Genomic DNA, 144,179 nt, shown 5'->3' with positions numbered 1-144,179 from the left:
TTGTGAGCCTATTATGCAGCTTCACAACTCATTATTAATAATATCATACACTTTAAATTATCAAATTTGGAAAACCTCTATCAGATATATACGTGAACATAGGATATTTCAAATGTTCTTGTATAGTGAACTGATGATATTCATTACCTGGGGCCAGTGGAGAAGACTCCCTAAGGGTTGGGCTGGAAGCTGCAGCTCCTCTGCACACCTTTCCCCAGAAGTAGGGAAGTGTACAGCATGGAATCTGGTACGTAGTAGGTGCTTGGGAAATGGCAGTACCATGGAGACAACCCTCATTTTCCTGCTCCATTGCATCAAGCAAAATAAGGAGACCCTCCATAGCTCCTGAGAAGGTAGGCACAAAATGCACCCCATGTTCTGCAATGGGAAGAACTGGTCTCAGCATGAAAGGATCTGTGTTAGAGTCCGGGCTCTGTCACTTATGATCTGTGTGACTGAGCAAATTACCCAACCTCTTTGTTTCTCACATTCCACATCTCTGAGATAGACAGAACTAGCACAGCTCACAGGCTGTTATAGAGATTAATGACAGGATTTAAGTAAAAGGGCTTTGTAAATTGTAAAGTGACTTTTCTAACATATTTTAATTTTGATATCTGGAAGATACTGAGGAATCAGTTTGGACACTATCCAAGTGAGCCTTTCTGTGGTCTAAAGAAACTGGAAATTCAAATTGGATTTTAAATTGGCACAAAGATCAGGACAACAAAATTATCCTTTTCTTCCCCTCCCCAAAAAGGTATTGAGCTAGTGCCCCCTTTTGTGCTAGAAATGGGGGCTGGTAAATCCTGGTCATTCACAATCCTGGTCATTCAGGTGTGTGGGGTGGGTAGCTGGAACTCCAGAACTTCATCTGGAGGGCGGGTTCAGCTCCCAGGGCTGTTAAGGTTGGTCCCTCCAGGGCTGACAAGCATGGTCCCCCCATGCCTCAGTGTCTCCTTCCGCTAAGGGTGTGGCTAACTGGGAGAGGGGTGCAGACACAGGTGAGTGACAGCCGACGGAACTCCGAGACTACATGGATAGGATGTCTCACAAATGCATCAGAGGGTTGAAGGGAGCCCCACAGACTGGCTGTTCTCCTTGGGTCCTTGGGGAATTTTCTGGAAGCTTTGAAGTGCCGCCAAGACAAGGGAGGCTGCCTGATCCTGGAGGTGCATTCACTTTAATTTACTCCTCCACGTGGGCGCTGGCCCTGCAGTATCATAAATTCATCTCCCATCAGCCCCGTCCCAGCAAAGGAAGACTGACAGAGGAAGGAGGGTGGGCGCAGGAGGGGGAGTGATCGCTAAATTAAGAAGGTCCTTGGGACTACTCCCAGGCCTACAGACACGACTGAGTCCCCTGAGTTTCTCTCCTTAAAGCGTATATATTTCCAAGTAAGATCACAGACTCCCTCATCATAAAATCAATGAAACCACAAGGGAAAATGACCTCCTGCTTGACTGCACCAGAGATATCTCAGAGCCAGTCATTTCCCCTTAGGCAGAAGCGACTGTGCTGGGAGAACTTGCTGGAACTCTGGATTTGAAATCCTGGCACCGCTGTTGAGAAACTGAAGCCAAGAAATCAAGTGGGTTGGTTATGTGTGTATCTCATTTTTCTTGCTACGTTTTGTGAAGAATTTTGTGTCCAGCCCTGCTACAACAGGGAACTTTTTCTGGAGTGAGCTCTGGGTTCACATTCTAGTTCTGATTACTGACTGTGTGTCTTTGGGCAAAGCAGAATCTCTCCACTCCAGTTATATCATCTAGTAAAAGAAGGGTAACAAGGACAAGTCTGCCGTTTAAGGGAGAGGACAAGATGGAGCAATCTGTGTAAGCCATTAAGTTCTTGATAAATAACAGGCTTTATTATTAAAAGATAAAAGCATCTACCAGGACTCGGAGAGACGATGGGAGACTGGAGATGTTGGGTGGGAAATCTCAACAGTGATGCCCTTGGAAGAGCTGCAGGTCAGGGTGGAATGGGGCTGCAGCCCATCCCTGCTTACACGCTCTCTGCTCAAGATTCCACTCCAAGGGGGGAATATCACACCCGTCAAGCTTGGTCACCTGCCTACCTGTTGGTGAGAGGTAGGTAGGACCCACCAGAGATACTTGGCATAGTGGAGGTAATTCCAACAAAGGAAACAAGGATGCTGTTAGGGAAGTGTTGCAGGTGTTGCAAATTTAACACACTTTCCTTTTACCTAGTAATTTTGATCATATGGCACTGGAATTGTGATCCCAATGCAGTCACGACAGTTGGATCAAAATGGGAACAAGTGGGATAGAAGCCCAGAGGACCTCAAGCAGCAATTCCTAAGCAACCTTCCTCTTCAGGGACAAAATTCCATACTCAGTCTGCTTTACTATGGTAAAACTAAGGCTCTTGGGGCTTAAAATGTAACAAAACAGGGCCTCCCTGGTGGCACAGCGGTTGAGCGCTGGGTTGCGAAGCTGCCTGCAGCCTCTGCAGCGCCTTCCCCCAGCCACCTGAGGAGGGTTCCACATGGCGCGCAGACCTCTCCTGCCGCCCACTGCTCCCCTCAGCAGTGTACTTCGGTCCTTCTGCCTGCTCTGCTCCCCACTGTGGCTCTGGTGAATTCTTTCTCTCTCCCTCCCGCACTTCTGACTGTACCCAGTGCTTGTATAAATAAATAAATAAATCTTAAAAAAAAAAGAGAGAGAGAAGAAACCTTAAAAAAAAAGTAACAAAACAAAAACTTGTCTTAATTGCTGTTATTTTTGTTTGTTTATTGAGGTGTTTGTATCGAAGGGGCAAATGTAAGAGCATTTCACTGTCAGCATATGATTATGTTCTCAGAAGCTAGTGACTCACTCCCTTTACTCACTTATTCATTTAAACAAAACACTTAGCAAACATTTATTGAGCAATTTCTTAGTCCTCAGCATACTCTTCGTCAAGTGTCTCCTGGTGGGTCCTACCTACCTCTCACCAACAGGTAGGCAGGTGACCAAGCTTGACGGGTGTGATATTCCCCCCTAGGAGTGGAATCTTGAGCAGAGAGCGTGTAAGCAGGGATGGGCTGCAGCCTCATTCCACCCTGACCTGCAGCTCTTCCAAGGGCATCACTGTTGAGATTTCCCACCCAACATCTCCAGTCTCCCATCATCTCTCCGAGTCCTGGTAGATGCTTTTATCTTTTAATAATAAAGATTTATTTATCAAGAACTTTACAGTTTAGGAGCTCTGCAGATACAAACATGGATGACACAACCTCTGTTCTAACTTAGGATGCGGAAGTGTAATATCCATGTGGTAAAAGAAGTAGAAATCCTCCAGTCTACTTGCAAGAAATGAAATAAGTTGAAGTCAGATACAGAAGGGCACAGCACTGACTTTGAATCCTAACCCAGTGACCTTGAGAAAGTTACTTAAGCTCTCTAAACCTCAGTTTTCTCATCTTTATAATAGGGATAAAATACTTTCTAATTTGAAGGGTTGCTATTTTCCTTTAATAGAGTCAATCTAATCACCATCCAAGTCCCAGCATTTTTAAATGAACATTGGTAAGTGGTGTGAATCTAACATACATATGGAAATGCAAAGGGCCAAGAAGAGCAGAGGTAATCTTGAAGCAAAAGAGAGCTGAAAGGATCACTCTATAAATTGCCTTATTATAAAGCTACAGTAACTAAGGCAGTGTGGTAGCTGGGCCCAAGGATAGGTGAGTAGGATAGGGTAGGGTAGGGTGGAGTAGGATAAGATAAGGTAGGGTTAGGTAGGGTAGAGTAGGGTAGGTAGGGTAGGGTAGGATAGAGTAGATAAGGTAGGTAGGATAGACTCCAATACAATACAATAAAGAGTCTAGAAACAGACAGGCATGTATAGGTCACTTAATTTATGACAAAAATAATATTGCAGAGAAGTGGAGAAAGAATATTTTTGGTAACAATATTTGTTTTATTTGTGTCATTGTACTTAGTATAACATTGTTGTTCCTCCACGTGGCAGCGTACGTCAGTATTTCACTCCTTCTTGAGACTGAATACGATCCATTGTCTGTATCTGCCACACGTTGTCCATTTATCTGCGGATGGACATTAGGGTTGTTTCCACCTTTCGGCTGTTGTGTATTATGTTGCTTTGAACTTTTGTGTACAAACATCTGTTCAAGAACCTGCGTTCAGTTCTTTAGAGTATATATTAGGAGTGGAACTGCTGGATCCTGGTAGTTCCATATCTAAGTTTTTGAGGAATTGCGAGTCATTTTTCCACAGTGGCTGCACCATTTTACATTCTCATCAGCAATATACAAAATTGCCAATTTCTCCATATTCTTGCCAACATTTGTTATCTGTTTTTGTTTATCTGTTTTTGATAATAGCCATCTTATTAAATGTGACCCATTTTTTTTTCAAACTTACTTTTAGCTCTGTTAAATGATTATCTTACTATGGCTCAATGTGGTCACTGGTCACTATTTATACAATTAATATTTAATGGGTGTTTGTCATATGCTAGGCACTGCTGAGTTCCTTAATTTATTCTCTTATTTAATCCCCACAACAATACTTTTTGGCAACCTTTTCACTGAAATATAACATGCACACAGTAAAATGCACAAATTATAAGTGTACAGATTGATGAATTTTCCCAAAGTCACCCCACCTGGGTATCCAGGACCTAAAACATTACTGGCACCCCAAAAATCCCTTTAGTGCCCTCTCCTGTTTTTACCCAGCCCACCAGTACCCACCCACCTACCCACACCCAATAAAAGCAAATGTACTTTAAATACTTTAAACCCAGATTAGTTTTGCCTATTTTTGAATTTTATATAAATGGAATCATAGACTATTAAACCCCTTGTGTAATGCTTTTTTTTACTAAGTAAGTATTTTGTAGTAAGTACATATTTTATGAAGTTTAATTTAAGTATATATTTTTGAGGTTCACTCCGGTTTTTGCTATTAGCATTGGCTTATTTCTTTTTACTGCTAAGTAGTATTCCATTCCACTCCATTCCATTCAGATTATACCACAATTTACTTCTCCATTCTACTAGTGAAGAATATTTTGGTCATTTTCCAGCATAGGTTATTACTAATAGTCTACTGTAACATTCTTTTGGTAAACGCTGTTTGATGAACATGAGTGCACAATCCTACTGGCATTTTCCCAGGAGTGAGCTGCTAAGTCAGAGGATATGCTTGCATTTAGCTTTAATGGCCACTTCCTAAAGGGTTGATAAATATGCATGCCCATCACAGAACATGACGGTCCAAGTACATGTCCACGTTTAGCATGTTTTTCTTTCTCATTTTAGCCATTTTGGTGGATCCTGTGGTCTGCATGTTTGTGTCCCCTGCAAACTCCTATTCTGAAACCTAAGGCCCAATCTGATGGGCTTGAGGGCAATAAATCTGGCGAGCCATCCCAACCGGGATTAGACAGAGGCCATGTGAGATTACAGCAAGAAGGCAAAGTCTGTGAACCGGAAAGCCAAATTGGTGTCTAGATTGTGGGACTTCCCAGCCTCCAGACTGTGAGACATAAATTTCTGTTGCTCATAGGCCACCTGGACTGTGCTATTTTTGCTATCGCAGCCTGAAGGGACTACGGCAGTGAAGGTCTAATGCCTCTGCTTTTAATTGGATTTCCTTGATGACTGTGAAGTTGAGGCTGTTTTCGTATTTCATGAGCCACTCGCATATCTACTTTGTGCTGTGTCAGTTCAAGTTTTTGTCCATTTTTCTATAAGGTTGTCTTTTTTTCTTATTAGATGTAAATTCTTTAAAAACGAGTCCCACAGGGCTTCCCTGAAATCTGTAGGTTTCAGAATAAAACCCAACTTTCATTGTGATCCAAAAGGCCCTTAGTGCGGCATTTTCTATAATAAGGATACAAACTACATGCCCACGGACAGAGGACTGGATGGAGAAGACATGGCGTATCCATCCCATGAAATACTATTTGGCTATACGGAAAGAGGAAGTGCTGCCATTTATAGTCAAATGGAAGAAACTTGAGGGGTGTAGGGTAAGTGAAAAAGCATCAGGCTTTTCTGCCCTCCCGCCATCAGGATAGATGACGGAACCCTGCGGTCCTGAATACATGCCTGATGGCGGGCACCTGGAGTAGGGTGTGGGCATAGGTAGATGGGATTCACCTGAGCTGAGAGACTGGGCTTATAAGGGCGGCGTCAGGAAGACACCAGCAGAAGCAGAGAGAACCACGAGAAAGAACTACGGAGAGAGCAGAACCACCAGAGAAGCTGGAGGGCCCAGAAAGAGTGAAGACTTGCTGGGGGCTGGGTGGTCTGCCAGCCTCCCAGCACCCCTGCCTGCTGTGTATCTGGTGAATCCCAATAAAAGCCTGCAAAAGCCACCGAGGACTCCCTCCTCCTTACCCCGTGTGCTCGGGTCATAGAGAACCTGCTCCGTGCCCTCCCTGCCCCCTACAAGGGGATTAGCCAAAGCAAAGAAAGTCAGAAAGATAAAGACAAATATGGGATGATTTCACATAGAGGGGTAACATAAGGAAACAAAGCAGATGAAGAAAATAATTATAAACTAGTGGACAGTGATAACCAAACGGAGCTTTCTGAAGTCAAGATGGAGGGAGAAAAGGCAGGGGGCTGCAAGGGATGGCGCTGGGGGAAATAGGACAGATAGATGGTAGACAGATGGGTAGGTTGGTAGATAGAATACATAGACGGACAAAAAGAAATGCATGTCAGTCATTGCCTTGGGGAAAAAAGGGGAACAGAGCGGAAGCCTCAGGCCCTCTGTTGCAACCACTGATGGTTTTACAGACTCCTCCAGGCTGTGTGCCTCACGGGAGCCTTTGTAGCTCCTGTTCTCCCTCCGCTGGGAAACTCGCCCCTCCTTTCCCTGATGGAGTCTTCCTGGTCTTTCAAACCTCATGAGCTGGGGGGCGGGGCTGTCCGCTTGCCCCTCACCCATCCAAGTCCTCTCAGGGTCCCCTCATGATCTCCGCCGCTCCCCTCTCGCTCCGGTGTCTCTAGGTGATGACTGATTTCTTTCTCGGTCCTCCTCACCAGGTATCATCTCCTTGAGAGTAGAGATGGCATTTGCATCACCGTCGAGGTCTCTACAATGACCTCCCTGAAATCAGACTGCTGACGTGAACGGCTCAGCCGCCTCACTTGCCGTGTTATCTTGGAAACACGAGTCTCGCTTTCCTCACTGGCAAGCTATGTAGAATTTTTATGGGCAGCACCTGGCACATAGACGGTGCTCAGTACTGTGTGCGGAATGAATCCTGGCCAGCGTGCAGTTCCTGGGCTGGGAACCTGTCAGTCGGGGGAGTAAGGATGACTCACCCCAGTCAGTCTGGACTCCTCTCCTCTCTCCCCTCCCCTCCCCTCCTCTCGTCCCCAGGGCAAGTGCCTGACTTCTTTCCAGGACCGTTATGCCTTGAGGGTTGTGAGGAAAATCTGAAAAATGCAGACTCTTTTCCTTTCATGTTTAGCCATGTGTTGAACTAAGGAATTCAGTATGTCCGGAGCAGAGATGCCCAGATCGTGCCACTGACTGTTCTGAGATTGCCTATACATGGTCTTACTTTGGGATCTAACTCTTCCAGAAAATGGCTGTGTGTACTGGAGATGGCTAAGAGGAACCAAGGGGCGTGCATCCATCCTGCAGATGGAAAATCTCGTCATCTTCCGTGAACTCCTTAGAGCCCAAGAACTCAGGAATTGTCAGGAGTCTCCCAAAAGAGGTCCCTAGTCCCCAAGTGACCCCTCTGTCCCTGGTAGATGAAGGTTCTCTTTCTGTTCATCTGTGGGAGGCAGCACCCCCAGGAGGTTGCTCTGCTTTCAATGGGTTTCAAGAGAGAAAGTTGACCCTTGCTATGATCACAAGATCCAGAGCGGAGTCAAGAGTGGACTGGGCCACCCATGTCCTCCCCCAGGTATTGACTCCTGCAAGCAATCACTTTTCAGGAGGAAGAAGCCAAGTCAGTGGGTTAGAGACTGGCAGGCCTTCCTCTTCATGGCTCTCACGTAGTATTGAGTCTGTCAGGTTAACTTCTGCAAATTCAGAGCTTCTCCACTTTCTTTCCTTCCTTTTTCTTCTGCTCAAGGACACGGTGTCATACAGGTAAACCAGGATCAGAAAAGTGGAACCACCAATCTGTCTAGAAAGTACATCAAATGCAATGCTGATTTGGGGCGCAGTACCTTAATCCAAGGTTGCCCTTCCACTTTTCTCTGAGCAGGATGCTGTAAAGAGGGTCCCCTCCTTTAGAGCACATATGCTCCAGCAGGAAGACTGGCTCAGAATGCAGGTCAAGTTTTCATCTCCATGAGGTATTAGATGTGAGGCTGGCCAAGGATGCCAGCTATGGGCAGGTGATCTTGCACCAGCTTTACCTGAATGCCACCAGATGGTGTTCGACATATAAAATTTACTTTCTTTACAAAATCACTACCTGTGCTGTTCTCTGTCAAATTGAACATTGAAACTGACCACAGAAGTGAGGGTCCAACTTCCTCTAAGAGTTAGGAGCGCAGAGTAAAGGCCACATGAAGCCATTGCCAAAGAATGCAAGGGCGTTTGCTGGAGTGTTCCAGAACTCTGCCTTGACTAGCCAGAGAGGTGACCAGGGCAGGGACAGCTGGACTCACGCAATAACATGGAGGGCAGAGGGTTAACTCTTAGTGGTTTTATATCATGAAGAGGTGGCTGCAGGTGCTGTGGTGTGACCAAACCTGTAGTGTGACCATCGCTGGCTCCTTTCATGTTGCTTTTGTAACAGGGTGGTCCCCAGGAAAGAGGGAGGTTCCAGGTTCCCTGCCCCACCCAAAAAGGAGGGTGGAGCTGAGCAGGGAGAGAAGAAGCTACAGAGGAGACTGAGGAAAGAAGGAAGCAGAATGGAGCCAGAGGAGGCCTAGAGGAGGCACATGGAGCAGAGAGACACGTGAAGAAACTGTGCTTGCCTTTTGGTCGTGGACTGGGTGACACAGATGTCGGTGAGAGACCCGTGGGGAGGTGACAATGGCGGTTTTTGTCTTGATTTTGCTCTTTTCCTTCCAGACTTGTCTGGTTGTTTCTGATCCTTTCCTGTGGGTCCCCACTGGAAGATGCCTTAGACTTGTGACAGGCTTTGGGGCCTTGCTCTGGGCCAACCCTGCTTGGGTGGACTTTTACCCACGAGGGGACGGGTAACTTTGGGCGCTTGATTTAGAAACTAGATTCTTTGCCTTTCCTGTATTGTTTCCTAATTAAAGTTCCTTCCCATTAAAGTCTGGTATGTTTTGTGTTGCTGCGGCGGATGGCAGAAAGCATTTAGAGTAGGCAGGTTTGTGGGGTCTGGGGTGCCCCTCTCCCTGCCCTGTAACACTTTGAGCTTTCCCATTCCTTCAAGCATGCCACCCCCAGACAGTTAAAATGGAAGCTTGTGTAAACAACAAGAATTTTTTAGCGTAAGTACACCCCATGCAATATGTGTTTCTTTGAAATTCAAATGTAGCTGGGACCTTCTATTTTTGTTTACTGAATCTGGCGCCCCTCCCGGGGCCTCCCTCCGGCACTGCCGGGGCCAAAGGCGGCGAATGCTCAGTGGCTGCGCGCCACCTGCTGGCCACCTGACCGAGGCGCAACCCCCCTGCAGCGGGGGTCACCTGAAAGCAACCTTGCTTGAATTTAAACGTTCTTTAAGAGATATTTGACTTACTTTTTCGGATGTGGTGTCTGTGATCAGCTCAACAACTCAGAGTGTTCAGCGCATATCCGAAATCCCTTGTAAGGCAGCCGGTGTTTACACAGCAACACCCCACAGCCGCGCGGCCTGGGCCTCCTCTATTAACACACAAACGCTAAGGCACGCCCAGCCCTCGGCTCCAGCGCGCCCGGCGGGGGCTTTACTAGAAGCACGTGGCATCCATCAGTACCCATCAAGTACAAGGCAGGTCAGGCTGGTGCAACTTCATGAGACCCAGCTGGCTCTGCAGGGAAACAGAGGAAAGCAAGTGTCTCCTGTTTACTATTTGCCTGAGGGTATATGGTTTAGGGCCAAAGGGAACTGGCACCAACCCATGGGCTTCTGGCTGCACATTGGAATCCCCTGGGGTGTTTTTAAAAATCCCCCTGACTGGGGCTTCCTCATTGTTTTCTTTTTCCTCCTCTGCCCCCTTCCCCCAGATGCGACCCTCCTCCACCTTCTCTGTTTAAGTTTAAGTTCTGTGAGTTTATATATGGACAAGGTGTTACCTTAAAGTGCATTATGCAATGATGTTAAAGACTTAATAAGAAATGGAGAGCGAAATTAGACTTCACTTTAAAGCTTGAGATATTTGGGGGACAAAATCCCTCATTTTCAGCATGTCCACTGAGGCCAATTGGCTCTTTGATTTTGTTTTGGTTTATAGAGGTTGAAGGGCAGAGGAGCTGTCCTGTCTTCAGTTTCTGTGCTTCTGTGATTTTATCACTGTTTAGTATAGAAACTGCACGTGCAGTCTAGCCCAGGACAAAAACCCAGAGTACAATTTGATCTTTGAATCCTTTAGAATAAACAGGAGGGCCAAAGGAAGCTTTTGGATGGAAATTTATTTTCAAATACCCTCCAAATGTACCAGGGGTCTCTGTCATAGTCATTGTGTAACAGGGTGGTCCCCAGGAAAGGGGGAGGTTCCCTGCTCCACCCAAGGGAGGGTGGAGCTGAGCAGGAAGAGGAGAAGCTGCAGAAGAGACTGAGGAAGGAAGCAGGATGGAGCCAGAAGGAGACCTGGAGGAGGCACATGGAGCCTAGAGACACGTGAAGAAACTGCGCTTGTCTTTTGGTCGTGGACTGGGTGACACAGATGTGGGTGAGACCCGTGGGGAGGTGACAATGGCAGCTTTTATCTTGATGTTGATTTTGCTCTTTTCCTTCCGGGCTTGTCCAGTTGTTTGTGACCCTTTTCTGTGGGTCCCCACTGGAAGATGCTTTAGACTTGTGGCAGGCTTTGGGGCCTTGTTCTGGGCCAATCCCATTTGGATGGACTTTTACCCACGAGGGGACGGGTAACTCTGGATGCTTCATTTAGAAACTAGACTCTTTGCCTTACCTGTATTGTTTCCTAGTTTTATTAAAGTTCCTTCCCATTAAAGTCTCCTGTGTTTTGTGTTGATGCGGCGGATGGCAGAACCCATGTAGAATAGGCAGGTTTGCGGGGTTTGGGCTGCCCCTCTCCCTGTCCTATAACAATTGTAGTTGTCATGAAAAATAAAAGGGCAACTTACTGTCTTTTATTTGCTTGACATATTTATCAGGACGTTTCACACATGTTATTTTTCAATTCTCAAAACAACTCACCTTACACCCAAAAAATTGAGGCTCAGAATCCGCATTTCCTGAGACAGCACGGCTGGTAAGTGGATTTCTCACATCCAGGTTCATCTGAGGGCAAGCCCTTTGCTGTCCTGCTCTGCTGTCCTACCAGACAGCAGGCAGAGTTCTGCAGACTTCCTTCCCCTCAAAACTCATGTATGTGATGAAGAGCCCTCTGCCAGTTCCCTCACTTGTCAAAGACAATCCGTTTCCAGCCACCGTTGCCTAGTATTTTGAAGTACTTGATACCAGATTTAAAAAATATCCACTTTCTTCTGGCTGGCTCAAGAAATCAAAAAGCAGTTTTCACTTTTTTTGATGGCACTTAATGTTGAATAACTGAGTCACCTTGGCACCGTATTGGTGTGTTGGTGGTGATATTAAAGGATCTGTAGAATCCTTCTTGGAAGGAGGAACAAGAAAACAATTTATGAAGGGAAGATAGTAGAGCTATACCAACCCAGAAACCAAATTTCAGAATCCATTATTCATCCTTCAAATGCCCCTCATGTGGAAATGGCCTCACCTCCTCTGGGAAGTCTTCCACGATCTGCCTCTGTCCCAGATTCATGCTCTGGTCCCTCCAGGCTTCCACTCCCTTTTGCACATGTCTGTGTTCTTGTTCTCAGCACAGTGTATCAGGAGTGGGTGGGTGTGGGATATGGACACTCACATCCCTTTCTCTAGACTATGAGTTCCTGCATCAGAGCAGAGCAGACTCAGCCTCTGTCTGGCTCAAGCTCTAGACTGACTGGCTTAAGCTTTTCTGTGAATCTGTGGTTATCCAAGAGCCAGGGGTCTCAGGCACAAGGAGTGTGCAGGGGGCTAGAAGGAGATACCTCTGCAAGATTTTGCCTGGGGACTCAGGATGGCCTGGTTCAGTACCTAGGGAAGGCTTTGGAAATCCTTACAGTGTCCACATCACAGCTTGTGGTTTTTCTGAGCACCCCATATTTTTCTGAACACCTTTAGCTTCTCTTCTGCTACTGGATAGCTATCATGAGACTCAACACACTCATTCCTCCATTCAAAAGTACTTGCTGGAGCCTATTAGGTTCCAGGTGCTGTGCTGAATGGTGAATAGAACTATTACAGCTCCTGCCCCCAAGGGGCTTATGGATAAGGGGAAAGGCTTGCCAATCACCTGGACTGAAATTGTCTTCCTCCACCACACAGTGAGCACCTTGATTAGTTTGTATTTACTTTTTCACATTTACATTTTATTTTTTAAATTTCTGATGTAATCCACATACCATAAGATACATCCCTTTAAAGTGCACAATTTGGTGGTTTTAGCATTTTCACAAGGTGTGCAACCATCACCACTATCCAATAGTAGAACATTTTCCTCAACCCTCAAAGAAATCCTGTACCCTTTATAGCAACCATTGCCTAAATCCCTGGCAACTACTATTCTACTTTGTTGTGTTATCTGGGTTTGCTTCTAGATATTACGTGTAAATAGAACCCTCCAATATGTAGCCCGACTTCTTTCACTTACTATTTCCAAGATTCCTCCATGTTGTAGTGTGTTTCAGCACTCCATTCTTTTTTATGGCCAAGTAATATTCCATTATATGGATATATCACATTTCCCATATGCAGCCACCAGTTGCTGGAGGGTAATATTTTCTTTGGTGTTTTGTACTGTGCTCTATTCTTGCCTCTCTTCATCCCTTGTTCCTACTTTTCTCTCTCAGATGTCGTTTACCCCACACCTTCCAAGTCATAGGTACTGTAATTAAACATCTGATAAAGGTTTCAGCCTGAGGTCAAATGAAGGCACCATTTAAAAGAATTTAGAATAAATGCTATATTTTTAAAGTAGTTTTAGTTGCACAGAAAATGTGCAAATCCAGAGATCCTATATATTCATCACCCAACTCCCTCTGTTATTAACATCTCATCTACTGAAGCACGTTTGTTCCAAATGAGGAACCAGCACTGTTATTATTAACTAGACGCTACACTTCATTCAGATTTCACTAGTTTTCCCCTAACGTCCTTTCCTGTGCCAGGATCCATCCAGACACCACACTGCATTTAATCCTCACCTGTCTGGTCACAGTTTCTCGGACTGTCCTTGTTTTTGATGACCTTGACAGCTTTGAGGAGTGCTGGTTGGTTTCTTTCTAGATGTCCCTTGGTTGAGGTTTTTCTCATGGGTTTTGGGGGATGGCCACAGAGGTGGATGAAGGCATTGTTTATAAATTTGCTGTGAGGAGACCTGGAATGATGAAACCAAATCAACTGGGATTATTAAAAAAAATCAGAGGCACTTTACCTTCAAACGGTAGAAGTGGCATGTGGATGAAATCTCTGGATCTTTTTCCCAAAGGGAGTTCTTCCTGGAAGTGAAGAAATGAACCTCTAAGGCACACACATGTACACACGTGATATTTGCCCATGGTCTCCCCACTGCCTCTGCGCATGACCCTGGGTGTCATGCCCTGTCTCACTGTGTATCTAGAATCAGGAGGTGGAATGAACGATCTCCAAGGCCTCTTCCTGCTGCCAGGGCTTATGCTCTAAGAATGCCCCCTAAGGCCCTCCAGATCCACTGAATTCCACTGACTCCCCTTCCTTCCATATCCACCGCAGACTGAGAATATGCCTATACCAATTCCATCATCAAAACCACCCCAGGCCCTGGCCGTGTGCATCTCTACCCTGAGGAAGTGGGGAGCATTCCAGAGCTGCAGTGCCCAGAGCAGGACCCCTGTCCTGGCTGCCCTCCCCACTGCTGACACAGCGATGAGGGTCATAGGCAGATCCACACACTGCACGACACTGGACACTCTTTCACCCCCAGGGGCTGTTTTGGTTCAGCAGCTCCTGGGGCTCGAATAAGTTAATCACTGATGACAAGAAATTAATTTATAACTGAACACAGACAAGATAGTTCAGGCTTCGCTGGGGCAGCATTGAACTGTGGCTGGTGCGTTGCTCAGAAGACACCGGGCCTGCAGCTTGGTGCAGAGCTGCAAACTTTGGGTCCATGGTGGTTCCTAGAAGCCACCTGGCCCAAGAGAGGGAAAATGTGGCGGGGACTCACCTTCCTGACCCCTCTGCCCCCTCTCCAGTCAGCAGACAGGCTCACTAGAGAAGTCCAGTTAGGAGGTACACGCAGCTGCCAACCCAGTCGGGGCTCACTGACAAAAATGTGAGGGAGAGAGGCCAATTCTGCAGCCTGAGAGCACCCAGGGTGTGGACTGCTCCCCCTCCAGCAAGGCAGAGCTTTGTTGTCATTCCTGACTTTGTCATCCCCACTCTCATTTCTGACCTTGACCTCCAGCCCCATTCTGGCGCCCAAAGATGAAAGGGAACCCCCATGTGCATGATGATCATGCTCCACATGTTGCTTTTACATCAAATAAAATGACCCTTTCCTGCCACTGTGGATATGAGGGCATTGCCATGTTGCCAGTTTCAGTAATCTCTTCCCAGCCAGGGCAGTTGGGAACTCTTCAGGTAAACCTATTTATTAAGGGCTAGTATGGCAGTGTGGTACTAGTGCTCAGATGGGCCTGGGCTCAGGAGGCTATGCTCCGGGGCCACAGTCTCACCAGAGAAAGAAGACAAAGAGTCAGGCGGTAAAAGGACCCCAAAATAAGAATGAGGCCTGCATTAACAATGGGGGTACAGAGGAACCTCTCTGTGGGTTGCTGAAAGGTGGGCTTCTACCAGGAAAGGTTCTGAGAACACAGTTGGGTGGTGGGACTTATGCTTTTCTGCCCCAAGCCTTTGGGACACAGTGTATTTAAGCAGAGGAAAGACCTACTGCTCATGTTGGGGTGACCTGCTGGCTGAGTTACAGAAAGGTACACCTCCCTTTGAACTGACACATCTCACACTGAGCACATGACTTGGGCCAGTGGAGTACAGAATTTAAGCTCCTCAACCCCTCCCCAGCACCCTTGTACAGTGAACAACTTGGGCAACCTTCTGTGGTGGCCCCTCTGTAGTATCCTCTCAAGCAGAACGTTCTGATTTCTTGGCGCTCCCTTTCAGCTGGAAGATTCCTTTATTCTGGAAGTAGATAATTACATCTTCCAGGGGCAGAAATCTGTTTGGACATTTAGAGAGGAATTTGTATGTATTTTCTGAAGGACTGGATGTTTTTCTTATCTAAATTGAAAAGAGGATTCTTTAATAAAAATGATCCAAGGCAATTCTTTCATATGGTAATCCACACAGTCTGGCAAATAAGCGCTAGACTTGGCTTAAGCTTCAAAGTAGAACTTGTGTTCAGATGTGGCACAGGGATGTTTTTTGATCTGATTTGCTTTTAGCCATTGACGTAGAGATAATATTGGCCTCTGAGTGGCAGTGGACCTCAAAATCCTGGTAACAGGGCCTCCTGTGGCATAGGGGTTAAGTCTTGCGCTATTAAGCTCTCGGCAGCCACTGCAGCATGAGTTCTATCCCCGGCCAGGGAGGTGACCACATGGTGTTGCAGACCTCTCCTGACTCACCCATTGTTCCCCTCAGCAGTGTATTTCAGTCGATCTGCCTGTTCTGCTCCCCACTCTGTCTCTGGTGAATCCTCTCACACACACACACACCCACCGCAACTCTGGCCTACACCCCAGTTCTTGTATGCATAAATAAATAAAATAAATCTTAAAAAAAATTACTTAAAAAAATCCTGATAACAAGATCTTTTTAAGGAAATCCCCAAATACCTAGGATGGGTGGGGGACTCCTCACTGCACAGGGATAGCAAAGCCCTTCTGGGAGACAGCACCCCTCATACTCTAGCCAAGTCTGAGGATTTGAGCCAAAGTGACCTTGGGCGGCACCTCACTCAGATCCTTTTACTATTGGGAAACTGAGGCAGGGAGAGAGAAAATGGATGGCTTAGGTCACACAGTGAGTGGCAGAATCAGGCTAACCCCTGAGAAGTGTTTTCTTCTGCACCTGAACTGGGTTGATGGCCAAAGTGTCCAGTGAAAGGGTGGCAGGGACCCAGCGGGACTGTGTGTGTGCGGGAGGGAAGGGGACAAGGGAGGCGGGAAGACATGGTGTCCAAATCAGCGTGGCCTTCCTCTTTCAGACTTGGGGAATTGCTTTGCCTTCTTGAGAGGGATAGGCCTCAAACAGAGTGACCTATGAACAGAATGAGAGCAGGAATGGAGGAGGGGAAGAGGGACATTCACCTGACAGAGCCTGGAAGAAGCACGCGGGAACCACATGGCCTACCACGTCCTGCAAGCGATTGTGGTCATTGGTTCTGGGTGGGGAAGACTGGGTGGCAATGTGACATCCTACCCAGGGTCCCCATCTTTCCATGCCTGACATTTGTGAACACTTACAGTTGTGAGGGTGAGATAAGCAAGCAGCACGAGTGGGGCTCACTAAGTGGGGGTGTCTCTCAATAGAGATCCAACTAAGGAAAGGGAACTCTGTGTGGTTTCTCCTGGTTCTACACCATTTCTGCCTCGTGCAAGCTTCCCTTAGACTCAGAGTGATTCTGACAACCTCTTTTCTTGCTGCCAGGCCCTGCCCTCCCTCCTCAAAGGACCTGGAGCAGCCAAGTTCCAGAATTTGAAGGTCTGGAGCTATGGCACCTGGACCCAAAGCTCTGACCCCAGGAGACAAGTGTGCCAGCCACTGGAGCACTTGAGCATGCTGGGAACAGGCGTCCCTATCCCGAAGAGGCAGACCAGGGGACAGTCTGAGGCCAAACCCAGGTGTGTTTGTTACTCTGTGACCAACCTGCTTTCCATTTGCCCAGGCTCCATCAACAAAGTCAGGCTCCCGTTGTGATTCACACTTAGAAAATCAATTTAGACACCTTGGGCACCCTTGTTCAGTGGCCTGAGGAGTCTGCGGCCCCCTCCTCGTGTCTCCAGGTTACTCCGGGATGTGCTGGGGACAGCTTCAAAGAACTTCCTCACTTCTTTTGTGAAACTGTCCTACAGATTAGGCTACAGTGAGTTTTTCATCAGTATTCATTTCTCTAGTGAGTTTCAGGCAGATGTAATGCTAAAAATTAAAATTCAGTATTTTCATTAAAAAATAAAATTCAGGGGACTCCCTGGTGGCGCAAGGGGTTAAGTGTCAGCACTATGAAGCTATCCACAGCTACTGCAGCACGAGTTTGATCCCTGGCCAGGGAGCTACCCACATGAAACAGCAGACCTCTCCTCTCTTGCCCGCTACTCCCCTCAGCAGTGTACTTCGGTCAGTCCACCTATTCTTTTCCTGAGTCTGTCTCTGGTGAATCCTCTCACCCCCCACACCTCTGGCCTACCCCCCAGTTCTTGTATGCATAAATCAATAAATCTTTAAAAAAGTAAAATTCAACACTTCCATTGCCTGCTAAGGGCATAGGTGAATATGGAAAGACAAACCCAAAGGGTGAACTTTACTAGCTCTGAAGGGCACATGCAGGAGTCCTTGGGGTGACAAGACCTATATTTTGGTCCTGGCCCTCCACCTCCACCCCCATCCCCCACAGCCTGCATGATCTTGGGCAAGTTGATGAACCTCTCTGGGTCTCCATGCTTGCTGAGGACTTTCAGTGCAAGTATTTTATGATTATAAACACTGAGAGAATCCTCTCAATAATGTAATTCCTTTGTAGTACTGAATTTCACATATTCATAATGGCCAAAGATACTTGGTGAGTTTAGAATTTTCTGTCGGTAGAAATGGGGACAGGTGTTTGAAACAAAGACTGAGTTGATTCCCGCAGTGGCCCTAAGCTGTGGGCTGGTAGTCAATCAGGCTGTATCACCATAAACATTTACATTGCAAAAAAAGCTCCCGTTTGCTTAAAATAAAATTCTGAGGTGAATTTCCAAACTGTACTGCGTTACAGCCTCAGAACTGGAGAGAATGACTGTGTAGCCCAAACTCCTCAATTTGCAAGGGTGGGAGGCCCAGAGTCAGGGAAGCAAGTGCCCCAGGACTCCTGGAGAACTTGAGATGAAACTGGAGCTAGAACCCAGCAGCTGTCACACAAGTCCCTCTCTATGCACAAAAGCTGTTTCGGAGGGTAAAGGGTTATTATCTCAAGAGCCCAAGTATTTTTATTTATATTTTCAGTTTCACACGCATCAGAACCCTGCAGGTCTTCAAACATCACTATGGATATTAATTTGCATTTCCTGAAGACACCCCAGTGAACAACTCTGAAATAAATTAAAAAGAAAGGTCAGGGCTGAATGCACACTGAGGTTTCCATGTGCTCAACTCAGCAGATTCAGGTGTGACCCCTATGGAGCTTGGACTCTGAACTGCACTGACATTCTCTACGCTTGATGACCGTTTCACACAATGAATTCATCTGTGTAATTGTGCTTAGCTGTCCTGAGATTAACTCCATGTTTGCATGAAGATCAAAATGCTTACTTTAAAAAGCTTGGTTTTCTTCCATTTCTGTCTTATCTGGGGAGGTATTCATGCTTGGAATTTCCTGGGACGTTCTTTTTTAAATCTCTTGTCAGGATTGAGGCTGTGAGGGCAAGAGTAGGGGGTGGGGTGCCTTGCCTTTTATTGTTTTTTTTTTTTTTTTTGAAATGACAATTGGAAATCCTTCTTTACTATTTTGATGTCCTCTTGCCAAAGGCAACCCAAAACATTAGGATCTGAAAGTGGCTAACTGCATTCTTGCTAGCCCCTACCCCTAAATCCTTTACCAGCTAGAACATGATCTAGAATTCTGCTTTATTAAACATATTTTTATTGGGTTGTGATTTATGGACAGTAAAGAGTACATCTCAGAAGTATACATCTTGATAAAGTTATATATCTATATACACACACAGAGATAAATATGCATACACTTCTGCCTTTCTTATACCTAAAGGTACTGTTTTTTTGTTTTGTTTTAAAGATTTATTTTATTTACTTAGGCATACAAGAACTGGAGTATATGCCAACGATGTGGGGGGCGAGAGGAGTCACCATAGTCAGAGTGAGGAGTAGAACAGGCAGATCTACTGAAACACACTGCTGAGGGGAACAGCTGGTGAGACAGGAGAGGTCTGCTGTGCCTGTGGGTCACCTCCCTAGCTGCAGTGGCTGGCTGAGACTTTAATCCCTTCACCACCAGGGAGGCCCCAAAAGGTACTGTGTATTACCACTTGGTTGGGATCTATCTGTTCTGGGTTTTTCCAAGGACACTGCCTCTGAGTGCCGAGGGGACCAAAATTCAGAGTGCTGGAAGGGAAGTGGAGTGACTTTACTTTCTACTGTTTCACCCCATTTTCATGCTAGCCACACACACTGGCAGAAATATTGGAAGGCATACTGCGCTTTCACAGTGGAGGTTGGCCAGGGAAAGGGAGACATCTGAATGGGGTGGAGTGTTTCCACTTAATCATTACCGTTGCTGACATTAATGAAAACCGAGCATCTCAGAGCACCACCGGGCACCAACAATGAGTGCAAAGGAGGCCAGGTCCTGATGAGGGAGGGGCTGGACAGGCTCCAAACTGACAGGGGGAAGCTGTGTGCTGGTGTTTCAGTGTAAGATGGTTTTGGGTGCTTGAAAGGTCCAAACTGCCCTGGTGGGAAAACAGTGTCAGGAGAGGAGTGGTGGTGTTTTCTTGCACCCCAGTGAGTGCCCAGGGCCTGGGCAGCCTCAAAACAAATATGTCCTTTCACCAAAATAGGAAACCAACTGTTTACTTATGCAAGGCATGCTATAAAGGGCTTTATAAGTTTAGCTGCAGGTCCTGAGCTTTGGACTGACCCCTAGATTTGTCTCAAAAGGCTCCTTCCGGAGGAAGGAAAGTCCTGAGCTCTCAGGTCGAGCACTGGCTCAAACAACAATTTAAATCAAGTAGAACCTCCTCTGTCTACATGTTGAACTGGCCCAGAAAAACACCCTCAAGACAGCTTCTGAACAAGGCTGGCAATGATACGATTTCCACCGTAGTGGATATTTCAATCTCATTCAAAACTTATTTAAAAAAAATTTGTTTTAACAAAATTCACTTTCGAGTCTTAGGGTTATTCATCTGAATTGCTTCTTGCTTACCTTCCACCACTCTTTTCCCTCCTTCACTTTATCTCCTTTGGCAAAACCACAACTCTGGTTAAATCTCTGCTCACTTAGAGGGCTTAATCCCTGTAGCTAAATGAGGTTCTAGAAAAAATTGCAACCTCACTGGGGCTCTCCCCTTAAATCCAGGACCTCAAACCTCAAATGACTAATGCTGCCAGATAATCATCCTATGCCTCCCTGCTCAATATAATTTGGTTGGTCCTATTCAGTCAGTATCTGTTGAATGATTACATTCATGAATTTTATTTAGGTCCTGTTGATACTATAGCCCTATTGGTCTAAGTTTAAAAGTTAAACTAAAACAAAAAAAAAAAAAGAGAGAGAGAGAGAGAGAGAGAGAGAGAGCACTGACCTTGGACCAGAAGATGTGAATTTCAATCCTAACACCACAGCTTAATAGCTGGGGGACCCTAAGTGGGCGCTGCTTCCTCTCTGGAACTCTGTCTGTTCAATACGACATTGCAGCTGGCCAGGAACTCTAGCACATGAAGTCTCTCTTAATGCTGGTTGAATGAATGATATGAGAGGGCTCTTCCTTTTGCTGAAGTTCACCCATGTATGAGTCTTCCTTGGGCCAAGCAGCTCACAAGTGTCAATCCTACCGTGGTGGTAGGATTGGAATTCACATCTTCTGGTCCAAGGTCAGTGCGCTCTCTTTTTTTTGTTGTTTGTTTTAGTTTAACTTTTAAACTTAGACCAACAGGGCTATAGTATCAATAGAACCTAAATAAAATTCATGACTCCAATGTAATGTAATGTGTCAAGCAGGAGAGAGAGGAGTGAGGCCCCTGATGTTTAAAGCGTCCACAGGGAAACACTGGCAGGAGGACCCCGTCTCTTCCTTATTGGTCTCTGATGTTAGTTTCTGGTCCTACCGCTAGAAGGATTCCAAAGTAAACAAATCTTGGCGAGCAAGCAGGGACTTTGGTTCTGAGCTCGTGTCAGATGGATTGGAGTGGAAAGACCACATTGGACTTGGATTTGGGGACCAGGATGGTAACCCAATGCTGTCGCTGATCATCAGTCCCTCCCTTCCTGTCAGGTCTCCCTTTCTTCCTCTGTCTTAGAAGTTCATGACGCCTTTATCTGGCTTACTCCATTGCCAGCATTAGTGGCATCTTTTTGCCTTTTTAAGCTTTGGCCTGTTTCAGGTCAGAACTGGCACAGCATTGGCAAGTTAATGGTTTTGCAAGCCCCCAAAAATGCTTTGCAAAGAAGTGATGGAGGCCGTTATGGGAGCACCAAGGTCTTAGCAGGGCAAGACTTTCAAATTGTAAGAGGGGTGGGAAGGTGCTGACTGTCAAAACGCCTGTCCTTGAGTTTAAAACCAGCTGCGCAAGTGACCACGGACTATGGGCAACCCACTGGTGTTAGGTGTTAATACTGTATGGACAGTCTCCCCAGGGTAGGGGTAGGGGAGAGTCAGCCGTTCAGATGCCATATGGGCAAATCATTAAAAACAAGTCAAAATCTCTAGTGAGAAAATAATTTTCAATGATCTTTCAATTTTTTGATTCCTTCAAAGGATCTGTTTACCAGGCTAGGATATTTAATAACTCTCAGACCTTTGCTAATCTATCCCTTCTTTCCTGACAATTGCCCCCCTTTCTACCTCACCCCATTTTTTAGAGAGGAAACAGTGCTGGGGCTCAGTTGCTTACTAGTCTAGAATTTGATAAAAATTTTTTGTTTTATTGCATTTATTTTTGCAGTTACTTTCCATTCATGGTGAATGATACTATTTTTCCATTTTCAGTAGTTAAAATGTTACCCTAAACATACGTGTCTAGGTTTTAAAACAGAATAGATTTCTATAAAAATATTAATAGTGCATGTTCTACACAGATATGACAACATAGGGCAGGTGGTTTTGGGGTGTGGAAAACCCTGGTGGTGGCCCTCCCTGACATAAACTGGCCCCATCCAGATAGTGGAAAAGGCTCTCTAGACACCAAAATAGCGCTTATAATTTAGTCTACTGGGTCCTACCACATCTGATCACTTGGCTGGAGGCCTTTTAAAAAAAATTTTTTTAATGTCTACCTTTCGCTGATCACTATTATATAAAACTTGGAAATATAGAAAAACATGTAGAATAAAAGGAGAAAACATAGAAAAATAAATAGAATGAAAAATCCCTCATTATCTCACCACTCAGAAATGACCCTCCTAAGACATTGGTTTTCTTTCTCCATGCAACAATATAGCAGTTATTAAAATATATACATTTTATTTTATGGCCTGTTTTATTTCCTTAACATTATAGTATAAGCAAGTCCTCACATCATTCACAATTATTCTAAATGACTGTGGCTATTTAATGCACAGTAGCCCCACAGTGGATTTAGCTATCCCCCCACACGTTGGGCATCTGGGCCGTTTCCAGTTTTGTCCATTCAGATGTGTGAAGACTATCCTTAGGCGTACCCTCTATTTGCATTTTTGGATGGTTTCCTTACAGTAATTCCAGTAGTGGCCTTCCTAAGTGGGGAGATTTCTAAGGACTTTGGCATATAGATTGTCAGCCTTTTCCCAAAAGATTAACCAGGAGGTAGTCATATCTGAACCCAGGGGATGGGCCACACTGGTTCATTACCTCACAACATAGGGTTGTTACTAGAAAGAGGTCATATTTTGCCACTTTGGGCAAGTTACCCAACTTTACCACCTCCTGCTGGGGCAGGTCTGACCAGTCACCCTCCAGGAACCCAAGAGTGAGTGTTCCTTTATCCAGGGGGTGGCGCACTCGTATTTCAGCTTCAAAATTACACAAGGCGTTAACCTCATTTAGTTCCATGCAAACAGATCAACAAAAGTTTTCTGGAAAACTACTGGTCATAACAGCTTCAATGCTTTTTTATAGCTGAAAGGGGAAAGGTTTGAATAAACATGGCTGATCTGAGGGGAGAAGTATTAAAGGCATTCACACTTGATGGGTGTCCACTATGCACCTTCTAGGAATTCTGCTTAGCATCTAATTTGATCCTACCAAACAGCTTTTCCCAAAGTGTATTTCTGAGAACACTGGCCCCACTGCATGCTAACCCTTACATAAAAGTTTCTACTACTTGGAAAAGGCTGTGTGAAGCAGATTCTTTTTTTTTTTTTTTTTTTTTAAAGATTTATTTATTTATTTATACATGCACTGGGTACAGTCAGAAGCGCGGGAGGGTGAGAGAATTCACCAGAGCCAGAGCAGGGAGCAGAGCAGGCAGAAGGACCGAAGTACACTGCTGAGGGGAGCAGCGGGCGGCAGGAGAGGTCTGCGCACCATGTGGGACCCTCCTCCGGTGGCCGGGGAGCAGCTGGGGATCGAACCGGCACTGCAGAGGCTGCGGGCAGCTTCGCAACCCAGTGCTCAACCGCTGTGCCACCGGGGAGGCCCTGTGAAGCAGATTCTTTTACAGGTTTCTCAGAGCTTACTTAGTCTAATGTTATCTGAGAATCAATAGGGGCAAGTGATACTCAACATTTGTCAATCTCACTTGAAAAATGAAACTCTTTTGCCTCTCTTGGGATTGATGTTCCAAAGAACATACTTTGAGAATCACTACTGACAATATCCTTGCAAGATAATGCTTATCCTTACAGTTCACAAACGGGGAAACTGAGGCTCAGAGCAGTTAACTAAAGTTGCTTACATAGTCATTTGTGGACTCAGGGTTTGAAGCCAGAGCCAGGTGACCTGAAGCCAGTGTTCTGTTCCATGAGCCGGTGCTATCCCCTCTGGGGTCTGGGGTGGGACTGAAACTAGAGGGTGAATATTACATCAAGATCAGAGCTTGGAGCAAGGGCCCGGTCCTGTGTGCACCGATCATGAAGACTGTGAGAACAGAGACAACCCTCCCTAAAGAACCAAGAACATGAGGAACCCAGAAAGCTGGGAAGGCTGCCTGCAGTGGAAGGCAGGTGGGGTGCATTCTGGGGGCTGAGTATTGACACCTGGTGGATTGCTTTCTTATGGACTCTGCTGGTTTATAAGCGAGCAGGATTCATCTATTGTGCCCACGGTTAAGGAGAGCGAGAAAGGAACAATATTCCATTTGAGGGCCACCCAGAAGACTCTCCCTTTATTACCCAGCAGTTCTTTGCTGGGTTAATTGCTCTGTGCATCCTACTATAAGCCACCCCCCTGCCTTCTGTCCCCCGCACAGTCTCAGCTTAAACTGTCTCCTGCTGGGGCTTTTTCTAAAAGCTTCATGCCTGTACATGTGCATTACACTGGCTTCAGAGGTGTGGAAGAAATGAACTGTGATAACACAATAGCACAACATCCAGAGCAGTGCCACTCCATGCTTTTAACAAAGATGCATGAGCTTAAGGCTGTTGTAGACCCTGAGCATAAATTAATGCAATGCTGGCAAAATCCCCTGCTGCTCAGCAGAGTCAGCTAGTGGGGGAGGGAGATAATACAAAAGACAAATAAGGGAAAAGATAGTGATAAGCAACAAGGAAAACAAGGGCAACATGGACAGGGTGAGGATGGGAGGCTGGGGCTTGACATTTTGGATAGGGATGGCCAGGGAGATCTTACTGAGAAGATCTTTTTAAATCCCCTTAACAGCTCTTTGTGTGGGGAAGAGATCCCATATTCATGGCACATCTAGTAGACTTCAGGCTTGACACATTTACATAGCCCTTATCTATTTTTTCCTTCCAATTTACAGATGAGTAAGTGAGGCTCAGGGATGACAGGTGATTTTTCCTAGGTCACAGGTTATGGAAGAGCAGAACTAGAAATCCATTCTGACACTGGGAAACTGCTGCTCTCTGCAATCCCCTACTTTCATCCTGAAACAGACAGACTAGGCACCATGCACCCATTTTACAGGACAGGAAACAGAGGCCCAGAGAGCTTCAGGCACCTGCAGAGCTGGGAATGTAATGAATGTCACTAATTAGCACCCATTCCCCTTTCCTTTCCACTTCATATACAGGTTGGCATGCAGGGATAGAGGGGTGGGGTAGGGGAGGAAGCAAACGGGCACTGTTCTTTAAAAGACATGGGGAATTTTCAAAAACACCTATACACGCGGAAGTACAGAAGCTGACCTAATGAGAAGGACAGTGACAAAAGTAATAGTTGCTTACAAAATTTGGACTGCTTTGCTAGTTTGGACAGCTGGGTAGAGATTGGTAACTTCTAGTCAAAGGATGATCAGATAGCAGCACAGAGGCCTCACCTGGGAGCTGGGTAGGTGTGCAGAACACTGGCCCCCACCCCAGATCTACAGCATCAGAATGGGGGGTGGAGGGGTGGGTCCGTGCCAGTCAGAATGCAGGGTTAGGTGAGCACTAGCAGAGGAGGGCCACCTGCAGATGCTTTGGGGGCCCCAGCTTTGCCAAGCAGAGCAGCCCATTTCCAAGGGGCTGGAGGGAAACAGGTAGGGGTGGTGTTTCTGTTTCACTGAGGCAAGTGTTGGCAGGTGCTCTTAGTGATGGCCTAGTACCTAAAAAGGAATCTGCAGGAATGATCAGAACCTCAAGTCTTGATAATTTGGTGAGGTTTTTGCAAGGTTCAGTAACTGTTTATTGATCACCTCCCATGTGCCAGACTTTGAGTCAGGCAGTGAGGATAGCAAGGAGAGTAAAGCGCCCCATTGTCTTCTTAAGGGGGGTCACATTCTTCTTCTTCGGGGGGGCATGAGTCTGTGTAGGTGAAGAGGGATGATATGGGGGGGGGCGACAAACCTGAATGGGCTGAGGGACAGGGTGCAGGACAGATTAAGACAGGCTTCCAGGAGGAGATGGCTCCTGAGCTATCAAGGAGGCTGAGAAATGCAGGGAGGCTGTCCTGTGGACCCCACCACCACCATCATTATACTCATCCTGGTATTTTCCCTGATGTCTTAGTATAATACTTGCTCAAAAATCAAGTCAAATGGAACAGACTCTTCGTTCCCTTTCAGGCCCATGGTCAATAATCACAAACAGAAAAAAAGTTCCCACACAGACACCCAATTAGAAATTTCTGATAGGTAGCTGAAAATATGATTTCAAGTTCAGGGCAAGAAATGTAGACTTGGGGAGTGGTGGGCCAGGCTGTCTTGGTTGGAGTTCCTCCAGACCCTGATGGAAAGGATGTGAATGCACATAGCTTATTTGGGGAGACTGGAGGGTGGTGGTGATGGGAGAGTAGGGGGTGGAGTGAGACAGCAGCCTCTAAAGGATGCCTTTTCAAGCCTTCAACCACGGCAGCCAACTGGCTCAACTGCATTAAGGAACTCTGGCCTCTGAATTCAGCAACAATATCTGCTCTCTCTCAAAATATGTGACCAGATAACTTGCTTAAATCCCAAATGTCTCTGTATCCTTCTTTAGATACAGGAATGCGTGTCATCCTTCTGAACAAACACCTGCTTCCACTTCAACTCTTGATCTAGTCCTTTCCTACCCTCTCCAGATGCTGGCTTTGCAGTTGCCCCTGCTATGCTCTAGCTCCCTCTGCAGTGACTCTGCTCTCTGTGGCCCTGCTCTCCTTCCTGTGAATAAAGGTTCAGACCTTCCTCAAAGGAGACTCCTTCAAGCTTGGATACACACCTATGCAACCTCATTTTAGATATAATTCTATTATAATTCACTTCTAAAAAATTCTCATCTCTGAAAAATGAGGGCAATATTAGCTACATATAGAGTTGTGGCAAGATTTAGAGGTGAATTAAACTAGTTAGAGTCTGACACAAAATAGGCAAGCAGTACATGGTAGCAATCAATACTGTCACTGAGCTTAATTATTAGGATTGTAAGCCACAGATGATCAGAAACAGAAAAATCACAAGAAAGAGGGCTGCTAGAGTCAGAGTGACAGCTGACAATGTGAACAGAGAGGAAGGAGAGAGAACAACTCCAAAAGGCAGACACAAGAACTCAAAGACAGCAGCAGTGTGGACTCACTGTGCAGAATTACTGAAATCTGGTGCTCCGGGGACAGCGCCATCTCCTGGACTGCTGCCATATCGGGTGTTCTTAAGGATGACAACTGCAATTAGAAAGAAGAGTTATTTCTTCCATCTTCAAAACATTTTCCCCACTTGAATGGAAGTGTTTTAAGTGTCCATATTAAATATTCTGTAGTAATTAGCTGCAGCTGAGATTCCCAAGGAAAAGGTAGTGTCAAGTCCTATACCCAGTCAAGGGACCAAGAACAGAACCTGCCATGTCTGGTTGGCCATCTGCCTACTGACCTTTGCTATGAAGCCAAACAGTTAAAGAATCTTGGGACACACAGGAGGGTAGAGGAGCAGGGGGATGAATAGAACAGGAAGCCACACATAGTCCTGCAAGAATACAGGAATGTATCTGAGCAGGGAGGCACATGAAATCCAGGAGCAGGACAATTGGTTATCAAGCCAGTGGTGCAGAGACAATGGACTAACCACTCAGAGACCCATAAAGTTACATCTCTGTCTCACATCACACATTAAAGAATTGCACCTAAGTCAACAATTGAAAAACAATATCCAACAAATTTGGTTAAATTATGGTCAATGGATACTATGGACTATTACCCAGTTATTAAAGTCATGTTTTAGAAGAGTATTTAGCACTTACAATATACTCTTTAAAGAGATATGAGGTTGCAGAGAAGAATATAGCTTGTGATCATGATTAATAGGCTGATTTCTGGAGTGTACACAAGCACACAATAATTTGGAGTGTGTATGAGACTACTTGTGTAGCATGAACTCATGTCACAAATACATAGGTCATGAAAAATGTCTAAAATGAAACATATCAAAACTATATTAATGATTACCTCATTATTTTTTACTTGCACATAAATATTGTTTTGTATTTTTCAAATATCCCATAATGAAGAATCATTACTTTTATATGGAAAAATCAAGAATCATTACGATTGGGGTCAAAATAAGGGGGTTGCAATTGTATGGGGAATATAAAAATAAAATTTATTATTAAAAAATAAATAAATAAAAAAGATGAACTCTTAAAAAAAAGAAAATTAATCTATGATGGTTCTAATATTAAAATAACTTAGACCCTTTTGTTAAAGTATTTTAAGTGAGTAAAAACAAATTTGGGGTGTATACCCCACGGAAGGTTGGAATCCAGAGGCCCAAGCAGGTCTACATTTCCCTAATCCCCCCATGGAATGCCGACTCTATCTAGAAAAAGAAAAATACCGATGGTCTCACTCATAGCAGGAACTTAGAAAACCTAAATAAGGGACCAGGAAAAAGACTAATTGTAATAAAGAAAAAATCAAAATCAACAGTCAACTGTAAACCAGAAACACACTACTGGGGTGAGGGTGGGGGTGACGGTGGGGGGTGGAGGGGTGGAGAAGAGAAGGATTAGGGTCAAAATAAGGGGAGGTGGGAATTATATGAGGAATATAACCAAAATGAAAATGCATACATTGTGCAAAAATGAAAAATGATGTAAGAATTACATAAAATTAAAGAATAATAAAAAAAAACCTCTCCCAGAGCTTGACATGGGGAAGCCTGGGCGTCTCTGAGGAGGAAACCTGCCTGCCTGGCATTGGGGACCTGCTCTGAGTTATGTGAGCTCATCCGGGGCTCACCCATCTGAGCTCTCCATTTCCAAGACAAGATTCAGTTCATAGTTAGTGCTTTCTCCTATAACATTTTCTTAAATACTTGATGCTTGCTTTCATTCTAATATATTAGCATCTAGTATGAGACTGTATCAGTTTTAGTCCTGTTACATGTTTAACCACCTTAATTTGAATGTATCACCATTTCAGTTTGCGCTGGTTCTCAGAAGAATGAAGATGACAGCAGCCTGGGTCTGTTTTTCACAAGTTCTCTAGATGATTCTGAAACACACCAGCTTGAGACCCGTGGTGGTTGCAGGTTCTAAGGTGGTGGTTGCAGGTTCTGAGGTAGCCAGCGGCAAAATGGCTGTAATTAGAAACACCTGTGCAGGTTGTAAAGCTCCCAATGACAAGACAACACTCCAGACCTCAAAACTCAGAACCCAGGTTTTTTGTTTGTTTGCTTGTTTGTTTGTTTGTTTAACATTCCCCAAGTGATTCCAATGAGCAGTCAGGTTCCAGAAGCAGTGTTCAAATGAGAGCAACCTGATACCCAGGTGTTTCCACTCCTGAGTCAGAGAAAACAGCTTCGGTAAAAACCCTGAGTCTGAATGACTTGTGTACTCTGTCTCCATCTGCTGGCCGCTGCCCTACATTGCTACAATTTACCTCTACAATTTGCTCTCTGAGACATGCTGCTAAACAAGTAATAAAAATAGCTGAAAAATAATCTTGTATATAATAGGATGGTCTGAGGGTTATAAATGCATCAGCGCTATCCGGAATCTTTTCAGTGCTTGGTAAATACAATACAGCCAATGTTAGTTATGATTGTAATTAGGCATAAGATTGCACTATATTTTGAGTCCAGGGATTCATATTGCATAAATGATTTTCATTCATTAAAAAATATTTAGCCAGATGATTTCATTCAGCTGTGGAATACAGAGAAACAAAACAAAGTAACACAAAATTAAACCAAAACAAACCCTAGAAATCTGACCGTAGAACTGAGGCTCTTCTTTGTCTTGTAATTTTCATGTGTGCTACTGTCTATAACCATTGAAAACATCATGAGATAATAAGTTTTTTCCCTCACTGGTTATAGATGTTATAAAAAGCTTATGATGAAAAGTTTAAAAGTCTATTATACTTACCCAAACATTTCCCATCACTGTTGCTCTTCAAGCCCGCAGTTTCAAATTTCTCTGATGTCAGAGTCCTGTTAGCAAAAATTCACTTTACCAGGTCAAATAAGAAGGCCCAGGGAGAAAGAGGAACTTTAGGCACCTGCCTGACTGCCACAGCCACTGCTGTGCGGAATACCGAGGAATACCAAGCGGCCAGTGTGGGAGACAAGAAACCACACACCGGATTCCCCCATTTTCAGGTGTAAATGGACCCTCCTGCCCTTTCCTGAGAACAGAAACAGAGAGTTCCCCTGGGAGCTCTGGCTGTGTGCATCTGGGATGCAGGTCCAGGTGTCTGTCTGGCTCATGGGAGCTCTGTCTGCATCTGGGATGCGGGTCCAGGTGTCTGTCTGTCTTAGAGTCTGGGCCAGGAGAGAGCCAGAGAGTGGAAGGAAAGGTTCATTTACCGCCAGTGCCCTGACTCTGAGTTCTTCCTTCCTTCCCTGCGCTTCCTGCTCCACTTTCCTCTCTGAAACTGCTGCTCCTTGTCTTGTGTCCAGATCCAGAGCTGCATTCACTGGGAGAGACTGGATGGGGTGGGACAGAAAAGAGGATGGAAGATGAATTTTTATTTAGTGAACAGGGCTATGGACTTAACCAAGGTTGAGAAATTACGAAGAAATTCTCTTTTCCACCACAGTGTGGTGTTGAACAACCTGATTCCTTGCTTTGAATTTTTGCCTTTACTTTTCCAGATGAACTTTGGGATCCTTTTATTATTAAAAAATATTATTTGGAAATTGATGGGAATTTAGTTAAGCATATAGATTTGGAGAGAAGTGGATATTGCATCCTATCGAGGACCAGGGTATATCTACTCTCCCTTTAAAATGTCATCTTTCGGGAACTTCAGTAAAATTTTTTACTTTCACACAAAATCTTTACACAAGCTTTAAATTGAAGATTTATTTTTTTATTTATTTATACAAGCACTGGGTACAGTCAGAAGCGCGGGAGGGTGAGAGAATTCACCAGAGCCAGAGCGGGAAGCAGAGCAGGCAGAAGGACCGAAGTACACTGCTGAGGGGAGCAGCGGGCGGCAGGAGAGGTCTGCGTGCCATGTGGGACCCTTGACCAGCGGGCGGGGATTGAACCGGCGCTGCAGAGGCTGCAGGCAGCTTCGCAGCCCAGCGCTCAACCGCTGCGCCACCGGGGAGGCCCACAAGCTTTAAATTTAAATTTAATTCCCAAGTATTTCACATTTTTTTTTGTTATGATGAATAGCATTTTTTTCAACATAAAATCACTGTGGTTACTTCTGTGAAGAACTGCAGATTTTGGTATATTTACATTGTAATGAGCTACCTTACAGAACTTTCATTCATTCTATTATTTTAAGCTGTTTTTCTGCAAATAATGATTTGTAAATTCAGTCAGAGATTTCAGAACTGTTTTGGAAAAATTCTTTTAGTTATTTAATCCCATTGGCTATTAAATCTTAGACAGTGCTAGATAATGGTGGACAGATTGGTCTTACTTGGTTATGACTTTGTAAGGGAAATCACTGATATGGTAGATATATTTTATAATTTTAATAAAATATCTATTTTATTCATTGAGTTAGAAATTTTTTAATCAGTAAAGTTCATTAAATTTTATCAAATGTTCTTTTAAGCATTCATAAAAATGACCATTTGAGGTTTCTTTTCTTTTCATTTTAAAAGGACAAGTTTATTAGGAAAAGGAGAAAGGAAATGAGAGACACGTGCATAGACATAGGCAGGCAGAGAGCTTTCACTCATGCTTTGCAAAGGGAAAAGATTTGTGAGCAGAAATGCCTGCATAGTCACTGCAATGGGAGAACTGCTGAGGTTTGTCATTTGACCTCTGATGTCAGAGGTCATCAGAGGTATTGACATTTTAATAGAATTTCTAATTAAAAATACACCTGCATTATTATAGTAAGTACAAGTTGGTCATGGGTAGATTATAGAGCAATAATTCTCAAGGGAAAGGATTTTGCAAATGACACAAACCACTTGTTTTGAAATGCCCTCAGAGGGGTTGTAGCACCACCTCCCTCCCCGGTGAGCTGTTACCCATTGCAGTGCTGTAGTCCTTGAGTGTTACAGAAACAACAAATGAATACTCACTACTTGAGACTTTGGACCTTAATGTAATGTCCTTGTGCACTGGAGCTAAGGATCTCTCTAGACTTTAGGGCTCTGGTTTACACTAGAAACAAACAGACACTTCTACCCCAGATCCCCCTCCAGTGATCTTACTCTAATGAGACAGAGACATTCAAGCCCAGGAAGGACATCAAAGAAAAGTGTAACAAGAGGTCCCATATTTCACTCGGCACCCAGCCAGATGCCTTACACATTATATGATCCTCTCCTGAAACTATCCAGTACATTTGACAGATAAGAGGTCAAATAACTTACCCAAGGACAGTTATTAAGTTGTTGTTGTCCTGAAAAACCAGGTATAGTTCTGAAGTTTCTGCAAACTGCATCTGTAATCTGACAACTGGCCCTCAGTCATGAAGCAGAACTAGAAAAGGGGTTTCTACTCCCATTAAGTGCATGGCTTCTCAAACTTCTAGTCTTTTGCCTTGCCCATGAGGGATCTGGGGGTGGGGGCAAAATGGAGAGCTGTTTCTGTCAGGCCCTGGGGTGTCTCTCCTATACTACTAGATTACTTTTAATGTGTGCTAATGGTATTACAATTACGATTTTTAAAAAAAAGATCCTTACCATTTAAAGACACATATACTGAAATATTTAGGTGTGGAATGCCATGTCTGAGATTAACTCCCAAATAATAAGGTATGGAGGAAATAGATGAAACAAGAGTGCCGAAGCATTAATACTAGTTGAAGCTGAGGGGTGAATGGGGTTTCGTGATACTGTTCTGTCTACTTGAGGCATCTAAGCTAACACCTAACCTAAAAGTGCAGTCAGGGGAATCCAACTGTTGGTCATCATGAAACCTCACAGTGCATTGACAGCATGTCTTCCTAGTGCTCTAAAAATTCAAGGCAAATATATGTCTAACATTTCTCGAGAACCAGAAGCTGTTATAAGGACTTGCCATGTATTAAGTAATCTAATCATTATAATACCCTTATGAGGAAGACGGATTTATCCCATTTTTAGATGAGAGCTGAAGTGATGTTCAGGTAGAAAACAACAGGGCAAGGATTTAAGCCCTGTCTCTTAACCACTGCACTGTGTTTATGAAGGCAGAATGGAGCAGAGTGACTAGAACTCAGCTCTTATGTTGGAAAGACGGTGAGATGTGGCTTACGGCCTGTACTCATGTAAAATATCAAAACTAAGGATGCTTTTGGTGTCCCGTGGGAGGTTTCTGTCTGCCCTGACTGTCAGGATGCTGGCTTTACTGATTTACTTGTTAGCTCTCCGTAATTACCGTTGTAGTTACTACCATTGACTACTACTTTCCGGAAGTAGGCAAGAAATAGTGTGTTTCTTTTAGTGGTCACAGGAAAGGTTTAACACAGGATATCAGTGATGTTTCCTAATGCTGTTAGTTTAATGAACTAAGGCTCGACCATCTGTCCAGGGTTAACCCCTCCTTCAATTGCTTTTCTTTTAAATATCAAAAGAAAGTTCAGAATTTGGCATTCTGAATTAGTTTGGAGTCAGAGCAGACTTGCTGCTACTTCTGCATCAGAGTAAGTTCTAAGTCCTTATGGTCTCAGTGCCTTCCTTTCACGATGGCAGCTCTACAGCAGGACCAGCCCAAGGTATCAGAGGGGCACTCCTGCCCCTGCTGTACAGCTACATCCGCCATGAGGAGGGGGTCAGATGTCACCAGGACAGAAGCCCATACCTGGACTCCTGGGATTTCCAGGATTTTATTAAGATAAACTAAGGACAAGAGTGAATCACCCAACAGAAACATTAGAAATAATTTCACACGTTTTATCAAGAAACTTACCTGTGAAAGCTCAAAGAACTTGAGTTGCAAGTCATATTTTAACTTTTACAAAAATGACAAGTGAACAAGTTGCTTCTGAGAACTTCCTTCTTCAAGAGAAGGAAGCTCCAAGATTCATCATACATTCATCATACATCAGTATAAGTTCAACTCATTTCCCTAGGCCCTCCGATAGGCTTCCACAATCATTTCCAAAGAAAAGCAAGTTTAAAGAATGTTCTATATGGCTGTTTTTACTGTGCCTCTAGTCTCTTTGGAAGAAACTTGCACTCTACCACTGCAAAGTTGGGCTTTCAATGACTTGGAGCACTCTGCTCCTCAATCTCTGCTAAGCAGCATACTCTGAGCAACCAGCAACACATAAGAGGGGGAAGAGAGCAGCTTAAGAGTGAAGGAGAAAAACTGACAATTGGTGCCCTCAAACTCATTTTAAGCTACATAACAATAAATAACATTCCCAACCGCACCTTATAAAGACAAAGTCCTCACTTCACGCCAGTAAGATTCTTGAAAACCATGACTTAAAGTGGCATGATGCATAAAGAAAACCAATTTTATTCCAGGCTAACTGATATGACAGTTCAGTTCCTGCTGCTTATTTCTGGTCACAAAAATATTACCAAACTTCAAAACAAAGAACCAAAACATTTCTAATAGTAATAAATAACTTGTATTCACTCATTCATTTTCCAACCCACTTACTCCAGTTCAGGGTCAAGGGTGGTTGGAGCTTACCCTGACAGCTCAGGCTGCAAGGTGGGCACACACCCTGAACAGGACACCCTCCCACTGCAGGCAACACACACACACACACACACACTCAGACCAGGCAACTTAAACATACTAATGAACCTGATATGCCCATCTTTTTTTTTTTTTGGACTTTTAAGTTTTATTGAGGTTTAATTGGTATACAAAAATACCTGCACAACTTAATGCATACAATTAAATGAGTTTAGCCATAAACATAAATCCACAAAACTATCACCACAATCAGGATCTTAGACATACTTTCCCTGTGTCCCTTTGGTGGTTGGAGTTTTTCTTTACTTTCATTTGGGTTTGAGTTTGGGTGTGTGAGAGAGAGGAGTCTGTTACAAACGTACTCTGAGTCCCTCTCCATCTCTCTCCCTGGCTCCCTGTCTTCCTCCCCTCCTCTTTCAGACATAAGAGGAAATAAAGAATATCCAGAGAAAATGCATGTAGACAGGGGATGTACGAACTCCACAGTGACCCTGGCACGCAAATAGATTTTTTTCTCTTCAATATAGTAATATGAAAGGAAATGATGTTATTTGAGGACTTGCTATGCCTTGGTTCTTACTTATCCCACATCAAGTAAAATTTTGTGTGGAACATTCTACTTAGTTCTTATGTATCTTTAAATTCCTGATTGTTATCACTATCAATAAATTGGTGGTGGTCAGAGATGAATGCAAAATGCCAATGTAAATAATTCTTCAGTGAGAATTTATTTTAGTAACCACTTGGGTATTATCAAAATATAATTTAAAAATCTCTCAAATAAATAATCCTTTTTTTAAGACACAAATTCAAAGGTGGCAAAAACCTTACATATTTTCATGTGGGATCGCCCTCTCCTAAGGCATTAGGAAATTAAAAGTTGATGTAATAGCTGGTGAACTGGCCCATGGGCCAGGAGTTAACTCTGGTTACTGGATTGTGGGAAAAGTGCAGGGGGTGGCAGAGCTCCGCGTGGCAGCTATTTACCAACATTAAGGAACTGCTTCAGTGTTTTGGAAACCCACACAGCTGTGCCTAGAGAAAACTGGCCGATCATCTGCTCTGCTTGTAGCTGTCTATGAATGTAACTTGATAAAAATAGGAGATACGGGCATGCTATGTTCATTAGTTTATTACAAAAGAAAAACAACTCCCAGAGACACAATATACAACATTCTAATTCCTAACTCCTTCTGTGTTGTTTTTAAAAAAAAAATCTTCTGTGACTAAACACCTTTCACAATCCTCCACTCTGCTCAGCTCATACCACATCCCAGCTCCTTGGCTCCTGGGTACTCAGTAAGAGAAACTGGGTCGGAATGACCCAGACCATGGCTAATGCAGTGGAACCACCTCTGAAGTGGCTGAGCCTTTCAAGAAAAAATTTTAATTGCTAACTCATTCTAAATAAATAGTGGATGGATTGTTTCTGCCCCTAAAATGAAATCCCACATATCTGACACTCAAGCTACGGCCTTCCTCCTACCACTTGACACTTGGAAAATATGGTGGAATATTCACCGATTTGTTAATTCTAGGAGTGCATCTTGTGATTCAGATGAATCAAAATAAACAGTCAGAATATCTTCTAAAAAGCCCATGATGGCTTTTTTGGCCGAGTCGCCAGTCAGTGACTCAATACCACTTATGTGTTCCAGGGCAGTTTTCACCATCTGATCTCTTTCCTGTGGGCTATAGGATGCTCTGGTGTCATCTCCCTCTGCTCCTGATTTTAAAAACTGTAGGATATAGGACTGGACCATGTCCCCATTCTGCTCAAGGGTTTCTTTGATGCAGGGGAGGTCTGAGGCACTGGCGATGCTCAGGAGGTGAATTAGCGCCTGGCAGATTTGTGTCCGCAGACTGGCACAATACTTGAATTCCAAAAAGTCTGTGGTATCTTCACTCTTCTGTAGGGCAGTGACTAATGCATTCCAGATCTGAGCATACTGGCCAACCGACCCATAATGCTCTCTCTTGCCTGGAATGGAAAGGGCAGCAGCAGATCTTATGCGTACTTTGAAGTTCTTGCATGATGTCACAACACAAGTCAGTGCACTGTAGGCCTGGAACGTCCATGGGGCAGTTCCTAGAAAGAATCCACAGTCATTATAACAAATAAAGGCCTAGATATTAAGTGTGTGTGATAGGGAGAGGGAGGAGAAGCAAGTATATACACTGTGTTCAAGTGTTCAAGTTACTCATTTTATGTTTTCATTTCATTCTCCTAATAATCCTACAAGATCATGGTGAGTGACTGCCTGTGGGACCCCATGTGAGTGGGGAGTACTGACTCCCAAACCTCCTTCATTCCCTGGAGAAGCCTGCTTATGCTCAGGACGTCTATTACCCTAAACCAGGACGTTGGCAACTTAGAAGAGGCTTCTCCTGAGAGGATTCTGCCCTGAGGAACAAGGCTTGGTGGGAGGAGCTGAATGGAGTGCAGTCCCACTTGTCCTGTCAATTGTGAGCTTCTGAGCAGTGTGCAAGCTGTAACAATGTCCAGCGCTGTCTGTACTGGTAAAAGACAATTTCCCCACCCACATTAACATCCAGACACTGCTGTGACAACAGCAAGTTGTACACTTTATTGCAAAGAAAAAGAAAATACCATCTAAGCAGCGACTGGGAGAACACAGTCCTCAGATTAACTAAAGGTTGAATTTTCTAATTTTCAGAAGATGCCTTGATTTCTGTCTTCTGGCCCCAGGAAATCAACCTGCTTTCCTCCTCATCAGTTACCACTACTCACAACCTACTCCATTTGGGGGGTGCATTTATTGCTCAAGACGGGCTGCTAAGTAGAATAGTTTCCTTAACTCTCTCAGCCCTTCCCCCTTTGTTGCCTCTGAAGACAGTCACCCAACTCAGTGAGCACCAAAGCCCAAGATCACCAAAAACTATTTCTGAAGTGGGAAAAGCCACGTGGCTACTATTCAACAGGCTGTCAAATGACTGGTCCATCTACTCTTGGCAATACAGGGGATCAGAGCCAGACTCACTAACTTGAGGCTTGCTCTGTTGGTCCATAATGGTTCTCTCTCCAGAAACACACTATTACACTTCAAATCTTCTCACAGAGACAAACAGATAAGCTAAAAGCTAGCAATTAGAGTGGATTAGATTTGGAGGCTATGATCCACATGCCCAAGAAGCTCTCAGCCACGGATGGTACAACAAGACGCAAGTCACTAATTGGAGTCAGATGCCCTGCTTTTATGTAGCAGTCCACTACAGTGTAAAGGATTCATAGGAGAGTTCTGATTTGTATCCTCTCTCTCTCTCATGGCAGTTTTTTCCCTGTTAAAACAATACATGCGTATTATAGAAATTTTAGAAAATAAATGCAGAGAAAAATCTGCCCATTATCCTATCCAGAGGCTACCACTGTTTAACATTAAGTGAATCTCCTTTCAGTCTTTTTTCCTACCCATTTATTGAGATCACACACCACACACCAGAAATAACTTCATATCCTCTTTTAGTTTGCTTAACATTAGAAGCATTTTCCTAGATTGTCAGAGATTTTGTAAACATAATCTTACATGGCAACAAAATATCCTGGATTGTCAGAGATTTTGTAAACATAATCTTACATGGCAACAAAATATCCTGTTGGGGAAAACACACACACACACACACCCCCCCCACACCCCCCCTCCATGGTTCACTTCACCATTCCCCTAAACTTGCAGTGTTCTGTGTGTTTCCGTTCTTTCTAACATTGTGTCAACTAACATTGTGAGGAACAACTCTAACATCAATGTAGACTGGTGTGTCTAAAAAAAGGTTACATCAGAGAGAAGAGGGAAACTTTCCTACCTAATGGAAGAGCAGGATTTTTAAATACATTTCCCATTGCATAGCAAGCATTCCATCGAACTTTCATGGCAGCCTCAGTGAGAACAGTAGAAATTAGGGCCTGGATAGACTCCTCAATGATTTCAGCAAATCTGGGTTTTTCTATATGAGATGGTTGCAGAAAATGAAGTAAATTTCCAAGGGCACGGACTGCACTACTTTTTACCTAGAATAAAATGTAAAAATATTAGATATCTGTTTTGCTAAAGAGATGTTTCCGGTGTGGCAGACTGCTCTCCCGTTGCGCCTACTGCTCCCCTCAGCAGTGTATTTCAGTCAGTCTGCCTGTTCTGCTCCCCTGCTCTGTCTCTGGTGAATCCCCTCGTCTCCCACGCCTCTGGCCTGTACCCCAGCTCCTGTATAAAAATAAATAAATCTTAAAAAAAAAAAAGAGATGTTTCAAGAAATAATGTTTTAGTTTAAAAAACCCCAAACATCTTAAAGCAGAAGAGTTAATGAAAAATGCAGCTTGTAAAGGTCCAAGTTCTCAGAACTCTGCAAGGTCTTGTGCAGTTAATATTCTGAGCCATCAGAGAGGTGATCCTCCTTCCCAGATTGTTCAGTGTTAGACTGGACTTCAGTGCCATCTTCCTCAATCTACAGAGATGGTATGCAAGGTCCAAGGTAGGAGGACAATGCTGTTTGTAGCAAGCTAAGGAGAAGCTACGTTTCAAAATTCCACTCCAATACTTTTTCTACTAGATAGTCTTAACCTCTGCAACATCCTAAAATCACCTTGCAATTTTCTTTTTCTAAAACTAATTTCTAAGCGCTGACCCAGAAATTCTGATTGAATTAACCTGAAGATGGACTTAACCGGGTTTTTAGAACCATTATACTAAAGTAAGTGCCTGGCAAGGTCAGGTACTGTGCTAGACTTTAACATAAAGCATCTCAGAGTCCAATGAGGCATATGTAAGGACTCCCATGTTATAGATGAGGAAAATGCCTTTCAGAGATGGTAATTAATGCACCAAAGGTCACTGAGCTACTAAAGGACCAGTCAGGATTTAAACGATGTCTGCCTGAATTACAGCTCAAGTCTATGCTTTTTATACTTGGTAAACAGGGGATATCTGAAGTCAAGGGTTCGTCGTTTTTTGGACTTGTCAGTTCTACTTAAAGATGAATACAGCAACAGATTTATATTAAAACAAACACAGGGGCCTCCCTGATGGCGCAGGGGTTAAGTCTCAGCACTATGAAACTATCGCCAGCGCTGCAGCCTGAGTTCAATCCCTGGCCAGGGCACTGACCCATATGATGAAGCAGATCTCTCCTGTCTCACCTGCTGCTCCCCTCAGCAGTGCATTTCAGTGGATCCACCTGTTCTGCTCCCCACTTTGTCTCTGGTGAATCCCCTCACCCCCCACACCTCTAGTCTACATCGCAGTTCTTATACGCATAAATAAAAATAAATCTTAAAAAAAAAAAAAAACAGTAAACATGGGCATATTACAAATGGCACTGATTTCTCATAAGACAGGAAAGAAAATGCACAAGTGTGGAAAGAGCCATTGGATGCCCTGAGTATCCAAACTAAGTATACTCTCAGTCTCCTTTGATCTGGGATAAATTTGGTGGACAGTTTGAGGAATATCACAATGCACCAAGCTATCAGCTATGCCAGGATAAAACTATAAGGTACTAAGTAAATGAGAAATACTAGGCTTGGTTGTGAGTCTACCTTGTCTTTATCCTTAGAGGCTTCTATAGCTGATCGTAACATCTTCAAGAGCAGAAGACCAGAAAATTCTTCTTGGAAACTTGGATCTGGTGTTTCCCTGTTCCACCCAAAGCAGGCAAAACATGTCAAAAGGTAAAACCCACTTGAGTATATAAACAAATACAAATGTATATTCACTTCTGTAGCCATAAAAACTTTAGAAAAACAGCTCAACAAATCTGTTCAGATTATACCAAGAATTTATAGTTCATGCCTTTTAACCCAGTAGATCCACATTTAGAATAGCCAAAAGGAGTATCTCCAAATGGAGGTTTCATGCACAAAAATGTTCACTGCAAATAAAAGACTAAAACAACTTAAATGTTCAACAATAGGGAAATGGTTAAATAATCACCACAAGGTGATGACTATGTAATAATAATTATTTATAAAAAGTCAGTAACCAGGCAAACTCAGACATGTCATATGCTAGATATACTATGTCAGAGATAAGAGAAATGACAGAGCAAAAGCAGGACACCTGTGTATGAATACTGTAAGGGGACACAGCTGACTAGAGGAGGAGAAAGGATTTACACTGAAAACCCCTTTGTACTGTTTGAATCTTTTTACCTGTGGATATATTACTTAAAAAATACAAATATTTTATTTACTAAGTAGGGCATCCATCACTAAGGTTTTGAATTTCTACTTTTCTATTTTCCACATTTTCTATAATGTGGATATATTACTTTGATTTTCAGCATACAGTACTGTTTATATATATACATAAAGCTTATACTTTCTTATATTATTAATAAATATTGAGAATAGCTTATTTATCTTATTAGTTACAAAAAAAGAAAAACAGGAAGATTGACTAATACAATTGATCATATAATTTAATCAGTTATGTAGAATAATGCATATATAATAATTATGATATATAAATGACTGTAAAGTATAATTATGACTATGTTGTTAGTTTATATTAATACATATATTATTTTCTATTCTAATATATAACATGAAAATTATACAATATGGAGAATTACTGCTAATTCTTTTATAGTGGGGAATCAAAGATACTCGGGACCTCCACTTAAGAAGTCACCCAAGGGAAAAGAGCTGAATCACCTACATGTTGACAATCAAAGTATCAGTCAGGTTGCCTAGGGACCAGGCTGCTTTGGCACGGACATTCAGAGACTTGTCTTGAAGTGACATCAGTATTGCATTTGCTGTGTCTGCAACAAATATGATGTCCTATAAGACAAAACACTGTAGTTACTTTAGGAGTTCATACTGCTACCTTTGAAATTCTCCAATTTATTTTTAGAGAAAGCTAATTGCCATTATTATAAATTTCTGCTTAGAAATCAAAATTCTTTTATTCAACTTACTGTTCTATATTATAGTTTGAACACTCATTAAAATCCCTGGGGAACTGCTGAAGGCGCAGTTGGTACTGAAGGAGCCTACAGATTTTACTCTCATGAATATCTTATAACCCAGCCTGTGACAGCTGCCTGGAATAGTCCCCACTTCAGGAAACAATGTTTTGACAACGAAATGCATTTCCAAAATATATTCTATTCTCTGCACTCCTGTCAGTGAGGTAAGTGCCACAAGTAAGAATGAAGGGGGAATTAATTTCCTTCTCAGTAAACTTCATCAGCTTTCTAAATTATTACTATTGCATGGTAATGTCCTATTTTTTTTTTTTCAATCATTCATTAATTTTAGTATATTCTGAGCACCAAGGATTCTGGGCAGCGTGTTAAGTAATTAAAAATAAATGAACTACAGGTACTACCATATTAGTTAGCAATTAAAGAAATCATTACAAAGTATTTTCCTTTCCTATCCAATTCCAGGGCTCTGTACCCACCAAAAAGAGCACTGATACAGACTATAAAACAGGCACATAGAGCTATGAAGGATCACTCTGACCTGTCTGAGACAGGGGAAAAGCACATAGACTCCAAGAGCCCTTGAAGTTGCAGCTTTCACTAAACAATTCTTGCTATCATTCAGTCCAAGCAGCATGGTGAGGCATAGGATCTGTCTGTCACCCTGCAAGAAAGCAAAAGAATGGGGATTTAAACCTAGATCTTTTTAATTTGAAATCTTTCTGACTTTAAAGTCTCTGCTACCCCAGTTTCTACCATCTGCCTTCTAAAGCACAGGGAAGAACAGCTTTTCTGAGACATTAAGATTTTAAGTTTACACATTTGTTGTTCTCCACTGCCCTCACCCAACACTCAAGTAAAGTAAGCACATCTTCCTCAGAGATGTTAAGTGTTGGTTCAAAATGAAAAAGAATCAAAATCAAGCTCTGATGCTCAGGGGTGTCATTTAAGGATGAGGAACTCCCCCCACTCAGGTTACCGGCAGATTGCTGAAGGCTTCAGGCAAGATGGAAGACAGGGCATCACAGGCGCTTGCCTGGAGAGTCGGGTGCTCCGAGTTCTGCAGGGCTCTGGGTAATGGACCATTCAGCATCATAGTCCAGAACATCACCACCTGGAATAGGGCACAGTTAAAACTGCAGCCCAAGAGACATAGTGGAACCAACTTGACCCTAAATCTACCAAGAGACTACTAACGCAACATTTTTCCTGAAAGTACTGCTTTTGATAAATTCTTTCACTTCTCATAAATTCTTCTAACTTTAGAAAACAACTTACTGAATCCTTACATCTTACTAATTAGGAAATGTAGTCTGCTGAAGTTAAGCTATAAGAGTGATAATGATTACGAGAAGGAGGAGGAAGATGAAGATTATGATAGTAAAAACCAGAGCAGTAACAGCTGAAGTTTTTGTAGCGTGCTTACCATAAGCAAGGTATTTGTTCTAATGCTCTACGAGTATTATCAACTCATTTTAACCCCTAGTACAACTGAATGAAGTATATTATCATTATCTCCATTTGCATGTAAGGAAACTAAGGCACAGACATAATGTAAATTGCTAATGGACAGCAGAGCTGATCTAGGATACAGATAAACCACTACCCAGCTAGGGTTCTTTCAACTTGATCCCTTGTGGGCACAGGAATCAGGGACCCAGAGTAGACCAGAGGCCATGTGTCAGTCAGTTCTAAGCATGGGACCTAGAGGTAGAGCTGGAGTTGAATCTTTTTATAGCTGCTGCTTTCTTTCTCTGCAACTTCTGTCTTGCTCTATCTCTCTTAATTCACTCACTGTGGGGAAAGCCTATTGACATGTAAAGAAAATACTAGAGCAGTCTCTGGAGAGATCGATCCTCAAGAGGAGGAACTGAGAGAGGTCAGTTCCAACGGTCAGCACTAACTTGCCAGTTATGTTAGGTGAGCAACCTTGGAAGAAGACCCTCTAGCCCAAGTCAAGTCCAATTGACCGCAGCCACTGCCAAAATCGTGAATGCAACCTCCTGAGAGACCTGAGCCAGAACCACCTAGGTAAGCTACTCTAGATACCTGACACACAGAAATTATGTGAGGGAATAAATACTTATTATTTATTATTTTAAGCTGCTGAAGTCTTTAGGGTAATTTACTCAGCAATACAGAAAGTATATCCCCCTTTTACAGATGAAACGATACCTAAGTATGAATAGTTAAGAGTCTTGCCCAAAATCACAACACTAGCAAGAGAAGTCTGGATTCACACCCAGGTCTTTCTGATAGCAAAACTCAATTCATCTTTTAGCAAATGATAACACTTTGACTTTAATGGCAGTCTAAGGAGACAAGGGCTTAATTTACTGTAAGAGACATTCTAAGGGACATTCTTAATTTACTGTAAGGATAATGGAAATAGTAAGGGGGACAAATAGGTAAATTGAAGAAGGCAGAGGGAGAAAACATCACTAATATTTTGAGCTGATTTTGCTTTAGAAACTAGCAGAAGCTTTTTTTTTTTTTTTTTTTTGGTAGAGTCACGTACTCTTCACCCAAAGAACTGACATAGTGTGAGGACAACAGAAACAATTTAAGATCACAGAATTTAATAGGAATTAACATTCAGTGAATTAACATTCATTGAACAGCTACCATTTGCCTGCATGTTTGTTTCATTCAATCTTCCAATAATTCTATGAATTAAGGGTTATTATTCTACTCTAAAAGGGAAACTATGCTCATAATCATAAATCCATTAAATGGTGCTCCCAGATTTGATTCCATGTCTTCTAATTCCAAATTTTTGGCTCTTCCCACTATTACAGTCTGCCTCTTGGGCAGGATGAGTAATCAAACCAGATTTTATATAAATGGTTTTCCATGGATGACTAGTTACCCATAATCATAACCAAATACACATAATCCTAGCACCTACTAAACTCCAAATAAACTCATATGCAAATAAAATCTATTCATGTTAGTATCACATCCTCCTAAGAATGCAAACCACAATTTTTGACATCGGAAGAAACCATACTGTTTACTCCCCTTTATCCCTAAGCTCCAACTGACTGATATACTAAGAAAACAGAAAACTCTAAGTTGACATTTACTTACCAAGGTAACTGGCACTCTCTGATCAGGTGCTATGGCAGAATCTGGTTTATACTGTTGTATTAAGCCTGTACCCAGTTCTTCCAGAAGCTGAGAAGATAAAAGTATAGATGATCAAAGTTAGGCAAAAACCATTTCAGTTTGGACATTACCTCCCCCAATCAAGGGGAAAAATAATTTCCAAGTGATTCTTTTCTCAGTAATTCCATGTCAGAAACATTCTTTCCAGGAGCAAAATGACCAGTTACAGATTTGGTAATAAAATAACAATCACCTCATTGGGGTTATATATAGATTCAATTCAATTCATACTTAGTAGAGGTAAGTATGACTTCCCTACCTAAAACCCTTTGAAGAAACCTCAGACTTCAAGTACAGCAGAGAAAATATAAAGTAAAGAGAAGAAAAAAGCATATGGCTTTTAATGAAAATTACCTTTGTTCCATGAAGTTGAATAGATGGATCTTCCTCCCCCATGCACTTGCAAATCACCTCTCCAAGCTCCATCAAGTATACCTGAGCCATTGAAAAGTAGCCCCTTGCCAGATGAGCCAAAACCTGCAAAGAGAACAAGGGATTAACTCTAAGATCTGAATGCAGGACAATAATATTCAGAAAAATATTTCAATGTTTCAGAAATAACTCACTTAACAAGGGGTTGAAATCTGATACTGAATGAAATGGAAAACAATCATAATCTTTACTTATATGGTTAAAATAATAATTTACTTAATTTTATGGCTCTATAAATTTATAAAATGTTTCATTAATATTATCTCATGTAAGCCTGGGAAAAATTTTTGACGTAGGTATTAATTGAATACTTCAGTTGAAGAAATTAACACTGAAAGAGTTAAAGGTCAAAGGATATACTTAATATAACCAGATAATTTGCAGTAGATACCTATGTCTTAGATTGTATTTGAGTATACAAAACATGAATACTTTTATTCCGGCTTGTTTTCTTTCTTTGGGGAACAATTATTTGTTGTCTTTAAGCAGACAGAAGACTAAAGAGATATTTACATAGAATTAAATATTTATTTAAATTATAGGAAACAAAGATTAACTGTATAGTTTCTTTCAGAATTATTATATAATCTATTATACCCATGTCATAAAATAGCTGAGATAATTAAAATGACTTGCAACAGAAAGGAATGTATTTGACATTTCATTAACCAAGACCCCACCTGTACCAAAATAACAAACCAATCACACCTAAAAATGTAATTCTCACTAACACCACCAACACATGGCTCAGTTTTACATTATTCTCACAGACTGATTCCCTATAATCAGACTGTGAAGAAAGGATGATTACTTCCACTTCAAACAAGAAACAATCTCTTACCTGTAAAGCCTCCAGTCTAATGGGGGATGGTTTATAGATGGCTCCTGCTGCAGAACCAGTATCACTACTTGAACAGGAATCCTCCTTGGGCAGCACAACAGTGGAAATGCAAAGTCGAATGAGCCAACAGGGCTCTGGAGACCCCTTAGGTGAGCTAACTGATGCTTCCTCTACAAAGGATCCTGAAGGTGCTTTCTTCCAGCCATCAGGAGGGTTGAGGTGAGGCGTTGCTGAATTGTTATTGCTGAGTCCAGATGTACAGGGCTGTTGTAAAAGTAGCTGAACTTCAGGTAAAGGTGCATGAGTAGACACTATGGCTCCCAACAGTGTGAGACTTGACACACGAACATTAACATCTGTCAGAGAAAACAATAAGAACCTATCACAATGGGAATAGTTTTCATAAGGATCATAATTACTTCTACAGACAATTAAAAATTATGGCATACTTGTTTGACTTAACTCTAATTAAACCTCTAGCTCTAACTTCCAACTTACAGGAAACATATGGGACAGAATATAAGTTAAAGAATATAATAAAGAGGGCCTCCCCGGTGGCGCAGCGGTTGAGCGCTGGGTTGTGAAGCTGCCCGCAGCCTCTGCAGCGCCTGTTCGATCCCGATCCCCGGCTGCTCCCCGGCCACCGGAGGAGGGTCCCACATGGCGCGCAGACCTCTCCTGCCACCTGCTGCTCCACTCAGCAGTGTATTTCTTTGTCAGTCTGCCTGTCCTGTTCCCCGCTCTGGCTCTGGTGAATTCTCTCACCCTCCCGCCCTTCTGACTGTACCCAGTGCTTGTATAAATAAAATAAATAAATAAATCTTTAAAAAAAAAAAAAAAGGAATATAATAAAGAAACAATCCAACAAAATGAAAATGTGAGATATTCTATATGACAATTCACTTGGATTCTTCAGAAAATCAGTATGGTCAAAGAAAAAAAAAGGGTGATGGGATTTAAAAAGACTAAAATAGTAAATTAACTAAATGCAATGCATAAACCTTAAATGAACCCAGTTTTTAAAAAAACAAACCATAAAAGACCTTTTGGGACAAATGGGAAAATTTCAATGTGGGCTAGATATTAGATGATATTATTTTATATGCCTATAAGATAGGCACTATTAGACACTATAGGGCGCCCCCGCCCCACCCCAACAGTTACTGCACTGAACATTGAAATGGCATTATCTGCAATGAATTCTCCAGTTCACTTCCTTCCAGTGAATTCCACTGGGGGCTAAGCAGTTAAAAGTGGGGTTTTAGCAATAGTTGGTTCCTAAAAAACTTGGAGAGCTATAAAAATCTTAGAGCGTTTTACATCTTAGAGCTATAAAAATGCTCTATTTTTTTTTAAGATTTATTTATTAATTTATACAAGCACTGGGTACAGTCAGAAGTGTGGGAGGGTGAGAGAATTCACTGACGAAATACAATGCTGAGGGGAGCAGAGGACATGGCAGGAGAGGTCTGCACGCTATGTGGGACCCTCGCCGGTGGCCGGGGATCAAACCGGTGCTGCAGAGGCTGCAGGCAGCTTCGCAGTCCAGAGCTCAACCGCTGCGCCACCACGGGAGGCCCAAAAAATGCTCTATTTTAATAATCTATTTAAATCTAAAGCTATATTTTGATAACATAAAGCAGTAAACAGTTTTAAACCATCACCAACCTTTATGATGGATATAAGGCTTTATCTGGTTCCACACTTTGGTCAACAGGCTGAGTTTCAGACGGTTATAAGGGGAATTTGATACTAAATTTGCAAGGCACTAAAACACAGAAAGAAGAGTTCATAAGTAGACCTAGTTAAGCCACAGCACAGACAAAAATCTTATACTGCTAATTAAAAAGAAAAGTCTTTGCTTTTATTTGAAAATCAATCCTTTTCTTTTTTGTCTTTTGTGAGGGTAGGAGGGAATAACACAGCCTCATTGGTACAATTTATTACTAAAGATATAAGTATTTAATAAATCATATTTTTAGACCTAAAGAGATTGTAAGTAAGATCAGACAAATTGGCACAGATTTTGAAATAGGACATATTTAAATGAAACTACTACTTAGTTCTATTCTTAAGTCAAGTTACTTTTATACAATGTAAGTTTTATAAAAAATTGAAACATGAGAAACCCCTCTCTGGGACCTACCCAAGGCTTGGCACATTTACCTTAATTATCTGAGTAAGGGTCTGTGAAGATGATTCAGCCACCAAAGCTAACAAAAGACATCTGTGTAACTCTCTAATGCTGGAAGCGATCATTACAGAGAAGGGAGTAAAAGCCCTTCTGTGGTCACTGGTATCTTCAGCAACAGAAAGAAACTGTTTTGAACCTTCCAAGATGGCGGATAAAACTTGCAAAGCACAGGCACGTGTCTGAAAATTTAGGATGATTCATATTAGTTATTCAATAATCAGGAATTGGATTTCCTTTTTCCCACATACCTTTAAAATTCTGAAAGCATTTAGGATCATTTAAAAGCCTAAAAAATACTTAGGATCATTCTAGTTAGAATAAAAACAATGGAATTACCAAGCCCTAAAATTAGCCTTTGCAGCTATCCCATCCTTAACCCCACTTCTTTTTTTTTTAAAGATTTATTTATGCATACAAGAGCTGGGGTACAGGCCAGAGATGCGCAGGGTGAGAGGATTCACCAGAGACAGAGTGGGGAACAGAACAGGCAGACTGACTGAAATACACTGCTGAGGGGAGCAGCAGGGAGACAGGAGAAGTCTGCTTCGTCATATGGGTTTCTCTCTGGCCGGCCAGGGATCGAACTCATGCTGCAGAGGCTGCGGATTGCTTCACAGTGCAGTGCTTAACCCCTTGCGCCACCAAGGAGGCCTGTTAACCCCACTTCTTAGAAAAGAAAAAAAAAAAAACAAAAAACCTTAAATGACATTGCTGTTAGGTTTTCTTATAGTAAGAAATAAATTTAAGCTATACCACACTACAAAAACCTGAAATTGTGAGCAAGAAAATTAAAGATTATTCAAGCATAGGCACTGATGAGAGACAAAACAGTCAGTGGGGTAAAATATATACACATCCAGAATGTTTAATATCAAGTACCTAAGGACATTCTGCTTTATATTCCATCCTGAAGCATCTATGAGTGTTCAATATTAATTAAAGAGGATATTAAGAACTTGGTGTATATCCTGCTTGGCAGGCACCATTAATGATCCAACATTTTAGAAATATTCTTAGGTGTAGGAGATAACAGTGCTGGCAGTAAGGGTCTCTGATAATAAAAGAAAGGACTATTACTAAATATAACCAAAACTATCAATGCACGAAGATTTTCTTTTTAAGATTTTAAAAGATTACTTTCAATTGGTACACTGCTGATTTTGTGGTTTTTGAACATCAGAAGAGAAAAAGAACATCACAAAAGGCAAGCCAATTTAACCAAAATAGAATGTAGGTAATAAATGCAGGACCAGTGATCTGAAATAAGACTGTACCCAGCTCACTCAAAAATGCCAGTTAAACACATTTAGATTTCTTTTTTTTTTAATACTTTATTAACACATTTAGATTTCTTAAAAGCAGGGAGTAAACATTAATTCTAGGATCTAATCTAAATATTTACTCAACATGAAGCATATCTGAGTTTGGTGTAAAAAAGGGTTTCCAGAAAATTTTCAACTATATTATCTCCAAGTAACAAAGAAATAAATCATTTCTGCAGGTCTTCTGTAATGTGGAATCATAAATAAAGACTAAAGATTTATTGCTACAGATTTGTACTACATAGCAATATTGAGCCTTTGGAATTAAACATAATCACTTAAAGTTAGGAAGTTAATGACACATTAGGAAACTGTGTGGGGGAGAGGAAGTGAGAGAGTATGTGCACGAGAAGGAAACTTCTCCTAAAGGGCCAGTAATACATACTTTATATTTTAAACTTTGCAGTCACTGAATCTCTGCTGCAACCACTCACCTCCACCATGGTTGCAAAGACACTGTATAAAGTAATAACTATGTATAACAATAAATGCTTACTTATGGAGAATGAAATTAGCATTTCACGTCATAAAATATTCTTTTGGCTTAAAAAAAAAACCATTTAAAAACACAGAACCCATTTTCAGTTCATGGATCATATGAAAACAGGTAGTGGGTCAGATATGGTCCACAGGCCAACCCCTTATTAAATGGCTGGTCTGAAAAGGGTAGCTGTTGTGCTGAACCCCTACATCTTTAGAAGGCAACTAAAAACTACAATCCAAACCAACAGCTCACAAGCCAAATAAAATTAAAGAGCACATGATAGAAAGAAATGACATGATATATTCAAAAGTCAAAATCTTTCAGCTCAATTAGCTCTGGGCATGACTATCACAGATGAAAACAAAAGGAATGTTAGTGAAATCGGTTAATTTTCCCCATAAAAATAGAGGTATCAAATCTAGAAATTTGATATATCAAATTATACTTCACATAGTTCTGATTTAATTCCCTTTAATTTATCTGTATTGTTATAATAATGCTATTTGTGATGCTGAATCTGGTTCAAGTTCTGCTTCATTTATTCTTATATCAATATTTAATATACTGTTTACCAGTTTTAATCAGTACTTTCAGCAGAAATTACTGATGTGCAAGCAAACCACAAGGGGTACAGCTCTCCAGAGAGCTCATTTTGTTGATTAAGTTTTTATTGCCTGAATATTTACAATGACAAATGAAAGGCTTTCCATCTTAAAAAATGCCACTATGCTCAGTTTCACTAGTGGGTAGAGTCATCTCCTTGAACGTGAAGGCTTATTCAAAGGTATTGAAAGATGTACGCACTTTTCCTTTTCTGCTACTTATAATATAGCAGAGGTGTTTGCTGAGGAAGCTCAGTCAATCTTGACTGTTTGCTTTTTCATGTTTGGTCTTAGAATATTTCTGGAAGAGTGACAAGGAAGTCACTGCTGGGAGTGGCTTTTATATAGTTAACTTTTATATAGTTAAGACAACAAGGCTTTTATATAGTTAAGACAAGGCTTTTATATAGTTAACTGGTGAATTTTATTAATTATTTTGATCTTTTGTAGACCTCTTTAGGAATGCTGATTGGCTCTTCAGGGCCTTCATTTGGCTTTTGTATTGGAACTAGGACAGCTCCTGAAAGAAGTTTCATATCTCCCTTTTTTCATCACATTTCTTGCATTCACAAAAGTTAAACAGTAAGGGCATATTAAAAGTAGGACCACTCTGTAGCATATAAATTTCTCAAAGCACTCTAAATTAAATGTAAACATTTTAAAATATAAAGATATAAATATTATGAAAATTATTTCAATCTACTTTCATCAGATCGTACCTCGTAACCTCTCTGTAAACTCACATGTCCCACATGCCCTCAGCTGGGCAATTACAGTATGGTTGGTTTGGCCTGTTATTTGCTTCACGTTATCATCTCCCTGGCTACTGCTGGCAGCTCCCCTAAGCTAGCATCTTCAAATTTACGTACTTAAAATTTTTCTAGTAGTTGTCCTCTCAATTACTGGAATGCATTCATTACTGACTTATTTGGCACCATTTTCCATTTTTCTCTCAGGCTCTCAAGTACTATTGATTCAGTTTATTTGAAAAATTTTTGCTAGTATTACTACTTACGACATTGGTTATTTGAAATACCTGCAAAGCATTTTTTGGTGTGTAAAATTTTTAGGTTAATTTATTTTTCATCACCCTATAAGAGCTTCTGAAAAGTCATCCAGAAATTTTCTTAAGCAGTAATTAGCTATTCAAGGAGATGATCATTGAAGTTCCAATATTCTGTGGCTTGCTAGCCCCCTGCTTTTTAAACAGGAAAATCTTAAAAATAGAAAAGGAATAATACCATGGGTCTAATTGGATCTTTTCCTGTTGAGAAGTTTGTCATTCAGCATGACATTTTTTTTTCAATTTCTTTTTATTTATTTATGCATACAGGAACTGGGGTGTAAGACAGAGGTGCAGAGGGTGGAAGTGGTGAGAGGATTCACCAGAGACAGAGTGGGGAGCAGAACAGGCATATGCACTGAAATACACTGCTGAGGGTAGCAGCAAGCAAGACAGATCTGCTGAGCCATGTAAGTTAGCTCCCTGGCCGGGATTGAAGTCATGCTGCAATGGCTGCCGATAGCTTCACAGCAGAGACTTTAAGCCCTGTGCCACCAGGGAGGCCCTCAGCATAACTTTTTAATATTCATTATTTTAAAGAACATGTACATTCAATGGAATATTTTCCTATCTTAGTTAAGAGGCTAACTTCTGGCAAGGAGTATAACACATCTAAGAAGAGGCAAATACTTGATCAGCCATAGCTCTCTCCTGTTGTTATTGACTACTGAGTTCTTTTTTCTTCTTTTTTAAAAGGTTTTTCTCAAACATTGTAAACATTTATTGCATGTGAATTAAAAAATATGGAAAAGTTGAAAGAAAAAAACACTGTTGGAATGTAAACTACAGGATGTAATTCTATATCCTGTGGTTTCATAAAACTAAGATATTCTAAGCCTTATACATTTTTCTTAACCATTATGTACCATCGTATTCCACTGAGCATTTAAACCATTTTTTATATTTTCCTATTATAAATACCACAGCATTTTCATAAAAGGGAAAGCAGCACAGTGTAGCTCATAGGCACCAAAGCTGTAACTCAATGTGCTCAGGCTTCAAGCAAGCCCTGGGGCAGGAGGTGATCACACAGTGCTCTCAATCTGACTCACATAAACCCATTTCCCTGTCCAGCAGTGTCCAATCAGGACTTGCGTCAGAAGAAATATGACTTGTGTTCAAATAAGAAGAAAGAGCAAAGGGAACAACATAGATTTGTGACACTTTTCTTCCTAGTTTAACACTTAGAATTTAAATGCTCTTACCTTTGGAGAAGGATCTTTTAATGTAAGAGTCGTCAAGGACACAGACTGTGGGCTTCCAAGCTCAGGTGTATCGGGAACAAAGGCTGACCAGTAGCCATAAAGAACTTTTTTTTCTATTGATTTTATAGTAGAAAGGAAACAAGCTAATGCTCCTTGGCGAACTCTGGCTTGGTAAGACCTTTAGTATCCAAGACAAGAAAGAAAAGCCTTTTAATAGTTCTTAAAAATATAAACATGAAATGTTTATTCCAGTCAACTGAAATGACACATTGAGAAATCCAACATTCTGAGTAAGCCCTAAGATGCCAATATAGTAAAAATTATTTTTCAAAATATAATCAAAATATGTTAATTTGCTTATATAACAAGCTAGTAAAATCAATACTATAAAACACAGCTACATAACTAAGAGGGCAACATTTAATGTTAGAAAATTAGTGTTAGATATGAAACATGCAAGGTATCCACTTGTCCAACAAGTATGTACTGAGTATCCTGGTGTATGTGCCAGGCACGATGCAGAGGCTGGCAGATACAAACTAAGCTCCTACCCCTGTCAGACTGATTAACAAAGAGACAGACAGTTAAAGAGATAACAGTAATACATTATGATTAATACCAAGGTAGGGTTAAGTCAAAGGGTCACACAAAAGAGGTGCCTAAAATAAAATGGGGGTGGGGGCATGTCAAAATGACTTCTCAGAGAATATGAATGCTAACCTCAGACTGAAGGTAAGTAGTAGTTAGCAAGACAGCAAGGCAAAAAAAAAAAAAAAAAAAAAAAATGGATGAAAGAATATCCCAGGCAGATAGGAACAATAGATACAAAGGCAGGTTCAAGAGAGCATGGCAAAATTAAGAGGATGAAAAGTATGAAGATTTTAAGCAGTTATAAATTTACAGGCAACACAGACATAAGGCATAAAAATATAACAAAATACTACTACCTAATTTTACTCTGCATGCCTCCTTCAGCATCAGAATAGTCCGACTCACTACTGCTGACCCTTTTCCAGCTGGAAGAATGGAAGGGTGAGGAGCCTTGGTCTTTTCCTGCAGCTCTACTTCCATCTATTGGCAAACTCTGGACACTCAGGGAGGCGGAACACTGAGTGTTCCCTTCATGCAGGTTCACTCTGCTCGAGCCAGTGACTGTGGCTGCTTCTCTTTCACCACTGGATTCTTCCTCCTCCTCCTCCTCTCCTTGCTGGCTTTTCTTTGGTTTTACTTTTAATTTTTTCTTTTTATTCTGATGTTAAGAGCAAATGAAAACATATATGATAGCTATTTCAAAATAGCTTTTAATTGAATTATTGATATTTTTTCATTTGATAATTACTAAATATGTCCCCAACATGTAGTCTGAAGAGAGAAGAGGAGAAAAGAAAAAAGTGGCACGTAATAAATACCCTATGCATCAGGCACTATGCTACGTACTTACACAAACCCTAAGGGACTATAAGAAGCAAGGTATGAAATACATGGGACAGAGCAAGACCTGTGACCTGGGCTTAAATGCTACATCTTTCCATTTTTCAAATGGAAAAAATCATTTGGCTTCTCTGAGCTTCACCTTCCTCATCTATTAGGTATGAGGCTAATACCATCTATTTTTCACAGTTGTAAAAGCATTCAGTCTTCTCAACTGGGGTGCTGCAAGATAATTAAGGTCTACAGAAAATGACTTAGGAATTAAATTTCCTCAAGTAAGATGCACAGCTAGTACCACTCTAAATATGTAGGAGAGGTATAAATTCATTACACAAATGCATATTTAGGGTACTTGGGCTTTTTTAGATACTGATGTTAAATAAGAGCCAATTTCTTCTACTTCCTTCTTTCTGACATGCAGGTATCTTTGGAATCTGGGCTCTCCTCTGCATTCCCTTTTAAGGAAGGAAGGTCCTCCTCACTTCTACCTTAGATTAATTAGACTCATATCCTTTTATATGCTATCACAACGACTTTTCTAAAATGCAAATCTGATCACAGATTCTTTATATGATTCTTTAATGACAAAGCAGAGAAGAAAAATCTAGAGCATCATGAAGTCAATGAATTAGCCTGCTCTGGAGCATCTACCTCTGAACTCATTATATCATAAAGAAAGCCCATTCATCCAGAGTTTTAAATTACTTAGAAATGAAACAATTCTTGAAGATATATCATAAATGCCCACAAACATTTGAGTATTAGTGCTTTGTTAAAAAAAACTGTGCAATAAAATCAAGCATTTTGAATTTGTACTATCTCAACACTGCAATCAGGAATTATTCGATAAGCTCAGCTTTGACTTACGGTGGGAGAGGGGGCAGCATTTGCAGAGAATTCGTATTTTATAAATGATTGGATAAATTATTCTAAAGAATCTTAAAAAAAGGATTCTTCAATAAATCTCCACCCTCTATATAAAACCCTAAACTCCGGCACTGTGATCTGACCTCCACTACATGCCTCACTCTTTTTCTCTGCACTCCTGACACTCTAGCCCTACCAGTTAACGAAAAGGTTCCCTAAAATAAATCAAATTCAAGGTAAGCCTTTCATAGGTATTGATGCAAGTTATAGAAAACACAGATATCAAGCAATGAAAAGCAATCCAAAACTTAAATCCAGACAAAAATGTACCGCAGTTGGTCGAGAAGCACTGGGTTCTAACTGCTTTGGTTTGACGGGTGGTCGCCCATCATACTGAGGAAGTGGAGTGGGGTACAACACCGTGGGCATCTCTATGTTCAGTCCAGGGAGTCCATGAAACATGGATTTCTAATGATGATAAGAAAATACACACATAAAAATATGAATCAAAAAAACCAGAATGATTCATCATGTTCTGGATCACACAAAAAGGTTAATATTTAGAAGCTTATTAAGAAAATGAAAATGGGACAGAAAATTGATAGGTTGACAGTCTAGGGCTTAAACAGGAGCTTAATTTCATTCAGGTTCCAGCTAGATTTGGTTTGGCCAGATTAGGATACATTTGATTTTTGTTTATCTGTTCACTTATTATTTTTATTTATTAATTTTTAAATTTTATCTAATTATTTAATCTAATTGTGTTAAATCAATCTATCATTTTTCGGCCTTCCCTCGTGGCGCAGCGGGTTGAGTGCAGCGCTGTGAAGCTGTCCACAGCCTCTGCAGCACAGGTTCGATTCCCAGCCAGCCAGGGAAACTCCCACATGGCGCAGCAGACCTCTTCTGTCGCGCCCGCACCTGAGGCTCCCTCAGCAGTGCTTTCAGTCTGTCTGCCTGTTCTGCTCCTTGCTCTGTCTCTGGTGAATTCTCTCACCCTCCCGAGCCTCTGGCCTGTGCCTCAGTGCTTGTATAAATAAATAAATCTTAAAAACACAAAAACAAAAACTTCTCACTTAAAAAAAAAAAAAATCAATCGATCATTTTTGTTTAGTTTATGTCTGTATCTAGCTGTCTATCTACTGAGGAGGAGCAATGACACAGGGAAACAATGAAAATTTTAGTTATGATAAAACTAAGTTATTAATGGCTTTTTAGCTAAGTCCAGCACAAAAGTTCTTACTATCTCCTGGATGAACTGAAGAAGAGAGGGTTATCTAATTCCCCACTGCCTGGAAGACTTAAAAGTCAAAGGATAGCAACCTGCTGATATATATCTTAATTGGCCCAGAGAGACTAGGAGAAGCCCTAGTTCTTCTTTTAAGTACAAACAAGTTCAAGATAATCAAAGTTAAATCATCTACAGATCATGCCATAATCTATTCCCTTCCTAAGAGATTCAACAGAATTTTGATATATTATTAAATCAAGGCTTATTGTTTTCAGTTCTTAATTTTAAGTATGCCTGACTACAAATATTTTAGTCTTCTCTCATTTTTAAATGTAATATCAATACCTTAAAGATAGCCTTGAAATGACGACATAAAGTGGTCCTATGTCTGGGGTTTAAATAGGAAAACCATTCTTAGCCAAAATGAGACTTCTAGATTTAAATGGGCAATGTCTTACCTTTAGCACAGCTAGAAGAGCTCCAAGTTGATCAGTCTGTGTCAGTTTCATCTTCCCAACATTTAGAAGTGACTGTATACCTTTTAATGCATTTTGTAACAGCTAGGAGAAAAAGAGATCAAGTTAGAAGGTAGATGAAATCTGGTTGTCCAAGGATCAATTCTCTAGCACTGATTAAGAAAGAGGAGAAAGCAGGTCTTTAGGTAATGGAAAAAACCTTTTTATGGGAGGGAGTAGCAGCAAGCAGAGATGAAGATTCAGAGAAGAGAGCTGATGACTTACTACTCATTATTTTTTTAGAGGAACAGAGAGGTTTTATTAAGTGTGGTTTTATTATACATGGTTATAAAGCAGCATGTACAAATGGTGAGCAAGAAAAAAAAAGTCATGTCTATTGGGAAAAATGTGATAAGGGTAAAAAAGTGACTGCAGTGATCATACTGGAGAATGCAAAGTATGTCCTTAAGAAAAACATCCACATGGGAAAGACGTGAATGGTAGCCTTGTTTGAAATAGTGAAAACATTGAAAAACTTTAATTTCAATCATTTATGAAAACAATTATATAAGTTAAGCCTCTTGCTACACCTGAAACTCAACAACAGCAGCAAGCACTTTGCTAAGCAATTTAAATGCTTTATTTCATATATTCCTCATGAGACTCCTACAATAGTAGTTGTTTCATTTGTCCTGTTTCAGAGATGAGGAACATGGAGGCTCAAGAAGTCAAGTCACTTGCCCAGATTTCCCAGTTACAGCAGTAAGAAAGCATGAGGTACATCAATAGGCAATGAAAAGATGCCCAAAAGCTAGTAAGTTTATAAAAAGAAGTTGCAAAACAGTATATTTACTATAGTTTATTTAAAACTTATACATATGTCTATTTATATGTCAAAAAATAATACAGGGGCATGTAGAACAAATTATTCCCAGTGACTATATCTGAACAGGGAATTAAAAGAACTTTCACAATCTTAGATTTGCAATTTTTGAAATGTGTCACTCTGAATTTAAAACACGTTAACAAACTGTCATGTCTGCATATTTTTTTAAAAAGGAATAAAATACAGAAGATTTTTTTGAAATCTATTCCTTTCCCTTCTATCTAAAAGCAGTCACTAGTCTGAAATAGTATAGCTTTTATAGTCACAGGAAAAAGAGCTTTCTTTGAAAACCTAGAATTGTAAAACAAAACAAACTACAACAGCTTACTGTAATTTAAACTGCAAAAATAAGATTTCAGTCATTTTAGTTTATATGTATTCCACTGATGTCCCCATCTGTAGACAAAATATACGCCAAATTAATAGCTTCTATTCTGCTGCTAATTCTAGACATATCTGTTACACCACAAGGTTAGTAATAGTTCCACCTACCATACAAAATGTGATATCATCCATATCAGATGATTTTGGAGACTGTAAGGTAGTCAAGAAAACTTGGAAGCAGACATTTTGGTAGGATTCTTCCAAGTATGGCTGTCCTGGCACACTAAAACACACAGAGAGAACTCAAATTCACTTTCCTTTGAAATGAGGCTTGCAAAAGAACTTAAAAAGAGAAGTCATATAAACTACTACAAAATACAAAGTTGGAATATACCCTTGAATGCAATGATACAATGGCAGATTAGTGCATCTTTGGTTAAGTAATTACTGATATAGGACAGGCTGGTATGAAAAGGAAGAAGGAAGGATGGTTTCCATAAGAAAAAGTAATGGAAGCTTATAGAGAAAGAAGTATGGAGAAAGAGAAATCTTTTTTTAGCCAATGGACAACACTGCCATGCAGAGACAAGAGATCACACATCCATTCAAGTTTGTGCTGCTTATTTTCTATTGTATGAATCTATTGATAAAATTGGGCAACTGGTTGATTCTATTTTCTTAGAAGAAACTAGCCTTGACAGATAAATCTCACCAAAGCTTAAATTCAAATGAATACATCCTTCTAAAAACATAATATGGTTAGAAACAATAATGGTAGGAAACAAAAACTTGACATATTACACATATATCACCTTTACCATATTTTAAGGATAAGGACCAGTCTATGTTTTCCTTCATTTATAAGTTTTCTTTATAAGAAACGTTAAAGTTAACAATAAGTAATACAATAAAAAAGACTATGGGAGATGCAAAGGAGGTTATTTTCCCAAGATGGCTCTCACTTTAGCCAGACTAAACCACCTACAAAAAAGGGCTTACAAGAGGTCCCCTCTAGTTACTGCTGGGAGACCTGGCTGGATGCACATACCTGAGACATAAGTTCGCCATACAATGTACTGCAGCTCTCCTGACTTCTGGGTCAGACTGAGTCAAGTCACTCAATTTCATTAAGAGTCCAGTCTTGCCGAGCAAGTCTGGGAGGTACTGAAATAAAATAACAGCCACCATTTTAGTCAAAAAAAAAAAAAAAAAAAAGTTTCTAGGAAAATACTACTCTTTAGAAAAATTTCATTTTTCAAACCAAAGGGCAGTTATATATCAAAAGACTAGCTGCTAGGTAAAACTTTCAGGTGGAGGGCAAAGATATGCCAAAAAGTATCAGTAAAGATCATCACTGCTAGTCTAGGTAGTTTCAGAAGCTCTTTAGGACTGGCTGCACAACTGAAGGGTAGTGATAATAAGAATAGTTAATATTTATTGAATGTCAAGCACTTTATAAGCACTATCTGATTTCATTCTCAGGGGAACTATTCTAAAAATGAGGAAAAAAGTTCAGAGTAGATGAGTAAGAATTGTTCAAGGTTACACATCTAATTAGTGGCAGGACAGAAACCTAAGGTCCTAATCTTTCAAAGGAAAGAAGAATACAGTTAAACTACCTTTTGACATTTTGAGCCATTGCAATAAACCAGAGCTGCCAGGGCTTGAAGAATTTTCATGTGTGTCCAGGAACTACACTGTTGAATAGCTGAGATAGTATATTCCAACAGGAAATCCAGATTCTGTTCATCAACAATCACCTACCAAAAGAGGGAAAAAATATGATTTAATTTCTAAAATGTATTTTTATCCTTTTCAGGCATACACACTCACTTGAATAAAGTCGTTTAAAAATGTGTCTCCATCTTTCTTGTGTCTAAAAGATCAGCTCTAAAGGCCTTGAAACTTTGATCAAAAGACCTGATCAGTTTGATCAGGGCCTTCTTGTCCCAGGGCCTTTAGTTCCTCCACTCAACGTAAACCTGGCAAAGGCCTTGTAACTTTTCCTTAAACTAGCCAAACAGACAGCTGTGAACACACAGATACTGTAAGGTTGAAATGTCTTAAATCAACTAAATTGCCTTATACAAAGCAAATGCTCAACAAATACATTGTGCGAAAAGGTCGACTAAATAGCTATTATGTCTCTACCATGATGTGGTCAGCACAACAAGGAGAGCTGGTACATCCCTGTCCTCAAGGAGTTTGTAATCTTGTTGGGATAAAAATGGTTAATCCAAACATCAATTCATCACAATTGAGACAAACTGTCAATCAACTGATATAAGGTTGGTGAAGGGTGATAGGTGCTGTAGGTGATCAGGAACTTCTCCAATTGCCAATGATGGTACCACAGAGGATACCACATCAGTGTGAAAAATCCTACCTGGAAAAGACATTTCATTTAGGAAGTCTTTTTTTTTTTTTTTTTCATTTAGGAAGTCTATGTAGCAAACTCTACTGGTTACCTACCAGCATTCATCTTCACTTTCCCAGCTGGCAGACTACTAATTTTATTTGGGTGCTCACCTTTTCCACATAAGACTTGATCCTAATTAGTTTAAGACAGTGGTTCTCTACCAGGTTCAATCTTGCCCCTCAGGAAACATTTGATAATGTCTACAGACATTTTTGATGTCCAGTGCAGAGGCCAAGGATATTGGTAAACATACTATATTTCACAGTACAAGACCACAACAAAGAATTATCTGATCAAAATAGCAATAGTGCTGAGGTTAAGAGACCCTCATGCTGGTGTTTGGTTGTACACTGGGATGCCTAGATGAGGCAGCCACCTGATGAGGATAACCTACACACTGAGGATAGCGGAATGGATAGATGCCTATGAAACTCTTGTTAGGTGCTGTCTCCTATGAGGCTTGTGACTTGAGATAATTTTTTGATTGTTCAATTACTCTGGGTTGGCTTTTCTGTTTCTTGCAGCCAGAAGAATCCTAGTTCACATAATGCTAAATGATATATTTTGTGTTCTTAACAACATTCATATACTCACTGGTATCATGTAACAAATAGCTTACTTTTTGAAGTGTTCCTTAAAAAGTATTAGATTCATTTAGCCAGTTGGGAAAGGTTCTGGAGAAGGGGGGGGGGGTGACTGCACAGACCTTGATATGAATAAAAGGGGTCTATTTATCTAATGTTTCCTCTTCTCCAAGTTACTACCTATGTTTTATGCAGACCAACAATAGACCACAGGAATGGTAGTGTTGGGAAAAGGGAAAAAAATATTGGTAGGAAAGGGGTAGGGGATTATTTTAATTTATCTTTATATATATAGGTCAAATACATCTTCCATGAAAAATTCTAAGAGGATTTCAGAGCCTGAATGATACTAGTTTCTTGACCCAAACAGAAAGGAATACCTCTAATGCATAAACTTCTACAGTTATACAGAATATTTTTTTGGTCAGTTATATTTAATATGATCCTTAGTAAGGAATTTGCTTTTTCTATAACTTCCCAAAAGTCTGGCCTACCACAGGTGTAGAATTTCAAAGGTATTTACTTATCCTCAGTTCGTGCTCTGAATGCCAAAGTTACTATGTGATTACCTGTAATCTGTTAAGTAAGTGGTGGATAAGCTGAGACACTTTGCTGACAAGATGATTCTGATTAAGAGGTACCAGTCGGCAAGCTTGGACAAGAAGAGTGCTGACGTCCTATCAAAATAATAAAAACATAAATAGTGAAAAGTTGATATACCTGTTAGTCAAGTGACAATCCCCCTAAATAAAAGTGAAAGTTTACACTCAAAATGGAGAAAGATGAAATTTGAAGCACAAAGTATGAAAAAAAATGAAATGACAGCACTAAAATAGGAAGTTAAAAAAGGAAAAAGAATTCATATGGCTTTGTACAAAGTCTCTACATATGAAGAGATAGTATAAATAACCAAAAAGAGCCTTCCAGAATATAAATAGCACATACTAAAATTAAGAGACCAGGAAAAAGACTAATCAATGCAAAGTAATAATCAAAATCAACAAGCAACTATAAACCAGAAACACACTATGGGAGCGGGGTGGGGGAGGGTGGTGTTAGGGAGGGGCAGGGAGAGGAAGAACTAGAGTCAAAATGGGGGGGGGGGTGCAATTGTACAGGGAATACAACCAAAATGAAAATGCATACATTGTACAAAGATGAAAAATGATGTAAGAATTATATAAAATAAAGTATTTTTTTTAAAAAAGGTGAGCCATGTTTTCAATTGGAGAAAAAAAATGTTATATGAACTTAATGTAAGACTAGAAAATTATATATATGTACATATATATATATAAAAGAGAAACCTATTTGCAAATGACACTATTCATTCATCCATTGATGTTTACTGAATTGAAAGGCCCAAGACACTACTAAATACCAGGTAGTGTGCGAGGTCCTTGGGCTATGAAGGTGAACATAGTCCTGAGCCTCAAAGAGCTTACAACCCAGTAAGGAAGACAGGAATACTCACAAAATAAACTGAATAAAGTGCTGAGAGAATTAAGGTCAAACTATGGGGAAATGGCAATAAGGCCTTGTGGAGGTGATTTTTAAGCAGAATCTGGAGTGATTTGAAGGATGTAAAAAGTCTGCTAGGTATACAAGGCATTGAAAGATGCTGCAAGCAAAGAGAATGGAGGATGCAAAGACTTGGAATAGCAGCAAGTATGAAACACCCCTGGATGCTTGAGGAACAGTAAGTTTTAAATGACACAGGGCACAAAAAAGTGAGAGGACAAGACTAGAAGAGCCGTATTTCTGGTGCAAAATAATCAAAGTACACAAATAAAGCAAGACGTGTATGATTATTTAATTCTACTCTGCTCCCTAGTGACACACACTATTGTTTTGTTGTGAATTCTTCCATACTGTTGAGAATTCTTTACAACTGTTTTTATATATATATATATATATATATATATGAACACCCCAGTCACATTAGGCTCATACTGTAATTGTCCTGTCAGTTGTTTTGACCATTTAGACCATGTACTAAAGATCTTTCAAAACCAAAGTCTTACTTTTCTAATCAGATTTTTTTCCCCACTAAAAAAAAATCTCTGTGGGAGCAGAGTACGGTTAGACCAGATGCAGATCAGAGACAAGGGGAACACAGTCATGAGCCACACAACCACCTTTAGGTCAAGGATAGAGTAAATAGATGAGGTGGTCCCCAAACTCCTATTTACTGCACTTTCCTATCTCTACATGTTTATACAGACAAAATGCCAGTGCATTGTAATCGCCTGCACTATTCGGTATACTAACATACTCTGCAGGTTTGTAGCCTAGGAGCAACAGGCTACAGCCCTGGTGTGCAGCAGTTTGTGTAAGGACATATTTGCACAACCACATTCCCAGAACATATTCCTGTGGTTAAACAATACATGGCTCTATCGGACTGTCCAGGAAGGGATCATTTTGCCTGAAGACTTAAGGCATTAGCAATGGAAATAAAAGAGGAGATGAACTGAGAAATGTTTGAGACAGACTCCAAAGAATTTGGATTGAATAGGATCTAGGAGTGAGGAAAGGGGAAGAATAAATTTGTACCTGTGTGACTTGGCGGACTGGGTATGTATGTGTGTGTTGGAGGGTGGGATGGGCTGGGGATAGGAATGTGTGTGAAAATGATTCTAGGAACTGTCAAGTTTGAGGAGTCTGTGAGTACTTAGAAGGCAGTGTTATGACAGGGTCAAAAGTTCAGGGAATTCAGTAAAGGTATCCAAGGCCTGATGTGTGCGTGTGTGTGAAAAATTACTGTAAAAGTTAAAGAACTTCTGAAGAGGATGCAGAGAGGGCAATGCTACCTAGCATGGAGGAACGGAAAATGCAGGAATTTTGTGACAGACTTCGCTTCAATTCTAGCTCTGCCCTTTATCAGCAATATGATGACACTGGGCCCTGATGAACAGCAATACTTTCATTAGTAAAACAGACTTAATAATAATATCCCTTCTAAGATCCACCGGACAGTGCATGATAAAGTACAGTATGTGATCTGTGTATCGTAAACTCAATAAATGGTAGTGAATTTTTTTCACGATAGAGAGCGTTCTGGATGCATAGAGCGAGTAGACGGTGACACCAGAGATGACACCAGCAGTGTTATCCGCGCAGAAGTAATCACGCTGCGTCTTGAAAGGTGCGAGTTCGCCCAAACTGCAGGGCTTTCCAGGAGGGGGCCAGAGAACGTGCGATGGTGGGAGGGAACAAAGGAGCGTGGAACTAAGCAGAGCGGGGCGGGGGTGGGTAAAGCCCGGAGCGGCGAGCGGGAGCTACCAGCTAGGACCCCAGAGGGCAGGGCCGCGGCTGGAGGCAGGGCCCGGGTCCTCCCCACTGGCCCCGCCGCCTACCTCCGGGGCCACGCCGCCGCCGCCCTCGTTGTAGTTCTCTGAGATAAGCTGGTCGAAAAGCAGGTGGATCTCCGTGCGGGCGGAGCTGCTGTCATCGGGGCGCAGGGCGCAAAGCCTGGCGGACAAGCAGCGAAACCCATTGCCGGGTTTGGTTGGTGCCTCCTGCGGCGCCGCCCGCTGTGGCCCGCCTGGAAGGGAGCCGGCGACTTGCACCGCCGCCATCTTTTCTACGAGGGCAACAGGGCAGTACTTCCGGGGCACTCCCCGCCCGCCCCCCGCGCGGGTCCAGTTCCGGAAATAGCAACCGGTGACCCGACCAGCCGGCGCTTGGGTCCCCACGTCAGACTGGTTGCCCGAAAATACGTGTCAGCTTGGACACTTTTTTTACTGCTTATTCTCAGGCCCTTACTGAAAAGTGGGCCTTACCCCGCCCCCAGAAAATTTGCTGGGCAAGGCTGCCAGTGCTCTTAATACCAGCGAACCCTGAGGGCAAACCTGAGGGAAAAGGGGGAGACCCAGTTGGTAGGGGCCTCCTCTGAACCCCTGAGGACACGACCCCGGGGAGAGCCACCAAGAGAAACAACAGTAACGGGAATTCTCTTACACAGGGAGTGAAGAAAGGGAGCACTGGGAGTTAATCGGCTGGCGCATGGCCAGGTGCCATCTAGCCTACCCCAGACAGTGGCCACTGAGCAGAGACCAACTGCAAGCCGAAGCCGTGGCTCCTCACACACCCATCCTCAACGGCGGTTTAACGGCCAAGTGGCAGGCCCCGCCCACTTCCCATCACCCCTCACTCAGGGGGTGGGGTCTAGCACCTGGTACCTGGAGTTGGCCCCGCCCCCGCCCCACTCCCGCAGTGGGCCTCCTATGGTGGAGGTTTGGATTGGGGCTGGGGTTGGAGAAGGGTCTCCGTGGATGGGCGCGCAGAAACTGCTAGGTCTGAGGCATCATTTTTACCCTTTGTCCATTGTCTTAGCGCCCCTGGTTTTTATTTTTTCTATTTTCCAGGCATAAAACTACCCTGAGGTTATTCTCAGTGAAGTGAGCCAGTAGGAAAAAGAGAAACATCAAATGGTTTCATTTATATCTGGAATCCAGAGAAACCAAACAAAGGCTCAGAGAGACTAACTATAAGACTGACCCTTGAAAGCTGAGGGTAGCTCTAAGACACTCAGGAGGGAGGCGAAGTGGCAGCCAGATGGGGACAGGGGTGGGGAGGAGAGTGCAATGCACTGTGGGGATGGACTGTGGGTGCTTTGGTGGTGGAGAAATATATAAGTCCTATTGTTACAGGGCAGGGAGACCAGCAGCCCAGACCCCGCAAACCTGCCTGCTCTAAATAGGTTCTGCCATCTGCCACATCAACACAAAACATATGAGACTTAAATGAAAAGGAACTTTAATACAATTAGTAAACAATACAGGAAAGGCAAAGAATCTAGTTTCTAAATCAAGCACCCAAAGTTACCCGTCCCCTTGTGGCTAAAAGTCCACCAAGCAGGATTGGCCCAGAGCAAGGCCCCAAAGCCTGCCACAAGTCTAAGGCATCTTCCAGTGTGGGCCCAAGAAAGGGATCAGAAACAACCAGACAAGTCTAGAAGGAAAAGAGAAAAATAAAAATCAAGGCAAAAACCACCATTGTCACCTCCCCCACATCAGTTTCAACCAGTGCACGACCAAAAGGCAAGTGTGGTTTCTTCACGTGTCTCTCAGCTCTATGTGCCTCCTCCAGGTCTCCTTCTGTCTCTCCATCCTGCTTCCTCCTTCCTCAGTCTCCTCTGCAGCTTCTTTTCTCCCTGCTCAGCTCCACCCTCCTTTGGGTGGGGCAGGAAACCTGGAACCTCCCCCTTTCTTGGGGACCACCCTGTTACACTATCTTGTGGGGGGGGGGGGAGAGGAAAGAGTGTTTAAAAAATTAAATAAATAAATAAAACTACCCTGAATAAAGTTTACTTTCCCAAGTATTACTTGTAGCTGGCTGTGACCATGTGATCAAAATCAGCCAATGGAATGTCAGTGACTTTCATGTACTTAAGTGGAAACTTGCTCATACCCTGTTCCCATTTCTTTCCTCCTCCCAGTGTGAATCCTCCCATGAATCTTGAGGCACTTTGCCCTGTAAGAAAAGTAATCTGGGAGTTCAAACTGAGTCATGTAAACCATAACTTGATTAAGAGTGGCTTCGTTGAGAGTGGACAACCCAAGAGTTCCTGCAACCGTAAACACAAAGCAGTTTTAAAAGCAGTATATCAGTATCATTAATACCATACTGCATATTTGTAAGTTGCTAAGATAGTAATCTTAAGAGATTTCACAAGGAAAACAATTTTGTAACTATTTACAAAAATGTGACAGATGTTAACCAGATTTATTGTGGTGATCATTTTGTAATATAAGCAAATATTGAATTATGTTGTAAACCTGAAACTAATGTATGTTAATTATACCTCAGTTAAGGGGGGACAAAGCTACCCAAATTTTCAGTCATCCAAGATGTGAAGGCTTGAAATTTACATTTAAGCAAACTGGAAAAACCATATTAAGAACCTTTACATTTATAAAACAAATTCTCATGATTCTTAGGGAAAACCTCTTCTTTGGGAAGAAATGTTTATTTTTCATTTGAATGTAGGCATCATTCTGCTTTTATATTATTGCCTATTCTTGGGATGTATGTGTGTATATATATATGTGTGTGTGTGTGTGTGTGTGTGTGTGTGTATATATATATATATATATATATGTTAAGTATGTGTATTTGTGACTTTCAAAAATTTACTGAGAGAAGACCATGGAGCTGAGACCCAGTCACTAATGTTTTAGTCCAAATTCTCCTAGAGCATCAGACATGATTGATATGTAAATTATTCAGGTATGAACATAAAAGGAAAGAGAAAAATAAAACAAAAGTTCACAAGGGGGAAACAAGACAGGGTGGCCCAGAGTTAGGCCAGTGAGGCCCCTAAGGCATGGATTTTAGGAGGTTCTTACACAACCTGAGAGTGAGCCCCTCCTTAAAGTTCATGCCCTAGGCACTTCGCCAGCCTCACTCCTCACCCTGATATACAAGGCATACCGCATAATGGCAAATGGAAAGCTGAATAAAAACCCAAGAACAGTTGGATGTTATATAGGAAAAGCAGACAGGGGATGAAGTCACAGAAGATGGATCTTGAGGACCTGGAGAGTTAGGGTTTCATTTGGGAAGCAGAGAGATGGATCTGACTGCTGTTTACTTATAAAGATTATTCTGGTGCTGAGAGCACAGAATGACCTGGGATTAACAAGCAAGCAGACTTCAGAAGGAAGAGGGGGCAGGGAAAGCTGTTAGTGTTCCCGGCAATGGGGGGAGGGGCTGGGTGGAAGGCACACATGCAAGAGACCAAAGAATAAACATTATTAAAATGGCCATCCTACCAAAAGCAATATACAGATTCAATGCTATTCCAATAAAAATTTCAATGTCATTCTTCAAAGAAATAGAACAATTATTGATGAAATTCATATGGAATCACCAAAAACCCTGAATAGCCAAAGCTCTCCTGAAAAAAAAAAAAAAGAAGGAAATGGAGGCATCACACTCCCAGACTTCAAACTATACTACAAAGCTATAATCATCAAAACTGCATGGTATTGGAACAAGAACAGACACACAGACCAATGGAATTGAATAGAAAATCCAGAAATAAACCCACAGATTTATGGTCAACTAGTCTTTGACAAAGGAGCAAAGAATATGCACTAGAGCAAAGAAAGTTTGTTCAATAAATTGTGCTGGGAAAACTGGGTCGCTACATGCCAAAGAATGAAGCTTGACTACTACCTAATACCATGCACAAAAACCAACTCAAAATGGATTAAAGAACTAGACATAAGACCTGAAACCATAAAATACATAGAAGGAAATATAGGCGAAACACTACATGATATGCACATCAAAGACATCTTTACAGACACATCACCCAAAGCAGTGATAGGGAAGGCAATGATAAACAGCTGGGACTACATCAAATTAAAGAGCTTCTGTACAGCAAAAGAGGCAATAACAAAAACAAAGAGAAACCCCACCGACTGGGAGAACATTTTTGCACACAACACTAATGATAAAGTACTGATCACAAAAATCTACAAAGAGCTGATGAGACTCAACAAAAACAAAGAAAATAATCCAGTCAAAAAATGGGCAGAAGAGCTAAAAAGAAACTTCTCTGAAGAGGAAAAGCAAATGGCCAACAGGCATATGAAAAAATGTTCAACATCACTTGTAATCAGGGAAATGCAAATCAAAACTACCATGAGATACCATCTTACACCAGTGAGAATGGCACATATTAAAAAAACTAGCAACAACAAATGTTGACAAGGTTGTGGAGAAAAAGGAACTCTCCTGCACTGTTGGTGGGAGTGCAAATTGGTCCAACCATTATGGAGAGCTGTGTGGAGATTTCTGGACCTACTAAACATAGAGCTTCCATATGATCCAGCAATTCCACTCCTAGGTATTTATCCAAAGGACACAGAAACATTAATTCCAAAGAACACCTGCATCCCTATGTTTATAGCAGCACTGTTTACAATAGCTAAGCTTTGGAAACAACCCAAATGCCCAAAAATAGATGACTGGATCAAGAAGAGGTGGTACATATACACCATGGAATATTACTCAGCATTCAAAAAAGATAAACACATGCAATTTGCAGCAACATGGATGGCGCTGGAAGGGATCATGCTCAGCGAAATAAGCCAGAAAGAAAAAGAAAAATACCAGATGGTCTCACTCATAGCAGGAATCTAGAAAACTTAAATAAGGGACCAGGAAAAAGAATAACTATAAGAAAGAAAATATCAAAATCAACAAACAACTATGAACCAGAGACACTCTATGGGGGGTGGGGAGCGGGGAAAGAAGGGATTGGGGTCAAAATAAGGGGGTCATAATTGTATGGGGAATATAAAAATAAAATTTAAATAAAAAATAAAAAAAATTTAAAAAAAAAAGAGACCATGTCAAAGAAAGGCAGTATTTGGCAACCTGTTTAATCTAGGAGGCGATGGGGAGCAAAGAGAGAGGAGAAGAAAAAGATAAAGGGAAGATAATCCAGAGAGTAGAGGGTTTGAGGATTGAGGGAGCGGCATATAATGTCAGGTGCCACAGATGTAAAAGACTTTGGCTACAGAGGAGAGTCAAGAGATTTGTCAACAGGACCCAGGAGAGAAGTTTCGGGAGAGTGATGTGGCAGCAATGGAGACTATAGTTGGTTTTCAAGGGATTAAGGAATGACGGACAGGGAATTAAGGGCAGAGAACCTAGATGACTTCTTTGGGAATACTGCTGGTGAAAGGAAAAGAAGAAATGGAGATGGTGGGTGTTTAGCATGATTAAGAAAATATTTTCTCTAGGCAATGTGATCTATTTATAGCAGGGGAGAGGGAAAGGCTGGAGAGGTGGGTGAGGAGGGGGCCACCTTGCACAGTGGAGTGGAAAGTTCAGATGGGAGGTGACCCAAAGAAAGAGGGGGAGAGAGTGAAGGCAGGAAAGATCCTGCAGTCCAGATGGGCCCTGCCGTGGTGCCTTGAGTAGACTATCTTTCCCGCTCTCCTTTCTCCCCCCCTGTACCTTCTGGTCTGGGGACTTGACTCTGGCTCCTTCATTCAAAGAAGAACAGGGCTGCCTTCTGCCTGACTCACCCAAAATTTGCAGTGGTCTCACTGCAGCCTGGAGCTCCTGCACCTCAAAGCTGAGGGTGATGAGGGTCACAAGGAGAAGGAAGCCTCCCAACTTCATGTTGCTGCTGGAAGCCTTTGCTGAAAACACAGCAGGGCTGCAGGCAGCTGAGATTTATGCCTCCCACCCACTGAGAGGTATGCAGGGCCAAGGGTGGGGTTGTGGGAGCCTACCCTCTGCCCAGAAAATGAAAGTTCTGGAAAATACACCCCACATGTACTGTAGGCAGCGCCACTTTGTTACCTAAACAAGCCTCTGAGCCCAGGAAACACCCTCCTGTGCTGGGGAACTCTCCTACACCAGGAAAGCTGGGAGTGACTGAAAGTAGGGTGGGGAGGGTGGGTGAACACAATTTCTATTATGTACTTTCACTCACTCCTTTCTCAACACAAGGATCCAATGTCTTTTCTGGGCCAGGCAGGTGCTAGGCGTAAGGAATATGTCTGTAGAGAAATGATCATCTGGGACCTGTGTGCTAACTAGAGAGGGTACCGTTTGCTCTCTCACACCTCTGCTCCCGCCCTGGGCCTTGGCATCTCAGCTGTGAGGCCTGTGGGGAGCTGTAAGAGGGCAACAGGGGGCACCTAGGCTGCCCACAAGTGGTGAGGAGGCACCTCCAGTCTTGGCTGGCTTTCATCCTCTCTTCTACTGGGCACCTAGGGCAGGGGTGGGGGCCCCATGTAATATATGTAATTATATAATATATATAATTTCTTGGGATAGAATTCCACTTGGCCTTGTGCATCTTCATTTCCAAAATCCTAACACTCCCCTTAACCCCTATAACCTTTCAGGATGTCCCTCATCATGTGCCACTGGGGTGGGGTGGCTGGGGCTAGGGAGTGAGATGTTATCAGCCCCCTTCTTGTAGGCACTCTTACTCTAGATGAGTGGTGTTTTGAAATACACACTCCCCTCATTTATTTTGTTTGTTTGTTTTTAGGAAAATGCCCTCTTACCTCCCCAGTGGCGGCAGGGGTGGGGGAAGGCAGGTGCAACTGTTGCCCACGACACTTGTGCTCATGGCTGTCTTACTTATTGGGGGAAGAAGGGGCTGGGCTGGACAGGAATGGCAAGACCAGTTTGCAGCCTTTTCCTAGGGCCACAGGGAGATGGTTGACTTCTCTTTAGAAAGGGAAGTGCTCAATGTTTTCCCAGGGTCCTGGTTCCTAATCTGGGGCTGCAGGAACCCCCCCAATCCTTTGGGTAAACAACTGACATCATATACTGCTAGTATCCCAGGTGGTTAAGGGGCACAGCTTTAGGTTATTCATAAAGCAATTTTGCAAACTGCCTTTCCTCAGTCCTTCCTATCCCAAAGTCAAGATTGGTTGGTGTCCAATTTCTTTGACAGAGTTAAGAGCCAGAAAGAATCCTTTGGAGACCCTAAAATGACAATGATGTTCTCTATACCTAATTCCAAACTTTAAAAAGATGCCAAACATGAAATACAGTTTTTGAAATTGCACAAAACTCAAAGGCACGTTGATATTAAACTTGTTTCTTTTTAGATGTCCTCTTTTCTGATATTATTTGGGGTGCCCTGTTTTGCTGGTCTCCTAAGCATGTGCTGAATTTGTCCTTTGTGATACTGAGCACTGAGTGAGGCCTTTTCGAACCTTCACAAAGGAACCCCAGCTCCCTCCCTAGCTCCCCACCCACAGCCCTAAGCACTCTGGGCTGCTCTGGTTTCTGCCCTTTGTCAAGTAGTCTGTGCATGTATAATCCAATTCAGGTTGTTCCTTGAACCTGCAACTCCTTCTCCCTTTCTTTCACTGCCACATCTTATAAGGTTCAGCACAAGTGTCACCTCCTCAACTTTCCTCAAACCCCACCTCTAAGAGAGGTAGCTTCCTCTTTGTTTCTGTCCGGTGGCAGCACTTCACACAAGATCCCCTCCTTATTATTACTGTGTTTACAGTTCTCTCCTGGCTAGGAGCAGGAGGAGGGCTTATTCTCTTTTGTCTTCTGTGCTCAGAGGATGGCATTTCCCATGGCTCATCAGTGCTTGACAATGAGGAGATAAACACATGGTGGAGAGAGTGGTCAATGAATGAAGCTTTGACTAAATGGAAGGGCGGAGAGAAGAGTAAGAGCCTAGAAGGGATTTTGGAACACAAGCTGAGGAAATTCTTAGAAAACCATTTGAACCTTCTCTGGGGCACAGATAAAGGAGCTTTGGAGGACCCAGAATCCTACTTCACTTCACGGCTAACTACCAAGATTGCACTAGCAGAGCACAACTGCTTTGAGCTAAGCTGCTCCTTATAGAGGATTCTGAGTGATCTGTCAGATCAAAGGGAGTGCTTATCCACCCAAAACTGTAACTTTGAAGAGAGCAAAAGAACAGCACGTGGCCCTTATTTCTGGTGGTTTACTAAGGCCATTCGAGGTTGTGAAAATAAGACCCACGTAAGTATAGCACATTAGATGAGTGGGAACTCTGGGATGTGACAAATGTGGTTTGCATCTGCCTCTACCACTTGCTAGCTGTGTGACTGTGGGAAAATGAACTTCCCTTTCTGAGCCACACTGCCATGTCTGTAAAATGGCCACATAATTCCTTCCTCAGAAGGTTGTTTGCCTGACTAAATGAACACATGTATATACCCACATGCCAACTTCTGGCACAATCCTCTAAGATGGCAGCTTCTATTATCATTAATTTCTATGGAAGGGAATGCATATCTTTTTCTTCCCTATAGCAGCACACTTATAGACAGTTCCTGCAAAAGTGTATCATTTAATTAAGGAAATATCAAAAAAGAGAAATCAAAAAACTGCCTATTTTGTTCTTCTGGAAATTGTAAATTGAATTATGAAGGGGCACCTGGGCTTACACTGGTTTTTCTGTCCTCTCCATGACTGCATGTGGGCTGTACATGGAGGTCAGGAAGCTTAGCATGTAAATAATTTCTATCTCGGGCCTCCCCAGTGGCGCAGCGGTTGAGCGCTGGGTTGCGAAGCTGCCCTCAGCCTCTGCGGTGCCAGTTCAATCCCTGGCTGCTCCCTGGCCACCGGCGGAGGGTCCTGCTTGGCGCGCAGACCTTTCCTGCCGCCCGCTGCTCCCCTCAGCAGTGTACTTCGGTCCTTCTGCCTGCTCTGCTCCCCGCTCTGGCTCTGGTGAATTCTCTCACCCTCCCGCGCTTCTGACTGTACCCAGTGCTTGTATAAATAAATAAATAAATCTTTAAAAATAATAATAATAATTTCTATCTCAAGAGTCATTGACCAGAGGAGGGCCAATTAAGTCACAAATGATCTTACATTATTTCTCTGCGAGGTTTGAAAATCACAGCAATTGACAGCAGGGACTGTCCCCACCCAGAATCTTCCCACCTTCAGTGACACCTTTGTTATATGAAGGGCTCATTATCAGTAATCACTAGCAAACACTCAGCTGCTCCAAATACTGGCTCTGCTGCTCCCTGTGCTGGTAAACTAGAGCATGAGACTGAGGTGAAGGCTACCAGCAGGGATCTCAGGATAACATCTGGACACCCTGAGAATGTCAAGCACGCATCCTTCCATCTAGATCTCTCTGTGCTGCACCAGAGAAAATAGCCTGACAAAGGTTCAGTAAGTTCCATGGATGGTCACGCTGCATGGGAGGTGGGGTCTGACTAGGGTGGTTTGGCGTCTGAACTCGGAAGCCAAACCATCCTAGTCAGACCCCATGCTCCCATGCAGCATGACCATCCATGGACAACTTACTGAACCTTTGCCAGGCTATTTTCTCTCCTACAAATTGAGCATTAGAGTAATACCTGCCCCATAGTGTTGGGTGAGAATTCAATGAGAACATCAGCCCCTGTCTGGGTGCTAGCAATCATCCAACAATTGTTGCCATTCTCAGGATTAGAGGCACTGTTATTTTAAAAGGAATTCTTGCTTATTACTAAATACACCCGGGTATAGGCCTTAGAGTCACCACTGTGTGGCTTTGGATAAGTCTGGCCTTCTCTATGGGACTTGTGGTTCTTCATCTTTACAGTTGCTAGTTTAAAACTGTACTCACATCCATGTGAAGGGAAAATCTCATGTCAGTACTTTGGAAAAAAGAGAGCATGTGAGCAGATGCAGCAGTGGCTCTTGTGTGGTGCCCCTGCATCTCCTTTTCATAGAGAATGTGGTACGCCCCCTGTCTGTTCCACTCCCTCCCCCTTCTCATCTTGCTCCTGTAGGACCCTGATGTCCTTCTATCCAGTTCCTCCTCCTGACACTAACAGGCAGCCAGCTGATGCCTGGCCTCCCAGTCACCTTAAGAGTTTTGAGGGCAGCTCTGTGCTGAAGGGTGGATGGGCTCCAACAAAGAGGGGTGGGGGCACACTGATATTTTCCTTCCCACTGAACTGTGAAGCATTTGCAACCTGGGTCAAGACAGATATTTGGAAGTTTAAGCCTTGATAGGCAGCTGATCTTTCTGTATTATATAGGCCTGTTTTTAGCATTGAATAATCAGCTTTCTGAGCCAAGAGAAATAGCTTCTTCCACCTAATAATCAAGATTACTAAAGGGTAGATGCCACTTTGAATGGCAAAGGGAAATGGGATTGGAAAAAGAACTGGCACTTATTGGGCACAGCTACATGTCAGAGTTAACACATATACACACATATACAAATAACAGGCAAGAGGGCCTCCCCCGTGGCGCAGCGGTTGAGCACTGGGTTGCGAAGCCGCCCGCAGCCTCTGCAGCGCCGGTTCGATCCCCGGCTGCTCCCCGGCCACTAGAGGAGGGTCCCACATGGCGCGCAGACCTCTCCTGCCGCCCACTGCTCCCCTCAGCAGTGTACTTCAGTCCTTCTGCCTGCTCTGCTCCCCACTCTGGCTCTGGTGAATTCTCTTCACCCTCCCATGCTTCTGACTGTACCCAGTGCTTGTATAAATCAATCAATCAATCTTGTATAAATAAATAAATCTTTAAAAAAAAAAAAACAAATAACAGGCAAGAAAGATAATAACACCAGGGGAGGAAAGGTTTGATCTGGCTGAGGACAAGGAGGGGAGGGACAGTTTGAGGGACAGTTAAGTCCTAATTAAATAAAGTCCTAATTCCAGCTTGTTAAGAGACCTCTCAAATGTTCTTGTGATCCAGAGAATCAGAGGAATAGAACAGAAAATAGAGCAGAAAGGTGGCTAGGGACATGGGAGTAGATTGAGCCAAATTAAAGAGAACAAGCAACTTGAAGCTTTTTTAGGGGGCTGAGAATGGAGCTACCTTGCTTTGTGCCCCGGGAGTAAAGTATAGGGAGGGAAACAATGTCAAAACGGAGCAGCCTGCCAGGGGGACCAACAGCCTTCCTTTGGTTGATCAGCACTGACCCCGGCATCCTATGGCTTTGGGAAACAGGCCAAGGAGGCTGCAAAATCGGCCCCACTGAGCCTGGTCCTAAAACCTCCAATTGGGGTTCTGGTCTGAGGTTCCCTGGCCTGATGGATAGGAGGGAGTTCAGGACCTGGGTGTTGGCTCCAGCATGGTGTCACCCCGCATGAATGTCTGCAGTCTGGTGAAACTGTTGGGTGAATAAGCTCATCCCTTTATGGTTTCCAGAGATTTGCTAAGCATTGAGGGAAGAAAAGAAGAAATAATCTGTGTTACAGCCCTACCACTTGAGCCAGTGTACAAAACCAGATGCGGAAACCCTACTGGACTGGTGCTTGCTCATTCCAGTTAGCTCTTGCAGAGACAGGAAAAGATGGGCTTGAGCAGGAAGCAGTGGTCCCGAGTGGGAAACTTGACTGTGAAAATGACTCAGAGGTGCCAGTAGCTGCCATGCCAGGACACACACTTGTGGTCACACTGTGCAAAGATGCTGGGTGTTTCTTTTTCTTATAGTTTGATAGGTTTGGAGGGAAATGTAGGAACGTGGGTATAGTGTCCCCTCGTAATTACTCCATTCAGGGAGGCAGCGTGATGTGCTGGAAAGCAGCTTGCAGGTGAGGAGAACTGCCATTTCTTAACTAACATGAGATAAGCACATAACCTCTCTGAGACCCAGTTTCCAAGCATTTGAAATAAGCATAATAATATTTTCTTCAAAAAGGAATCATGAAGTCAATGCAAAAGTATAGTTCAAAGGACCAACAAAAGCCAAGACAATTTTGAAGGTAGAGGGTCCAAAACATTTAGAAAGTAAAGGAATGCAATAGCAATAATTAAAAAAAAAAAAAACAAGCAGGGGACATTCCTGGAAATACTTGGGAGGACAAGAAGTCAGAGGTGGCTAGAGGAATCTGCGGAAAAATGAGCAGCAAGCTGAGCGGAGTTGGGCTTGTCGCTGCAGCCTGCACATTGTGAGCACCAGAGGGCGCTGTTTCCAAGTACTACAATGGGACCAGCGGCCCCTGGATTTAGGCAATGCTGCATCCCTGAAAATGTGGACATCAACGCTTATGTATCTCCATCCCCACCACCCAGGAGGAGCTTCTAAGACACTGAAATTGTGCATCTATGCTGTACATTATGGTATAACGGGAAGGAGAACTAAGCAAGGGCATTAGACTGACAAACCCAGGGAGAAAAGGAGATGGAATATACTTCAATTTGCACAACTTAACAAGCTACCAGTGAGTCCCAGGTTATCCTGTTCCAGTCACTATGATTTCAACCCCAGGACCAAATTCTTATTAAACTTGCTTAAAGCTTCCTGTGTACCCGATAAGTTTTCTGAAAGCCACAAACATAAATGACCCACAGTGAGCTGAGTCAGATCATTCAGTGCCTGGCCTTGACATGATCTTGTGAAAAGGTCTAAGCCTAGAACAAGGCAGGCAGCATTACCTACAGCTTAGGTGTTAGTACCTAAGCCTCCGTCATTCTTGGGGCTTTTGGGTGGAAAAGTAATGAATAGAGCTGCCTTCCAGGTATTGACTCAAGGTCAGTTCATGTCCTGCAGTGGGACTCTGGATCCAGGGCTGGTTAAAGCAAGGTGTCATTTCTAGATCCAGGGCTGATTAAAGTGAGATGTCATTTCTGGATCCAGGGCTGATTAACAACAGCAAGGTGTCATTTCAAATCTTAGCTGATGCCTTTAACAACTGTGACCATGCAAAGGTATACATGATCAGTACTGACTAGGTGATACTGTTTCCTTCTCATTTTAAATGAAACTGTAACTCAAAGTATTCTGAACTACCTCTGCTATGTGGTCTGTTGACTTCTTTCTCCAGAGCAATGACCATATTGACTTCCAAGTAATCACACCCTACGGATCTGTTGTCCCTAAAGCCATCATGTGGAGGTGTGAGAAGTTTTTATCTTTTGGGGCCTCAATAGGAAAGATTCTGGCATAAGGAAGAGTTGATGTTGCAGCTTGAGTTTAAAGTTAGTCTGGAGGCAGAATTTCTTAGTATATCTGGTGTACTCAAAGATTTCTGATTATTCTGCCCAGATGAATTACATAAGGTAAGAAGACAGAATTATATTGCTAATGCCAGTACAGAGAGAGGGTTCTCTCTGCCCTTGCCAAGGGAGTAGATCCATGTGACTGACTGCAGGAGACCTGGCCTGGAGGATCTTAGTCAGAAGGGGCTGGAGGGCACAGAGTCTTCTCTGTCCCCTTGACATCTCCGCCCCTGGTACACAATGTGCCCTTGTTATGATGATGCCGATTACAGGAAGTCCTACGCACATCTTAATTTGTTATAATGATCCAAAATGGATAGGGTTAAGTATGAGCTTATTCAGAATAAATAAAAGATCCTATAAAAGGATTTGCAGGCATAGAGAACAGAAAAGGACCATGGAAGAGCCTCCCCGATCCTGGGTATGCAGAATCCAGAGGAGTTTTCTGGTAGAATCCCTGAGCAAGGTACATGGGAACTCATTAACCACTTCCTGCCATCAGAGGCACTGTTCTAAAATACAAATTTGGGGCCTCCCTGGTGGTGCAAGGGGTTGAGATGCAACCTCTGGAGCTGTCTGCAGCCACTGCAGGATGAGTTTGATCCCCAGCCATCCAGGGAGCAACCCTCATGGCGCAGCAGACCTCTCCTGCCTCTCCTGCTGCTCCCCTCTGCAGTGTATTTCAGTCAGTCTGCCTGTTTTGCTGCCCACTCTGTCTTTAGTGAATCCTCTCACCCCCCACACCTTTGACCTGTACCCCAGTTCTTGTATACATAAATAAAATAAAACACAAATTTGGTCATTATGCTTCCTCATCTTTCCTGTGCCCAGTGGATCCCCCATACACACATATGTCCATGTGACAACAAAGGTCCTCCAGAACAGGCCTGGAGTGCCATTGAAACACTCCTCCTGACTTAGGACCCAGCATCCTGTGTTCCTAGCCCATCCCCACGTCCTGCTGCCCGGATGGTCCACCTGGCTCCCCTTCTACCCGGTCATCTCAGTCTTGCCCCTCAGGTTCCAACTCACGTAGTTCATGCCACCTAAACATTTCCCCCAGCTGCCTGAGAGCAGAACTTTGCACAAATCTCCACCAGAAAATAAGCCCCCTTATAATTATAATTTATAGGGGTCTGTCTTGCTGAGCTCACTTCACAAGTGCTCTTATTCCAGCACCAGTCATCGTGCCTAGGTGTTGACCAGAGATCAATGAGTGCCTATTTACTCTTTATATTTTAATTCTCACTCTAACCAGGCAGATGGAATTTCACAGAGACAGGCTGTCAGTCGGTGTGGGCTGTGTGAATGACTGTGAGGTAATGTGATCCTGGAGTCCCAGAGCAGAGTTGTGTGTCTGAACTGAGCATCTGGAAGCAGCTGCCTCCTCCCCGGGGTGAGGCTTCTTTATTGTCCCCCATGCCCTGTGTTAGGAATTCCAGTTCTCCTGCCATTTACAACCAATGACCCTCCCCGGGACTTACACAGAATCCTGTGAGCAGAGAGCAGGAGGGAATTCCTTTTGCCTTGAGAAAATGAGAGGGTGCTTGTCCTCTACGTACAAGCAGGTCATTAGTTTCTTTCTACTCACTTCTTAGACCCTGCAGGAGGTCACTAGTAGAGGATGTATATGGGGGAGGCAGCCACCCCACGTGGAAGAGCTTTGACCAGATGAACAGTGTCTACCCATAAAAGCAGATTGAACAGTGACTTGTATCTGTATCACTTAGCTAATGTCAAGGAGACAGTGTTACTTTGTGAAAACAAAGCCATGGGGGTTTCCCTAGAATAGGGAGCATTACTGTAAGTTTTGTGACCAACTCCAGAAGGCTCTTCTGTACCTCACCCTATTCTGCTAGCACATTCACATTCATATATGCCTGCACATACACATTTTTTCTTCATATACTTGGATGTTCCCCTAGTAGAATCTACTTCCAATGTATAACTATCAATGCATTCAAACCTCCCCGGAAGAGAAACCCAAAGACATACCCAACTGCTAAGTCAAGTGGGAGTATGCTAAGTCCAGGATATCTGAAAAGTTCCATCACTTATTTATTTCCATCCTAATCCCATTTTGGCATTTTTATCTACAACCTTTAGAATAAATGGTAACATCTTCCTGATTAAAAATTCCTGTGCCAACAGAGCTCTTTTAAATGACCCCATATCAAAATAGAAAGGGTTGCCTTTTTATTATAAAGGGTTAAAGAAAGAGATAATAAATAATATTGAAAATAAGATTCCATTAAAATGGAAAAATAGGTGACAATTTGACAATAGAGCACCATGAAGAAGGACCTAGGGAGAAGGTGCCATCTTTATTTTGCAAATTGTTGTGAGGCTCCTTCCAACATCTAGTCCAAGTTCTTCTGAACTTAAACAAACATCTCGGTGGGGCAGAATTGCTGCCAGGAGAGGTGAGCCAAGCTCCGATTCTGGGGAGCCTGGTCATAGGAGGTTCTGCCTGTGCATTGCCCTTCCATTAACTTTGATTTCAAATTGTGATCTAAAATGCAGCCCAGGGACATCAAGGTCCCATCCATATGGCTTCCAGGTCCCATTGTGACCAACAACACTTACCCAAAAGGTCTCTCCTCCCCCTAATGTACCTTTAACCCCAAGGTTCCAAGACTTAACCAACCTGAAGAGGTCATATTCATTTTGGCCCCATCTTTGGCTGCCTAGCTGCTCCCATCTCACATACATCTACCCCACCCCATCTCCCTTGCCCACATACTTCTGGGAGTCTCTGATGTGTCCTCATATACTCACAGGCAGGCAACCCACTCATATTCTTCTCCTGTGGCCTTGGTAGTATGGGTGTTCCCTGCAACGTCACTTGAGCCTGAAGGCCCATCACTGTCTTGGTTGTCAGCATCCTCATGGGCATGATGCCGTCTGCTGCCAGGCACTCTCTGCAGGTGTCCCAAGGCTGAGCATTTGCCTGAGTACCAAGATGGTGTCATTCCTCTCAGTCACACCATGTCTTCATGTTAGGTAGGGAGGCTGTCTTTCTCTTCACAGGGCTGTGAAATATTGACCTATGAGGAAATGGGTAGAGAATATTGAAACACATGCCCCCCATCTCTTCTGTCTCTGTCCCTGACTTGGGCTCCCCAGAATTCCTGGCAGGTTCCCCCCACCCCCCTGACTCATGTGAATTTGCCCACAGAAGAGAGGGGTGGCTGGTGCTTGTCAGACCCTGCAGGCAGATGGCTCTATCCTCGAGAAAGTGAGGGGCAGCTGAGACAGGGTCACCCGAAGTGAATAAGCACAACTCAGTCCAGTAATAAGTGTAGTCAGCAGAGGGGATGAAATCCACCTGGCTTGGAGACTGTAACCCCAATCTGTCCTCAGCTGCTGTAGATTATGCCGCAGTCTGCAGGGCTCTGGGTCTGCCAGGGAAAAACAGGAAACACTGAGCTTCTAGCTCCTTTTTTCTCATTTCCATCCTTCTGAGATGAGTGGGCAGCTCTTACCTGTGATCCCTCAGACCTTAGAGAACGCCCGGTCTGTCTTGCTGTTTGAAGCTGTGGCTCTGTGAAGGTGAAGCAGGGCTGAAGGGGGCTGACCATTGAGTTGGGCCTGAGTATCTGTCCAGAAGCTCAAGCCCTTCAGAGAGCTAGCCAAAGATAACACACACGTGTGCATCTATCTCCCTAAATAAGCCCTTTACACAACAGCCGACCCCATTCAGCAGATGAAACCACTAAATGTTAAAAGTCACCACGTGAGCAAATGAAAGAAAGCAGAGTGGGGAGAACAGAACTCACAGCAAGTGCCTGGAACTTCACAGGCCTCACCTTGTGCGAACCCACAATGTTAGGTGGAGTATCTCCAATTCACAGATAAGCAACCAGACACAACCTGTCTTTACTTACTAGTTGTAGGGGTGGGGAGGAGACAAACCTCATTCTTTCTGACTCCCCAGCTCATGCTCTTCCCCTCACACCCCCTGCCCTGCCTTCTCCCCCTCTGCTCCTTCCCCAGCAGGGCTCCCCTGCACACACCCCATCACAGGAGCCAGGAGAGGGCTGAGCCATCCCTGTGACTGCCATCCACGCTCCACTCCATGCACCTGTCTGGTATTCTTCCCATGGCCACGAGGCCCAGACTGCCGGCCTGCAGTTCTTGTTGGTGAATCTGTTTCTTGCTGTACTATGTGTGGGACATACTTCCTTTTGAGAGCTTTTATACAATACACACACAAAGAATTTAAAATTCCCACTTCACAATTCCTTTGTGGTCTTTACCCTCTTGTTCGGCCAGCTCTTAGTTAGGGACATTTGTTTCCTTCCACACAGCAGACGGTGGGAATGGTCCTGTCTCAGGAGGCTGACTTTGTGCAATATGTGACTACGAGGTCTAGTATGCTCCAGGAGTGCCCACGGCTGGAAAGACAGGAGGCCTGGTGTGCGGCGCGTGGGGGAGGGAGGGCGCTCCTCTGCTCCCTTAGGGTCCCCAGCTGGGCCTGAGAACTAAGCTGACATAAGACAGGTGGAAAGCGCGTAGGTTTTACTAAATTTGTCCATGTATGCGGGAGCCTCCACAGGAGGCTGAAGACCCAAAGAAGTGACCAGAATGGGAAGATTTTTTTTATATCTTTTAGACAAAGAAACTACATTTGTGAAGAGTTGACAACCCAAGGGGTTTGGGCTAGGGGCAGCACATTGTGGAGCAGTGACTAGTTGGGAGACAGGGTTTGCTTGTTCAGATATTCCAACCTTGATCCTGGTGACTGGTGATAAGAATGTTGTCCTTCCGCCTGGTAAGGGAGGGGACCTTCTTCTGATACATCCTTGGTAGAACATAATCTGGCACTGAGTATGTTAATAACAGTAGTCAGTTTTTCATTCGTTTGGCAGAGTTGCAATAATTCTCCCAGATCCTGATCCACTAGAGCTTAGATGGATTCCTATATTGTTCTTGCATTTGAATTTTCTTCCTCTGTTTTTGCTATGAGTATTTATTATTCCATCAGCTTGTAACAGCACAACATTGATTGGAAAAGTAATGCATTATTCATGACATCTAGTTTCATTCCATTGGTGCCATCAACATTAGTATTCACAATTGTAAAAAGATATAATTATGTCAGGAGCTCTCTGAATCAGCTTGTCTTGTTGTCACTTGTTTCACATTCATAGAAGACACTTAATTTATTTAGCAGATCTTTTTATTTTGTTGGTATCAACTGGAATGAAAAAGAAGCTAAGTTGAAGCTAATGTAAATGTAAACTTTAAAATAATATTTTATTTTATAGGTAAACATACAATTTTTTTTTAAAAAGCTCATGAACACATACAGAGAAAAATAACAATTAAAAAATAGAAAATTTTGTGTTTGGAGAAAAAAACAAGACTTGCCTTTAAAGAACTGGGTTAATTTCAGAAATCTCAGCATCAACTCTATGCAATAATATAATGAAGAAATAGTCTCAAAGTGTTAGAGAAAATATTTAAACCTAGAATGTCATGTTCTGGTGAACTATTATTTAAATGTGAACACAAAGTAAAGTAAGGCCAAAAATACCCTTCAGAAAGATCTTTCTGGAAACAATCTTAAAGGAAATATTCCAGCAAGAAAGTGGAAAGAAAAATCAGAAGGATGATATGAATATATGAGGAGCAAGGGTGAGCAGATAGCTACAAAATTTGGCTATTATTTAACTAAATGACATTTTTTTAAATGACAGTTTTTTAAGCACAAGCATACAATCCAAAACTAAAATTCTGTATGGTATCTAATTTCTATTTAGCAGAATGGGGTTGAGAGCATGCAAGTAAGTCCAAACAGAAATGAGGAACATTAATTGCTTTGTTCTGGAAAAGGTAAAAATATTACTAAATTTAAAAAACCACAAGGGTAAATTCTAGAATAAAAATGGAAATAGAACTTTCCAATTAGCAGGTGAAAATTTAATTAACTATCAGAGAACTAGTAAAGGAAACAAAAAAAATAAGAAAATACAGTAAATAAGAAACATGAAATAAATCTTAATTTATTTAATGAAATAAATCTTTCCCCGTCCCCCACCCCCCATAGAGTGTCTCTGGTTCATAGTTGTTTGTTGATTTTGATATTTTCTTTCTTATAGTTATTCTTTTTCCTGGTCCCTTATTTAAGTTTTCTAGATTCCTGCTATGAGTGTGATAATGAAGATAAATGGGCTAACCATATTGATCAGAAGACCTCTCAGACTGCATATAAATGAGAACAACCAAGCAATATTATCTTTTTTTAATTTTAATTTTATTTTTATATTCTCCATACAATTGCAACCCCCTTATTTTGACCCCAATCCCTCCTTTCCCTGCACCCCACCCCCCATAGAGTGTCTCTGGTTCATAGTTGTTTGTTGATTTTGATATTTTCTTTCTTATAGTTATTCTTTTTCCTGGTCCCTTATTTAAGTCTTCTAGATTCCTGCTATGAGTGAGACCATCCGATATTTTTCTTTTTCTTTCTGGCTTATTTCGCTGAGCATGATCCCTTCCAGCGCCATCCATGTTGCTGCAAATTGCATGTGTTTATCTTTTTTGAATGCTGAGTAATATTCCATGGTGTATATGTACCACATCTTCTTGATCCAGTCATCTATTTTTGGGCATTTGGGCTGTTTCCAAAACTTAGCTATTGTAAATAGTGCTGCTATAAACATAGGGGTGCAGGTGTTCTTTGGAATTGATGTTTCTGTGTCCTTTGGGTAAATACCTAGGAGTGGAATTGCTGGATCATATGGAAGCTCTATGTTTAGTAGGTCCAGAAATCTCCACACAGCTCTCCATAGTGGTTGGACCAGTTTGCACTCCCACCAACAGTGCAGGAGAGTTCCTTTTTCTCCACACCCTCGCCAACATTTGTTGTTGCTAGTTTTTTTAATATGTGCCATTCTCACTGGTGTAAGATGGTATCTCATGGTAGTTTTGATTTGCATTTCCCTGATTACAAGTGATGTTGAACATTTTTTCATATGCCTGTTGGCCATTTGCATTTCCTCTTCAGAGAAGTTTCTTTTTAGCTCTTCTGCCCATTTTTTGACAGGATTATTTTCTTTGTTTTTGTTGAGTCTCATCAGCTCTTTGTAGATTTTTGTGATCAGTACTTTATCATTAGTGTTGTGTGCAAAAATGTTCTCCCAGTCGGTGGGGTTTCTCTTTGTTTTTGTTATTGCCTCTTTTGCTGTACAGAAGCTCTTTAATTTGATGTAGTCCCAGCTGTTTATCTTTGCCTTCCCTATCACTGCTTTGGGTGATGTGTCTGTAAAGATGTCTTTGATGTGCATATCATGTAGTGTTTCGCCTATATTTCCTTCTATGTATTTTATGGTTTCAGGTTTTATGTCTAGTTCTTTAATCCATTTTGAGTTGGTTTTTGTGCATGGTGTTAGGTAGTAGTCAAGCTTCATTCTTTTGCATGTAGCAACCCAGTTTTCCCAGCACTATTTATTGAACAAGCTTTCTTTGCTCCAATGCATATTCTTTGCTCCTTTGTCAAACATTAGTTGACCATAAATCTGTGGGTTTATTTCTGGATTTTCTATTCAATTCCATTGGTCTGTGTGTCTGTTCTTGTTCCAATACCATGCGGTTTTGATGATTATGGCTTTGTAGTACAGTTTGAAGTCTGGGAGTGTGATGCCTCCATTCCCTTCTTTTTTTTTCAAGAGAGCTTTGGCTATTCAGGGTTTTTGGTGATTCCATATGAATTTCATCAATAATTTTTCTATTTCTTTGAAGAAAGACATTGCAATTCTTATTGGAATAGCATTGAATCTGTATATTGCTTTTGGTAGGATGGCCATTTTAATAATGTTTATTCTTCCAATCCATGAGCAGGGGATGTCTTTCCATTTCTTTGTGTCTTCTTCTATTTCTTTTAACAGTGTTTTATAGTTTTCTTTGTATAGGTCCTTTACCTCTTTTGTTAGATTTATTCCCAAGTATTTGATTTTTTTTGTTTTGATAATAAAAGGGATTTTTTTTTAATTTCTTCTTCAGATTTATTGTTTGTGTATAGGAAGGCTACTGATTTTTGCATGTTGATTTTGTATCCTGCCACTTTACTGAACTGATTGATGAGTTGAATTAGTTTTTCTGTGGAGTTTTTGGGGTTCTCTATGTATATTATCATATCATCTGCAAATAGTGATAGTTTGACTTCTTCTTTTCCTATTTGGATTCCTTGGATGTCTTTCTCTTGTCTTATTGCTCTGGCTAGGACTTCCAGTATTATATTGAAAAGCAGTGGTGAGAGTGGACATCCTTGTCTTGTTCCAGATCTTAATGGAATTGCTTTCAGCTTTTCGCCATTGAGAATGATACTGGCTGTTGACTTGTCATATATGGCTTTTATGATGTTGAGGTGCCGGGGGCTGGTACCAGCCTCCGGCAAAATGTCGTGTCAGGGGTTCCTGAAAGGATGAGACAGCATCGGCGAAAACGAAAGGGCTGAGGGGAAGGGGAAGAGGTAGAATGAGGAGACAATGATACTTGGTGAGGTGCTAATATCTTCTGCCGAGAGACTCAGCAGGCCTTTATTTATTCATTGTTAGTAAGTTTTAAAATAAAAAAGATGGAAGATTTTTCTGGGCAAATATGAACTAAAAGAATACTGAATTATCAATTTTGATATTTGGCAAATAGATTTTAATGTCAAATGTAAAAGAAAAGTAAGAATATTAGTGTCAAAAAGAGTGATAAATTAAGAAAATAACTGTGATTATATATTTGATTTACAACCAAAGCAACAACTGATGGAGTATAAGAAGTAAATGAATAAATAATTTTAACTGGAAATGTTATTACATTCCCTTCAGAAATTGATAGATAATACAGACAGAAATTTAAAATAAAGACAAATTATAAAGATTCACAAACTTAAGTAGTAGATAGTAGAGAACTTTACATGAAACAACAGAGAACACACTTTTTTAGTGTATATAAGACATTCACACACACACACACAAAATGTGCTAGACCACAAATAAATCAAAACCTATTCCCAAAGGAATAAATTCATGCAGATTATGTTATCTAACCATAGTATAAAAAAGTTAAAAACCAATAGTAATTCCAAAACTCTTTGAGAAAATAGAAACCATTCCATGAGACAACATTATCCTGATATCAAAGCCAGACAGATGCCACAAGGAAAGAAAATTATAAACCAATATCCCTTATAAATATAGATTCTCAACAGGGCCTCCCCTGGTGGCACAGGTGGTTGAGCGCCGCGCTGTGAAGCTATCCGCAGGCTCTGCAGCGCAGGTTCAATCCCAGCCGGCCAGCAAGGGTCCCACATGGCACAGCAGACCTCTCCTGTCTAGCCCGCTGCTCCACTCAGCAATGTATTTCATCAGTCTGCCTGTTCTGTTTCCTGCTCTGTCTCTGGTAAATCCTCTCATCCTCCCACGCATCTGGACTGTACCCTGGTTCTTGTATAAAATAAATAAATAAATCTTTAAAAACAACAACAACAAAAAAGCTTTGAAAAATATATACTCAACAAAAATACTAATACACTGAATCCAACTGCATATTAAAGGGATTATGCACCACAATCTGCTAAGATTTCTCATAAGAAGGCAAGGGTGTTTCAACATAGGAAAATCAACATAATACACCACATTAATAAAACAAAGGAAGAGACACGCAAGCATCTAACTTGATGCAGAAAAAGATTTTGACAATAATCCAATAGCCTTAAAGATAAAAAAAAAAACCTCAGAAAACTAAGAATAGGAAAGAACTTCCTCAATACCATAAAGAGGATTTATGAGAAATCCACAAATGACACTACACTCAATGGTGAAACACTACAAAATTTCCCCCAAGATGAGGAAAAAACAAAAAAAAGCAAGGCTTGCTGCTTTCACCACTGATATTCAACATTCTGAAGGTTCTACCCAGAGCCATCAGGTAAGAAAAAGGACAAATTGGAAAGAAAGAAGTATAACTATCTGCTTGCAGATGACACACCCATATAGAGAGAAAACCCCAAAGAATTAAAAAAAAAAATCTTTAAGAGCTTATGAATGAATTCCGTCAAGTTGCCGGGCATTTTGTGTTTCTATGCACCAGCCTTGAACAAACAGCAGAAGAAATTATGAAAATTTCATTTACTGTGCTGGGACATTAATAAGATTTTAATTGGCATTAGTGTCTAACTAAATCAGTTCACGAGACCCAGACCCCTGCTATTTCCCCGAGCATACTTGCTGTGTCCCCTCCTGACACCAAATTCCCAACAAGTTGATACAAACCATCAGAGAGGCAAACCAAACAAACCAACTCTGACCAACTTGAGAGTAGGTGCTGTGGAAAGACATTATTACACTGGTCACCAAAACAACAGGAAAAACTGGAGTGCCACAATCAGGAAAGTTCGAAAGCCACAAGAAACAGGGCACAGAAGTCAGAGTCAAGTCTAGGTCACAGTAACATTAGGATCCTGTCACTGGCACCTCGATCCCACTTGTGCTGCTGTGAATTGTTCTCAACGATCCCTATGTCCCTAAAGCTACACTCAGAAAGAAGCATCATTATTCCAAGCCCTACCTGCCAGCTAGAGAATTTTGGCCCTCATCAATTTCCATTGGGAGAAGTAATTTCCCCTTAAATATAAAGGGGGGTTGATTGCAGGTGTGAAAAACAAGAAGTTTTAGGGACTTCAGAACTCTCTGGATGGCAGAAACATAAGGGGAAGTTGTGGGGTGTCATTCTCAACTATCTTTGCAGGGAAGGCCACATCTTGGCATTCAGAATGGCAGACAAAAGGCGAAAATGTCTGAGAACATTTTAGGGGCATGCTCCTGATTGGTGCTTCCCAATCATGCCTTTCAAAGCCGCACATCCCAAGAGGCAAGGTTGCTCTCCTGAAGTTAGGCATCTGGTCCTGCTAGATGTTCGTATGTTGCTTAGCACAGGGTACCCCCATAACTGCTCCTGTACCTGCTGCTTCTAAGTCTTCTTCAAATAAAGCCTGTTCCAACAGGTCTGTTATGTGCTACATGGGTGTTAATCATTTTTGCTTGGCCAAAACCATATTCACAGAATACTTGAGAAAACATTCTTGTACTCTTCTCTCTTTCTGGAGATATTGACGTGGAAGGAGGGGAGGGATTAGGTGGGAGGACTTTGCCTTCTGCTCCTTGTATCCACAGGCTCACATAGGGTCCCGCCAACCCACTCAGGGTCCACTAGAATGCAGAGGGGCAAGAATGACACAGCCTGGATAATGCCACATAGACTTTATTTTTGACATAAGCTCCAAGGGAGTCACTCTACGGTTTTTTTTTTTAATATTTATTCATTTATGCACACAAGCACTGGGGTATGGGCCAGAGGTGCAGGGGGTGAGAGGACCCACCAGAGACAGAGTGAGGAGCAGAACAGGCAGATTAACCAAAGTACACTGCTGAGGGGAGCAGCGGGCGAGTCAGGAGAGGTCTACTACGCCATGTGGGCAGCTCCACTGCCAGGGATCGAACTCGTGCTATAGTGGCTACAGACAGCTCCATAGGCTGTGTCTCAACCCCTTGCACCACCAGGGAGGCCCTCCCCTTTTTTTTTTTTACTTCACGGTTTTAGATCTTCATCTTCTCAGGCTTCAATTCCAGAGATTCAGGAGTAGTTTTGGTAGAACCTTTTTGTTATGCCAAGAATACATGAGAAATCTCCTGGGGCTGGTTTCCAGGTTCATTTAATAAATATCCAATCTATCTTTCACATTGCCACCAGAGTCACCCTTCTAAAATAAAAATTTGACATTTCTGCTGCTCAGAAACTTCTAGCAGTTTACCAAACTCTAAGTGCCGGCAGCTTATCATTTCGGATTTCGGTTTGGATGACCCTCTATCATCACTACCCCCACACACCTGCACCCTCAACCCACCACTATCACTTCCCATCTCCAACAGAGGACCCCACTTCTCCCATCATCTGAGCTGCCCTTCCTTCCTCCAGCAGACTTCGTGCATCCTTTAGGCTCTCCTGTAAATGTTCTCCATTCTCTGATGACTTATCCAATCTCCCAGGTACAGCCATCAATTCCTCCCTTTGCTCCTACAGAACTTAGCAGGAGTCAGGTCAAAGCACCGGTCACACTGGTTTGTGATTATTTACATAGTCTGTCTCCCGACCTGGTGTATTTATCTTTTCATCTCAACTCCAGCATAATGCCCGTCTGATACAGGAGGTACTCAGTAAGGAGGAGTTCCCTCTCCACTCCCTCCTTCTCCTCAAATCACCTGTTTTCCAGGAACTGTTAAGCTCCTTTGGCGTGGAGGGGAAGGAGGGAAAGAAACCTGTGGTTGCCAGTGACCCGTGCCGTGGTGACATCCTCAGAGCCATCCTGGGACAGGGCTCTTTCTCGAGGAGAGGGTGGCCAGGTCCTGCCATTCACTTCCAACCCCTTTCTCTTGGAGTTACCCAGACTCCGTGGATAGTGGACAGAGCTGTGTGCACATCTGCCCTCCCCTTGCACAGCCCTCGACTGGTTTATACTCACTGTGGGGAGAGGATACTGACAGGTGTGTCCACACCCATTGCTGCAGCACTTCATTCCCTTGGGACACAATTCATCTCTGGAGCAGTATTCAACACAAATCCCAACGCTCCCTTTGGGCACTTCTGGGCAGACTCCAGGCTTTTGTTTCCCTGAAACAGACAATGATTTTTGTGGGTCTGGAACTAAGACAGGTGTGAGAACTGGTACTGGAGGCTCCAAGTCCCTCCACCCCACCTGACTCCCAGCTCTTGGCCTCCTCCCCCAGCTCACGGGCTCCACTCTCACTCTCAAGCACACATTTTCACAGCCTGGTCCATGCAAGAATGTTTCTCCTCTTCTAAAGGCTGCACAGTCCCAGCAGGCAAGAAACCTGCATTATTATAGCCCTCTCATTTGCACCTTCTAAGATACAAAATCTCTGATTGCAGACAGTCCTCACACATGCCTGAATTCATCCGGAGCTCTCCCAGTGGGAATCCCACGACCAGGGCACATCTCCGACCTAGAGAGAGTCCTACACTTTACCCCCAACTTCTAATCTGACCCGACCTGATCTGACAAAAATGGGAGATGCAGGTGATGACTCCTGTAGGTCAAAGGAAAAGGGTCTGATCAATGCTGATTCCACTCTGCAGTGGGCACACTCTGCTCTGTGCCAAGCCCCTCCCCCCCAGTCTGATGCTGGCCTCTGAGGCGTCTCTATTCCCAGGGACCCCCTCAGCACCCTCACCTTGGACTACAGGTCTCCAAGCGTAAGCCACCTCTAGCCCCACGGCGATGGAAGCCACCAGAACGAAGAGCATGCCCGCCTTCATGTTGGCCTTGACCTGGTGCTCGCCCAGCCCAACCCCAATTTATACTCTTGGTGTCACCAGGGAGGCGGGTGGGGCGGAAGGCAGTAGAGCAGGAAGCATGGAAGCATATAAGCACTGCAAGGCATGCTCCCACACAAGCCTGCTTCTCTATTCTGGCTTATCATCAACTGGCTTATCATCATTTAGGATCTGGCTTCCCAGAGACACAAGTGCCAGGCAGGAGAGCTCAGAAATACTTTTTCAGCCCTTTGTTCTTTGTTCTCTCAAAACTCAGCTCTGGTTTCCCTGGTGCTTTCGGCGCTATGGCCAAAGAAAAGAACTTTTTCTGTGTAACTTAGAACTTCAGAGTGAGAGGTTAAATGACAAACCAGGTGTTGTTTGCCAGGGCCTGCCTGGGGCCTCCTGGGGTCTCCTAGTCACAGGAGGGTTGGACGCCTCCATCGATCCGTCTCTGGGGGAGATGGTGCTGATGCATTGCCAGGGTTACGATCAGCACCTCCAGGGTTACGATCCCTCAGCAGGTGTGAGTGTGGGCCCCCCTGAACCACAGAATAATGATCAAGTGTGGTCTGTGGTGAGTGTTCAGCAGGAAGTGAAGTCACTCATCTAAGATGGATGTTCAAAGATGACACATTGGCTGTGGGCCCCCGAGGCTGAGAGTCAATGTCCATCTTGATGTTTGGTGGTCTCTGACCTGACCTCCTCTGTACCAAGACAATCAAGTGGGTGAGCTAGTGAGTTGAAGTGCAGGAGAAGAATACTAAATGTTCCACAGGGGCCTACATAAGAAGTCTACCCTCTTTCCTATCCCAACTACAGAATCCTAGAGAAATAAGTATAGAGGCAAGACCCCGGTGACCGTGGGAGTGAAGAGGAAGCCTGCTTTGACCTTGGAGGTCAGAGGTGGGACCAGCACCTCCTGACCACCGTAGGGACGTCTGGATAAGCTACCTGAGAGTAGAGAAATACTAAGCAAGCCAGGAGAGGAGGACTCAGCCCACATGCAGCATCTGAGAGTCTTGGGGGAAAGGAAACAGGGTGCAAGCACCCAGAAATGACTCTCAGTCTGAAGGAGGGACCAGGTCCCTGGATAGGCAGGGCGGCTCAGTACAGGTGGGGACCACTGGCCCCAGGCAGTGCAGGGCAGAGCAAAGGATAAGCCCCAACCCAAAGCCCAGGTGTCTACCTGGATCCCAGGCTACTGGGGACTGTGGCTTCAGGAGTGAGTGGGGCTAGGCCTCCAAAACCCCAAAGAACTTGCGGGAGAACCCTTCAGAGGGCTGGCAAGAGCAGGACTCCCTAACCCCTCTCTCATGGTGGCCCAGACATGACTATCTATTATTACTTAGGTAACATAATCTTTTAAAGTTCATTTTTATACAATAAACTCATGAATGAACTCATCATAAATAATTCAAAGAATACAGAAATATACAGAGAAATCTTCCAGGCATTATTTTTCTAAGACCTTCTCTTATGCTCTTATATGACTTATGTATAATATCCAAGTGTATACTTTTCTTTTTTGGGAGAAAAAAATGAAATGACAGTATATGTATTATTTTGCTTTATCCACTTAACATTATGTCTCAGAGAACTTTCCAGGTTGGTATCTTATTTTCGAAATAACTACTATCTAAAATTCTAAGCTATGAATGACTCAATTTATTTATCCAAACTCCAACTGTTAACATTGAGGTGGTTCCTTTTTGTTCTTGCCTTTGTTTTTGTTTGTTACCATAAATCATTTGCGGTGTATATGCCTCATCCACCTTGTGCATACTTCTTGGTTTATGCAGGTCATTTTTTTCCAGGATAGATGCCTGAACATGGAAACACAAAGGTGTGTACACTACAGAGTTGGAAGACATTGCCAACTTTCCCCAAAAGCAAATAGTCTCCCTCCCCATAGTGAGGAGACATGGATTCTCACCTGATCCAATACATTTGTAACCTTACTTCCCTAAGTAAATTTTTAATGGAATATTTCAAGCTGTATATTTGCACACTCCCCTTGGGAGGTATCTCAATGGGAAGTATGGGGCAAAGCTGACTCAGCACAGTAACACAAGGAGAAGGAATTAGCAGAAATTATATAAGACAATATAATCGGGTGCTCGCTGCTCAGGCCTTTGCAGTTTCTGGGATAAAGCAAAGGATCATTATGACCTGTCATCATTTTGCTGGCACAGCATTTCAACATGGGAGCTGCAAGCTGGCTAAGGAGGAGCTGTCTTCAATAATAATGAGGACGCTTGACCTTTATTAAGCACATCAGGCGTTGTCCTTGTACCTGTGGTCTGCGGGAGCTTGTGCCCTCACTTTCATTGGCTTCAGTCACATCCCCGATGAAGAAACTGAGGCTCAGAGAGAGTCCGCACCTGGCAAATACTTCAATTCCATCTCAGACCCATGCGGAGTCTCCAGGGGTGGGATGTCTCCAGGGAGGGTCCAGAGAAATCTCCCCAGGTGCTTTTTGTGCACATGGAAATAAGCAACACTCACCTGTCTGACGAAACCTTTCCTTTTTTGTGAAAAACCAAACCAAATGAATGTCCCCACCAAAAGCGGATTTCTAGTACTCTGGTGACAATCATAAATGTGGGGGTTTGGCAAGTCCTCATGACATTACCATTTGAAAGGGCCAGATGTCCGCAGCAGCCATCAGCAATACAGAACAGAGGAGGGAGGAAACAACATGGGGTCTTCCTGGGGAGCCAAGGGACCTGGGCCCTGAGGTTCGGAAGCAACTAATACAATATCCTGCACTGGTGCTCTTCTCCCCTTTGGATGCGTTTTCACAGAAAGAGGGAGTCCTCTTGACCATGCTTGTTGGGATATTAAGCCTGTCTTTCTCTGAAAAAAAAAAAAATTGTGATTTTCTGTTTTCTTCTGAATGTATATATTTTACACAGTTATTATATATCTAAAAATGAAGCCACTTTAAGTTTTAAAATGCAGTCATAATGTTGTCTCTCAATTCCTATGTCATTTTTCAGTTCCCTGTCTTCTGAGCTTCCACGAGCACCCAAGGAGCAGGAGTGGAAAGGGAGAACAGGCGGTGACTAGAAGAGAGAGGATGAGAACCAGGCTGAGAAGGGTGAGAGCAAAGCAGCCCAGGATGGTCAGGGCCGCTGGGCCTGAGGCAAGAAGAACTGTGGCTTCTTTCACCATCCTCAGCCCACTCACATGCTTGACCCCTGCTTCTGCTGGCTCAGCTCCTAGCCATCAGCGGCAGCGAGGAAAATGCTAAGTCAGGAATCTTACAGAAGGTCTGGTGGGGATGGGACTCGGAGACAAAGTTCGCATGAAACCATGCAAGAGGAAACAGACTTGCTCCCCTCTGGAGAGGGGCCAAGGGAGGCTGGTGTGCAGGAGAGCAGAGAAACACAGGCCTGGTCCCAGGAGTTACCCATGAACAGTAGCTGGTCCCCTGTCCTGCCTAGTCTGCTCTGGCTCCAGTCCCACCCAGCAACCTGGAGAAACCTCAGCAGGAAAGTGAAGTAAGCAGATACCAGCTACCTGCTCCAGTAAGAAAGGGAAGTTTGAGGAAAAGAGAAAGGAAGAAAGCAAGGTCTCATATTATGCAACAGGTCAAGTCCCATATTACCCTACCACGAGGATTCCAAGCTGTCATTCGTCATTTCTGGGAGAAGCCCTTCTTCAGGAGGACAGTTGGGTCCTGCAGCTTTCCCTGGAGATGCAGCCTCTGTGGAGGGGAGTTCCTCCCTTCCAATGTGCTCATGGGTAGGGAGGGGCGGGGAAAGGATTGTGCTGTGAGGGAGGAGACCCAAATTCTTGTCCTGACCCTGCTTTCTCTCTAATAATGAGGCCAGAAACAAGTCATGGCTCAGCTCTGGGCTTCATATGACAGATGAGAGAATGGACTCCGCTGGACAGGAACCCCAGACCCTCCTCCACACCCTGGCCCTCCACAGGAGTCCTCAGAAGAGGCAAGCTTCCTCTCATCCTGGCTGGTGGATTTTGTGCCCTTCATAAAGCCTCAACCCTCATATTCAGCTGCTGAAGCAGACCTTCCTCCCACATGCCCCCCCTCATTATAGCCCATCCCCTTGGATAGTGTCCACTGCACCCTGAGTTTCTCCTGCTGGGAAGTTGTCACACCCTTTAGAATGCCCCATTCCCTTCCTCAGCGAGCTGTAGGGCGTCACTGTCAGTCACTCTTCAGTTGGTGATTACATTAGTTTCCCATTGCTACTGTGACAAATTACCTCAGGGTTGGCGTCCGAAAAAACATACGTCTATTGTCTTAACATTCTGGAGTCTGGATGTTCAGTATCTGCTTCACTGGGCTGGAGTCAAAGTGTCAACGGGGCTGTACTCCTCTTGGAGACTCTAGGGGAGACACCATTTCCTTGAATTTTCCAACTTCTAGAGCTTCTAGAGCTGAGTCCTGCATTACTTGGCTTGTGGCCTCATCCCCCAGCATCAAGGCCAGGCACATAGCATCTCACTTCAGTTCTCACATTGCCTTCTTTGCGTCTGTAGTTGAATCTTCCTCTGCCTCCCCGGCCCCCACTTATGACTACATTTTGGGCCCCATCAGAGAGTCCAGGATAATCTCTCCATCTCAAGATCCTGAACTTGATCACATCTAGAAAGTTCATTTTGCTGTAGAAGGTAAAACTCACTGACTCTGGAAATTAGGATGCGGACATTGTGGGGACCATTATTCACCCACCATGGTGCCCTGACCTTGTATCAGGCCTGAGGATGATCCATTAGCTTTCGTAACCCCTTCCCTCAGGGCTGTTTATCTTTCTCCAAAGTCCAGACCCTAACCTTCCAGGCCACCCCAGCTGCCCCTCTTTTTACTCCGTGTGGGCTCTGAGAATATTCTAAGATGGTGCTGTCCAATGCAACTTTCTGTGTTGAAGGCCATGTTCTATATCCGCAGTGCCCACCTGTGGCTAGCAAGCACTGGAAATGTGGTTTAGTGCAACAGAGGAATTTAATTTTAATTACTTCATTGAAATTTAAATACTTGAGGCTAGTGGCAAACATATTTGGCAGCTCTAATCCTGGCAGATGAAAAGCAGAAGGTAAAACCAGGCAGGTTTTTGCTGTTAGTCTCCTCTCAACCTCCTTCTCTCAGTTCCTGCAGAATCTGAAAGAGGTTTCTTTGCAGGCTCTGGGTCAATATGGGTGCCTGAGGGCAGGACAAGGAAGGGAATTGGGTCAGTTGGCCCCAGAAAGGTATAATATTCCAGTTCTGTTTTTGCATTGGACTAAGACACTCAAACAATATCAAGGTAGATCCTTTTGTACACTATGTGCACACAGGGTCATCCTTTGTGGGACACAGACACAGCACAGATAGGGGGCTAACCTGTTAGTTGCACGGGCTGGAGTCCTGCTCCATCACACACACTCACTAGGCAGCTGGTTACAAGTCACTGCTCAGTCCCTGGCCCTCTGTTTCCCTAAAATGAGAGGAAAGGATCAGATGGCCTGAGAGGTTTTTCCCAGCTTTCACAGACCACCATTGTATGTCAAGGCTTGATTGTGCGTGTAATTCTATTTCAGAGCCAAGTGTCTCTGACCCACATAATAGGAAGTTCTGATGCAAGGATTATGATGGAGACATGGCTTTAAGTCACTCCTGCAGCTACCTAGACCCCCATCTGATACTCACTTTCTGTTCTCAGAACACTTCACACTTGCTTGGGGCTTTAAGGAGCTGATCCAATCCCTAATCTAATCCACAAGACAACTCTGGGAGAAGAGACACTCTGTTCATTTGAATGAAAGAACTTAGATTCCAAGAGAAAGACTTCCTGATGGCAGGCTCCTGACACACAGCACCTCACAACAGCCCTTCAAAGTGGACAATATAACCTCCTTTCACAGGCGTGGAGGTTGAGGTCCAGTAAGGCAACATGACATTCCTAGAGATACTCTGAAAATAAGTGATGGAGCCCCACTTTTCTGACGCTGGACTGCTTCAGTTCCCCACTGTATTATGCTGCTGCTGCTGCTGCTATTTACAACTTCCCCGCAAGATGCTGAAGTGGAGCTCTTAGCATCACAGCTATTCTTCGCATCACCCTTTCATGGTGTTCCCCAAGCCGACCTGCAAGCTTTGAAAGTCATGTCACCTCCTCATGCCTGTTTCCTCATCTGTAAAATTGGGGGTAACACCCTGCTTCAATAAGGGTGATAAACTCCTGTTGAAAGGATTAAGGCAGATTCTGTCTGTAGAGCATTTATCTGAGCGCAGAGATGAGGTCCTCAGTAATTACTCATTCTTACTGCTTTTGGAAACTGTCATTTGTCCCTATTAAGAACAGCAGGCAATTCCCTTCACCCCAAATCAAAACACAAAGAAACAGTCTACATTTTTTAAAAGTTTTATTATGAAAACATTTGGCATCAACTACATTATCCATGTCTCCTCTACAACAGAGAAACGGTGACGGTGGACCATCCCCTTGGGGGACATGTGTCCTTTGGCAAAATGAACATAAATAATGGAAACAACATCCAATAGGATAATACAACACACAATGGAGATTAAATTAAGAGAAGGAACGAGGACTACAGGGGAGGGGCCATCTTGCTGACCGGCATCGGGTTCAGATGACCTTCCCTGGAGACCCTTGGCTTCCAGCCCAGAGTGGCTCAGTTCAGTTCCAGGTCACTGACATACTCCTGGACCCAGGGCTCAGTGGGGTTGGCGCAGAGTTGCTTGCCTTTTTTGGTCACGAACCTGTGGGATGGGTAGACAGATTAGAATCCACGGAACCTGGTAGGGCATCTGGTAATGCCCCTTGCCTGTGGTAGCCAGCTCCCTCTGCTTGGCCACGCTTCATGCTGGATAGCGTTAGTGCATGGAAAGACTCTCCCTGGGGTGGTGCTGGAACTGGGTTCCCTGTAACTCCACCCCGGATCTAGCTCATCCAGAGTTGCACAGATGAAGGGCCAATGAGTCCTCCATCAGTTTGGCGTATCTCCCCATTCCCTGCTCCTCCTAGCAATGATTTTTCCATGTGCATGTCGAAGTCTGATTTAAGAAATCAGCCCACTTGTCCTGTAATTTTTTTTGACCTTCCAGGGTTCCTGACCTCAAACGAACTTCCTCCCCATAAATCAATGTTCCTTCCTTGTCTCCCGCCCCACCCCCTTCAGGACTCAACAGGCGACCTGTTCCTTGCTGCTTTATCGGAGGGCTACAGTCCTGAGACCCGCTTCCTGATGGTTTGACCCACATCTCCCCACCAAGAGGCTCCCTTTCCTGATCCTGCCCTCACCCTTGCCTCCCAGAGCACCTGGGGTTGATACTCACACCACAGCTGGCTGGGAGCAGAGGCTGCTGGTCTCGTAGTAATCCACCACAAAGTTGCGATTAAGTTTCCGTGAGATGTAAGAGAAGCAGCAGGATGTAGGCGGGTCTGAGCCCACTGGAAGGAAAGGCTGGGATGAGATGGAAGCTCTGCCGGGAGTTGTTCCTTCTATTTATCAGTGTTCACTGGACAGCCCAGTGCAACGACCAGATCCCCAAATGTGATGCCTATATCCAACCACACCCACCCTGAGTAGGAGTCTTATTCTGAATAGAAGATCCTAAGAGAAGATCATGAAGGAATTCTAGAATATTGGAGCTTGATTGGTCCTCAGAGCACATGTCTAATTCCTTTCATTTTACAGATGAGGAAATCAGGCATAGATAACAATAGACTTGCTTTTAAAAGTCTATTGATTGCTGTTTCTTAAGAAACAACTTGGATATTGCTGAAAGTCTACTAGACTACACTGAACAGTATATTACTTGGCACTTTTCCCATTTTTTTCCCTTTTGTCCCATTCCCAGATGCCACCCTTTGTATCACCCCTAATGAGAATCACAGACACTGCCTACACTGTGACTCTAGAAGAAACAGCTGGCAAAGTGGACTTACTTGGTGCTGAGAGTGCCGGAGAGCAGAAGGCAGCCAGGAGCACGAGCAGAGAGAGGGCAGACACGTAGAGCTTCATGGTCTTGGCAGAAAAGAGGCTTTCCTGGAGCTCAGACTAGAGAACCTAGAAGCTTCAGAACGCAACTGTGCTCTGTGCCAGTACTGAGTTGGGAGCCCCATTTTATAGGAACTCTGAGACCTGGGCCAGAGGTTGGGTCCCGGCAGGGCAAGTGGAATTTCCAGGCTAGAGATGATGTCATGGAAACATGGACAAAGAAACTAAAGCTAGTTGAGAGTGAGGAGTTCTGTCTGTGTCATCAGAGAGGAAAGTGGAGGGAGGAGGAAGGAAGAAGAAGTGGGCTGCACTCTAGAGGGAAGTGGTACACCAGAGACAGTGACCGAAACTGGGGAGAGAATTGCAAACCCAAGAGGAAAGACAGAACATCTACATCTGCCAGAAGGCACGTTTAGGTGTGAATTATGCTGCTGTGTGTGGCTGGCACCTCCAGAAGCCAGAGGCTTCATGTTTATATGTCATTCTTTCCAGGGTGGCCTCAAGCCTGGCCCCAAGAAGGAAGGAGAAGTCAGGACTTCATGTCCCATTCCTGGGCCTCTTTCTGCTGTGCTGAGAGTGGCTCTGGCATCCTTATGTTTCCTTGGGCATAAAGAAAGGGCCCAGCATTGGGTGTGCAGAAGGTCCCAGCAGGACAACTCAGGAACATTTATCATGTCTACCTATGGAACATTTACTATGTGCCAGACACAGAGCAAGCTGCTGTGTGCAGCTCTGTGCCAGACACAGAGCATCACTGACATCTGATCATAGCATAATCCCAAGCAAAGGCATGGTTATTCTCAAGGCGGGAAGGGGAGCCGAGAGCAGAGCAGAGATCATCGATAATCTCCAGTCTTCAGCTGCTGTGTGGCAGTGCCAAGAGGTGAACAGAATTGCATTCGACAGTGAAATTTATTTTCTTTCCACCCATTCATCTCCAAAGCCAATGTATAATGTGACCACTAAAGTGAAACTATTGACCAATAGCTACTACGCAACACAGAAGGATCCATCTTATTAGGACTAAATTTAGAAGAGGCGTTTGAGTCAGACTGTCCTGGAACCAAGTTCACTTGGGCCAATAATAGAAAAGGAAAATGAAATCAGCAAGAGTCAAGTTTGGAAGGCCCAGATAAAGAATGTTCCTCTAGTATTAAAAAAAAAAAAAAAAGATTTGGACACCTAGCAATGAGTTGACCTATGCAAGAGATAAAATATGTGATCTAAACACGTGGGTGTTTCCCAGCCAGTCCATCGGGGATTCTGTGTGTTCAAGGAAAGCCCTACCTGGTTCAGCAACTGCTGCTGACCTCAAGGTAACTAGGTGAAGCTTACAAAGGCCAGGAAACACATTAGTTCATGAAGTGGGACAAGGCAGAGCACTTTGGATGGCTGAATCAAGTCTGTCCAACTTCAGCTCGATCCCTCTGACCCACCTGCTTACCCTTTGACCAACGGCGCTCCCTGCCTCCTCGATGAGAAAGAGGAATGAAAGGGAAAAGGGAAAGTCAGACTTCCTGGATGTTGTGATATGGGATTAGAGGGGCCAGAGCAGCATCTTAGGTCCACAGAGTCACTAAATAAAGTACAATATCACTCCACACACGCGCATTGTACTCCTTTCTTCCTTTCTTCATTATTTTCTTTATGTGAGCCTTACTTCAAATGTCCTGATCTTCAGTAAGACCCCCCCCCACCTCCAGTTCTAACAGTTTATGATCCCTGAAATCATATATGGTAGTTTCTCTCCTGGTTGTGGTGTTTTTTCTTCATGCACAAGGACCTTGCTGTAAGGGAAGGGGGTGTGTCTTGTGTGCCTTGGGATCTACACTGACTGTGTTCTCCATATCATTTCCATTCAACCCAACTTAGTAGTCACCTGCTCTTGGACAGGAATACAGAGTTGAAAGATGCCCTCTCCCTAAACTCAAAGACTTCTTCATGGAGATGACAGTGACAGAAATATCTATCCCACAAGTTGGAATTAGGTAAGTGTCAAGTCAAAGATAGGAACAAAATGTCAGAGAACCCAAAGGATGGAGGAGGTTACAGATAATTCCAAGTTAAGTCTAATTGTATGCTAAGGAGGAGCCCTTGACATGGCAATCTCTTTCGAAATGAGGGGGGCATGCAGAACTTCGAGTTCTAGAGGGATTATGAAAATACCTGTCTGGGGCATCAGAATGATGATAGAGAAGAACAGTTGATTAGTCTGCAATTAGGCACACAATGAACTTGACTGTTGATTTTTGCCTCCTGCCCTTGACTTGATCTTTGACTCAGGGAGGTAAAATGTTTTATTCATGAAGGTTCCCAACAATAATGCTGTGTACACAACAGTGAAAAAGTACAGAGGAATTGTGTCACTATATTTAGCCAAATTTATTATTTCCAAAGTTTGTATACTGAGGCCATTGCTAAGCCATAGTTGATAGAGGATAATAAATGCCTCTCAAATACATGACAAAAAAGTTCTCATCTCTAGAGAGCCTTCCCTGATCTCTCTTTCAATTAAATTCTTTATTTCTCATTGTGCTCCTAGAGTCCAGAGTTACTTCCATCTTTTCACCTATAATATTTCTACCTATTTGGTTATCTCTCCCTCTATAATGTAAACTTCTTGATGTAGAAGTTGCATGATGCTGCTATCTCTGTGTACACAGCACACGCTCCATAAACACTTGTTCAATAAGGATCCACAGGTAGCCCAACTACTAATCATAATGGAACATAATAGGTAACATGGACTCAGGAGATGAACTCATGAACTTCATTTAGCTAAATGACGTAAGAATGAACTGGGAATTCTGACATTCTACTCAAAATATAATTCCCCTTTCCTAAAGGGGTGGTAATTCCTTCCTGCCTCTTGCCCTCAACCTACACACTCAATAGTTTTGTTATAAGGAAGACTTTTTGAGGAACTTGACTCTTTCCACTAAAGGAGTGACAGCAAACATTTGTTTCAAGGGCTCTGTATGCATTCTATGTACCACCCCTTACTTGATAGGAGAGAAATCCTTCACTTCCCCTCTCTCACTGCAGGCAGGATCTGCATCTACAGCAAAAATATAAGCTGACAAAGGTCCTGGTACTTTTTCTTTCCCCCAGCATATCCACATCCATGGTTTTATCTGATTTCAATCTGTTTTTCCGTTGTACAGATTAGAAAGAAAAGCCCAAGGAAGTTAAAGAACTTGGTCAAGGTTACACAGGATGCGAGCCAAGACCCAAGGTCATTCAGCACTTAGTCTAGTGATGACCAACTTCCAAGTGTGAGCATCTGAGATTGCACATGTAGGGTCTCTGAAGATATCAGAGTCTCAGAAGACATACAAAACTGCTGAGTTTGCATGAGTTTTGGGAAGACCATTAGGTGTTGGGACCAAAAGCATAAGCATCTAAGAGGAAGTTCTGGAATTAAGTTTGAGCATTTCTTGCAAGTAAATGTTGAGACTGGACAACCAAAATGAGCAGGAACATGTGGTTGTTTTGCCAAAATAATAGAAAAAAGGTAAATTCTTTGGTCTTGTCAATATGGAAGCAAGAAACTTGGGGGAAGTGGAGCAGAAATTGGATTGTAGGTCGAAGAAACAAAAATAAATGCAGGGTTCCTGATGGAGTCTGGAGGGCAGTGAGCTGGTGGGAGCTGTTCATCAGTTCATCACCAATATGCCTGAGCCAGTCCCAGTCTTCTTAGAGGGGGAATGGGCCTTCATCGCTTGCCATAGCCTGCTCTTTGGCTGCAGAGGGCAGAGGATGCTAATTCCTGAGGGAGGGTTAAAGTCTCACCAGCAATTGGTAAGTTCAAAAAACCTTTTCGCATTCCCTGTGAAGCAGCTATCTTCCTTCAGAATGCTTATACCTATTTCTGGCTCTTTCTAGGCTGGTCACAGGGGATAGCCAGCAAGAGAAGAAAATAATACTGTAAAACTTAATATGGAGTAACTGTCATGTGACAGGCACTGTGTCAGATTTTGGAAGGTTGTCGGGAAGTGTCAAGAATGTGATGTCTGATCTTTAAAAACCAATTATATTCATTTGTTTTTTCTTAATAAAAAGTACATATGGTCATTCTACAAAATTTAGAAAACATACGAAGGTTTAAATAAGAAAACAAAAATTACCAAGCATTCTGTAGATTGTTTCATATTTTACTAGTTACTAAACAATCTTTTTTGGACTAATATATCTTACTATTTTTATTACTTAATATCCTTCCAGGTCATTATGACCAAAATTTGTTACCAGGACAATTCTAAGTGTCCTGTCAACCAGCTTTGTTTCTTTTCAGTTATTCCCATCATATGGGATAGGTTTTTTTTTTCCCACTTAATTGCATGGATAGTATTTTATTGCATGGATATGCCAATATTTTATACTAAAATTTGTATTTAACCATTGGTGACTTATGTCAGTCCGTTCAGGTCATTCTAATTTTTCTTTATTAAAAATTGATACTTGAGATGCAGCAGACCTCTCCTGTCTCCCCTGCTGCTCCCCTCAGCAGTGTATTTCAGTCAGTCTGCCTGTTCTGTTCCCCACTCTGTCTCTGGTGGATCCTCTCAACCTCCTGGGCATCTGGCCTGTGCCCCGGCTCTTGCATAAATAAATAAAAAAATCTTTAAAAAAAAAAAAAAAAAGCTTAACAGCCAAAGTTCTGTTATTCTGATGTAAAATGTCTTTCAATTTTGCATTTTGCATGTCTCTGAAAAGTAGAATCCATGGTTTTCTCTCTTTTTCTTAGAAAAGATTCCTAAGGAATTACTGCGCTGTCATAAGTTATATCCAGGGTTACAGCATTTAACGCTACCCTGTGAATTCCAGGAAAGGGAAATTGTGCTCTTCCAAACTGACACCTCATTCATAGAAAGCAGAAAAGAGAACCTGCACTTTTAAGGAATTACATGTAGTTGGGAGGGCTGACTCTTGGTTTCCAGGATGTCTGAATGTGGCAAGAGATGAATGAGGCCAAAGAGGGAGGCAGGGATCAGGCTACAGAGAAGTGTCCATTTCATTCTGGAAACAACGCAGTGCTTGAAGGGTTTTAAAACAGAGAGAAAGACAGAGGCTGATATACTCTGAGCAAGAACCTGGTTGGCAGGACATTTAGTGTCCCGGAACATCAGTTTACCACCTGGGAAATTTCCAAGAACCTTCTCAACCAACTCCACCTCCCTAAGACTCCCTTACATTAATCATTCGACATTGGCATATTAAGCCCATACTTTGCAAACAAGTCTGTTATTTTCCAATCCAAGTAAAAAACACATATAACAAAGGCTAAGATGTAGTTTGGAATTAAAAAGTTTTACAAATATATAAATACTATGATAGAATGTCATGTTCAGTAAAGCACCTTTACAGAAAAAGAACAGTTACAAGAAATAGTGTCTGTGTCAGATAATTCATCATGTTATAGTCATCGTGTGCTAGGATTTGGTTTAAATCAACCAAATAGAGATGGTGTAAAACCAACAGGACCAAATATTTGAAGAAAAATGACAGCAATAACCAATGAGACTATTACGGTGGATTCACAGTGGTCCATTATCAGAAAAGCACTTGCTTCAGCAGTTTCCACTTCCTTTTCTCACTCTCCCCAAACTCTCAGTAACTGAATCATGAGTGTGAAGGGGGTTCCCCAACAAATGAATGAAAGAATGTAAGTTTTAGGTCGGGGCAGAGGGAGTGCGGAGAGGAGACATTGTCTGTAGTATAGAGTTTCCAGTGAAACAAGCGATAAATATTCCTTGATTTGGAATTGACAGTAACAAGGGAAGAGATCTGGATGCTAAAACCTCAGTGAACTTGCCATTCCCCCGATCTTGCCTTTACTTCCCCCTCAACCTCTCGACCAGCATTACACACAGCATTACATCACAGAGATGGGCTGGAAAAGGAGCCCCGTGTTTTAAGAGAAGGACAGGATTCCTAAGGTGTGGTCTTGCTTGTCTTGTCTTATTTCCTCTCTTGTTCTAACCCTTTTAGAGGAAAGTCAAAGTCCTTCTGGTTTGCCCCCAATGCAGCCTCTTCATTCTTTTTTTTTTTTTTTTTTTTTTTGTGGGACCCTCGCTGGTGGCCGGGGATCGAACTGGCGCTGCAGAGGCTGCAGGCAGCCTCGCAACCAGCGCTCAACCGCTGCGCCACCAGGAGAGGCCCGAGCCTCTTCATTCTTATGTGCTCATGCTCAACTGTGGTGAAGTTTTCCAGTCCCTACCAAAGTTCCATCCTTTTGAGAAGCCCTCCTCAACCCCTCCTAGGACGGGAGGGAGGGCACTGCTCCTTCCTCGTGGCATTCTGAGCTTTCATTTATTTTTCTCCTAGAAATCTGAACACTTGGGCCTCCCCAGTGGCGCAGCGGTTGAGCGCTGGGTTGCGAAGCTGCCAGCGGCCTCTGTAGCGCCGGATCCATCCCCGGTCTCCTGGCGAGGGTCCCACAGGGCACGCAGACCTCTCCTGCCACGCTTGCTGCTCCCCTCAGCAGTGTTCTTCGTCAGTCTGCCTGTTCTGTTCCCCGCTCTGGCTCTGGTGAATTCTCTCACCCTCCCACGCTTCTGCCTGTACCCAGTGCTTGTATAAAAAAATAAATAAATCTTTAAAAAAAAAAAAAGAAAGAAATTTGAGCACATTTTGCTAAAGGCTGCAACTACAAGTTTATGCAGTCTACCTGTCCCACAGCGGGGCATCCAGAGGACAAAGATCATTAAAAAGAAGGAAATCTATTGCTCATTATAAAATGTGACATGTTCTTATTAATTACATAACAATAAAAATTAAGGATGAAAATAAACATGTAGATCTGAGAAAGTAGACCCTTTCATACCACCAAAATTATGAATTGAGAAATAAGGAAATGGCTTTGCATAGGGCACTATTTTTTTTGGGGGGGGGCTTGATAATATAATTTTTTTATTCTTTTTTTTTTGTAAGTTTTTTTTAATTTTTTTTTTCATTGCTTATTTTATTTTTATTTTTTTTATAAATTTTATTGCTATATTCCCCATACAATTGCAATTGCAGCCCCCCCATTCTGACCCCAATCCCTCCCCTCCCGCCCCCGCCCCCCTAAAAGTGTCTCTGGTTCATAGTTTTTTGTTGATTTTGATTTTCACTTTCTTATAGTTATTCATTTTCCTGGTCCCTTATTTAAGTTTTCTAGATTCCTGCTATGAGTGAGACCATCCGGTATTTTTCTTTTTCTTTTTGGCTTATTTCACTGAGCATGATCCCTTCCAGCGCCATCCATGTTGCTGCAAATTGCATGTGTTTATCTTTTTTGAATGCTGAGTAATATTCCATGGTGTATATGTACCACATCTTCTTGATCCAGTCATCTATTTTTGGGCATTTGGGTTGTTTCCAAAGCTTAGCTATTGTAAACAGTGCTGCTATAAACATAGGGGTGCAGGTGTTCTTTGGAATTGATGTTTCTGTGTCCTTTGGGTAAATACCTAGGAGTGGAATTGCTGGATCATATGGAAGCTCTATGTTTAGTAGGTCCAGAAATCTCCACACAGCTTTCCACAGTGGTTGGACCAGTTTGCACTCCCACCAACAGTGCAGAAGAATTCCTTTTTCTCCACACCCTCGCCAACATTTGTTGTTGCTAGTTTGTTTAATATGTGCCATTCTCACTGGTGTGAGATGGTATCTCATGGTAGTTTTGATTTGCATTTCCCTGATGACAAGTGATGTTGAACATTTTTTCATATGCCTGTTGGCCATTTGCATTTCCTCTTCAGAGAAGTTTCTTTTTAGCTCTTCTGCTGCATAGGGCACTATTTATGTAACTATCTCACAGGTTCCTAAAAATAGTTCAGAGAAATGAAAATCAAAACTTCATTTTAGCAAAGACCATTAGACTGAAACTTTAGTACTTTTTATCAAAAATTTCTTTCAAATTAAACAGTAACAATAACCAACTTTCTGATTGGTGATATAAATGTTTTTTTGGTTTTTTGTTTTTTTAATTAATTTTTTTTAAGATTTATTTTTATTTATTTATACAAGCACTGGGTACAGTCAGAAGCGCGGGAGGGTGAGAGAATTCACCAGAGCCAGAGTGGGGAGCAGAACAGGCAGAAGGACCGAAGGACACTGCTGAGGGGAGCAGCGGGCGGCAGGAGAGGTCTGCGCGCCATGTGGGACCCTCCTCCGGTGGCTGGGGAGCAGCCGGGGATCGAACCAGCGCTGCAGAGGCTGTGGGCAGCTTTGCAACCCAGTGCTCAACCGCTGCGCCACCAGTGAGGCCCGATATAAATGTTTTAATACACAATGTGTTCCTAAATTTGAAGGCTATTCATGAAGGCAATACATCTCACTTCAAAAAAAATGAGGAAAACAAGAAAATTAATCACCCATGCATCACACAAATAAAACTACTAGGGATGTTTGGGGCATTTAGTTTGCCAACGCCTCTTATATTTTTCCATGCCTAGCATTTATTTTTTTTTTTTCCAGCAGGATGGGAAAATATATATATTTTTTTCCAGTGGGGTGGGAAAATATATATATATATTTGTGTGTGCATATATACACACATATTTGTTTGTGGTTACAATATTTGTCATATATATACATACACATGCATATACATACATTGTTTTCCATCTTTGTTTTCCAATTGATATTTGATTATGCTACTTTATTCATAACCCATATCATTTATTTTATTATTCCCTGATACAGGGCATTTTAGGTTTGTTGAGTCTATAGTTATAGATGATACTGGGTCAGATGTCCTTATGTTGAAGATGCCTCCATATTTGGGTGTTTCTTTAGAACTCTTTCCTGTAAATGTGCTGTCTCGATTAATGGGTACATATATTTTTATGCTCCTGACTTATTCATACCCCATGTCTAATGAATCGCTATGATCCTCAAGTAGTGTTTAACCCAAGAGCCCTGGTCACTCAGTGACTGTTTGATGACTGCACAAATAAAGGAAATGTGGTCTCATGCTTCGGCTGCTCTAGCAGGGATTCCTCCATTCAGTTCCCTGCACTCAGGGGAGGCTTGCGCCACAGGGTTAGAGCACTGAGGAAGCCCAGAAGCTTCAGTGGGGTGGAAAGAAGCGGGGTTGCAGAGTTCATGTACAGACCAGTTCTTATGAGAAAAGACTGCCTAAGAATAGTCTGGGTCACCCACACGCCCCTCTTCCACTTCTCACGGGGGAAACCATTTCCTCACAAAAAGCCAGAACAAGTCATGAGTTGTGGGCTGAGACTTAGAGCTCAGAGAAGCTATTCTTGGATATCCTCGGCCCCTGTGGTTGCCTGAACCCCCGAGTTGTGCAACACTCAGCATGACGGTGCCCCTATGCTTAAAATTTTCCCTTCTCACCCCCAGATTCCATTTCCCCAGCCATGAGGACTGCCTATATAAAGCAGGGGAGGAGGCTTCTCACTCCAGCAGGACGCCAGCAGCAGCACAGACCCGGCCTGGGTTTGTCTCCACCAGCACTAGAGCCCACACTCCACTGACTGAGCACCATGAAGGTCACTAGAGCTGCCATCGCTCTCCTGCTCTGCACCATGGCCCTCTGCAGCCAGGTCTTCTCGGCACCACGTAAGTCTATGTTGTTGGTGTGGCCACAGTCAAACCTCACCAGCCTTTCCTATTTGTCTGAGAGCCCAATGCCTTGGCCTGTCTCTTTCATTTCTCCTTTACTTTCCACCTTGATAAAGGGGTCTGAGTTATCCTTGTCTTCAGATTAGAGTCAGGATGGGGTGAGGGAGTTACAACCCAATTTTATGAATGACAAAATAGGCACCTAAACAAATGCATTTACAAGAGACAGACTCCAAGGCTGGTTGCTCCCACTAACTCACCCTGGGTCCCCCTAGAACTCTGTCTCTCAACTAGTTTAGGAGAACTGTCCAAGGTTGGTCTTCCGCTGCAGAAAGTCTCCCTTTCCTGCAAGGAGGTGACGTAAGAGAATAGTCTTCTTGGATGTCTGGGTCACAGAGAGAAAGAGAAAGAGGAAACAAACAAAGAGAGAGAAATGGATATTTCTAGACAAAAATGTCCCATGCCCTCCAACGACCTTGTCTCTCTGCCCACTCCCTGAGCAAGGATGTCTTCCTATGCATCTTCTTCAACTCTCGGGGATCAGATCTCAGACCTTGCTTTTTCTTCTTACCTATGACTCAGGCTCATTTTGTCGCTTCCTCTACAGTTGGTGCTGACACCCCGACCGCATGCTGCTTCTCCTATGCCCTTCGGCAGATTCCACGCAAATTCATAGTCAACTATTTTGAGACCAGCAGCCAGTGCTCCAAGCCCGGTGTCATGTAAGTGCCAGTCCTCCTGCCCACCTCTGGGACAGAGGGAGGGCCTGGAGTGTGGACAGCACCCAAGGGCACAGACAGGCTAGTGGCACCATCCTGGAAAGGCCCAACCTTCCAAGCCCATCAAGTATGCAGGATCCCGGCCTCTGATGTGACCCATCCAGGGGCTTGCAGAATCAGGCATCTAGTCCAGCATAGAAGGGAGAGAAGGGAAGGAGGAGGGAACAGAAAGATCCTTTGAGGAAGCCTAGGAGTCAGTGAGGTAGGCAGAGGACTCCTGAGAAAGCAAGCAGGCCCTGAGCTGCCCAGGACAGAGTGGGGTGGAGGGGATTACAGTGTGCCCAGAATTCCCTGCTGGATTTCTCCATGTGTAATCCTTCTGCCCTTCTCCACAGCTTCCAAACAAAAAAGAACCGGGAGGTCTGTGCCAACCCCAGTGATGACTGGGTGCAGAAATACATCATGGACGAGGAGCTGAATGCCTGAGTGGCCTGGAAGCTTTGAGAAACCCAGTGACCTCAACTGGGCAATTGGAGCAGGGGCCTGAGCCTCCATAGCTACCTCTTCTGTGGAATGGTTGTTGCTAAACAGCTACACTCTGGGAACTTCTTAACTTGAAATTTCAACTTATTTATACTATTTAATTTTTGTAATTTATTTTCAGTCATACTATATTGTGTTTGTTTTGAGACATTTCAGGATACCTTCACCAACCCTCCCCCTTCACTCACACTGTGAGTGGTTGATTGAGTGACTGTCATTAGCTTTTTCTAAGCAGACCTGATGCCAAAGCCACCAGACTGACAAATATGTATTAGACGCTTCTATTCAGGGCTGTATTCAGGCTGGAGAAATAATAAAGATGCTTTTTTAAGTAAACCAGCATTGAGTTTGGTTTTGTTTGGGGGGCAAATCAGAATCACTGGTTGAAAGGGAAGACAGGCAAAGAATAGTAAGATGAGAAATGGAGGGAAATTGGGAAAGATGGAAGGGCAGCTACCACACAGGAGCCACAGTTCCAGAACATTGAAATTATGAATATTTTATAAATCAGACCATAATGTACACGATTCTAGGAAAATTCATTATTTGAATGGATACCTTTAGGAGGAACATTAACAGTGCATATTTATGATAGCTCAAGTTTTCTTAATAACAGTTGCGAACATATTGAAGTTTACTCTTTTTATGCATTATCCATTTAATCTTATCAATGGAATAATACTGGTTAGGTCCTATTAATATCCTCATTTGACAGAAGAGTAAACTGGGGATCAGAGAAGCTAAGTATCTTGGCCAAAATCACACAGCAGAGAAATGGTAAAACTGAGTTCCACATGTACATTTTGATGTTAACTACAGACTATGTGCTCTTAACCCCTAGCCAAGTTATTTCCCAAAACACAATCCATTTGTATTCAAATCAGAAGCAATGATTGTATAAGCTACTCACATAAGAATCTTTAGTTTTGGACCTGGGTATTGATATTCCTTATCAAGCTTATCATGTCTTTCACACACATGTTAATGGCTAAGAACCACTGAATTAGTCAATAGGATCCAACACTCTTTCCAAATGCAGTGCATACCTGCATGTGCTAACAGCATATTACACATCATTTCCCTAGAATCCACGCTCCACAAATTCAATGACTAACATTACAGAGTCCTGTAGAGCAGGACTCTGCACCTTTACTGTAAAAGCTGAGTTATATAATAGATGCATTGCCTGAGTTATAGTTGTAACTACCCGAAATGTACACTGAGCTAGAGTCCTTTTTGCAGAGGGAGAAATTCAAAAGACCCATGTGAAAACCAAACATATATCAATTTTTATGAATCCTAATTATTTCATTTTCTTTAAAATAATCTAATTTTTGCATCCAGTTGGTTAAGAATTACAGTGGTCAAAATCTAATTTAGAGTACGATTAAAGTGCTTGCTTCGGCAGCACATATACTAAAATTAGAGTACGATTAAACACTTGCTATTAAAGAAACACTAAATTGTATATTCTGCTTGACTTAGCTCCCATTTATCCTGATTCCATTTCTAGGAATCTATTTTATAGCAACACCACTGAAGGGCAGGAGGATGTAGCCACAAGGATGTTCTTTGCAATAGGGTTTATAGCAAACAAATAGGAACGACCATCGGTAAAGGATTAAATCAGTAGATTTAATCAGAGGATTGAGATGCTCATCAATGGAATATTCTGCAATCAGTAAAAAGGATAATTCACATCTAGGCCTACGGGAAGGATCCAATATATATGTGTGTGTGTATATATGTGTATATGTTTACATACATGTGTACATATGTATATGTGTATATATGATGTGTGTGTATATGTGTATATGTGTACATACATGTGTACATATGTATATATGTGTATATATGATATGTGTGTGTATATATATATATATATATATATATACACACAAGGCAAATATTTGGATACATATATAAAAGTTAACTGTGATTCCTTGGAGGAAATGGAATTTTTTTTAAAGATTTATTTATTTATACAAGTACCAGGGTACAGGCCAGACGTGCAGGGTGAGAGGATTCACCAAAGACAGAGCGGGGAACAGAACAGGCAGACTGATGAAATACACTGCTGAGGGGAGCAGCGGGAGAGACAGGAGTGGTCTGCTTGCCATGTGGGTTTCTCCATGGCCAGCGGGGATCACACTGGCACTGCAGAGGCTGTGGACAGCTTCACAGCACTGTGCTCAACCTCCTGCGCCACCAGGGAGGCCTGGAAATGGAATTTTTTTTAAGAAAGGAAACTTTTTTCACTTTTTATTTTTTGATTTAATTTTTAATGAGCTTCCCTCTCTGGTCTCATCGGCCCTACCTTTTTACAGGTGATAGTGGAAGCACTGGTTGGTGAGGATTTTTTTATCTGATACAGACAAAACAGAGCTTCGCATGACCTACATCTTGATGGCTTTTATTTATTTATTTTTTTAAAGATTTATTAATTTATTTATACAAGAACTGGGGTACAGGCCAGATTCGTGGGAGGGTGAGGGCATTCACCAGAGACAGCGGGGAACAGAACAGGTAGACTGACGAAATACATTGCTGAGGGAGCAGTGGGCGAGACAGGAGAGGTCTGCTGTGCCATGCTGGCTGACCCTCGCCAGCCAGCCAGGATCGAACCGGCACTGCAGAGGCTGCAGACAGCTTCACAGTGCTGCGCTCAACCACCTATGCCATCAGGGGAGGCCCTTGAAGGCTTTTATTTAATAAGGACAATGCAACCAACAGTCCATTTACCCAAGGCTTTCATGTCACATCACACACACACACACACACACACACACACACACACACACACACGCTCCTCCTAGGCAGCATTTTACAAGCCCCTTCCAGTATGAGGTGACATTACCACTACCATCACCACCACTAAGGTACTATCGGGAGAATGGGATGTATAGTCTTTGTCCCCAAAGAAGCAGAGAAGGTGTCACCATTTCTTTTCTATTGACTTCCAGGCCCTTGGGACAAACAAAATCTGCTCAGTTGCACTGAACTGGTTCTCAAGGTCCAGCAACCCAAAGTCAAACAAGAAGCTTAGCCATGCCCAACTGCCCCTAAACACAAGTGTTTTGAATAAACAGAACAATAAACTTCTCCTGAGAGGGAAGGGGGAGAATGGCCACTGTGTGGTTCAGCAGCACAGGACATGTCTGAGACTTGACTGGGGTCCTTGGTCACCCTCTCTGGTTATTACTGGCCCTCCTCCCTGGGGAACAGCCTCCAGGGACTCATCTTGTTATATGGCACAAAGTAAAGTTGGACACCAGGGCTAACAAGAAGCAGGTTTAATTGCACTGGTGTTGACTCAGTGGATTCACATCGAAAGGCTGAGCCCCTTTTGTAGGAAGTCAGGGGTGCATATACACTTTCAGTTTCTACAAGGTTCTGGGTGGGTTTGCATTGGCAGCTGTACACGGTCAGATATGACGTGGCTACACACCAAGAGGTGAGTCGTATAGTTGCATAACACGGAGTGAGTTAAATGGTCACTAGTCATGGGACCCCCGTAGGTCTGTTCTGCCTCATGGCAGTACGTGGTCTAACATGAAGCAAGATTCATACCAGGAACTAAGTTGTACACCAGGAACTGAGCAAAAGGTTGTTACTAAGACCCCCAGGCTGCTTATCTCAGGTCACCATGCTTCATTCTGAGATGTGCACTGAGGGGACCCCTTTTCTAGGAACTGCCTACTTCCTGACCATGTGCGCTCAGAGCTGAGATTCATCTTAGGTATTGAGCAATCACAGGTCATTTGGGTCTGGTCTGCTGGTTTCTCTGGCAATAGAACACTCTTCTAATGATAGCAGGCTTCTGATCTCTGCTTCTGGTCAATACCACAGGCTAGATAATGAGAAGTAGGAAGCTCATTCAGGAATATATTTTGCATTTTAACTGCGGTTGGGAAAGTGTGCTTTCCTAGCACAGGCCTGGGTACTACAGTCACCCTGGGACTAGTACTGGTGAGAGACTGCTGGTGGGAGCCCTCTCCTTCCATCTTGGTCCCTGCTGAGGGGGAACTAGGTGCAGGAGTGATGCACACTGCAGCTTGGCCCCAGCCACTTCCTCCCTGTGCCTCCAAAAGAAACTAATTGTTCATTTTAAGTAAGAAAGATAAATAAGAGGAGAAGTTGGCAAGGGTGGGGGCGGGGGACTTAGCACAGCCATTGGACCCCAGGTTTATTTCCTGTTAAGTATCTCCTACCTGCAACTGCATACACTGGCTAGAGCTTGGAGTTGAAATTTTCACATTTACAGCCCTCCGAAACTCCAAATTATTGGCTCAGTCAACAGATTAGACAGACCTTTCTTAGCAAAACTGATTTTTTTTTTCCTTTTTTGAGTTCAGATGAGCCTATTTCTAAGTAGCTTAAACTCCTTATTAAAGACCCTTAGTTACTGATACAAAAAAAAAAAATAGCTACTAAATTCTAGTTTTCAGAATTCTTCCTATCAAACTCCTTGATGTTGTAACCTTGGTATTTGGCACAAGGCCTTAGCAGCAAGATATGCTAGACTATGGTTCAACCAGCTGAGGAACTACCACTGAAAACCTTTCTTGAAAGGCAAGTGCCTGAACATGCCAGAAATGCACATTCTAAGCATCCCTCTCCCCTTAGAGGGTGAGGTCCAGCAAGCCTCCAGGTAATCCCAACACACATCAAAGTTTAAAAACCACTTCCATTCCATGATCATCAGCAAATTCCTGCTTTTTCAGCTCTGCCAATCCCATACTTCAGTGAGGGGTGTTACTTTTTAACAGCCCCTGTATCTCTGTACAGACAGAGGATCTCTATCAGGATGCTGGTAATTTCAAGAATCAAAAACAAACAACTCAACGAGGTTTGAATAAGCAAAACTTGGGCTCAAAGGCTGAAGACAGAGAGAGGTGGCTCTAATTTCCAAACAAGGCCGGATGTGTGCTATTCCACAGTTCCTATTTTTCTCTCTTCCTGATCTCCCTTACCTGGGGGTCCCTGGAAGGCTGCCAGCCCTTCTGGTGTCACATGAATCTTTGTCCATTTTCTGCAGGGAACAGGGAGCCTGTGTCCTCAGTGGAAATATCAGTGTACACATCACATCTCTGTGGTTAGAACAACTGTGGAATAACATAGATGTTTCTCTTCTGCTGGGGGAAACTATGACTACAGATGAGCTCCAGTGAGAAGGAACCGGCTAAGTATGGTCCTGGGGTGACACAACATCTCACCTCCTCTAACAGAGGAAACCACTTCCCCATAAACACCCCCCAGTCAAGTGTGCGCTTGAACTATTCTTTCAAATACCCTGACTTCTGCGGTTACCTGAGACCCCTCTTGCATGTACAAGTCAACCAAGTACCACTGTGTTTAAAAACTTCCTCTCTCATTACCCCCAAATTCTATCTTCCCATTGTCCCTTACCTGTGACGAGAAGGGGACCCAGCTTGGACCCTAGAAAAAGGCAGGCACCTGCAAATGCCAAAGCTCCATCTTGCTCTTGGGCCCCACTGTCCTCCTTGCCATGGCCTCTGTCCCAGGCCTTCTCTCAAGAGTCTCCTCCTGCTGCCATTGCTGTTGTCCCCCACTCTCTGGCTGGGGTCAGACCACACCAAGTCCTGTAGACAGAGGTATCCAAGTGAAATATAGACCTTCCCGAAGGTCTTTCAAATTCCCTGACCTGTCAGCCAAGAGACTTTTCTTTCCAAAAAAGTTTTAGCTCTCTAGTTTATATACCTGGAAGACAGGGAGAGGGGTTTGTCCTACTTGGGAAATATGAAAATTGAATAGATTTTCAACAAGAGGCAGAATCCAGCTTCAATTCTTCCTAGTGGTAAACTGAGTAATAACCTCACCTCAGTGCTACCTTAAGGTGATTTACAGAGAATCTCTTGCTGGGAAAACCTTCTTGGATTAGATAAATTTCCCAAATAGAACTAGAACAAGAGGCAGCTCATTCCCCTCACAGAGAGAAAACAAACCTAAGATGGGGGTGGGAGGGTAGGGAGGTGGGAAAACTGAAACAAGAAATGCCCAATGTCCTTCTAATTCTCTTCATCCCTGAATTCTTACTACTGCTCATTGCTGTTTCCATTCTCTTTTATCCTCTTTCCTTATCGTTGGGCAGAAGAAGCTGGTTCATATGATCCATTAAAAATGACTCAGGCTCAGACCTCCCTGGTAGTGCAGGGGTTAAAAACAGCACTATCAAGGGGTTGCCAGTCACTGAAGCACAAGTTCAATCCCCTGCCGGATAGGGAGCTGCCCACATAGCACAGCAGACCTCTCCTGTCTCACCCGCTGCTCCCCTGAACAGTGTATTTCATTAGATCTGCCTGTTCTGCTCCCCACCCTCTCAAGTGAATCCTCTCACCCCCAGCACCTCTGGCTTACACTGCAGTTCTAGTATGCATAAATAAATAAATCTTTTTTAAAAAATGACTCAGACTCAGCACTCCTTTCCTCAGAGTGGGCACACAGGCCCCCAAGCATCTGCTGTTCCCTCTGCCCCCTGCAGGCCCCTAGCAGAACACTAGAAGCCGGTTATGAGAGCAGCAGCCAGAGCCATGTCAGGGCTGGTCCTTGTGCCTGACTGGGGAGAGGCAGGTCATGTGGGGACAACGCCAGCAGGACCTGGTGTGGAGAGCAGCCTGGAGGGGCAGCACAGGTAGATGAGGGCCACCCTAGGAAACCCTAGGCCTCTGAGGTCCTACCTGGTGACAGGACACAGAGGTGTTTTCCACCTTGACTTCAGCCTGGGAGCCAGGGAGGAGCTGACCCAGGCAAAGGGACAATATGGGGATAGTAATGGGGGAGGCCGCCTGTGGAGACCCCAAAGTCATTGAGGAAAGGTCTGGGGATCAGAGGTTGGAGAAACAGTCCTAAAAAAGAGGGCAGATGCTGCACTTCCCAAGGCAGTTGGCCTGGGAGGAAGCAACATGGGATCAGGAATCCCCCTGATGATGCATCAGTTTTTATCACTCTGTCCCTTTTCCAAATCACAAAGACTAGCAGATCTGGGCTGCCTCCTCTGAGTTCTGGTGCCAGTACATCATTGACCTTGGACCTAAATCTCTGACTGATCTGAAGTAATAGGAAGCCAGTAATCTCTCTATGGGCAGATTAGGGAGGAAGGACCTGAGCCCAGGGGATGTTCCTTCAGCCTGGAAGCTACCTCTACTGTGGGCTGGTGGCCAAGCAGTCATACACTAAACTCTTCTGTATGTAATTTTTAATTTATTAGACTATTTTATTTTTAGAATGTATTTCCAGAATACAATATTTTTAGAATGTGTTCTTGACTACATTCTCAGAGAGAGCCCACAACACTCTTTTATCACCACCCCCACTCAACACCACTATCACACAGTGGTTGACACATACTCAATAGACGGTAAGTTGCTTTTATTAGGGTAAATTGTTCCATAATCATTAGTCAACAAATATAGAATGCTATTTAGCATTTCTGTGTCAGGCTGTGTGAAATAACGGAGTTTGGGTTTGTTGGTTTTTTAAAAATAGACCTGCCTTAAAATTTTGATGACTCTTACTGGTTTTGTTTTGTGACAAAGTCAGGATCTGGGTGGAAAAATGGTGGGGGACAGAGAGTAGGAAATTCTGAAGAGGGGAAGTCAGCAGAAAGGATGTGACAATAATACTGGTGTCTATCATCAGGGCACAAAGGAAATCATCCCATAGCCCTCTGGACCCTCCTAGACTAGCAAATAATTGAACAAGTATCAGACAGACCGATAAGAGAAAAAGTCAAAAAGAAATTTAATAATGTGTATCTCCTGTACACATGGGAGAGACCCAGCACTGCTAACTCACCCCATGGCTTCAGATGCCATCTAAGGTAGCAGAGCCAGGTCAAGGGAATTTGGATGTGGGAGGGCAGAGAAAGGGAGGTCAGTTAGGGAGGTGCCAGAGAATGGATAGTAGACAAAAGCATGCAGATTAATTCTTCTTTCTCCATTAAAGAGATAAGGAAATTAGGTCTTCCTGGGAAAGGCCCTTACAGAGAGCTTATATACATTCTTCAAAGCAACCTCCACTCAGTATTCAGAGCTCCTCCTATTAAATCAACCTTTAGCCAAAAAGCCATATTTTGGGGTGGCAGATTTGTGCTTTTCTACATATTCCTGAACGTAAAATTAAACATTATTTGACAAAACAATGATTATTTTATACACTATTATGCACATAGTATATAATGCATATGCACTAGGTAAATTCATTCTTGATATATATTTATGCAATTAGGTTTTTTTCTCATAAATCAAGTTTTCTTAATAATTATGCAATATCTTTTAAATCCTAACAATTTCACCAAGGACTAAGTACTGTTAATAGCTCTGTTTGATAGAAATGTTGACTCAGAGAGTTAAAACAACTTAGCTATGCAGTCAATAAATAAAGTAATAAATGCAAACCTGTGTCAGCATCCCAGAACCACTTGGGATATTTGCTTAAAATGCTCAGGGATTGGACTGGGGGGATCTGGATACACATTACTAAACTCCCAAGAGCAAAAACTACTGAATTAGTCAGTGAGGGTTTACCACTCTTTTCTTAGGATATATATATCTGACAATATATATCATATTATATATCATATATGATAAGATATATATGATAATAGATGAGCTATATGGATATTTTCCTAGAATCCCTGCTCCACAAAATCAGGGACTTAACATTACAGAAGGAAACAACAATTAGCCAATATATGCAACAAGACTTCCCTTTCCATGAATTATTTATTAGATCTAGGATCTTCATCAGGTTGGTAAGCTGCCACCCAGCATGATGCCTATTTTTGAAAATAAAGTTTTACTGGGATAGAACCACAGCCATGCTTATTCTGCTACTATCCCCTGTGGGTTAGAGTTGAATAGTTGCACCAGAAATTTGATACCTGAAAAGCCCAGAACACTATCTGATACTTTACAGAAAAGGTTTGCTTACTCCTAGCTTAGATTACTTATTATTATTATAAGAAAGTTAGACTGAGCCAGGGGGCCTATTGTAAAATTTAAGAGGGAGAAACCTAACACACTTACAAGAAATGCAAACTGGTATTACTTTTTTGATAAGCCCTTCTTAGTAGCTTCATTTGGCTTTCATATATATAATTTTAAGCATTAAAAGGTGGGATTTTGGTAGGGTTTTTAAAGAGCAATGACGTAGTTTCTAGCAAATTTTAAAATATACATACTTCTAGGAATCTAGGTTTAGGCACACTCATGCTATTTGCAACCCTGTTTACAAAAGCAACCAAAGAGAAACAAATCACCAAAAAAGGGGCAGTTCAAAGCATCATAGTATAGCCACATAATATGAAGCCACTGAAAAGGATGAAGTAGATAAAAATATACTGAGATGAAAAGGTATCAGTGTTGTTGGTGGGAGTGCAAACTGGTTCAACCACTATGGAGAGCCGTGTGGAGATTTCTGGACCTACTAAACATAGAGCTTCCATATGATCCAGCAATTCCACTCCTAGGTATTTACCCAAAGGACACAGAAACATCAATTCCAAAGAACACCTGCACCCCTATGTTTATAGCAGCACTATTTACAATAGCTAAGCTTTGGAAACAGCCCAAATGCCCAAAAACAGATGACTAGATCAAGAAGATGTGGTACATATATACCATGGAATATTACTCAGCATTCAAAAAAGATAAACACATGCAATTTGCAGCAACATGGATGACGCTGGAAGGGATCATGCTCAGCGAAATAAGCCAAAAAGAAAAAGAAAAATACCGGATGGTCTCACTCATAGCAGGAATCTAGAAAACTTAAATAAGGGACCAGGAAAATGAATAACTGTAAGAAAGTGAAAATCAAAATCAACAAAAAACTATGAACCAGAGACACTTTTTGGGGGTGGGGGGTGGGGGGTGGGAGGGGAGGGACTGGGGTCAGAATGGGGGGGTTGCAATTGTATGGGGAATATAAAAATAAAATTTATTATAAAAAAATAGAAAAGGTATCAGTGTTATTAATATAAAACTATGAATATAGAATACACCTTCTGTATGTATATTTGTAACTATACAGCTATCTACTGTTAAAAAGAAAATGACAACCCCAAGATGAAGATCCTTGTGCTAAGCCCACCAAGACTGAACACCTACATGACCAGGTCTGACTGCCCTTAGCAACGGCATCTTTACTAGTCAGTGTGGAATTTTCTGGCAGCATCAGTAAAGCAACTTTTTCCATTCCCCAAAGAAAGATGAAATCAGCAGCAAGGCTTTTTCCCATTCTCCATGAGTAATTGCCTGCCTAAGCCTGAAGTAATTTCCTCATCTATCTTGCCCACTTTATATCTAGAAAAACCTCTCATTCTGTACATTTTTTGAGAGTTCTCTGCACTTATAACATGGAATGCTGCCCTATTCATAAATCCTTTAATAAAGCCAATCAAATCTTTAAAATTAGGGCTTCCCTGCTGGCACAAGGGGGTAAACACCGCACTATGAAGCAACCACCAGCCTCTGCAGCATGAGTTCAATCCCCAGCCGGCCAGGGAGCAACCCACATGGTGCAGCAGATCTCTCCTGACTTGCCCACTGCTCCCCTCAGCAGTGTGTTTCAGTCAGCCTGACTGTTCTGTTCCCCACTTTGGCCTGTACCCCAGCTCTTGTATGCATAAATAAATAAATCTTTATATGCATACAAGAGCTGGGGTACAGGCCAGAGATGCCGGCAGAGAGGTGAGAGGATTCACCAGCGACAATTATGTTCTTTGTAGAGGAGCAGTACGGGTGCCGTCAGAGGCAAGAAGCTCCTGGCATGACCTCTAGGCCTGTAGCATTGTTTCATCAGCAGAGGGCAATGTGGAAGAAGGCCGGGACAGGAGGAGGGTGTGGCAAGAGGGATGAGCAGGGCTCCCAGGGCTGTTCTGCAAGAGAGACAGCCCCAAAGCCTGTTCTAGAAGAGACAGCAGCATCTGATAGGACTCCTACATCTAACTAGCCATTGCATAGAATTGACCAAAAACAAATTGGAAGACTTGAAGGGTGCTGGATTGCCTCTGTAACCCCAACCAAACCAAAAATTGCCTATGACTGCTCCCAAACGTGGTGCTCAAACTGTGTATTAACGTGACCTCAGGAGTTTAAAATGACTGATGCCCAAGCCCCACTTCAGTCCAATTAAATCACAAACTTTGGAGGTAAAATCCTGTCATTGGGGTTTTTAAAATTTCCCCCAAGTGATTCTGAAGTGAATTCAAGGTTGAAAAACACTGCTCTACATGCCAGCCAATCCTTAGGCACCAAGCTGCAACAGAAAACAGCCTCTACCAGAGCTGATCATCTCCAGCAGGGATACCAGACAAAGTACAGGGTTCATCCTGTATTTTTATTTGCTAACTCTGACCCCCAAATCATACCTCAAATATGACTATGGAGAACACTTTCCCTGAGGGTAGAGAACAACAGAGAAGCTGACCAAGGCTCTCAGCCAACAGTCAGGCAGGGAGTCCTCACTGGAATGCAGGCAGGGTTTGCAGATGGCCACTAGTGTAAGCACAGAAGCAGCACTCCACCAGCCCTCAGCAAGTGCCGGCCACCTGTCTCAGGAAAGCTTGGTTTATGAGAATGTCTGTATAAACATGCATCCCAGTAGGCACTGCTTTGGTACTCACTTCAGTAGGAAATGTTCCTACACCCCATCGATTATGATTTGGTCAGAAAATCATGTGTCAGTTTCAACTTTCCAGGAAACGATCTCCAGAGAAATATTTGGTTTCACTGGTACTTCGACCCTATCTTATGGTTTCTGTTCCCTTTTCACAACTCCCTGCTCTCTCCCCAGCTTTCCTCTCAAGTTGTGGTTCTGATCACTTGGGAGACAAAATCAATAGAATCATCACAAGAAATGATGGTTTACATTTTTTATATAAGTGCTTTCAGTGTTTGGAGTGCAGTGCTGGGAAAAACCACCCAATAAGCATTTGTTGTTTGATATATATGATACAATTTCTGCTGAGAGAGAGCTAATCACGCTTATTGGTCCACATATTGGGTGTCAGAAGAATTAAAGAGAAAGGAGGAAGGATGGTGAAGTACTTGTGATGATATGTAAGAGAAATATTCATTTTCACACAATTCAACAACAGAAATAAATTACAAAAGTTAAATAAGATAGATAAACTAAAATTGAAGTTAAGGAGATCCTCAGAGAGAGACTGAGGGTAGGAGAGTGACCCACAGAAGAGATGACTTCCAAGGTTCCAGGGTCACTGCCCCGGCTCAGGGGCCTGCTCCCCAATCTCCTCATAGATGTAATACCTCCCTTGCAGCTGCCAGGTGACTCAGGCATTCAGATCCAGGTGGGTGATATACTCCTGGACCCAGTCCTCCCTGGGGTCAGCACACACCTGCCAGGCTCTTTTGGTCTGAAAGCTGTGGAGAGGAGTGGAGGGTTACACAGGGAGGAATCCTGGGTCCACTGTGACCCCTCACCCTTCTCTGTCCCAGACATCTCAGAGCCTAGCCACTTGATCATAAAATATTTTCTTAAACTTGGGGTTCACTGAGCTTCCTTGCATCTCATATGGGGATCCCCTCAGAAAGCCAGCTTCCTGTAGTAACTCTCCCCTCTGCCCAGGGTAGGTCCTCCAGGACTCTCTGCAGGCCCCAATCTCACCACAAGAGCCTCCCATGATGCCCTGTACTCTGAAGGGTCTCAAAAGCCTGGGTCCTCAGAAAAGGGATGCCTCACCCCAGAACTCTCTGTCTCCCTCCCAACATGGGCAGGAAGACGGGCTCTTACATGACGCCAGACTTGGAGCAGAGGTTGCTGGTCTCATAATAGTCCACAATGAATTTGCGCGGAATCCGCCGGGATATATAGGAGAAGCAGCAGGCGGTCGGGATGTTGGCACCAACTGTGAGAAGAAAGACAGAAAACCATAAGTCAGCCAGGTTCTTCTCAAAGGTCAGACGCACTGCACAGGTGTACGGGAACAAGAGATCTAGGAGGGACACTGGCATTTCTCCTTTCATGGACATTTTTATTTATATGTCTCTCTTTTGGTGTTTCTCATTCTCTGTCTTGGTTTGGTGTCTCCATGTTTCTCCATGGGGAGTTTCATTTTCTGAACAAACTGCTTCTTTTTCTATCTCTTCCTGGGGAGCTCTATCTGGAGTTCATGAGGAGCGCCAAGGCTACACTGCCGGGAAGTAAATGGACACAGATTCTACCTATTGTCAAATCCCAGTTGGGCCTCCCTTTTCCCAGGCATAGACAAGGACTTATTCCCACCCTCTCTCCCAGAGCAGAACAGAATTGCTAAAACCTCTTAGGAAGGAAAATTCTCAGTAAGTCACTCTGAAGTTGGCTGCTTAGAGGGGCTCAGGCTCAAAACTTTGGCATTATGATCCACAGCATGGTCAGAGACTGGGGAACAGAGCAAATGGAAAACAAGGGAGCCCAGACTCACATGAGGCAGAGCAGGTCTGAGAACAGAGGGCCGCGGTGAGGAGCAGGACAGCAAGGACAGCAGCGGGGACCTCCATGATGCCCAGTAGCAGAGTGCGAGCTCAAATGGTGGTCAAGCAGAGCTGGGACTTGGGGTCATGTAGCTGTTGCCGCCTTCCCGGGTCTAAGAAATACCTTCTCTTTATAAGCTGCTTTGGGTATGAGAAGATGGGGACCTGGAGAGATAGTGGGGGGAGTTTTTATCACGGTGTTGGTGTCATGCTGTGAGTTACATAAAAGAGGGCTTTGGGTTGCCACAAAGGTTCAGGTTATTTGCAAGAATGGTTTAGTTGCTTACTTGACGGGAAAATGGTTTCCACACTGAGAGGAGGTGAGATGCCGGTGTGACACCGATGCTGGTTTGACCCTGAGACCAAGTTTGCAGGTACCTTCTCACAAGAACAGATCTCCACAGCAAGCTTTTCATCCACAGAGCTGCACACTTCCTGATATCCACCCCAGATGTCCCAATGGCTTGGACAGGACACACTTGAGAACACTGTGGAGCCTTGAGAAGCACAACAAACACCCTGATGGAGACAGCAGAATAGGGGGAGCCTCAGCGACAAAAGCAGCAAGACTGAGGCTGCTCTTCAGATATTGGCTCTTTCGTCATTCTCTAAAATAAGTGTAATATTACAGAGAATAAGTGTATATTATAGTAAGTGTAAGTGCCTGATAATTACCTTTTTGATTATAATAAAAATCCCAGATGTTAAGTTTTGATTACTGAGGCATCAATTTCAAAGACATCCATCTAGAATAAATCACTGGCAGCTACATAAGTAGAATAGAACAAGGCCACCTCACCCATGAAGTTCCCCTTTCAGGAAGGCCTGGCTGCCCTAGATAACTGACCGTTTGGATGACCCTGTTCTCTCCTTCCCCTGCTTTTATTTCTGCTCTTAAATTTTAAGTTACCAATAAATGGCAAACCTGCAAAGCCCTAATAAATCCTCAACCCCAGTAAGGGCAAAATCCCCGGGCTCTTTCTCTCTCTCTCCTCCCCTAAACTTTGCTGTGTGGCCCTAGATGTGCCTTCTACCTGCCAGAACGCCTGTGAGTAAGAAACCTATTTCCTCAAAGTCCCTGATGGTTGCTGCTGAGCTGCATCTTGCGACCAAAATAATCACCAGGGCTGGTCCACAGCATTGGCTCTGGCAGAGAGGATTCCTATGGGGGCTTGCCAAAGTAGGGCCCACCAGTGAGTGCCCCAGGCATTCCTAGCAATGACATCACTAGTGGTTGCCTGAATGACTCAAAACAGTTGGTCCCTGGCTTACCTGAGCTAACTGGGGCTTGATAAATACAAAGAGTCTTAAAATGTCATTACTCTTTTCACCAGCAAAATGCTCTGCCATAGATCTATCCTATGGATAGTTGTATGCAGAAAAGTTATGAGGAAAGTTTTATGCGGAATAGTATTTGTCATAGTTTATTTGCAACAATTAGAAGATAACCTACAACTAAATGGTGATGTATTCACCTCTAATAACAATGAGCCCTTTAAAACTGAGTAAATCATTTTTATCTTTAATATTTTTTTAATTTTTTTATTTTTTTTATTTATTTTTTTTTTATAGAGGCATGTTTTATTTATTTTGTTTGTTTGTTTGTTTTGTTTATACATGCACTGGGTACAGTCAGAAGCGCGGGAGGGTGAGAGAATTCACCAGAGCCAGAGCGGGGAGCAGAGCAGGCAGAAGGACTGAAGTACACTGCTGAGGGGAGCAGCGGGCGGCAGGAGAGGTTTGCGCGCCATGTGGGACCCTCCTCCGGTGGCCAGGGAGTAGCCGGGGATCAAACCGGCGCCGCAGAGGCCGCGGGCAGCTTCGCAACCCAGCGCTCAACCGCTGCGCCACCGGGGAGGCCCTAATTTTTTTATTTTAAAACTTATCATTTTTTTTAATTTTTTAGACAATATTTGCGTCCCCCCACCCTCTCAGATTGAGTCCCCATAGAATTTCCTTCCCCAAGGCACCCGTGCACCATCACCACAGTCCCCTGTGCTCTCCTCCCTCTGAGTAAATAATTTTAAAAGGAAGTCCTTATTCTTAAAAAAAAATCCTAAACATTTCCTTTTCTTTATTGTATAGTCAAGATGGGCATAGCCAGGGTTTGCCTGGCAGAAACAAACCTATTCAATGATGTCATCATGGACTCAGTCTTCTTAAAACACTCTCCCATCATTTTGTTGGCTTTTCTTCTGTGGGCTTGTCACTTCATAGTTACAAAATGCTTGCTGCTGCTCCGGCATCACATCTTCACAAAGTCTCATCCACAGACAAAGGAGTCTCTCTACATAGGAGAAAAGAAAGAGCAATGTTGTTAGTGTTTTAAATGAAAAAGTTTTAACATAATTTGTAGCATAACCTGCAAATTACCCTGAAAGTAGTAAAAGCTAATTTTAAAAATAGACAAGATAAAAATAAAGCTTCTTTCATTTTTGAAAGGTGGGTAGGCAGCAAGGCAAGTACAAATAGGATGTGGGGAGGTTTTCCACTATATCTTTCCTATTGGCAATTATGAATTCTGAGCTATAATCCAAATAAAATTTCTTGCTTAAAGGTACCTTAAGGTAGAAAAAATTATTACCCACATCTCCCCACCATTAACAACCTGGTTTTCTTTCAAATGCATTTTTTCCCTAGGCTTACTTGTCTAGAAAAAAAGGCAAGTTTTCTTAACTTCTGTTTGCCTTTCCTTCTTTTTACTGTGTGTCAGAGGCATTATTGTCATTATTATTATTGTCATCAAATATCATTTTGTATTTTTCTTAAGCATACTTACATGATAAGCTTTTCAGAATCATTCTGGTATTTTTAAGAGTTGCCTAATTTACTCAACATCAACGTAGTGGATTATATCACCATGCACTATTGTACAATAGCATATTGACTGGTTTCAACATTTGTTTTTAACAATATCAAACATCTATATGCACAAATCTTTTTCTATAAATGAGGTTATTTCCATAAGATATCATCCTAGCTATGGACTTTCTGGGTCAAAAAATAAGGACATTTAAGGCCCCTGCTCTGTATAGACACCCCTTATCCACTGCATGCACGTGTCCATCCCTATTGTGGAATGTAGTGATGGCAGATTGCAGAGACCTGTGAATGCCTGATGAATAAAACAGTGATTAGAAAGTCGACCAGTCACTCTTGCCATGGCTGTATTCCAGGCCACCCCAATTCCATTCTGCCCATCTGGGTCTAGATCAGACACATGGCTCAGGCTACTTAAGACTCTATGGCGGGCCTCCTCTGGTGGTACAGCAGTTGAGCGCTGGGCTGTGAAGCTGCCCGCAGCCTCTGCAGCACTGGTTCAATCCCCGACCGCTAGGCAAGGGTCCCACATGGTGTGCAGACCTCTCCTGCCACGCCTGCTGCTCCCCTCAGCAGTGTATTTCATCGGTCTGCCTGTTCTGTTCCCCCCTCTTGCTCTGGTGAATTCTCTCACCCTCCCATGCTTCTGACTGTAACCAGTGCTTTGTATAAATAAATTAATTTTAAAAAAAAGACTCTATGGCAACATCATATATGTCACATCTGTGCAGTCAGAAAACTTGTGAAAATTCTGCTCTGTGGAAGGGAAAAGGGAACAATGCATTTCATGGATAGCTCTGTTCTTGATAGAAGGAACCAGCTAGGCTTGATGCCCCACTGACAATCACTCTTAACTTCTTCCTTGGTGGTTAATCATTTCCTCAGAAGCATGGTCCTCAACATGATGTCATGGGCCTTTTCAACCAGGGTGCGGTGGAGTTATGAACAGTGTGCCCAGGATGCTGTGTCATCACTGGAGGAATGGCCCTATGTGGTCAGAAAAGCTTTAGCAGAGCATCAGATCTGTTCGGTGGTAGGAATTAATTTGTAGATCTCTCCATGCACTCACAGCTCTAACACTAACAGCCTTTCACCCTGTAGGGGCAGGAAGGGACACAGGGCAGGTTTTCTGATCCAACAGACCGGGTAAAGGAGGAGTCAGAGTCCTCAGTGACTTTTGCAGGCTTTTATTGGGATTTACCAGGTATATGGCAGGCAGGGGTGCTGGGGGGCCGGGAGGCTGGCAGGCCTCCCAGCCCCCAGCAAGTCTTCACTGTCTGGGCTCTCCGGCGTTCTCTGGTGGTTCTGCTTCTCTGTGTCTGCTTCTCTGTGTCGGCTTCTCTTTCGGCTTCTGCTGGCGTCCCCGTGACGCCACCCTTAAAAGCCTAGTCTCAGCCCAGGTGAATCCCATCTATCTATGCCCACACCCTATTCCAGGTGCCCGCCATCAGGCATGCATTCAGGACTGCAAGGATCCATCATCTATCCTGATGGTGGGAGGGCAGAAAAGCCTGACATTTTTCCTTACCCTACACACTCTACTGTTCAAAACATTTCTACACAATCAACCCCAACAAGTGAGCCATTGAGCTATTCTTGTAGACCCTGAACCTCTGTGTGACCCCAGGCATCCTGGATGTGCAACTCATAACATGATACCATGTAATGACTCCCCCTCGACACTCCCAGGCTCCAATTCCTCATGGTCTTTGTTGCCGATAAGGGGGAAGCTCATGGGTTGGACTGCAGAAGGATGTAGGCAGCAGTGAGTGCCCAGTCCTGCCCTGGCTTTGCTCACTCTCTTCTGCCTGCTCCATGGTTGCCTTGGTCCATCTTCTCACCAGCACCTCAGCTCACAAGTCTCTTCTGTCCCACAAGACTCAATCCTTGTCCTTCCTTTCTTTTGGACTTGTTTCCCAATGCTCTGAAAAGACATCTAAACCTAAGTGAGAGCTAAGAACATCAGAAGTTTTCGAAATGTTCTGGACTAATCCCTGGGCCTAAGAGGTAAATTAGGGCTAGGACCCATCTTTTGATTAGGAAATTGAGGCTTAATTCAGTCATTAATAAGATAAAAATCAGTTGCAGTTGGTTTCTAGGGTGAGCCAAAGGGTAGAATCCCCTCAGTATTTAGCAGAGCATCAGATCTGTTCGGTGGTAGGAATTAATTTGTAGATCTCTCCATGCACTCACAGCTCTAACACTAACAGCCTTTCACCCTGTAGGGGCAGGAAGGGACAGTTCACCCAATGAGATCCACCTTTGGGTGATTTACAGAATATGGCATTTCACTGAGAAATGTCTCTATAGACTAAAAGAGACAGAACAAGGGCCAACTTTTCTAATAACTATATTCCCTGAAGAGGGAGCTAGAGATTGAAAATAAGACCATGGTAGAAATTCCAAAATGAAGAAAAAATGCTGTTTCCTTGGTTCCTTTTGTGCCCAACTCTGTAAGTCCGGGCAGTGCATCTCTATCAACTTCTTGCTCACCCCCTCAGAAGGTAGAAGTTGACTTGGCTTTTCTTGGGTTCTTGATTCCCACTTCCTCACTGCTGAGGCAAACATGCTTTCTGCTCCTCCTTTCTCTCCAGATTCATCCACATTTGTTAATGAAGGAGGTTTTCTTTCCAGGAAGTCATATCCTGTATCCAGAAAGAGTACCTAAAGTTAGTAAGTTTATCCAGTTTTGTGTTTTGACCTCTGCAGGGTAAAGAAAATGTCAGGCTTTTCTGCCCTCCCGCCATCAGGATAGATGATGGATCCTTGAGGTCCTGAATGCATGCCTGATGGCGGGCACCTGGAGGAGGGTGTGGGCATAGGTAGATGGGATTCACCTGGGCTAAGACTGTGCTTTTTAAGGGCGGTGTCACAGGGACGCCAGCAGAAGCCGAGCAGAAGCTGAGAGAAGGCCGGAGAGCCCAGATAGTGAGGATTTTCTGGGGGCTGGGAGGACTGCCAGCCTCCCGTCCCCCCAGCACCCCTGCATGCCATACGCCTGGTGAACCCCAATAAAAGACCTGCAAAAACCACTGAGGACTCTGACTCCTCCTTTACCCGGTCTGGTGGATCAGAAAATCTACCCTGTGGCCCATTCCTGGCCCCTTACAACCTCTTTGATCAAACTCCAAAAAAATCCAAATCCACTATAATACCCCAGCTCAGGTTCATGCTTGCTAAATTTTGCTGCTTCTTTGGAGTACAGACTCTTTTCTCCCTTATCACAAATAAAATTTACTGATACAAGAAGACTACATAACAAGAAGATCAGGAAAATTTGAATTATCCTATTCCTATTAAGTAATTAAATCAGTAATTTAAATCCTCTCCCACCCAAAAAAAGTCTTCATACCTAGCTCACTCCATAAGCAAATTCTACCAAACATTATAGAGAAATAAAGGGGGAAAGATAGTCTCTTCCATGAATGGTGTAGGAACAATTGGGCATTCATAACAAAAAATGAGCCTCTACCTAAATCTCACACCCTACACAAAAATTAATTCAAAATGAATCAGGAACTTAAATGTAAATAAAACATGAAACTACTAAACCCTAAGGAAAAAAAAAAACACATAAGCAAAAATATTCAGGACCTAGGAACAGGAAAAGAGTTCTCAGATTTCACACCAAAACCATAATCCAGGGCTTCCCTGGTGGCACAGGGGTTAAGAGGCAACCTGTGAAGCTATCCGCAGCCACTGCAGCACAAGTTCGATTCCCGGCTTGCCAGGGAGAAACCCACATGGCGGGACAGAACTCTCCTGTCTCGCCCGCTGCTCCCCTCAGCAGTGTACTTCAGTCCATCTGCTGGTTCTGTTCCCTGCTTTGTCTCTGGTGAGTCCTCTCAACACCCCCGCCCTATATCTCTGGCCTGTGCCCCAATTCTTGTATAAAAATAAATAAATCTTTTAAAAAAGAAAAAAACCATAATCCATAAAATGAAACAGATAAATTAGACTTCATCAAAAGTCAGAAGTCAAGACAATGAAAAGACAAGCTACAGAATGGGAGAAAATAATTGCAAACCACCTGTTAACAAAGGACTTGCATTTGGAACATGTACTAAGCTCTCAAAAGTCAACAATGAACAAATAGTTGAATTAGAAAATGGGTAGAAGTCACGAGCTGCCACTTGAATGAAGAGGATACACAGATGGCAAACAAGCAATGGTTTGTGCCTGTGTTTCTTCACTACTTATTTTTAAAGATATTGACTGAAATAGCACAGTAAGTAGAAAAATGCCCCACTGCCCAAAAGATCTCTAGCTCTTATGTTCCTGTAAGCTGTGAATATATTATGATACATTGCCAAGAGGGATCTTGAGTGCTATAAACTAACTTTACATGGTGGAATTATTCCAGATTGGCTGAATGGACCCAATGTGATCACAATTTCTAAAAAGGAAGGCAGGAGTGTTGGTGTCAGATGACGTTGTGTGAACCATTGCTGGTCACAGCCAAGAAGTGCGGGCACCATCTAGAAGCCAAAAAGACCAGAGAATGGATTCTCCATAAGAGGCTCCATAAAGAAATGTATCTCTGCAGACACCTTCATTTTAACAAAGTGAGACCAATTTGAGGGCCTCCCCAGTGGCACAAGGGGTTAAGACGCAACCTATGAAGCTGTCCGCAGACTCTGCAGCATGAGTTCGATCCCTGGAGCAACCCAAATGGCGCAGCAGGCCTCTCCTGTCTCGCCCACTGCTCCCCTCAGCAGTGTATTTCAGTCAATCTGTTCTGCTCCCCACTGTCTCTGGTGAATCCTCTCACCCCCCACATCTCTGGCCTGTACCCCAGCTCTTATATGCATAAATAAATATATCTTTTAAAAAAAAAAAAGTGAGACCAATTTGGACATCTAGCCTTCAGAACTGTAGGATAGTAAATCTGTGCTATTTTAACCACTAGGTTTGTGGTAATTTGTTACAACAGCAGTAAGAAAAAATACAAATATTATAGGTAAAAAGATATTGTAGAGGTTTTAAGACATAGCCACAATTTCTTTGACTCTCATGGAGAAGAAGGGTCTAGGTCCTTGAATCTTGACAGGTTTGTTGCTGCTTTGACCAATGATATGAATTTTGTGGCTAGATTATAAAAGGCCATCCTGCTTCCACCTTGTTCACCAGCAACACTCAATCTTCAGCTCTAAATTTTGGAAGGGCCATGGGCAGACAGCTCCTGTTGCCATCCCCAACTGAATCTGTCCTTCAAGCTGGCCCAGCACTGGTGCCACACATGTGACAGAGGAAGTCATCTTAGAAGTGAATCTTCCACCCAGAGAGTGAGTTATTTATGACATGGACTGCTGTGGCATCATATTCATATCACACTTGTTTGACTAGAGAAGTTGTGAAAGAACATCACCTTCTTCGACCTTATGCAGAGAAACAGGTCTATGGTGATACCAACTCCTGCTGACCCACTAATTAGGGAAATACTTTCTTCAAAAAAATCTCAATGAACTGAGGAAATAATTCCTTCAGACATGTCATCAATCAATGGAGAAGTGGAGCTATTTTTACTGAGATTCTGAATTCCTGTGCTAACCAAAGGCTATTGACAACTCCTAGGTTATGCATCTCACAGAATGACACCAACATTATGATTAAAATCCACTCACCCTCAGTTTTCATCTGACCTCAGTTTTCATCTGACCTCAGTTTTCATCTGACCCCTCTCTATATAAAGAAAAGGGGTAATGTCTTAAACCCAAGAAGGAAGAGTCAGCTGCAAGTACCCAAGTCTTGTCATGACTTCTACCAACCTAGACACCCTTACCTGCCCCGCATCATGGAGGCATTTGACACTTACCAAGGCCCTTTGCTCGCAGGCCTCCTTGATTCCCTGAGTGTCATCCCTCTGTCTGTTTCAGATGTCACCCTCTCTGGCCCTGGATGAGATCACATCAAACATTATGACCAAGATATCTGAATCAAAATGAAAATAGAGCACCCAACATGGGAATCTGAATCACCCTGGTCAATTTCTTCTTTCAAAGGGATCCACATTGTCATATTCTACTCAGTAGTTCAGAGAGAGAGAGAAGGGAGATTAATTTCCACTTTCTAGATAAAGAATTGAGACATAATTCATTGAGTAATTGGTCTGAGGCAAACTCCAGGACTATACTATTTCCCACTTAGGCAGGTAAATTTAAATTCATGTCAGTTATTCCCATGAGCCATGTTGTTTTTGATGTAAGATATACTAGCTTTGTCTGTTGTGTTGTGAATCATAGGTTAGCTGAAACTCCCTCTCAAAACAAGAAGGAAGTCCAGATAAGACATTTTAGTGAACTAAGTCCCCTAAAGGGTATGAATAAAATCCAAAATGGAGATATGAGGAAATTTCTAGGAGTTCCGAACTCTTAAAAAATGCTACAACTTTTTAGTACTTTTTGACCTTTTCGGGGGTGGAGGTAGGAAGAAGCTGACTTTCCTTTTTTTTTTTTTTTTTTTTTTTTTAGTGATTTAGTCTCTTGCTATGCCTTTCACAGTTGGTGTTGACTTCTCAGTTTCCTGTTGCTTCTCTTACTTCCCCCAGAAGTCCCTCAATAATTTTGTAGCAGACTATTATAAGACCAGCAGCTGGTGCTCTAAGTCAAGCATTATGTAAAGATCATTCCTCCTGCTCACCCCCACAGGGAGTGAAATTGGTATGCCCTGGGGAGAGGAGCAGCATCCATGAGTATAGGGAGGCAGACCGGGCACTGTCTTGGAAATACACAGATACCTTGGCCCAAATCAGAGATGCTGAGGTGTTTGCTGAGCCATTCCAGGGTTAGCAGGGTGCTAAGAGGAGATGACCAAGTGCAGAAGAGAGAAGACAAAATGACAGCAGGAGGGAGGTTGTATGAGGATATCAGGGAAGTTGGGGCTCCTGAGATACGGGAACTTTTTGCTGAGATGTCAAGTCATAAAGAGGGATGGAGGCATAACACTGTGGCCCCAAAATGTACCTGCTGGCTGTGTCCTTCCTAATTCTTCTGTCCTTCTCCATAACTTCCAAACTCAACAGGATGACTAGTCTGCTTCAATCCCAGTGATACCTGGATCCAGCAGTACATTAGGAAGCTAGAGCTGAATCTGATGGATCCAGAAAGTCAAATCCATTAGTAGATTAGGGAGTAGGGACCTAAGCCATAAAACTGGCACCCTCAGCTCAAAATACTATTTCTTTATGGTTATAAGCTGTACTTCCCACTAACCAAACTCTAGAACCATCCTTACATTAATTTTAATCTATTTAAATTATTCATCTCTATTATATATTTCCAGTTTTGAATTGTTTTCTATAAGACACCACACATTGACATTGTGGTATTAAATGATTGTGCTAAATCTTCTCTCTGGATATTGGACCAAGTCCATCTACAAACAAGAATTATAAATACTCATTTTTCAACAAATATTTGGTCTTTGCATTATTATTATAATCTTTTGAATGATAAAGATGTTTTCATTGGTTTAAAAGTAAGCCTCTGACAACTGTGTTGGTTGTTTATTTGAACATCAATAATACTGATCAGAAGGAAAGAAGGGGAAGTTTATATAAATTGGAGAAGCGAGAAAAGATAGGAAAAAAGAGAAGACAAGCATGCCACTATAACTACAAACATAAGCATGCTTATAATTGAGATAGCATCCTGGAAAGCCAAAACCAAAAATGTTATAGATTAAATCATAATTAAAATAAAATCGGCACTTTACAGGGACAAAAATAGAAACGAAAGGCTCTTTCATGTTCACCTTTGCCTTTTTCAAACTTTCTTGGGAATAATGACTTACATTATTGAGAGCTTAATATGAATTATGAACGCTCATGAATTTTCTCATGTTTTCCTCAAAATAGTACCATGAAACATATCTGTTGTTGCCCCAGTTGATAAGTGAAGAAACAGAAGTTCGGTGAACCCAGGTTAACTTCCTCAGGGCTACATAGTTAGCAGTGTAAAAACTTAAACCTGGATTCCTGTCCCATGCTCTTTACCCTCAGGCTCCTGATTCTCAAGGTTCCACTTGAAACAGATTTAACATGACATTTCCTGTTTCATTATGTGTGCATTCTGCCTTCAGCTAACCAGGAGATCATCCTCCTGTTTGGGTAAAGCCAAGATGAGTCAAGTCCCTCTACCTACTGTAGCATTTTCATTTGACTCATGCTTATCAAACCAAGAATCAGAGTGCACACATGTCTCTCTGCTGGCCATCTCTCTCCTTGCCCTTACTCATATCCAGTATACTCAGGGCACCTCAGCAAATACATTGACCATATAGACTCTAACCAGATTTTGAGAAGACTTCTCTGTCTTTGATGGCACCCCTAATCTTTACAAATATTTCCCCTGGAGTTATCTGCCTTTATAACACTCCCTGCCCTTATCAATGATTTGCTTCTTTCTCCTCTGTTCAATCTCCTACTTCAAGAACCGGATAGAGAGAGTGTAGGCAAATCCTGCCATCTCCATGGAATATCATCCCCAGAGGGGGCTTATGGCATGGTCTTTTTTGAACAAGACAACTGCTTTTTGCAACAGAAACTATGCCAGTCAACATCTTCGTAGTATACACAAAGAAACTGCAAGAAGACAGATGGGAATGACATTGCCTAATGCTGGAAAATAGAAGAGAATAATTACTCATAAAATTTCACCAAAACTCTGCAACCTACACAGGAAATCCACAACTACTTCTCCAATTTTAGATAAGATATTAACAACCTATACAAACATTAATGTTCTTTATATTTCAACAATGAATTAATAAGTAACCAGCAGATTACACACCCAAGTGTACTGAACATTATCATTTTGCTTCTAAAAGAGTTTTCTCCTTTCTTCCTTTAGTCTTCCTTATTAGAATTGAAATAAATGTCCATCCAGAGGAGGTTTTAATGGCACTGAAGACAACAGGTTACCAGAGGGTCTGGGGTGCAAATGAAGAGAGAACTCCATGTCAAGTTCTCCTATATGAAGACATGGTCAGGGTTCTATCCAGAATGGTTTATCCAGGACCTTTATATTTGCTTTCCCCAACTTCCCGTTATTTTTATCTCTATAGCCAAACATTGTACTCAAATGCTTATAACAGTTTTATTCAAAATATCCCCAAACTTTATTCTAAATAGAACCCAAATGTCCATCAAGTGGTGCTTAGATACACAAATTGTGGAATAGTCAGGTCTGCTTCCACCATATCAGAAACTAGAAAGGTCTGTGCCAACCCCAGCAAGGTGTGGGTCTAGACACTGCAATAAGATCCCTAGGGCTCTGGAGCCAGCAAGGAGAGTGCTAGAGATGTGAGCAGATCGGGCACAGGAACCTGAGCCAGGCAAAGGTCTCTATGATCTCAGAAGCCACTCCAGACATACGCTAGTGCTCTCTGCACATTTATTTTTAAATTATGTATGCTATGTTATGGTTCTCATTCCTTTCCACTTTCAAACTGTGTTATTTACTAAATGTCTTGAGAGACTGCATTGCCCCCTCTTGCTTCCCCTCACTATTTTCCCTTCAGTCACATGGGATTTCAGGGGCTACAATGAGCTGGGTCTAAAAAAATATTCTAGAAAATCATCAAGCCAGAAATATATATTTGGAGTACCCAGTTCTGGGTTTGGAAACAACATGATTTCAGCCCCTGCCCTACATCTTGTGTCCCTCCCTCCAGGTTTAACTAAATATTAAATTTGAGCAGTATTAATAGAGAGGATGTGGAGCAACTGCTATAGACACACAGCTAGCAGGAATGTGAATTTGTCCTTCACTTTGGAGAAGGCTGTTGTCACCCTGTATAGCAAAAGTGTGCACAGCCACTCCTGGATACACCCTACTTCCTGGCACATCACACCAGGCAATGGCACAAGGATACTCAGCACAGCCTGCTGCTGGCTTTAGCAAAAAGATAAGAGGGAAGAATGAAAAAAAACATCGTGGTATATTCATACACTGAACTATCACCAGGAGTGAAAACAAGTGTACTTTAAACACAGGAAAGAGGGTGAATCTCAGAAGCATCATGTTGGGAGAGAAAACCATGCAAGGGTGCATATATTAATTTACATAGAGTTCAAAAACATAGGAAGCTAAAAATACATTATTTAAGAGTCAAATCTATGTCATCAAACTACAAGAAAAGCAAAAATATAATAAAAATAATATTCAGGAGAGAGATCACTTGGAGGTAGCAAGGGAAGAGAACAGAATAGCAAGCAGTGAACAGCTGTGGATAAAAGGAGGGGGAGAGAAGAAAGATCCTATAACTTTAGAAGAGAGGTAGCTACCTCTGTTCTGGGAAAGATTCTATACCTATGAATTTCTAGTAACTAATCCTTTGTTTGCACTTTGAAAAGGAAGCGCGCACTGCAAGTCAACATGGGAGCAATTACGGTCACTCAGACTAGACAGACCCCACTTCCTTCTCTGGCAGCAGCAGACATCTAGGGAAGAATGGGATGGGAGAGTTGTAGACAAAGGATCTGATCTTCAGCATTTAACAAAGGTGCCCTTGGGATCAGTTAGAAAACAGTAAAATGTAGGACACTGAGGTATTGTGGCCCAGCACCATAGTTGCATGTGCCAATGTGCAAAAACAAAAATAACAAAAATCTTTGAGCCATAATCTTCCCTCAGTTCCCCTCCCCCACACCAGCCTTCCTCCCTTGAATAGGGGAAGTAGAGTCAGTCAAGCAAGACTGAAGTTCCGGGAAGAGGGTACATGTTGCTTACCAAAGCATGGAAGTCAGATGACTCAATGTCAGCAGTAACTTAGTTTTGGGCATCCAGGAATTGGCATAGAAAGAGAACCGAGAGATGTTACCAGTCAGCCTTTTCCATCCTGCCCACACCTGATACTCTGCTAAATCAGTAGACAAAGGTCACAGTCTGGCACCCTGCCCTTCCCATGCACACACAGAAGCCAACTGTTGGCCAAGAGGAGAGAGAAGGCTTTTAGAGGTATTCATCTAGATGCCCCACCCCTCACTGAACATGTAAGCCATGGGGAGAGACACTATTCCCCACTTATGCTCTTGATTTGTTAGGAGAAAGTAGGCAGTTCAGACCCTCTCCATCTACCTAGAGGAGGAAGACTAAACTGGGGAGGAATCTATGCCTTCTCTTCTTTACTTTTCCTTAAAGCAGCTAACAGGTGATGGTGTCAGATCTATCTACCTGCTCTTCAGGATACAGCTTCCAGGGAACCATAGAAATGTGAGCCACACTAACTTGCTTTGTCACTACCTGCCTTACTTTGTCACTATGCCCCTTAAGGGTTCCTGCCTGTTTCTTGAGACTCATCCTTCTCCACCCTCTCCCTTATCATAATGTTCCAGTCACACTGAACTGCTTTTGTTACCTGAATGCACTATCCTCATTTTTGCCTGAGGGCCTTTGCATGTGCTGTTTCTTCTCCTAGGATTTCTGTTCCATCTACTCATAGCTAATCAACCCCAACCTACCCTTCATGTATCAGCTAAATGATCTTTCCCTATTGTAAGTTTAGTCTTCAGTTATTGTGTTTCATAAAATCCTACAACTAATACTTAATAACTCCTTTTTTAAAAAGATTTGTTTGTTTATTTATTTATTTATTTATTTATTTATTTATGCATACAAGAACTGGGGTCTAAGCCAGAGGTGTGTGCGGGGTGGTGAAAAGATTCATCAGACAGTAGGGAGCAGAACAGGCAGATCTTACTGAAGTACACTGTTGAGGGGAGCAGTGGGCAAGGCAGGAGAGGTCTGCCTCGCCATGTGAGTTGCTCCTTGGCCAACCTGGGAATCAAATTCTGCTGCAGTGGCTGGCGATAGCTTGATAATGCTATCTTGAACCCCTGTTACACCAGGGAGGCTCCTAATATTTCATACTCTTAACTTACTTCGCAATTATGTTTATCATATATGACCATTTCTTTAATGTCACTGCCCCTTAAAAGACTGCTCCTTGAGGGCAAATAGTCTTGGATGGTGAATTAAGAGATGACCAGGCAGCATCTACTCACTCTCAATTTTACCCTAAAGATAAACTGGATCAGCCTCTAGGTTTCTAGAGTCAGCAGGATCCAGGCTTCTAGGTTAAGGGTCAGTTAACTATGGCTCTCAGGCCAAATCCAGCCTGCTGCTATTTTGTAAATAAACTTTTATTGGAACACAGTCATATCCATTAGTTTACAAATTACCATGCTTGCTTTTGCTCCTATACAGAGTTGGGCAGGTGTGACAGAGACAGTGTGGCCCATGAAACTTAAAATAGTTACTCTATAGGACAAGGTGATATCTATATTGGTATGCAAATGTCCCTGGGCAACTGACATGTAAAATCTAGATGTTTCTCTTCCCAATAAGACATTCCTGAAATTGCCCAATACTACATGACCAGTTGGTTCTCCCTGCCCCCTCCTAACTTCCCTATAAATTTGTGAAGCAACTCATGAGCAGAGGATCTCTCCTGGAGCATCTCCCTATGGTCATCAGTGCTGCCTAGACACCAATACCTCTCCATGGGAGGAGGTGGGCTTGGAGACTGCTGGAAGTTTTTTTCTCCATCAGTCTAGGTCAGCACTCGCACTCTATGTCACTAGGGTTGTGTCTTCCCCTACTCTTACTCAACAACTAATAATGAAGGAAGAAATGAGTACAAAGAGAAATGACCTGCAGGTGGCTCTAGCATTTCACTAGTGAATTATCAAATGAGGGCATATTAGAATTGCAATGAGGATTTTAAATTACTTTTTGCTTTATGGAAGTTAATAAATTTGCACTGAGAAAAGCAGTAAAAACAGAATTTCCCATTATTATTTACTTTTGCTATTAGTTCATTTTATTGTTTGAAGGGGTAGGTAGTTGCTTTTTCTTTAAAAAAAAAAAAAAAAGCCATACTTCTATTTACTTATAAATAATTCTAAATCCCTGAGGGGTAAAGCATCACACAGATCCTATATCGAACAGCCTTACTAGGAAACTTATTTAGAAATTTGGCACAAACCATGGTACTGTTTTTTTTTTTTCTCTGATTTTTTTTTAAATTTTTTTTTTATAGAGGCATGTTATTTATTTATTTGTTTGTTTGTTTGTTTATACATGCACTGGGTACAGTCAGAAGCACGGGAGGGTGAGAGAATTCACCAGAGCCAGAGCGGGGAGCAGAGCAGGCAGAAGGATCGAAGTACACTACTGAGGGGAGCAGCGGGCGGCAGGAGAGGTCTGTGCGCCATGTGGGACTCTCCTCCGGTGGCCGGGGAGCAGCTGAGGATCAAACCGGCGCTGCAGAGGCTGCGGGCAGCTTCACAACCCAGCGCTCAACCGCTGCGCCACCGGGGAGGCCCATCATGGTACTGTTTTTATAGGCACAAGCTACCTTTCCCCAGATGACTCTGGTTTTTTTGGTTTGTCAGGAGTCAGTGTGTCATCCTTTGCTTTGTACATACAAGCACATGTCTTGTCTAGATAGAATTCAGTTTCATCTCAGGCATAAATATCTTCAATTTTAATGTTTCCTCTGGTTCCAGAGACCCCACCTATAGCCAGAAATAAAGGCCTTGTATTGTAGCCTTCCAGACATACTTGTCAATTTAGAAGTCCTTTCCCCAGCAGGCTTCCAGAGGCTACATGATGATGGAAGAAGCAGTTCGCTTTTCCTGATGCTTCTGATAGGCTCTTATTAACTGGCCAAGAATTCATGGTCAAAGATCTCTCTATAAAAAATCTGGGAGCAACATGGCGGCGAGGAGACGCTGCGAGTAAGATCTCCCATTAAAAAAAGTTAATAGGGAGGAAAAGCGGCAGGTCCCAGTGAGAACTGGGACACGGAAGATAAACGGACTACTCCAGCAAACTGCCCGAAGAAGAAAGTTGCCATAAAAGAGGACGAGAAGGGAGGGAAGCGCAGAACCCTGCTCCCCTCCCCCGCCCACAGAGGCGGCACTCTCCGACCGGCAGAAAGGAGGGAAACAACAAACCAAAACGGCCAACAAGAAAAACGGACGCAGCAAGTGGGACTGTGAGTGGAAAGGAACTATTGCAGCCACCACACCCCGTGAACGGGAGAGGCGAACCCTGCAGGATCCGCCGCGGAGGTGAGCTCCAGGCGCCATTAAAGAGAGCCACGCCCCCCAGAAGGAGACCAGCACCAGCACACAGCCCCGGCCGCCGGGTAAGGTTGCGTGCGGAAAGCGGCGCGGATCCGGACCGGATCGCAGCTGCCCAGGTCCCTGCGCCTGTGACCTAGGCTTGCGGGGAGACAGCGGAGGCCCTCCCTGAGTGAGCAGGAACAAGGCACCCAGGCAGGGGAGCGGGATTCAAAAGGCGCCATTCCCGCGCCACTGATCTGGGCTACAGCCCGCGTCCTGGAACTGAGGGCTTTGGAACTGAGACCCGGGGCACGAAATTAGGGGGAGACGGCGGAGGCCCTCCCTGAGTGAGCAGGAACAAGGCGCCCAGGCAGGGGAGCGGGATTCAAAAGGCGCCATTCCCGCGCCACTGATCTGGGCTACAGCCCGCATCCTGGAACTGAGGGCTTTGGAACTGAGACCCGGGGCACGAAATTAGGGGGAGACTGCGGAGGCCCTTCCTGAGTGAGCAGGAACAAGGCGCCCAGGCAAGGGAGCTGGATTCAAAAGGCGCCATTCCCGCGCCACTGATCTGGGCTACAGCCCGCATCCTGGAACTGAGGGCTTTGGAACTGAGACCCGGGGCACGAAATTAGGGGGAGACTGCGGAGGCCCTTCCTGAGTGAGCAGGAACAAGGCGCCCAGGCAAGGGAGCTGGATTCAAAAGGCGCCATTCCCGCGCCACTGATCTGGGCTACAGCCTGCGTCCTGGAACTGAGGGCTTTGGAACTGAGACCCGGGGCACGAAATTAGGGGAAGACTGCGGAGGCCCTCCCTGAGTGAGCAGGAACAAGGCGCCCAGGCAAGGGAGCTGGACTCAAAAGGCGCCATTCCCGCGCCACTGATCTGGGCTACAGCCCGCATCCTGGAACTGAGGGCTTTGGAACTGAGACCCGGGCACGAAATTAGGGGGAGACGGCGGAGGCCCATCCTGAGTGAGCAGGAACAAGGCGCCCAGGCAGGGGAGCAGGATTCAAAAGGCGCCATTCCCGCCCCACTGATCTGGGCTACAGCCCGCGTCCTGGAACTGAGGGCTTTGGAACAGAGACCCGGGGCACGAAATTAGGGGCGTGGGTTCCCCACGACGGTGGGGCACAAGGCAGACACAGCACCCCAAAGCCGTTGAGGTGTACCCTACCATCCCCGCTCTGCTCCCTGTCCCACGGGGTGGAAAATCAGCTCCCCAAGGGCTCTAGGAGAGATCTCTGGCACCACCTAGCGACTTGAAGCCAGCAGAGGCTCCTGAAGGAGCTAGTGGCCAGCTGGGGAGTTTGCCCACACCGAGCCCCTTCCGAACAAGTAGTCTGAGCCCACAGGGAGAGCGAGCACCCACAGCCGGGGCAGACCAGGTGCGCAGAAGAGTGTGCCTGAGACCAGACACGCAGGGAGTGTGTCCCACATCACCATTTTAGAACAGGGACATTTCTTCAGTAAAGACTACCTGCAGAAGGCTTCCTCAGGAGCCAGAGGTGAGCGGGGGAAGTTCGCCCACGCCAGACCCCCTCTGGCCTGCAGTCCAAGCCCAGAGGGGAGCAGGAACCCACCGCCGGGGCAAACCAGGCGCACAGGGGAGTGTGTCCCTACATTGGCATTTTAGAACAGGGACCTTTCTCCAGTAAAGACTGCTTGAAACTGACAGATGACTCCTGGAAGAACCAGAGGGGAACAGAGAAGCCCACCCAAGATGCCGGCCAGTCCCAACTACACAGTGTCCCAACGCATACGGCAAATTAGAAAACAGACAGTAGGGAAGAGAAGAACCACACGCAACCTAGCAACTCTCCAGAGAAAAAGCACACCACAAAAAGAAAGCCAGCCCCCAGATTGCAAAGACAATAACTTGGAAGAATTTCTGAGCCTTCCAGAAAGAGAATTTAAAATTGCCGTGATTAAAAAACTAACAGAAGTCATAAAGGAAAACAATGATAAGGGAAAAATAATCAACGATCAGAAGAATGCAATTGAGTCCCTAGAGAGGGAAAACAATGGTCAGAAGAAAGAAATTGAGTCCCTAAAGAGGGAAGTAAAAGAAATGCAGGAGATCAAAGAATTAATGGAAGAACTAAAGAATTCTGGGAAAAGCAATGAAAGCAGAATAGATGAAATGGAAGAACGAATAAGTAATCTTGAAGACATAGAAATAAAAAGAACCAAAACAGAAAAGGAAAGAGAAGTACGAAGGAAAAAGAACGAAGAAAGACTTCGGGAACTATCTGACTCCATGAGGAAAGGAAATATAAGAGTTATAGGAATACCAGAAGGAGAGGAGAGAGATGTAGGAACAGAGAAAATATTCAAAGAGATAATTGAAGAGAACTTCCCAAATGTGAAGAAGGAGCTGAAAATTGATATACAAGAAGCAAGAAGAACACCAAACTTCCACGACGAAAGGAAAAATACAGCAAGACACATAATAGTAAAGCTCCCAAGAATCCAGGACAAGGAAAAAATAATGAAGCTGGCAAGAGGGAAGAAACAGATAACATTCAAAGGAAAACCAATCAGGCTGACATCAGACTTCTCCGAAGAAACACTACGGGCAAGGAGAGAGTGGAGGGACATAGTCAACAGACTCCAAGAAAACAGATGCCAACCAAGAATACTCTATCCCGCAAAGCTCTCCTTCCTCTTTGAAGAAAGAATATGGACCTTTCCAGACAAACAGAAACTCCGGAATTTCATTGCAACTAAACCCCCACTCCAAAAAATACTACAAGGAGTCCTAAAGCCAGAACCTCAGAGGGACGAATAACAATGAAAGAAGGCCAAAAAAAAAAGTTATTAAAAGAATAAATAAATAAAATCAAAGGAAAGACAAACACAATGGCAAATACAGATGTTAACATATCAATAATAACTCTGAATGTAAATGGACTAAACTCTTCAATAAAAAGACACAGAGTTGCAGCCTGGATTAAGAAACAAAACCCAACCTTTTGCTGTCTCCAGGAAACACATTTAGCTACAAAAGATAAAAATAGGCTCAAAGTTAAAGGATGGAAAACAATCCTACAAGCAAATGGACCAAAAAAGAAAGCAGGAACAGCTATACTTATATCAGATAAAACAGATTTCAAACTCAAAAAGATAAAAAGAGACCCCAAGGGTCACTACATTATGATCAAGGGGACAATACTTCAAGAAGAAATAACACTCATTAACATATACTCACCAAACGAAGGAGCACCAAAATATATCAGACAACTGTTGTCCTCTCTGAAAACAGACATCAGAGAAAACACATACGTAGTGGGAGACTTCAACACACCACTATCAACAATGGATAGATCAACAAGACAAAAAATAAGTAAAGAAACTAAAGCTCTAAATAAGGACCTAGAGCAATTGGGCTTAACAGACATCTATAGAACACTAAACCCCAAAAAAACGGAGTACACATTTTTCTCAAGCGCACACGGATCATTCTCCAGGATCGATCACATACTGGGGCACAAGACAAACATCAACAGATACACCAAGATTGAAATCATATCAACCATCTTTTCTGACCATGAAGGCATCAAACTAGAAATAAACCATAAAAAGAAGGCAAGGAACTTTCCTACCTCATGGAGATTAAAAACCACACTACTGGAAGACCATTGGACTAATGAGGAGATCAAAGAAGAAATTAAAAAATTTTTTGAATTGAACGACAAGGAGGACACCAATATCCTAAATGTATGGGATGCAGCAAAAGCAGTAATAAGAGGAAAATATATAGCAATAGAAGCTCACATCAAGAAACAAGAAAGAACGCAAAGAAACAACCTAATCTCGAAGCTCAAAGATCTAGAAAAAGAACAACAAAAAAACCCCAAAACCAGTAGAAGAAAAGAAATAATAAAAACCAAAGCAGAAATAAATGAAATTGAAACTAAAAAAACAATCCAAAAGATCAATGAAACCAAGAGCTGGTTCTTTGAAAAAATCAATAAAATAGACAAACCCCTAGCCAGGCTCACAAAGGAAAAAAGGGAGAAAGCACAAATAAACAGGATCATCAATGAAAGAGGAGAAATCACAACGGACACAGCAGAAATCAAAAGA

The 144,179-nt window shown here is 43.0% G+C and overlaps 4 protein-coding genes across 4 annotated transcripts; 1 reads left to right on the top strand and 3 right to left on the bottom strand.

Annotated features, from left to right (window-relative positions):
- Nucleotides 1-36,201: 36,201 nt before the first annotated feature.
- Nucleotides 36,202-64,712, bottom strand: HEATR6 (HEAT repeat containing 6; the record flags this gene model as incomplete). The annotated part of the gene is made up of 20 exons (XM_084238228.1): nt 36,202-36,773; nt 38,507-38,711; nt 40,233-40,329; nt 41,353-41,477; nt 42,165-42,287; nt 42,603-42,737; nt 44,714-44,800; nt 45,146-45,268; nt 46,065-46,420; nt 47,733-47,832; nt 48,231-48,437; nt 52,935-53,112; nt 53,882-54,183; nt 55,563-55,700; nt 56,922-57,023; nt 58,297-58,411; nt 59,177-59,292; nt 59,748-59,888; nt 61,701-61,808; nt 64,491-64,712. The coding sequence occupies 20 exons, from the start codon at nt 64,710-64,712 to the stop codon at nt 36,202-36,204; spliced, it is 3,552 nt and encodes a 1,183-aa protein (XP_084094354.1).
- A 32,755-nt stretch (nt 64,713-97,467) lies between these two features.
- Nucleotides 97,468-98,892, bottom strand: LOC311173342 (C-C motif chemokine 4; the record flags this gene model as incomplete). The annotated part of the gene is made up of 3 exons (XM_084237232.1): nt 97,468-97,627; nt 98,204-98,318; nt 98,817-98,892. The coding sequence occupies 3 exons, from the start codon at nt 98,890-98,892 to the stop codon at nt 97,540-97,542; spliced, it is 279 nt and encodes a 92-aa protein (XP_084093358.1). The 3' UTR covers nt 97,468-97,539.
- Nucleotides 98,893-108,286: 9,394 nt separating this feature from the next.
- On the top strand, nt 108,287-109,646 carry LOC311173341 (C-C motif chemokine 3-like; the record flags this gene model as incomplete). The annotated part of the gene is made up of 3 exons (XM_084237231.1): nt 108,287-108,438; nt 109,049-109,163; nt 109,556-109,646. Exons 1-3 carry the CDS (start codon nt 108,363-108,365, stop codon nt 109,644-109,646), a joined length of 282 nt encoding a protein of 93 aa, XP_084093357.1. The 5' UTR covers nt 108,287-108,362.
- A 12,373-nt stretch (nt 109,647-122,019) lies between these two features.
- On the bottom strand, nt 122,020-123,226 carry LOC311173860 (C-C motif chemokine 3-like; the record flags this gene model as incomplete). Its single annotated transcript, XM_084237948.1, has 3 exons — nt 122,020-122,110; nt 122,481-122,595; nt 123,151-123,226. 3 exons carry the CDS (start codon nt 123,224-123,226, stop codon nt 122,020-122,022), a joined length of 282 nt encoding a protein of 93 aa, XP_084094074.1.
- Nucleotides 123,227-144,179: the final 20,953 nt, after the last annotated feature.

The sequence above is a fragment of the Talpa europaea genome (assembly GCF_964194135.1).
Source record: "Talpa europaea genome assembly, chromosome: 7".
In the NCBI taxonomy this organism is placed as follows: domain Eukaryota; kingdom Metazoa; phylum Chordata; class Mammalia; order Eulipotyphla; family Talpidae; genus Talpa; species Talpa europaea.
Note: the sequence above shows the minus strand (reverse complement) of the source record. Positions and strands in the feature narration are given on the sequence as shown.